The 144,179-nt window shown below is 38.6% G+C and overlaps 1 protein-coding gene across 1 annotated transcript; it reads right to left on the minus strand.

Moving 5' to 3' along the window:
- Nucleotides 1-24,042: 24,042 nt before the first annotated feature.
- On the minus strand, nt 24,043-77,383 carry LOC149264970 (putative sugar phosphate/phosphate translocator At3g11320). Its single transcript, XM_089429045.1, has 4 exons — nt 76,490-77,383; nt 27,654-27,757; nt 27,294-27,522; nt 24,043-24,639 (listed from the first exon to the last, which is right to left on the minus strand). The coding sequence occupies exons 1-4, from the start codon at nt 76,922-76,924 to the stop codon at nt 24,478-24,480; spliced, it is 930 nt and encodes a 309-aa protein (XP_089285171.1). The 5' UTR covers nt 76,925-77,383; the 3' UTR covers nt 24,043-24,477.
- Between the last annotated feature and the right edge of the window lie 66,796 nt (nt 77,384-144,179).

Consider the following 144,179-nt stretch of genomic DNA (forward strand, 5'->3'; position numbering starts at 1 on the left):
TGACATCTTTTAATGTGAGAGGAGAACCAGACTCCCTTTGAAAAGTAACAGTACTGATGTCGATTGCGCTATACCTTCCATCATCTTCCATTTTGACATGCATCTGGAGATACTTCTCCTCCAAGTCACTGAATAATTCTTTGTTTCTAGTCATATGGAATGAGGCTCCACTATCCAGATACCACACACTACCCATCACCGATGTCATCATGTAAGGGATGAGGGTGAAATCCAACTCAAAGTGTGAAACAAGAGCTTCACCTGCCGTTCCTCCTGAGGTTTTCTTGTTGTCCTTCTTGTGTGGACAATTTGTGGCATAGTGTCCCAGCTCATGACAACGAAAAAATTTAATCTTCAACAAGTCCTTCTTGTCGCCATGACTGGAATCTGATTTGGAATGGGATGACTTCCCTTTCCCTTTCTTCACCTTTCCATCTAAGCACAGTTCTCCTCATCATCATTCTTGGATGAGGATGCATCTCTGGTGTTCCACCGGATCTCTTCTTGCACCAAGTTGGACCACAAACGCTTCCACTCTGGTACCTTCTCCCTCCCATTTACCGAGTCTTGGTAGTTGTGCCAGCTCTTGGGAAGGCCTAGAAGTGCTAGGTTGACCAGATCATCTCCAGCAACTATAACAACAACACTTTCAAGCTCATCTCGACATTGGATGAATTTGGTCAAGTACTTTGGTATTGTGTCGCCGTTGTCCATCTTGATTTTCCTGAGCTTCTCCTTCAGTGCCAACTTCTTGTGGTCACTGTTGTTTTGAAACAGGTTTGTTAAGGCCTTCCACATTGCATATGGAGTCTCCTTACTGTGGAGGTTTGAGACAATATGATCTTAAACTCCTTCTAGGATAATCCTTCTCTCCTTTGCAACACATTTTCTCCACTCTACTAGATCTTGAGCATCAATTGTTGGAGCCTTAGGAAAATATTTGTCTATGAATTCCTTAAGCCCGTTGTCTTCCAACACTGCTTCCATCCTATCCTTCCAAGCAATATAGTTCGAACTACCCTCAAGGGCATATTCGAGTCTTAATCTGTACAAAGACATATTGTTGGCTTTGAAGTATGACACTGCAAATTCGATTTCACCTGCAAAAGACAAACTCACATTCTTCTCTTCTAGAGTGATTTATGTTCCGATACCATGTAGAAATTTCTTGTAGATTCAAACTGCTAATTGTAATTTACTAAAACACTAGACTTGAATCTACTCTACTCATCAAAGGAAACAATCAAATGATCACGAAACATACAAAAGAAAGAATTTAATCAACACATTACACAATGATTTCCTTAGGAAAGCCACTACTAAAAACCCCTTCTATCTATATATTGCATTAGTCAGAAAATATGAGAATATTGCAATGCTTTGCTCAAGCCTGAGCACCCTCTGCAGTATCTCTATTTGTCTCACAACTTCCTAGACAAGCCCAGGCCAATACTTAACCAATTTTTTGCTTGCCCAAGTCCCTATTTCCTTGCGATATTACCTTGGGAATTAGCCCCCTATCATAGGCCTTCCTCTGATTGCATGCACCATCTATACAATTCGGATGATTATACAACTGATAGTACATTGTCCCTGATCTCCAATCTCAACTGGGTAACTCTTAGATTCGACATGCATGAGTTATTTATGAGTGAATCATTAGTTAATTGGTTGATAATTGCAGGAAGCACCACATTACTAAACCTCCCACTAGTTCCTCCAACAGTTGGAACTTGTTTAACTGACTTTAACTCAACTAGGGCTCCTATAAAGTAGGAGACACTCTACATGACTCAAGTTAGACCCTCAACTCAAATTAACTAAGTCAAATTAACTTATTTAACTAATATAAGTTTTCATGAGATGTGGAATTACAATTTAATTCCTAATTTAATTCAAGGACAAAATTAAATTAGGATATTTTTGTTGCAATTTCAACAGAATGTTGATCTTAGGACTGAATACTCCTCAAAATGCCCTGAAATTTTAGCTCTGAACTCCTCTCCAAAAACCCATAAAAACCTAGAAATAGTTTGGGTTGAATCCAGGTGATGAATCCCTCCAAAATAGTGCAAATGGCTTTATGGCTAACTATACTCCCTACTAGAAATTTTGCCCTGTAAATTGCTAAAAAATTTCTGAAAATTCAATTGTGGCCTCTACACACCAATCCCAACGAAACCCAAAAGGGTTTTGGCCCAATTCCAGTTGATTTGAATGACCCCAAAAAGTGTGAATGGCTCTACCAGGGAGACGCAGCACATTGTTGAAGATGCTCTGCTCAAATCTGCTCCAAACAACAATTGAATAGCCATCCCATTTCCACAAAAATTTTCCTTTGAGATAGGCTTTCTCTCGAACCCCAATCTCTCCTGGATTTTTCTGCTCCTCCCTCCTATGCAAGCTTCAACTAGTGAGTTACACCGCCCAAATCAGAGAGATTTGGCCCTAGAAATTCCATCAATCTTTGCCCTGCAAAATGTCAACAAACTCTAGCTACATCCAAGGGAAAACTCTTTCCAAAAGCTCAAAATCTCCAACCAACTGTAGTTGTTCCAAATGGGTAATGCAAATTGTCTTTTGCGTCCTGGTAGCACACAGCGCTGGGTAAATATCCTGCAATAAGCTCAAGGGAAGCTCTGAATTGGACACCCAAGTTACCTCACTAGGGAGACACTCGAAGTTATCCAAAATGAGGGTGGAATTTCGCTTGGAATTCCTGGTGTTACACAACACCCTGGCCCTTGTGCTAAACAACTCCAAGAGAAGATGAAATGTAAAGTGTGGTAGTCAAAAGATCCTCCACAAAATGAGACCCTCCTTTTATATTTTATCTCCATCCTTTTATACTCCTTTTAATATTATTCTATTTTTGGGGGCCATTTTCCACTTAGTTAATTTTTTTACCATTTTAATAAAATAATAATTTTCTGCCAATCTCCAATAAAATAATACTTTCCACCTTTCTTTAAAATACTATTTGCCCCTTTTAATTAATATTACCAAAATTGGGCAAAATTCCCATGCTCACAAAATTGGGGATATTACAATCAGACACGTGATCTAGTCTCGACTTTGGTCAGACAGAGTAAAAATCACAAGATCTCCAAAACTCAGAAAATGTTTCGGGAGAAAACACCTAGACACAACTTAATTAAATTAAATGATCAATAATTTAAAAATACCTAACTTAGGGAAATCGATTAATTAAAGGAAATTAATTGAGAAAAGTGAGAATGCTCTAAAAACACACACAGATTGAGTTTGAGATGATCTTGGTCGTTGATGGAGATCTAATCATGGTCGTTGGTTCACCAATGAGAGATTATAAGAGCAAGAATTTGGGATGGAGAGAGACACATCGAATGGGTGAGCGATCTAGGTAGATCAAATTTCCCAGAGGTCAAAAATTTAGCCAGAAAGAGAATTCGAGCCAGAGATCAAGTAGCTGAGGCAAAGAAGCAGTAAAAATGAGATTCCAAAGGAGTTTCTAGTTTTGGAGAGGCAGCAGCGAGAGGTCTAGTTTTTCTTAAGTGAGGTTGTGCAGGCAGCTTCAAAGGAGGGTTCGATTTAGCTGGACAGAGGATCGATTCAGTTGCAGGACGTCGGAAAAAAATTCCAGAAGGCCAAGCGAGTCATTCTCAGAGGCTGAGTTGGGGAAAATGATAAAATCAAAACAGTTCCACATGCAATACGAATTGACTTGCACAAGGGTTTACGCAGGGGTGTTCAAGGAGCCAGTTTCAGAGCTGAGATCAGTGTCGGGTGAGGCAAAAATTGTCTCACTAATTTTTGGCTAGATTATTTTGTTGAGGATAGCAAGTTTAGCATTCAGATTGTACTCATAAGTTTCGCTGCTACATAATAATATTAAAACCCTCATCTATTGCACTAGTTTTCCCACATTGGTTTTTTCCGAGGACATTTGTCCAAAAATAACAGTGTCGATTTTTTTATGTGTATGTGCTCTATTTACTCAATTCCAGTTTTTATTTTCTGCAATATTTTTTATGGTGAAGAAATTGCAGTGTGATTTATTCGTTATTTTTCCAGAACAAAATAAACTGCATAATTGATCAATTAGAAGAATAAACTCCAGTTGCTGCATTTCAAAGAATTTTCACAATGATGGCATCTTCGTCAATGTAGTAACCCTCCTTCTTGGTCAATAGGTCTTCTTCTTCTTTCTTTGTGTCTTGCAAATTATTCCCCTTAACAAACAAATACTTCTTTGTATCCTTCTAGTTGCCTTGTTCACCTTAGCTCTAATTCCATGTTGGAGAATGCAATAGGGAACTATTAATTCAATTTCTCCATGACTTTAATAGTTGCTTGTGAACTTTATTTATCTTCTTGTGTTTCTTTATTAGATCTTATTCATCAAACAATTATCAAGTGCAAAAACAATAAAGACAATGGACACATAAATTAGGCTCCAAGCGAAGGCAAAACCCCTCCAAGGGGAAACCTAGAAAATCTCTTCTCTTCTTATAGAATCTGCTTCAAATGAGAAAACCAAGACCCAAACCTCAAGACCAAGACCTCTTTCTAGAACCAATTCAACCCTCGAAGAAGCCCTTCCAATTAGGTCAAAGTCAAGCCAAGTCAACAAGAGTCAAACCTTTCCAAAACTGCACCAAATATAGAATTTCAGCCCCCAGCTTCAATATTTTGGAATTGCAGTAGGTTTGCAACGTTGACCCCTGCAACAACTCAGAATCTTCGCACGTGTGAGAGAAAACTAGGGAAAAACTTGACCAAAAACTCGATTTTCCTTCCTTCTTGCTTCAACTTCTTTTCTCCTTGCCTTTCTTGACTTCCTTCTTGAATTTCACACCTCAGATCGAACTTCTTGATTGCAGATCGAATTGGTTTCCAAATGAGGTCAAGTAGCTTCTATTTATACTCATCTGTGGAGGTTGAATAGCCCTCTTTGGGCCGACTTGTCTCTAGCAGGGCCGACTTGTGCTAGGAGACTTATTTTCATTGTCTTGACTCAAAATAAATTCTTTTACATGGTACATCTTGCCCAAATGGGTCTTATATACATGACATTGACTCTCTTGACTCATGACAATAAATCTTATGACATGAAAACCCTATAAGCATGAAGAACATGCTTTACCTAGAAGACCAATCAAAAGAAACATGAAACCCATGCTTTAAAAATAATATTTTTGTTTCTTATTTTTCTTGTTACATAAGATATACACATTGACATGAGTACAATGACAATTATGAAGACTGAAGGTAGTTACATTTTCCAATAGGATTGAGGATTTGTGAAAATTTCTGAATCTAACAAATCAGAAATATATTGTAGTAAACTGATTTGAATTACCTACTTGTGTTCTTCATTTTAACAAGTTATTTTCAAAATTATTCAGAAAATATTAATGCAGATACACTGCAGCCTACACCAATATGTAGATCAAGTACTGAAAAAATAAATGAGACAACCACATAAAGGACACACTTATTTTTGGACTAAACATTCCCGAAAAAACCTAGCGTCAGATATAAGGGTTTTTATTATTATGCAGTTTTCTGAATACAACTAAGGTGCTAAATCTGGCTCACCCAACAAATAATAAACCTGGAAGAAGTACCTCTATCCAGAGATAAATATTTTGGCAGATTCAACAACTGGATGAACAAACCCCACAGGTGACTGCATTGTCCCCAGTGTTGCACAACGATGGCTACTCCCAACTCTGCGCTGGCACTGCGTCACCTCCTCTATGAGCTACGTCACCCTCTCGGCGAGCCTTCCCGGCTCAGAATTTGATTTACTGAATTGATGCCCAATCTGCCTCACAGAAACCCCAGCGCTGCCTCTGTGTGACTGCGTTAGCCCTCCAACCTCTGCGTCGCCCTCCTGGAGCTGCGTTATCTCTCCCTGGTGTTGCACGACTTATCTATTATGTATTCTCGGCCTTGGACGAAAGTCTCGCTGCCGAATTGCCCCTCTTTTCACTAGAAGCTTACTCTAAAATTCTCAGCAAACCACACCCTAGAATTTTGATCTAGCTCAAGTGTTGCTCTCCCTGTGTGTGTTCTGCAACTGACCCCAAGCCTTCTTTTATACTTTTCCCGTTGAGAAATCAACGGTCGTGATCTAATCTCTAATCAAAGACTAAGATTAAATTAGACTTGATCCTCGTCACTTAGAAGCTTCTCACCCATATTTACATTAATTCACTTTAATTATTTTAATTTCCTAAGTTTTAACTTAGGCACCATTAAAAATAATTAATTATTTGAATAACATGTACTCCGGGTGGAATTTCTCCAAATGATTTATGGGTCTTGGAGATCTCATGTGTTCTAGCCCCTCCAAAAAATTTCGAAGCTAAATCACATCCGATGCCACCCAAAAATCAACAGGATTCACCCCCATTTAAGGTGAGGGAACAAAACCACGGTCAAAGCCCTTCTTCCAAATCCCCAAATAATCCATGCCCAAAATGTCCAAATGAAAAACAAGCATAAGCACTCGATTACACAATGAAAAACATACCTTTTAGGTCGAATTTCCCACCTCCTAACATTTTCTCTTGAAAAATGGGCGAGGAAACATACCACTGATGCAGGTGGTGGAGATAAAGTGACACATCACATCGACTATAACGTGATTGTGAGGGGCTATTGGTTGTATGGAAGAAGTGTTGATTTGGGGTAGCATCAGATGTGCTCTAAGCCTCAAATTTTGTAGGGAGGCTTGGGCACAGGTATTCCAAAGAACCCAAAAAGCGTTTTGGGAAATTCTACCTAGAAGTGGTTTTATTAAAATAATTAATATTTTTAATGGGGTTCCTAAATCCAAACTTAGGAAAATTAAAATATTAATGGATATGAATCTAATCAGGTGTGAAACTTCTAGAAAAAATCATGGATCAAGTCAAAGAGATCCGAGTTTTAGATTATGTTTTAATCTAGGCTATTAATTGCTCAACATCAAGATATAAGAAGGGACTTGAAGTTCATTTGGAAAATACACCAGGTAGATACTCAGTTGCTCAAGAGAAATCGATTTTCTCATTGGTCGAAGTTCGATAAGAGAAAAACAATTCAGAGGGAGAGTTGCAAGTGGAAGAGAGACAAACAGGGTTTAGCATCAGTCAGGGTGACAGGGACGAAGACACAGAGCAATAGAAGGCACAGTGTTGGGCAAATTGACGTTGGGAGAGGCAGCACTAGACTGAGTGATGCAGTCATTGTGCAGGCCAGTCCAAAGGCCAGAAAAATTGACGTTGGAAAAGCTAGAGAGATGCACAGGGTCAAAGAACCTCTCTCTTGGGTCAGACACTTGTTTATGAACGTTTGTAAATATTTCTCAGTTTTATATTGCTGGGTGAAATTTTGTACATGTTGATTTTTGTTGAAGAATAACAAAACCCTCATTTGTTGCATCGGTTTTCCCACATTGGGTTTTTCCGGGGACAATTGTCCAAAAATAATTGTCATTGTGTTTGTATATGTGCTGACATTTTACTTACACTTAATTTTTGCAATGATTTAATTGTGAAGACTGTAGTAGAATATGTTTTGATATTTTTCGTAAGAATACAATAGATAACTCTAAAGTAATAAGTAGAAGAAGTCATATTAATCATTGCAGTATGATTTCCATTTTAGAAATTTTCACATGGTATCAGAGCTATAGGGAAGCAAAAGAGAAATTCGGAAGATCCAACCCTAAGAAAAGAAGGGAATTCGAAATTCCTGCAAGGGCAGAAATTCGAATCTCCCAGAGGATTGAGCAGTTCAAACCAAAGAGATTGGATTTTGTGGGAAAACTATCTCTGAGTGAGCTGACAGAGAGGTAAGTCTTTTCTAGTCGAAATTCATCAGTGGTAGATGGAACAGTGTAGCAAAAGACTCTGCAAGGAAGATTAATTCAGGGTGGACGCATTTTCTCCTACAGCAGTTGTTGGGATAGGTTAGTGTCAGAAATTGGCACAAACATAGTTACCGATCAAACGGGAACTATTACCTCAAAACGAGTACTGGAGCCCAAAAATCCCAAAAAAATATGAAAAAACACTTTGAAATCAAAAAGTGTTGATGCCAGAATAATTTATTTATTTATTTTTATTTTTTTTCAGAGTAAATTTTCAATATTTTTTTAAATAACAGTAAAAAAACAATAAAATCCATTTTGTTTGGTGCAAAAAACACCTTAAACTCGAAAAGTGTTGATGCCAGAATAACATATATATATATATATATATATATATATATAGATATATTTTTTTTTTTATTTTTTTATTTTTTCTACGCTACATTTTCAACAATTTTTAGTAATGATGTTAAAAACAAAATATCGTGACTGAAAAACTTTAAATTTCCAATGATTTTCAAGCATAACAGTAACGACAAAATATCACATCTTTGAAAACCCTTCAAATTCCAACGATTTTTAAGCATGACATTAAATTTAAAATATCACTTTTTTGAAAAACCTTAAAATTCCAACAATTTTCAAGCATGGTACTAAGAAAATTTATTTATAATTGTTTTTAGCCATAACATTAAAAATAAAATATCACGACTTAGGAAAACATTAAAAATCTTGACAAATTTTCAACAATGGAATTAAAACCAAAGATTATGACTACAAAACAATTAAATTTTCAAAATATTTTAAGCATGACATTATAGAAAAAAAATTATGACTAAAAAATTTTCAAAATGAACACATGAATGAAAGAATTATTATACCAAGAATAATTTTTTTTAAATGCTCAAGATATAGCGATTTTGAAATCTTAACTTAAGACAACTTAGATTGGAAAAAAAGAAAAAAAATCAACTATCAAATTTAAGAAAAACAATTTTAAAAAACAATTTAAAAAAAAAACAATAAAATTAAAATTAAAATTAAAAACAATATAAAAATAAATAAATAAAAACAATTACAAAATATAACCGCTCCACTCCCCTCTCCCCTCCCTCACTCGGCCTCCATCCCACCTCTTGCCCTCACTCCCCTCCTCTCCCCACTCTCGGCCCTCCCCACTCTGCCTGGGCCCCCAACCAGCAACCAAGAGGTTGCAGGTTGGGGGCCAGGGCAGGGGAGGGAGTAAGGGGGGAGGAAGAGGGCCGAGAGTGGGGAGCGGAGGCAGGTGAGGGCGAGGGTTTGGGTGGCGGTCGGGTGGGGAATGGGAGAGGGATGGAGTGGGAAGGGGGTGCGCGAGGGGAGAGGGAAGGGCGTGAGAGCGGGGAGTGCGATGGGGGTCGGATGGGGGGTCAAGGTCGGGGGTGTGGTGGGGACAGGAGGAGGGTCGGAGGTGCGGTGAGCGCAGGGAGTGGGGTGCGGCCGGATGGGGGAGAACGGGAGGGTGAGGGCGAGAAGTGGGCCGAATTTTTTTTGAAGTGTTTTTAAAAATATATATATATATATATATATATATATATATTGTTTTTTTTCTTAATTTAATTGTTTTGTTTTTAATGGTTTTTTTTAATTGTTTGTTTTTTTTAATTGTTTTTATTTTTTAAAATGTGAGGGCGGAGAGTGCGGTGGAGGGTGAGGGTCGAGGGTGAGGTAGAGGTCGGGTGAGGATCGGGGGTGCGGTGAGGGCACGCAGTGGGATAGGGGCCGGCTGGAGGAGGGATTGAGAAGGGGCTGAAGGCGAGAAGTGGGCCGAATTTTTTTTGAAGTGTTTTTTTATTTTTTTATATTGTTGTTTTTTTTTAATTTAATGGTTTTGTTTTTAACGGTTTTTTTAATTGTTTGTTTTTTAAATTGTTTTTTAGTTGTTTTATTTATTTTTTTTAAATTGTTTTTTCTAATTGCTTTTATTTTTTAAATTGTGATTTTTTCATTGTTTTTTAAATTGGTTTTATTTTAATTGTTTTTATTAGTTAATTGTTTTTAATTGTTTTGATTTTTTTTTAAATGTTTTTTTTAGTTATAAAAAAAATATATATATCTTAAATTTTTATTTTACTTTATTTCGTTTATTTAAATAATTTTATTTATTTACTTACTTATTTATTTATTTATTCATTATTTTATTTTTTTTACGAGTTAATTTGGTTTTTTTTTTTTTTACATTTTTATAGGTTTTTTTTTGTCATGTTTTTTTATTTTTTTTTATTTTTATTTTTATGGTTTTTTTATTTTTGTTATGTTTTTTATATATTTTTATATTTTATTACTAACATGTTTTTATTATTTTTATTTTTGTCGTGCTTTATGTTTTATGCTTTTTTATATTTTTATAGGTTTTTTTTTTGTTTTTTTTTAACGACACGAAAATCACCAACAGCTAAAAAAAATTATCCACATATAATTCATTAGAAAATTTAAAGTGTAAAAACTAAGCATTCTAAACAAAAAGGGTTGATGTTCATCAACACTTTTAAAAATCAAGATGAAAATTACTAACAAAAAAAAAATGTTTACACTTGATACATAAAAAAATTTAAAGTGTCAAAAATAAGCCCTCTAAAAAAATGTGTTGATGCTGCATCAACACTTTTCAAAATCAGCATGAAAATCACTAACATCTAAAAAAATGTGCTGATGCTGCATCAACAATTTTCAAAATCAGTATGAAAATCACTAACATCGAAAAAAATGTTCATACTTGATACATAAGAAAATTTAAAGTGCTAAAAAAAAAGTGTATTCTAGCATCACCACTTTTCAAAATCGAGTGATTTTTTGCTACCTCAAAAAAACGGGTACCAATTCACTTTCTCATTTGATCAGTAACTATGTTCACAATATGGATACTCAAAATATCCAAGATTTGTCTACCAGATTAGATGAAGAATCCGCATGCTTAGTTAATTCAGCGTCAGCAGTTGTTTGGTACATTGATAGTAGGGCTTCAGCTCATATGACTGGAGTACGAGAACATTTCTCGAGCTATCAAGAAGAACAGATGGACTTCCAAATAACTATGGGAAACAGAATGAAGTGTACTCCCATAGGGAGAGGCACCATAATTTTTCAGACGGACGCAGGGACCGACATTCAAGCCACCAATGTTCTGCACGTGCCAGGATTAGAGATGAATTTAATTTCAGTGTCCCAGTTACATGATAAGGGATATGATGTATACTTCCTCGGAAAGAAAGTATACGTTAAGCATCCAGGCTGGAAGAGGAAAAAGAAAATTGGGGTTCGAAGCAACAAGTTGTATAGGTTACAACTCAAATCGCCAATGGCACTGATAGGCAGCAACTATAATGGTGAGAATGAGTGAAATGAATTATGGCATAGGCGAATGGGGCACTTACGCCATGGAGCACTGAAGATTAATACATTCAGATATCTGTGGTCCTATGTCCACAAGGGCTCTAGTGGTGGAAAATACTTTGTCACTTTTATCGATGATCACTCCAGAAAAACTTGGATCTATTTCTTAAAGACCAAGGATGAGGTCTTTGATCGTTTCCCAGAGTTCAAGGCTCTTGTTGAAAATATGACAGGGAAAAAGATAAAGGTATTGTGTTCAAATAACGGTGGAGAATATACGGACAAGGATTTCAAATATTTTGCACAAAGGAGGGAATCAAAAGAGAGTGGACAACTCCATATAATCCAAAGCAGAATGGAGTGGCAGAACAGAAGAACCGAACTATTTTTGGGGCAGCCAAGGCCATGTTGTATGATTAGTATCTACCTAAGTATCTATGGGCAGAAGCTTGCAACACAACAGTGTATATTCAGAATAGAACTCCTCATAAAGCATTGGGGAAGAGAACACTCGAAGGAGTATTCACAGGGAAGAAGCCGCAAGTTAGTCATCTAAGGATATTGAGAAGTGTGGCTTATGGCCACATTCCAGACAAGAAGCGCAACAAACTGGATCAAAATACAGAGAAGGGGTATCTTGTAGGATATAGTGAGACCTCAAAGGCATATAAAACCTACATTCCAGGCAGCAGGAAGATTGTAGTAAGACGGGATGCAAAGTTCATGGAAGATAGAGCTTTTAGGAAATCTCGTGAAATGTCGGCAGAAGATCAGTCACGAGATGTCCCACTAGTCCAAGAGTAGCAACGGCGGCAAGAAGGACAGGCATGAGAGCATACACCTAGATCAAGTACAGTGACCAGTACTACTATTTCCTCAAAGGGAGGAAATGCAGATGGTTCTCAACAGACAGAACAACAAGGTTAGAAGGAAGAATTGGTTGAGCCTCCCACCACCAGTGATAGAACGAGCAGAAAAGTGTGGTAGACACTGATGGATGCAGAGGAGTTTGTTGGAGCTCCTAGAGTCGAGAAGAGGCAGCGCAGACAACCAGATAGATACCAAGAATTGGTATCTCAGGTTGGAGAACCCTCTAGCTTTCAGGAAGTTGTTCAACACCAAATATGGGGGGATGCTATGGTGGAAGAGTACAACTCCATCATGATGAATGATGTTTGGGAAGTAGTACCTAGACTGGAAAATAGATCAAGTGTAGGTTCACGATGGATTTACAAGATCAAGTATGTTGCAGACGACAACATAGAGAAGTACAAGGCAAGGTTCGTGGCAAAGGGGTATGCTCAAACAGAAGGGATAGACTATGAAGAGACCTTCGCCCCAATTGCTCATTACACTTCTATCAGATCTGTTATATCCCTAGCAGCGCAAATGGGATAAGAGATTCAGCAGATGGACATCAAAACAACATTCTTGAATAGGGTGACAAAAGAAGAGGTGTATATAGAACAGCTTGAAGGCTTCAAAACTCATGAGAAGAAGTCTCATGTTTGCAAGTTAAAGAAAGCCATGTATCTGCTCAAGCAGACACCTAGAGCATGGTATGGTCAAATTGATAGTTACTTGCAGTGGTTGAGATTTGTCAAGAGTGATGCTGATCCCAATCTCTACTATTTATTGGTAGAAAATGAGCTACTTATTTTGGTACTATATGTATATGACATGTTTCTAACTGGATCATCTAGACTCATCCAAGACTGCAAGAAAAATCTTGAAGTCAAATTCGACATGAAGGACTTAGGATTGATGATTTTCTAGCGTTGGAAGTTTGGCAGAAGAATGGGGATATCTTACTTGGTCAAGGAAGATATGCTGCAGAGATTCTGAAGAGATTCAGAATGCAAGATTGCCAACCCACGGCTACACCCATGATCACCAACTGGAAGAAAATAGATGCATCAGAGGTTAAAGAAGTAGATCCCACCTTACACAAACAACTCGTTGGGTCGCTTATGTATATGGTCAACACTAGGCCAGACATTTGTTTTGTGGTCAACACTCTTAGTCAGTGCATTGGGCAACAGCTAAACACATACTTAGGTATGTACAAGGAACAATTGGATATGGGTTGACGTACTCTAGAGGAGAGGATATCAGCTTGAATGGGTTCACTTATGCAGATTGGGTAGGTAATTCAGTAGATCGAAAAAGTATCTCTAGTTACTACTTCAATGTTGGGTCAGGGATGATATCCTAGTGCAACCAAAAGCAGAAATCATTTGCACTGAGTTCAACAGAAGCAGAATATATGGCAGCCAACTACGGCTACTTGCGAAGCCACATGGCTCAGAAAATTTCTTGTGAGCCTATTCAGGAAAAGGATGGAGGTGACCAAGGTTTACTGTGATAATCAAAGTTGCATCAAATTCTCTTAGAATCCATTATTTCATGATCGTTCGAAACATATAGATATCTGTTGTCACTTTATCATAGACTATGTTCAGCGTGGGGCAATACAGCTACAGTGTGTTCCCACAAGAGAGCAGATGGTCGATATACTCACAAAGGCTCTTGGAAGAGCTAAGTTTACTCAATTCAGAGAGCAGTTGGGTATGATTGAAAATCCGTTTCAATAGCATGCGTGGGATGCAATGTTGGGTGGCAGGACCAGCAGCAGCACAGATGCAGAGGGAGCTACAGTACAGATGTAGCATTGAAAATGGCAGTGTTAAAGCCAGCAGTGTAGTAGCAACAATAGCGCAATAGTTGATGGACATCATGTCAGGGATCAGTGGCGCAGAGACGATGCTTCAAAGTCAGAGCAGTATGTAAAGAGGCAGTGTATTGCTAGAGCACGTTCCTCGCTAACAGGGAGTGTTGATTTGGAGTAGCATCGGATGCGCTCTAAGCCTCAAATTTTGTAGGGAGGCTTGGGCACAGGTATTCCAAATAACTTAGAAAGCGTTTTGGGAAATTCCACCCAGAAGTGATTTTATTAAAATAATTAATATTTTTAATGGGGTTCCTAAGTCCAAACTTAATGAAATTAAAATATTAATGGGTATTAATCTAATCAGGTGTGAAACTTCTAGAAAGAACCATGGTTCAAGTCAAAATGATATGAGCCTTTGATTATGTTTTAATCTAGGTCGTTAATTGCTCAACGGGAAGATATAAGAAGGGACTTGAGGGTCATTTGGAAAATACACCAGGCAGATACTCAGTTGCCCAAGAGAAATTGATTTTCTCACTGGTCGAAGTTCGACAAGAGAAAATCGATTCAGGGGGAGAGTTATGGGTGGAGGAGAGACAAAGAGGGTTCAGCGTCAGTTAGGGTGACAGGGACGAAGACACAGAGCAACAAAAGGAACATTGTTGGGCAGATTGACACTGGGAGAGGCAGCATTTTCCTGAGTGACGCAGGCATTCCTTAGGCCAGTCCAAAGGCCAGAGAAATTGACGTTGGGCAAGCCAGAGAGACGCAGAGAGTAAAGGAACCTCTCTCTCGGGTCAGACACTTTTTCAGGAACATCTGTAAAATATTTCTCAGTTCTAACTGTTGGGTGAAATTTTGTACATGTTGATTTTTGCTGAAAAATAATAGAACCCTCATCTGCTACACTGGTTTTCCCGCTTTGCATTTTTCCAGGGACAATTGTCCAAAAATAACTGTCATTATGTTTGTATATGTGCCGACATTTTACTTAAATTTAATTTCTGCAATGTTTTAATTGTGAAGGCTGTAGTAGAATATGTTTCGATATTTGTCGTAAGAATACAGTAGATAACTCTGAAGTAATAAGTAGAAGTCATATTAATCACTACAGTAGGATTTCCATTTTAGAAATTTTCACAAGATGATTAGGAGAAATGCTCTCCAAGGGGTACCCACTTTTGGTGGGCAACAAGAACCTTATTAGGCTAGCGAATCCCCACCCTTATGTCTCCTAAGTGAATGGCGACATGACATATTTCTGGCGATTCACTGGCTTTTGGTGAACTCGCACTAGCACTGGAGAACTCAATCTGACCTTTGGAAGACTCACACTGCCTTCTGACAAATAACCTTGGCCTCCTCCTGTGGATACATCGAGAAATTCAGCCTCCGCCTAAAAGTGACAGCCTCATTGGGAATAACTTGTCCTCTTGTAGAAAATATTGATAGCAAGATTCTCGAGAAAATATTTCCTCAATCACTACCACTGAAACCCTCTTGGTGTCTCTCTAAAAATCATCCACTCGATGTTCTGTGTATTCTGATCTCCAAAGCTACCCATCGATCTCCTTTACAATCTCTCATTCACCACTGAATGGCCACATTTAGAATTTCACTTGATCTAATTGATGACTAAGATCATCTTAGAAACTTTCTACAAGCTTATAGAGGAAAATGGATTGTATCCCAATTAATATCAATTAATTATTCACTTTTCCTAAGTTAGACTTGTGAAATAATTAAAAGATCACTAATTGACTTAATTGAGGTATTTTTCCTAGGTGAACCTTAGGAAAAATCACATAGGCTTGGAGATAATTACCTTCTCTATTTCTCTAGCCTCAATAACACTTCTCGAGACTAGAAAACCTGTCCGAGATACAAAAACTAGAACTCCCTTTTAGTGAGGAAGGTGTTCTCCACTATACACAACTTATCCCTAAAGAGAACAAACTTTGCTTTACCTAATGCCTTCAACAAAATATCTGCAACCCGTTGATCTGTGGAACACACTGTAGTCGAATTAATCCACGCTATACACAATCTCTAATGAAATGATATCTAATGTCGATGTGCTTCGACTTGTCATGAAACACTAGATTCTCAAATAGCTTGATGCAACTCCGATTATCAATGTAGATATTGGTCATCTCTATGCTATGACCGAATAGTGCCACTAGCACCTTCTGAAGCCATATAGTTGTTGATTTCGAGTAGCATCAGAGGTGTTCTAAGCCTTAACTTTTGCAGGGAGGCTTGGGCACAGGTATTCCAAAGAACCTAGAAAGCGTATTGGGAATTTCGAAGTAAATACATCTGCAGCCTTCACTTAATTTACATATATGTGGAAACAAAAACCTGAGCAAGAAAGAACAATGCAACACATAGGACACAGTGATTTTTGGACAAATAGTCCCTAGAAAAACCTAATGCGTGAAAACCGGTGCAGCAGTTTTGAGGGTTTTATTATTATGTAGTAGCAAAATCTAAATACATCATTGAATACCGCACAGGGTTATTCAGTTACAGAGAGAAATATTGGCAAAAGCTTTGTGAGTTTACCTCACACAATTATTGAGAAATCCTGGCTGATCTAGCCCCAAAACTTACTACCTCCCAGCTTTTCTGGTTGCCTCTGTGTTGTCTCTATGCAATGCCTGCGTTAAGCTCTCTGGATGCTGTGTCACTCTTTTGGCTGATCGATATGCTTCCCAGGGTATTCGATTTTTGCCTCCCGGTCTCACACCCCGACTCCCAGCTTCTGAAAATCAAATTCCTCTACATAATTCAGACTTCTCTCTCCCTCTGCGTTGGTTTTGCATGGCCCTTCTGCCTGTGCGTCAGCCTTTGCGTGGAAGCTTCTAGATCACTCACTGTGTTTCTCTACTGATGTATCTCCGACTGAGAATCTCTCTCTCTGGACATTGCGATCCCTGCCCCTCAACTGCAAAATATTTTCTCAATTGATTTTTCCTCCTGATAACTTCTCACTTCAGAAAATCAATTTTCTCCATCTCTCTGTATGTTTTCCAAATAACCTTCAAGCCCCTTCTTATATCTTCTTGTTGGACAACCAACGACCTAGATTAACTCCTAATCAAAGGCCCGGATCGTCTTGGTTTGATCCGTGGCTTTTTCTAGAAGTTTCACCCCTCATTAGATTAATACCCATTAGTATTTTAATTTTCCTAAGTCTAAATTTAAGAACCCCATTAAAAATATTAATTATTTTAATAAAATCATTTGGAAAACACAGAGAGATTGAGAAAATCGATTTTCTAAGGTGAGAAGTTCTCAGGAGGAAAATCAATTGAGGAGATATTGTAGCAAAGGGGCAGTGAGAATCCGGGAGAAGGAATTTCTGGAGAGTAAAATCATTACTCTCTCTCTATTGAAAATTTGATATAATGATAATAATAATTGATCAAAGGGTTTTCCCCATCTCAGGGTTTTTCTGTGGCATTCACCAAACACTGGTGTTCTCTTGTCTTGACTTGTCTTATGCATTTATTGTTTATGTTCTTTCTACAAATATTGTCAATGTGATTAATGGTTAATGTGATTGTTATTGGTAATTAAGTGGAAATTGTCATTGGGCTGATAAAAAGACATTGAAGTAATTGTTGCAAGCATAGAACACAACATTGTTATCTAAAATTAACATGGTTTCAGAGCCCAAGTTAGGATAAAGCCTAAACAAGAGGGAAAAGAAATCGATGTGAGATCTGTTGGAAAAGATTATTAGACAAGTCTCCATGGCCTCTACATCTTACTTCAATACTGAGGACAAGCTCAATGACAAATCTGACTATCATGCATGGAAGATGACTTTGGACCTGACTGTGGAGGAGCATGAAGTATTGGACTATGTGAAGGGAAAAATGGTGGAGCCTCCTTTAAATGCACCTATTGCTGCAAAAACGAAGTATAAAAAAGGTGAGGTCAAAGCAAAGAAAATTTTGATTGACTCTATTCAAAAGCATTTGGTTGCCTATATTTCTTACTTGAGAACTTTCTAAGGAAATATATGATAAGCTACTTGAGATGTTCAAAGTGAACAATGCAAGTCAAATCCTCTTTCTCAAGAACAAGTTGAAGAATATCAAGATTGATAAAGGGGATTTTATCCAATCCTACTTCATGAGAATAACTCAAATAAAAAATGAGCTACTATCTATTGGAGAAGTTATTGTTGACAGGGAGCTCACTTGCATTGCACTTGGAGGTCTTTCAAGACCATGGGATGTATTTACCACCACCATTCTCAAATCCTCATTCTCAAGAACAAGTTGAAGGATATCAAGATGGATAAAAGGGAGTTTATCCAATCCTACTTCATGAGAATAACTCAAATCAAGAATGACCTACTATCTATTGGAGAAGTTATTGTTGATAGGGAGCTCACTCTCATTGCACTTGGAGGTCTTTCAAGACCATGGGATGTATTTACCACCACCATTCTCAACAACGACATGATACCTGGTTTTGATGAGTTATTGGCTAGGTGCACTCAAGAGGAGACAAGGATGATGGAGAGAGATAAGTCCTCCAATGGAAATGAACCTATTGCCTTCTCCACTCATGCGAAAAGGAAGAATAATGTTGGTCCAAGAAGACAGAGTCAAGGATCTAAGAAGGGATTCAAAGAAGGAAGAAAAGGAAGGTGCTACAATTGCAATAGGTTCGGCCACTATGCTAAAGAGTGTCTTCACAAAAAGAATCCTCCAAGGGATGATGACAACAACAACAATTTCAAAGGTAATGGAAATCAAAAGAACAACAGGTTCAACAACAAAGGAAAGAGGAATGCTCTTGTTGCTCAAAATGAAAATGGTCGACCTCCCAAAAGAACAAGAAATTCCAAGTAATGATAAAAGTAATGTTGTAGAAAAACAAGATGACTTATATCTTATTTCTGCTCTATCTATTGTCTCTCCTCCGGATACTTTGAATCATTGGTTGATTGATAGTGAATCCTCAAGGCACTTCACCGGATACAAGAGGTCGTCTCAAATTTGGTTGAGAAGAAGACTAATCTATAGGTATACTTGGAGATAATGTGACCTACCCCATGAAAGGGGCAGGGATTGTCACTCTTCACTTGAATCAAGGTCAAATTATTCATCTACAAGATGTGTTGTATGTCCCTGATTTGAAGAAAAACCTAGTAACTATTTTTGCGATGGAAGACAAAGGCTTCAAGGTAGCATTCATTGATGGAAAGGTACGTATTTGGCAAAAAAACCCTAAAGATGCATTTACTCTTGGATTTAGGGTTGATGGTCTATATCAAGTTGGTGGAAGCCCTTTGGGAGCTTTAGCGAGTGATACTTCTCTTCAATGTGAATTATGGCATCAAAGATTTTCCCACTTACATTACAAAGCCTTGCATGGGGTAAGGAAGATGGTGACAAGGATGCCCAACTTTAATATAAACCATGAATGAGTTTGTCAGGGTTGTGCAACTGAGAAATATACAAAAGGACTATTCCTTTCTAGTGAAAGCAAGATCACTGATATTCTTCAATTGGTCCATTCTCACCTATCTGGTGCCTTGCCCGTAACCTCATTGGGAGGATACACATATTATGCAATCTTTTTTGATGACTTCTCATGCAAAACATGGATTTATTTCTAGAAGAGGAAGGATGAATTGTTCAAATAGTTCCATTCTCTCAAGGCACTGGTGGAAAATCAAACAAGGAAGAAGATCAAGACGTTGAGGACCGACAATGAAATCAAATATGAATCAAATGAATTCAATCACTTTTGCATAGAGGAAGTCTTCACTGGTAAGAAACCTAATGTTTCTCATTTTAGACTCTTTGGTTGTCCGGTATACTTTCATGTGCCTAAAGAGAAAAGGAATAAGTTGAAATCTTTTGGGAAAAAAGGTATATTCGTTGGCTACAGAGAAAATATAAAAGCATATAGAATCTATGTACCTGGTCAAAGAGATGTGGAAGTAAGTTGTTATGTCACCTTTGATGAAGACACTGCCCTTGGGAAAGGCGGAGATCTCGCCATCTCAAGGAAGGGCGATGATGATGCTACGAAAAACAAGATGAACCTCCAACGGATGAGCCTATGCCCGATGTTGATAGACAGATGAATCCTATTGATCCACTACTTGGTGGTCCCTCTAAGTCAAGCAAACAGCCACTATGGCTCAAAGACACTCTCGAAGATGTTGAAGGAAAGATTGCTCCAAGAGGGACATTTCACTAAAGTAAGAAGCCGAACAGGTATCAAGGGTACTTGGATGCAATGAGTATTATTGTTCAAGTTGAACCTTGCATGTTTGAAGAAGTCGTAAAGCACCAATTATGGAAAGATGTTGGGGGCGTGGTGCCTAGACCTAAGGACAAGTATGTGGTCACCTCTAAATGGATTACAAAATTAAACATGGAGCTGATGGAAGTGCTGAAAAATATAAGGCCAAGTTCGTAGCTCATGGCTTCTCTCAAAAGGAAAGAGTGGACTATGACGAAATATTTGCACCAGTTGCTTGATATACCACTATTTGATTTATTATTGCTCTTGATGCCAACCAAGGTTGGAGCCTACATTAGATGGACGTCAAGGCTGCCTTCTTACATGGTTCTCTTAAGGAGGAAGTCTACTTGGAACAATCTCGGGGATTTGAAGTACAAGATTGAATGACACATGTATGCAGGTTGAAGAAAGCCCTCTATGGGTTGAAGCAAGCCCCTAGGGCTTGGTATGAAAGGATTGACCATTATCTTATGAAGTTGGGATTTAGAAGGAGCTATGTTGATCCTAATCTATACTTCAAGGGTGAAAATGGCATGCCTCTTATTTTGGTCCTTTAAGTTGATGATTTCTTTCAAACAAGTGCAGACACCCTCATTTATCAATGCAAGAGGGAGTTGACTTTCGAGTTCAAGATGAAGGACCAGGACTGATGCATTACTTCCTAGGCTTAGAGATCTGGCAAAAACCAAGTGAGATTTTCCTTTCTCAAGGAAAATACATTGTAAAGTTGCTAGAGAGATGTGAGATGGTGGAATGCGAGTCTATGTCTACTCCGATGGAACTCAACTTCAAGAAGTTATGTGGAAATGTTGTTGGGCCCAAATTGGCAAACCCTTCTGAGTATAGATAACTTGTGGGAGCCCTAATTTTCTTGGTAAATTCGCATTCAAAAATATGTTCCGTTGTAAATACTTTGAGTCAATTTATGGTTGAGCCTCATCACATACATTGGGTTGCTACAAAGAATCTCTTGAAATATCTTCGTGGTACTATCAACTATGGACTGCGATACATTGCCAATGTTGACTGGGCTAGAAGTGTGGTGGATAGAAAGAGCACATCAGGATGTTGTTTCTCTTTGGGATCTGCTTCAATTTCATGGATGTGTAGGAAGCATAAATCTATTGCTCTAAGCACCGTTGAGGCCAAATATCTTGCTGCTAATATGGCCTGTTGTGAAGTCGTTTGGTTGAGGAAACTCTTTAGTGAGCTATTTGAGCACATGCTAGATACCATTGTTATCTATTGCGATAATCAGAGTGGGATTCACCTTTCAGAGAATCTCGTGTTCCATGACCGCTCCAAGCATATTGATATCAAGTACCACTTTATCTGAGATATGGTTCAACGGGGAGCAATAAGGCTTCAACACATCAAGACTGATGAGCAAATATCTGAAATCCTCACAAAGCCCCTGGAGAAGGTCAAGTTCTTAACCTTCCAAGAGAGACTTGGAGTTGTGGAAAGACCCTTCCATGAGGATCCCGCTTAAGTTAGACAGTGAGCTCTGGGAGCTCCTGAGGGCCTAGGGTACTTCTTGGAGCTATGAGTAACCATAGGGTGAGTGGTTCACCTTCCCCTATAGGTACGTTGTGTACAGGGTCAGTGGTTCACCTTCCCTTGTGACATCCCATGATGATATATGAGAGCATAGAGTAAGTAGTTCACCTTCGCCTATAGTTGATGATATATGCATAGGATGGGTGGTTCACCTTCTCCTATGGCATATGAGCAAGATGAGTGTTTCACCTTCTCCTACAGGCCCCAGCGTACATCTTACCCATGTAGTCTGAGATTCTTAGAAAGTACCTCTCATTTGGCCAATGAGTTGGGAAAAGAGGATGGGGGCCATATCACTACAGATGGACGCGTTGTGTATTGTCGTACCCCTTATGTCTAGGATGCATGATGTTCAACAACTTGATCTGGGTTCAAGTCTGATTAGGGTTCTACCCCTAGTTATGTGCACTGACTTTTGTCAGTGGAGAGCGGCTAGGTCTTGTGACTCACTCTCGATCGATTTTTCTTCATTATGTATATTAGTGTTCAACAGAGTTGAGACGAGATGCAGAGATGTTACATGATGAAAAGATGGCATCATGATTGATGGTTAGATATTGGTAGGTGGAATTCTCCCTAGTTGAGAGGGAGTGTTAAAATTGACAACTAGGACCAAATTCCACTTTGGACAACTTATTTGATGGATATAATTATTGCATTGAATTCCTCTTTTCGAGAGGAACAAAATCGACCTAAAGATCACTAAATCTGGGCAAGGAGAAATATGTTTTTGAGGTCAAACCCACACATGCAAATTGACAAGGTCGGCGACACCATCATGTAGGCTCATGGAGCCCAACTGACATTTTTTTTACCTTCAACGATTTGTATAAATAAGGATAACCTCAAACCTCATTTGGCACCTCATCAACTCACACATCCTTCTCTCCTCATCTAATTGGTTCGTACACCTATTGGGCAACTGCTCTTTTTCACACATGGCAAAAAGGAGGTCAAATTTCATATTTTTTGTCGGGTTTGACCAGCGTTGACTTTGACTTTTTGGGAAACTTTTGACTTCAATTTTCTAGGAAAATCTGTCTCAGCAAACCGCATTTATTGGCACAAAAACCAAGGTGGTCTGGGCACTTTGACCTACATTGACCGCAGGGTTGACTTCAGTTGGCCGAATTTCACTACAAATTTGTACACTGTTTTAGGCCGACTTTGACCAACAAGAGAGGTTGAGTTCCTCTCTCCTTTGACTGAGCTATTTTGGGGAAGCTTGACCAAACTTTGACTGATGTTGACTTTTTGGTTAGGGCTGATTTGACTGCTGTCCACTGAGGGCAGAATTACAAATTTGACAGCACTGTTTTGAATAGTGATTTGGCAAGTCAATTTTGACTTTCACTTTGTATTAGTGTACTCTTTCTCTCTATGGAATATTTGATATAATAATAAGAAGAATTGATCAAAGGGTTTTCCACGTCTTAGGGTTTTTCCCTTGCATTTGTCAAACACTGGTGTTCCCCTGGCTTGTTTTTTGCATTTATTATTTATGTTCTATCTACAGTTACTGTCAATGTGATTAATGGTTAATGTAATTGCTATTAGTAATTAAGTGCAAATTGTCATTGGGCTGATAAAAAGACATTGAAGTAATTGTTGCAAGCATAGAACATACCATTGTTATCTAAAATTAACAGTATTGTTACCTATCAATAGTCATAACAGTTTGGACCTTATATTGGATAATAAGATCCATTTATGGTTCAATGATGCTACTACTGAAATTTATATTAATACTCATACATTACCCGTCTCATTAGTTTCATCATCATGGCAAACTAGAAAGTAACCATAAAAGCAGATATAGCAAGGAATTGATTGGTAAGAATTCGGAAATAGTTGTCAAGACAATATTTTACTCTTTTGCATGGGCCATTTGAATATTCAACACCTGGACCAGTTCAGCTTCTGCTGACAGCGATCATCAATACCGACTATCGTTATCATGGTTCCAGACATATCAAAGACAGATTTTGAGGGTGCTGATTCTGATAATATGTTATGATTAATTGATTAAAACAAATACAAATGATCAGAGCACCGTAACATTACATCTAAATCTCGCATTAGATGGAACATAGTCAACACAAGTATCTCTTGTCGATCTTCATAACATGTGCAAGAATGTAGAATACATGGAATAGGGTACGTGAACAATGTGTCACAACCATGCTCATTCAAACATGAATTATAGTCGTAACCATGCTACTTTGTAAGTTTCCAATAAATGTTCTTGTGTTAGATTCAATCTATATACATCAAACAGGGGTTTCTCACCCGAATCCTTTCCACCATAGATGAGCAGTTAAATGCAAGTACCAGGGTATGTTCTTCTGATTAAATAAATCATACAAAGATCTAAGGAACTTTACAATAGAAAATATATTACAAAACATTGGCACAGAGCCTTTGTTATTAAGTTCTTTCATGTAAGCACCAAATCATATCCATGACATCTAATGATTGCACAAGGTCACTCCCTGCATATTTATAGAAAAGAGCCGTTCTAGTGAAATAAAAGTAAATGAATATTATTAGCTAAAACCTTCAAGGATGGAATCCATGCAACTAAGACAATTGAGAAGCCAAATGAAACTGGCTGGATCTGGAAAGAATTGTGATCGAAGAAAATACTTCTTCTGGCAAAACGAGATGACACGCAAAATAATCTTTTATAGCCATTACACAGAGATACTGTGACTTCATGAGCTGAAACATCACCAGCAACGACCTCAACCTGTTATCCCTGTGAAAGATTATTAGAGCGTCTTTTTGCTTCACTATAAAGAATCACCCCACATACTGTGAGTGTATAGCCAAGCATCCCTGTAACAGATACAGGGTTCCTGAAAAGTATGATAGAAACAACCACTGCCACTGCTCCCTTTGCATTCCCTAGAACCTGAAAAATAAAGTTGACAGGAGATATTGTAAAGAATCAATGACTTTCTACAATGTAAATTATCTCAATTTTTATTTCAAGCAAATATCATCCGTCTACAGCTCTTACCAACAAAAGCCTAGAATAAAGTTTCCAGTTCTGGCAGCCACACCTAGATTCTGCCTATAATTAAAATTTCAAAAATTTGTAAAATAAACTGACTGGTGATTAATGGAGTGAAATTTGAACCAAATGAACATGTACGAACTGCCATTTTAAATTTGACTCTAGAATAAATCACATATCAATTTTAGTAGATCTCTAAAGGAGAAGGAACTAGAAAATATGATGGCTTTCGTATTGAATTTAAAGACGTGCAATGTAGAAATTAAGTTAATAGAACTGTTTTGAACTCTAAGCTCAAAAACTGGGTGTTGCTAATGCAATTGGTGTTTTTGGGAAAGAATCAAATGAGAACGCGGTTTTGTTTTATTAGTAACCAAACAGATAGCATGGCTCCCCAACTGTTGGTCACGGTTTCCAATCTTGCCGACTCCACCATTCTGATACAAGGTAATGCACATTATCTAATTTGTGGAACCTGACATTGCTCATAAAACCTAATTGAAACGATGATTTCCCTCTGGTAGTCCATATTTCGGCCAATTTTCTCAGGCAGAGGCTACAGAGTTTCAGTTGGGGAAAGTAACAAGCTCTAAGAGTCAAAGCATAAGCAACTGCCTCCGATATGATTGAATTGAGGTGTCTTCATACCCTGCCAATAAAAAGAATTCAGAAAAACTGTTTTTTTTCGTTTTTTTGTTTTTGTTTTGTTTTTTTGTTTTTTTTTTCTGGAAAATCGTGGCACACATGCACACTGACCTAACTCGTGGTATCTTTTTTCTTTTTTTTTTTCTGGAAAATCGTGGCACACATGCACGCTGACCTAACTCGTGGTATCTTTCCTTTCAGGTCTAAATTGTGGTAATAATGGATGGCAGAGTGCTTTTTCACATGAAATATCGTCCAGTAATTATATTACAATGTCAGAGTTTAAGTTTCTACAGAGATTGGATTGACAAAGTTTTTGTCATGCTGAAAACATCCTGCCGGAGAAAATATTGCCCAGTGTATGGGCATCATCGGGAAAATATCAGCAAAATTAAATACAAAACCATGAAGAAAAGAGTCCAAAAGAATCGCTGTTATGCGACTGTGTCTGTGGCCCATCCATATTTAAGATTTTCGCACGATAATATTGTGATATTCAGAGAAAATTGAGATATTTTTAGCACGGAAAATATTGTGAAATATCACCCGATAAATATCTTTTCCTCGAAATATAGCGAAATCTTGCAAGGTCTTGTGATATTTTCACAATGTTCGCGATCCTCGTTTTTGTCACACGCAAGGGCACCAGCTACACATGTTAATATTCTATCATTTATTACTGGATGAGTTAGTTGTCCGCCACTTCTGTGATGATTCCTGAGGCGGAAAAGGTCGTCCAAGTTGGCACAATTAAGAAAGGCTAAGTACATATTGGAACCAAGTCACACAAACTCAAAATTCCAGCATCCAAAAATAAATGAATACTTAATGCATCAGACAAAAAGCCTGGCCAACTCAAAATTCCGAATATAAATGCACGCTTCTTTCAGACGCTTTTTCGAGAAATACTGGCATATCTAAGATGTCACGCCCTTGTCACAAAGGCCATTGGGTAATGAAGACGAAAAAACAATAATCACGCATCATGATCTAGTTAATGCGCAAGGGGTGCCTCATGATCTTCAAGAAGACGTTAGGTACCCTAACGGAAAGGGATCTTGTTCATGAGTTATAACAACAGAGCAGTGTTTACAACAAAGGGTTGAAAACAACTAAGAAAGATTTTTGAGGACGAGATATAAAGGGTCCTCAAAGATGATTTGCAGATGTGAATAATGAGATATAAGGGCTAGGAAAATGAAAGTAACTGCCATGGAATGCAAACAGACTTTATAGGGAACAGTCTCAAAGAAGTAAAGGTTTAAATTGGTGTAAGCTTAAGGGAGCATATGGATATCATTTACGTAGTGGTATATCATTGATGTAGTAGTAGTTCCTACTGTCAGAAAAAGTCAGTATATGAAGACTCTGTAGTACTATTCTAGTGAATATTCATGTTATTTCCTAGTGTAACCCAAAATGTCATCTGATGTGAGCTAGCTTGTCCCGAGTCAGTTGCTCTTGCCATTTGCCCCTCTTAAAATCTAGTCGAACAACCCAATGAATGTGATTTGCTCACTGCCTGTTCTTCAATTATATATACGATCCTGGAAAATTTATCTATGAATAACAACAAATAATTTTTTTTGTGTTTTCTCCGATCTAGAAACCAAGTGAAGGGCTAATGGTTAGTCAGACTGCCCAACATTCTCCGACAGAAATTGAACAGTCAAGTGTGATAAGTTCCATCTGATTCCAAGGGAGGGACTAAGTAACTATTAGATAGCGATGAAGCTTATTCCAAATGTCTCTAAAGCAAACTTCAATACAATGTTATATGCAGTCATTTTACTCACCTTTAAAACTTGATCTAGTACAATTGCTGCTTTGCTCATTAAATGAAAAGAAAAGCCATAAGATAAAATGAGTCTAAGAGAAACGTGAATCTGAAACCAGATACACACCTGAAGAGTTAGGGCACTAGTGTACTTAGTCACCAAAAAGTTAGTTAAATTGACAAAATATGCCAGTGTTGAATTGAAAGTCAGGTAATATACAATCTTCACATCCTGCCTTGCAAGTGCGATGGTCATCCCAAGTACATCAGGTTCCATAATTAAAGTTGCTGGAAGCAGCAGAAGTACGGCAATGGGTGCCATGTACAGAAGGAGATTCATGGAGTTTAGCTTCTCCCTGCCATATGAAATGAAAAATGCTAAAACAGATTAATCCAATTACTTCAAATTCCTAGTCTTTGTTCTAAAAACACCTAATCTTTTTGATGCGATAATGCCTTTTAAATGACAGGATGAAGTTTCCTGTACCCTTCAGAAGAAAGTAAAATCCCTTGCAGCACAGTCTTTAGAGCTCTTGCGGCAGTTGCTAAAATGCACACTATGAAACCATATAAATGGAAGCTGGGTTCCCCCTTCAGAAACCAAACAACAAAATTAAAGTCTATATGAGATATCATCTTATGAGAGTCAAAATCTGTACGTAATGTTTCATTGAAAAAACAAACATGTGAGTGAGTATGTAACGAGCATGAAGCACTTGAACTTGGAAATCCTTCAAATTTACTATTACGTCAACTTGGTGATTTTCGCCTTTAACTAGAAAAAACTACCTTCTGAATTATGCTTTTACTGAGAAGGTAATTTCCAAAGGATAGTTTCATTTTACTAATACTGCAGCAGCTGAATCACCAAATTAACTTGAAACTATGAAATAACAAATTCCAAAACACAATTATTTCAAAAACAATAGTTTTGAAATTCGTATGGCACGATTGGTTTTCTTATAAAATGTAACAGGATTCACAATTAAGTGGAATACATGGGTGTACTTGTACATGCACATACAAATGGGGCCCTATATGCAGGGAGAAAAGCTTATAATCTGATAACAACTAGCTTAATCTCACTTTAAAGATTTACCAGAAATTTCTTGGTTATTACTATTTATATACTTATTACATTTTTCTTCCCGCCTATGTCAATGGAGTCCTTGGACAAGCCCTGATCATTAAAAACAATTATAAAACCATCTTAAGCACAGTTCTAGCATGCGATGAGCAAGATCAGATCTCTTCGGATGTAAACCTCTTTGAGTGCAAAATTTGAAAGAAAAAAATTGCATCCCTCTCATCCCTTGATAGATCCCATTGAATACGTAGTGGTTCTCTCTCTATATGTATACAATATGTAATTTTTCATTGTTTAAATTGTATTTTTGAATGCTATATTGAGTAGGTAATTTAAACTTGAAAGTCCAAAATATATTTGTTGGATTTCAGGGAAAACTAACAAAAAAAAAACCTAAAAAAAGACTAAAATGTAAAATAGTAAGACTACTTCAAACATTTTAACCATAAAAACTTATCTTTTTCAATTGCTTTATATGATATATACATAAATTTTTTTAACAATATTACATTCACTCCAATATTACATTCTAATTCTAATGCCAATAGGATTTTTCTTGCAGTTTGTTACTTCGCTCCCATCAACTCTACCTCCTACAAGAAAAACAACCTGGATAAGAATTGCCCCTTCATCACCTTAGAATAGAACATCCACAGTCTATGGAATGAAGGTAATATCCTTTTGATCAGGGATTTCAATGCTAGAACCACTACTAACCAAGTTGCTCTCCTAAGTAATAACTCTAACCCTAACCCCCTATGGCTTGATGAGGACTATGACTTAGCTAATAAATTCCAAAGAAAGTCTGAAGACACTACTGAGAACCTATTTGGTACCGAGCTTATCAAGCTCTACAATTCCCAAGACATGATAATTTGTAATGGGATTAATAAGTGGCCTACCTCTGGCCTGATGACTTGTATTCATGGGTAGGGCAGTAGTGTTGTGGATTATACAATATCAGACACCCATGTTCTCAATCATATTGTAAGTTTGGATGTCCTAAATGACCACGAGCCTAACTCTGATCATAGACCTTTATCCTTAACCCTAAATCTTGACATGCACACCAACCACATGCAAAAGAATAATGAGGTTCAAAGGCACATCCTTTTTGACAGAAGTAAAATAGATCTCTTCTTACAAGTTTTAAAGAGAGATTTAGGTTTCTTAACGTATAATGATAACATCAATATCATCTACTACAATTTTACAACAACCCTTTCCACTACCATTAACAAATTCTCTTCTGAGGTGTCATATAAAAAGGATAATAAAACTTCCAACCCTTGGTATGATAATGACTGTAAAAGTGCCAAGAAAGCTATTAGAGATGCTCCTAACAAAACTATGAAATTGGAAAAAATAAGTGTGTACAAAACTCATATTAAAAGGAAAAAAGGTCCTATATTAATAAGAGGCAAGAGTGTCTTCTTTACCTTTCTAAAGTTGAGCCTAGAAAGTTTTGGAGGAATGTTTTGGTTCGTAAGACTACGGAATATCACCTTGCAGAACTAGGATATTTATCTTAAAAATCTTGATGACTCTCTAGACACCATGAGAAGCATATCAAACACTCCTATAGAAGAGGATATATTTTCTTTGGAAGATGTAGAGTTCGAGATTAAGAAGCTTGCTAATGGGAAAGCTAGGGATATTGAAGGCTATCAAGCTAAATTTTTTAAAATGGGAAAGTCTATCCTCATCCCTCATATTCACAAATTTCTCAATCTGGCAGTAAAGCATGGCTTCCATAAGCCCTGCCGATCTTTAAAAGTGGGGATAAAAACATTCCCTTAACTATAGGACCATTAAGATTAGTCACAATTTAGCCAAACTATATGGGCTCATTTTGGAAAAGAGAATTAGCCTTTGGCTCGAAAGCCATGGTAAGAGAGCTAAAGGCCAAGCTCGATTTCGGAGACGTCACTCAACTATTTCATCTTATCACTTTTAGGGTCATCTCTGAGCAATGTTGCAATAGTAAAATTGATCTCTTTTGTTGTTTCGTTTACTTTAGAAAAGCTTTCAACATAGTCCCTCGAGATAAGTATGGAGAAGACTAAAAGAGATGTTGGTTCCTCTCGAGTTAAGAGTTGCCATAATTCGGCTATATGAGAATGTTGTCACCAAACTTAAGACTATCGAGGGTTGGTCTAAAGAAATTAAATGCAATATCGGTGTGAGTGTTGCGAACATCGCGATTTTTTCATGATGCCGATAAAATCGACGATTTTTTCGATTTGAAAAAAATTGTTGAGCCACGCGACAGAGCTATTTTAAAGCTAAATTTTTTTTTCTCTCAATTTGCAGACAGAGGGCAGAGGTGAGAGCTAAGGAGAAGGAGAACTCATCTACAAGGGCAAGAGGAGAAAAGTGAAGGAATTTAGCATCCCAAGCAAAAAAAATTCAAATTTGGACCAAGTTTCTTCAACAGAGTGTGGTTTTCAAATATGGGCATCAAATTTGGCCCTATTTTTTTGTTTTTTTTCTTGTTTTTCATTGGGTTTTTATAACCCATATACTTTTCATGATTTTTGCTTGGATTTGAGTGTGTTTTTTTTGTCATTTTTGTTGCATTTAATGGAGAGGGTTTTTTTTGTCAAAAATGCAAAATCTTGATTGTTAGTTTTATTTGTTTAATTTTTTCGTGTGCCCTAGTTTTTTTCCATGATTTTTGCTTGGGTTTGAATGTGTTTTTTTTCCTAGCACTTATATCTCATGTTGATTTGCAGATGTGTTGAGGGTTTTTTTTTGTCAAAAATTCAAAATGTTGTATGTAAATTTTCATTTCATTTGTTTAACTTGAAATTCTTTTTGTGCTCTAGGTTCAAACTTCAAACTTCAATCTTACATTAAAACTCAAGATTCAACAAAGTTATAAACATGCCAAGGAAATTGGACCCTCTATTTTTTTGTGTGCCCTAGTTTTTTTTCCATGACTTTTGCTTGGGTTTCAATGTGTTTTTTTTCCTAGCACTTATATCTCATGTTGATTTGCAGATGTGTTGAGGGTTTTTTTTTTTGGTCAAAAATTCAAAATGTTGTATGTAAATTTTCATTTCATTTGTTTAACTTGAAATTCTTCTTGTGCTCTAGGTTCAAACTTCAAACTTCAATCTTACATTAAAACTCAAGATTCAACAAAGTTACAAACATGCCAAGGAAATTGGACCCTCTATGGGAATTTGGTGAACCTGATGGAGGGTTTGATAGATCAAATTTGAGTCGCAGGTTATGTGGGTATCATATGACAGGGGGTATACAGATTTAAGTTCCATCTTGCAAAAATTCTTGGAATTGAGGTAGGGCCTTGCACAAATACAAATCTAGAAATCATTCGCAGAGCCCTCAAATCATTGGAAGAAATAAAGACAACCAAAGTGATCAAGGACGCTCTGAAGAGTCAAATGGCAGGGAGTCGAGTGGCAAGATTGAGAGGTGATCGTGAGAATGGTACTGGTTTTTCTTCAACATCAGCATCTACACTCAACCCCATAGCTGGCTCATCATCTTTTGTTCCTAGAACCACACCTGGTATATAACCATCTATCACGTCGTGTCATGTCACAAGGGTAGCTATATTAAGGGAAGCCCACACATGGGTATATGAGTGTGGGAAGGAGCAAATCGTGGTACATGAGTCATCTCGGCCTTTGTTTTTCCACCCTTCTTCATATGCCTTTTGCCTTTGATTGATTTTTTTCATAATAACTCGGGGCTCCAAGGGATGAGAGCATGATGTGTAGTATATGGCAAGGGATAGCCCCTTAAGGTGGGGCGGTTCATCACCCACTAATGGTTGGAAAAATCATGGGTTCCTTAATGATGGAGGGGGCTCATCTAGCGCCCATAGGAACCAGGGTGATAGCCATGGATAAGGGGTAGAGCTCATGCTTGGCTTTTGCCCGCGTGCTAAATTTGTATGTCCCCACCATCTTTTGCATTTTGTGGTACATTTCTTGTTGATATTGGCTAAACAATGCTTTTTATTTTCTTTTTAGCTGCATCAACCTCTGAGGCATTGTTCTAGGCCCGCCCCAAGGTGTGGACAAAGGGAGGGGGAGGCTAATCCTATGTGGACCTAGTGGACACATGTGGACCTGGATGGGAAAAGAGATGAATGGGGCTAAAATGAGTGGAAGGGGATGATGTATGTGGCTTTAGGGAGCGGGAACACACACCCAAAGTCGGGATTTCCCAATAGTACCAACCCTAAAGCTAGTGGCTAGTATAGGAGATCCCTCGGGACTAGGATATAAAGTTAGCGACTGAATCGGGTAATGAAGACAAGAGTACAGACATAACCCACTCCTTCCGCCAAACCCCCCCACCAATCCATGCCCAAAAATTTCCATGACAAGTAAGGAAATTTACTCAACTATACCAATAAAAAGCCATACCTTTGGGGTTGGGAGGCCAACCTTCAAACATACAATCATAACAGGTGGACGAAGGACCACATGGTTGGCTCAGGTGGTGGAGAAAATTCCACATCGAACTATCTGGTGCTTGCAAGAGGCTATTGGTTGCCGGTTGAGGAGCATTTGGGAGAAAAAATTTCTCCTATATACACTACCCACAGACGGTGGGTAACATTTGGCTCCAACTGGGACATGAGGTGCATGAAGCTACTTGAATGGGAGGTCATGAGAACACCAACAATCTCTTTTGGTACTGCAAACCTGTTACCTGCGCATATCAAAGACCAAGCACACGGTGCATCATGTTTTTTGTGGTGTCTTATGATCACCCATGCTTAGTATTAGGCCATAAAAATCAACGAGAAAGTAAAGTGCAAATTTAATCTAAATGCATGTAATCTATCATGAAAATATCATATGATGTTAGTTCCAACAAGAAAATCAACATGCAATGCATCCTATCCTAACATGTATGTTACATCACCCAAATACTAAGTGTAATCATAGACCCAATGCAACCAACACATCATCCAGTCAATATGGAAACAACTGCCATTTTGCTTATTCATACAACATATCCAAAGGCAAAGGTAGGAATGACAACGTGGAAGGTACCACACATGGAGTACCACGAGGAAAGAGGAAGTCAAGGGATGCAATCTATTCCACAAGGTCCTTTCTTCCAACCAAAAGATAGACATGTCAATGATTAAGCTCATGAACCTCCGTTGGATGGAAACTTCGGGCATATCATCCCTATTATGGTCCCCATCATTAATATCATGCTTTATGACCACCATAGGGTCGTGACTGGGAGAAAAGGGAGACTGATGACAAGCGGAGACACAACAAGCAGGTTGCTCATGATAATCATGTTCACAATCCTCAAGGTATAAGAGGGCAGGGGCGATACATCTAATCGATAGTTCTTCTTTAGCATCATACCTAGGAGAGGAAAAGGGATCATCAATAATTGTGATAATGCGAGAAAGGCCAAGGTGAGGGCTCATGTATAATGCAGTTATGTTATTGGGATCTCGGGAAGGCTAGGGGAAAAAGGGTCTTCATCATTGGTGTCATAAATGGGGCTTGTCGTTTCCAATAAACCTTCTTCATGCATGGGAAAACCATGATCCTCCCTTTCAACAGTGTCAGTAGGAATATCATCATGAGTAATGTCCTGGAGAAAAGGAGAATTAATTCCAACCTCATTTTCAGTGTCAGTATCATAAATAGGGTCGTAGTCAAAATGATGGTTTCCCACCTCCCACTTTCCCTCATTAATGCACAAGAAATCGGAAATGTCATCATCATAGGGAGCTACAATATTCATGCCTTCAAATGCCCTTTCTTGAATGAAAGTCCCCACTTCATCATGTTGATCCTCATGGACTTTAATGGGGCTCTCATTCATGTCATGCACATCCTCAATCGTTAAATTTGCATCCTGAAGCCCCTCTACAGTCTTATGATCTTCTTTAGATGGGTTCCATTCTTCCATATATCCTTCCACATTCAAATTTTCTTCAAGGTCACCTTGATCATCCAATTTTGATTGATTATAATATTTTTCATTGATAAGGTCAGTCAAAATGTCAAAAGCACAAGTTCAGGTAGAAATTCAAAGAGACGACTAGGATCCTTCTCATAGGCACACATTATTATGTAGAGTTATTTTTTTGTTGTCCCATGAAACCTGAGCATGAATTCTTTATCTGTGTTTTCCAACAAATCTTCATAAAACTCGGCATATTTGTCCACATTCTTTTGTAGTTCTTGAAGATCTTGATCATTGAGTTTTGCAAATGGAGAGCCAAGGGTAATTTCTCTTTGACCATAATCCATTTTTCATGATTTTGCATATTAGGATCAAAATGGAGTCGCTGGGGTGAATTAAAATGCCTTAATAGATGTTTGCTTCACCCTACAAGCATTAACTTTGAAGTTCAATGAAGAACTAGGGCTTCATTCTTCCAATGGAGTCGCCAATAATGATATGTCAATATGTCGTATGGACAACAAAACACACATTTCATGTCCCCAACAACGGCACCCAAATGTTACCGCTCAAACTAGCAAGCGTCCTAGGAAGGGATCCTATAGAGCAACTACTAGGTCAAGGGGCAACAATGGAGTGATAGCCCAATGTCACCTCAACTAAAGCTCCCTACTCTTTACAGAAAGACTTTCATTGATTGGAGGAGTCTCGGTGTGAGAGGAATCACAAGAATAGATGGATCAATGATAGGATAAGAGGTGATTCCCAAGGCCTATTCACAAGAGAGGCTCAATTAGATAGCTTGCTTGCTTCAAAAGCAAGGTGGTGGGCTCTCTAGGAAGGGCTAGAGGGATTCTCAAGCCTAGGGTTTGGGAATATATTTGTCAAGGTGATTCCTAGACTGAATAATCCTTGTGGAGAATTGGCCTTTATATGATCTTTGTAAAATTAGAGTTATAAAGTTGCAGGACCACAAAGGATCAAGTGGACACAAAATTAGGTCAAGGGTATGGAGTTGATCAACTAAGGAGGGGCTTGACCTAATTAGGGAAGAGAAGATGATCAAAGGACAAATTTCCTTTTGAGATTTGGATGCAATGATCATAATGAGGTCACTAACCCAAAATTAACCTAGGGCAAGAAATGGTCTTGTGGCTAGGGCTTCTTATATGTCAGGATTCCACTGTCGGAATTGCCTGAAATTTGGAGGACCTCTTGAGCAAGCTACATCGCATTAGTGAACTAATTTTCAAGGGTTTTGGATGGCTACAACTGATTTCAAGTGATGCCCTAGGAAACCTTCTGAGGTTAAACCTAGAATTTGAAGAAATGAAGAAAAGAAATGTTATTTTGACCACCAAAGGGATATGAGGATCAGTGCCTTACTGCTTGGGCTTAATGGAGTCAAGATACATAGATCATGGAATTTCGTGAGCTAAGGCGCCCTAATTGATCTTTGCTAGCCTCTCCAAGGGCAACAACTAGATCAATAGAGATTTATACTTCAAATCAGCGAAGGAGACAAAGTTTCAAGGTCTTTAACCTAATAGGTGCCTCTAAGAACATTCGCCCAATCCCTCAAAGTTCAACGCATGCATTTAATCACTTATTCAACGTCCCAGAAGAATTTCACATTACATTTAACCCATACAAGAATAAAGCTAACAACATACATGTAGTTAACCAGTAAGTTAACAAGAATAGCATCAAAATTTCGACTTACATGAAAGAAAGAGTATTTTATCAACTTCGCATTAGAGAAGCTCCAAAGACGATAGCGAAATCCAAACATCATAGTGCATCAAAAAAAGCTCCAAAAATTCATCTGATAAAAAAATGCGAAAATCTCATAAGAGATACTAATCCAATCCAAGTGATGATGATGAAAATGAATCATCTCACTTCTATTTATACAATCCTCTAAGGGATTCGATGACCTAATTTGGACTAATAATGCCCCTAAAATAAAATTATGTGCATAATAACAATACTTTTAGTGACAAGCCCAACATCCCAAAAGAATTTCGCATTACATTTAACCCATACAAGAATAAAGATAACAACATAATGTAATCAACCAGTAAGTTAACAAGAATAGCATCAAAATTTCGACTTACATGAGAGAGAGTAGTTTATCAACTTCGCATTAGAGAAGCTCCAAAGACAATAGCGAAATCCAAGCATCATAATGCATTAAGAAAAGCTCCAAAAGTTCATCTGATCAAAAAGTGTGAAAATCTCATAAGAGATACTAATCCAATCCAAGTGATGATGATGAAAATGAATCATCTCACTTCTATTTATACAATCCTCTAAGGGATTCGATGACCTAATTTGGACTAATAATGCCCCTAAAATAAAATTATGTGCATAATAACAATACTTTTAGTGACAAGCCCACCAAAATACCTCAATAACATAAGAATGATCAATATAATGAGTCATTGGGCCTTTGAGTAGGCCCGATGAAGTCCAAGTGGTGCCATGATGTAAAAATGGACTCCAAACATAGTGGAGAAGGGGTTGGCCCCTCGTTTTCCAAGCAAGAACCTGTGGTGCTCCCAAGAGGGTGTGGGGGCACAAGGACATCCTCATGGTTCTACAAGTGGGTTGAAAGTGCCTGTAGACCATCTGTAAGGGCTAGGATGATGACACAAGCCAGACATCCTCTGGACCTTGGAATATCTGCCAAGTGTATGGTGCAAGTGTGGAGTCAGCTAGGCATGGTGAACCAAGTGCATCATTCTCATCCAAAAAGGTGGAACACGAACAATCAATAAGTGGTGCTAGGGATCCATGAAGTACTCTTTGCTATGGTGGAGGCCCATGGCTCTCAACGCTCACCCTACAAGTGCCAATGTGGCCCTTTGGAGGGCTAGGAACCCGTATAGGAAAACCAAGCCCCAAATGGAAACCCACCTGCAATCTTGCATAAGATCCAATGCATCCCCTTGCCCTCCAATACAACAAATCATTAGAATAATCAAGTAAAAGAGCTTACAAGTCATGGAATCAATGGGGCACTTCATAGTGGCATGCCCTTCCATAGTGGGCTTTGGCATGTACAAGTATCTCCAAGCTCAATAGAGGGTTAATCAAAGACCCTATTAGGTGGTTTCAACCTCTAAAGGGGGTGACATGTCCATGGTACATCCCTCAAGTGATAGGTGGCAAATGATATAGTAATGGAGCGGAGTGGGGATGAAGGGACTCATCCAAACCACATGTCATGGCACAAGGGTAGCTATAATAAGGGAAGCCCACACTTGGGTATATGAGTGTAGGAGGGAGAAAATCGTGGTACATGAGTTACCTCGGCTTTTGTTTTTCCACCCTTCTTCATATGCCTTTTGCCTTTGATTGATTTTTCTTCATAACAGCTCGGGGCTCCAAGGGATGATAGCATTATGTGTAGTATATGGAAGTGGATACCCTGTTAAGGTGGGGAGGTTCATCGCCCACTAGGGGTTGGGACAATCATGGGTTCCTTAATGATGGAAGGGGCTCATCTAGGGCCCATAGGAACCAGGGTGATGGCCATGGATAAGGGGTAGAGCTCATGTTTGGCTTTTGCCCACGTGCTAAATTTGTATGTCCTAGCCATCTTTTGCATTTTGTGGTACATTTCTTGTTGAGAGTGGCCAAACTATGCTTTTTCTTTTCTTTTTCGTTGCATCAACCTTTGGGGCATCATTCTAGGCCCGACCCAAGGTGTGGACAAGGGGAGGGGGAGGCTAACCCTATGTGGACCCAGTGGACACATGTGGACTCAGATGGGAAAAGAGATGAATGGTGTTAAAATGAGTGGAGGGGGATGATGTATGTGGTTTTAGGGAATAGGACTACGCAACCAAATTCAAGATTTCCCAAGTAGTATCAACCCTAAAGCTAGTGGCCAGTAAAGGAGATCCCTCGGTACTAGGATACAAGGTTAACCACTTAATCATGGAATGGAGACAAGAGTACAGACCTAACCCACTCTTTCCGTCAAATCCCCCCACCAATCCATGCCCAAAAATGCCCATGACAAGTAAGGAAATTTATTCAACTATACCAATGAAAAGCCATACCTTTGGGGTTGGGAGGCCCACCTTCAAACACACAATCATAACAAGTGGGCGAGAGACCACATGGCTGGCTCAGGTGGCGAAGAAAATGGCACATTGAGCTATCTGGTGGCCGTAAGAGGCTACTGGCTGCCAACTGAGGAGCATCCACGAGAAAAAATTTCTCCTATATACACTACCCACAGGTGGTGGGTAACAGGCCATCAACAAGCCCTTAAAGGATATAAAAGCCCCAAGAATGAGAAAGCTATAACCATATTATTAGACGAGGAAAAAGCCACAATCCATTAAGCTCTAGGATGATTTACAAAGGAGTGGGGTATCCATTGTATCTAGCAATTGGACAAATGTTAAAAAAACATCATTTAATAAATTTTCTTCGTGTGTCAATCAATGTTGCAATCTTCCTTGTAGCACATGACTCCTCATTAATTGTTACATTTGTTTAAAACATTTCAGAGCTCCTATTGAGAAACATCGATGAGGTCAGGCCATCTAATGTGATTCAAGTAAACACTAGTAATGTAGCTAATTGTAAGAGAGTGAAAAAAATCATTGAGCGAGTCCATTCTCACATTTTTGGGTCTTGCCAGTTTGGTGCACACATTGAACCTTTTGATGCATGATATTGTTAATCATGAAGAATGTGGATTAATGCCTTGTACAAGAGAGGGAATTCCATCATCAAATTCATCACTGGGTATAGTGTTATTCACTTCATTTACCGCAATGACTTTAACTTACAACTACTTTATCTTGCAAGGACTAGAATTGGTAGTTGTTACCTCCTCTTCAATTTCCTACTGGAGGTATCGGAGGCATTAGCAAATATGGTGGTGAGTGATTCAAGTGAGCAATGGTGGGTGTACAATACATCAAATACAAATGGTGCTTCTATGATGCAAGAAATTGTTCTTGATGCTCATTTTTTTACCATAAATTGATTATCTTTTGCACTTCAACAAACTCATTATAACATGGCTCCATATGAAAATTCAAATTAAACAATGATTGGGGAGGTGTATGAGCAAATCGACGCGATGAGAGGCTAGATTAACGACATTGTTGAGCCTAAAGATGTGACCTTATATAACCATATTCTTGTAAGGATGGGTAAACAATGAGAAAAATAAAAATGGTTCCAATCCATGCCTTTGCATATGTTATTAAACCAAAATATTATTCTACATCATGGCTAGAAGTGAAAGAACCTGGTCATGGAGTTAAGAGAAGACCCCAAATGGATCCTAAGGGTCAACATGGCTATACGCAAGCATTAGACAACCTTGTCCCTGATGAGGAGGAGTCTGATGTCATAGAGAAACAATTGAGCAACTAGATCAACGGCCATGGAATCTTTGGTCATATACATGCAACGAGAGATCAATAAAAGATCTTTGGTCATATCCATGCAACAAGAGATCAATAAAAGATGATTTCTCTCTAGCGGTGGAACATCTATGGTCATTCCACCAACAATCATGGTGTTTGGCAACAAACCAACAATTGTCTATTAGGCAACATGAGTGTTTCCAAAGGGTGCAAACAATTTTTCTACATAGAGGTGTTGCACACCTATTGTTTCATACACGGTGTGAAAAGAAACAAGTCTAATGTAGACCAAGCAAAGAGTTTGGTATATGTGCATAAAAGTTGTGTTTGTTGTCCAATTTTTGTGAGCTAACATAGTTGGATAAAACATTTAAGACTTCGGACAACTATCCATGGGAGGATGGAGCATTGGTTTTGAAGAATGTTCTTTTTGATGACGATGATGATGTTGAGATGCCACCCCCATCTATTGCCATGTTCACCCTAATCGGGACTCTAATGGAGGGAGCTTTAGGTCTATCTTCACTTTCATAATCACCTCCATTGCTATAGTTGCATGTTGGTTATGGCAATCGTGATGGTGCCAAGAGGTAGATAAAGTAGATAATAAATTAGAATAATTGTTTCTCTTTTATCACATCTTTAGTTGGCCATATTAGACACTTGGTTTTCAAAACTCAATTTTAACTTTCTAATATGAAACAACTATTTCTAAATTGGCCACATGGCCTATTTTGTAAACAAACACTTTGGTCATGATGGCCTATTTCACTTCACAAAATCATATTCTACTTCCCATTATCTCATTCTAGTTTAAACCTTACTTTGTCACAGTTGAATGGTCAATGCTATTTATGTGTTTGTGTACTAAATGTGGTCGATGCTCCAATGGTTAATCTACTATGATGGATTTCTAACTTCAAATAATCTAGTATTCACCTACACGTAGTTCAAATATGTATGTTTTCATCTTTTTTGCAACTACTTTGGCCTTTTGCTAAAGGCCAAAGTAGTTGCAAAAAAGATGAAAACATATATTTAACATACATATAGATAGATATTGTTCCTAGAATGCTTGGCTCCCAAGTTTTTTTGAGAAAAGGTAGTCTAGGTGTTTCCACTATGCTTTGATTCACACTCAAGGAATACTTTGCTTGGTCCTAAAGCATATAGGCATGTGAAGGAAGGTCAATCTTATCCAAAAAATTTGGCACCATGTAGTTCATCCCTCGAATCATTTATATGAGCAATGGAGAACTTATTCTTGATGATGATACAATTAAGTGTTCTATAACCCATATAGAGGTAGTAAGAACCATCCTTTTTTCTTGCCTAAATTATTAGGGCAAAATAAGGGCTTTTACTAGGGTATATGATCATATCTTCTGAAAATTCCTCCACAAGCATTCCAATATCAGAGTTCCAAAAATTGTTAAATCAATAGGGATGAACCACTATGAGACCTTTAGTGGAGTCCAACTCAATAACATGTTCCATGCCCCTGTCTAGTCAATGTTCTACAAGCATCTACTAGAGGCCGCCTTTTACTTCTAAAGTAAATTGGAGAGGCCTGGTGCTAAGATATAAGTTGTTGACAAGGATTTGCCTCCCAAAAATGCAATTGAACCATGAAGCCAAAGTGGCCCTTCTTTAAAAGTTTAGACGTGTTCTAAACTTAGATACTTTTAGGTGGAAGCGCTTTGAGAGTGACTTCATGACCATATCAGTGAAAGGAAAGGAGTGTCTCTAAATTATTATTGGGTTAGATCCCTATGTAGAAGCCTTTGAATAACCAAAACAAAATCTTCATTCTTTACCCTTCCAACATTTGTGACATAAAAGTCATCCTTGCAACAATTGTCTTTTATGGTAAGTTCCACCTTGCACAACACAGTTTTCACATTAAATATATTCATGACCTAGGAGGTCGATAGGAAAGCATTCAAAAATAGCTAAAGGGATACCCAAATGCTTAGCCTATTTCTTATTGAGAATATTCAAGGTAACAAGGACCTTTGTTTTTTAATATAGGCATGAAACTTGAAGGTATCAAGTCTACCTAACCTAGTATGTAGCAAGGGACACTAAGATTTCTCTTGTTTGTAATGGTGGAGGGCATCAATCTTGTGAACTAGATTCATTACTTGGTTGTTCAGGAGTGTGCTCGTTAAGCTCTAATGCAAAGTCAAATTGGTGCAATGTAAACCTTTGGCCATTAAAAGTTTTTTAGAGTTGTAGGCATGTCCCTTAAACCAAGGTTAAGAGCACTTGTGGAAGAGGTTTGAGGATTTTGGACATACATGAAATGAAATTTTTGGGTTTGTAGCATTTCAAAGTTTCCCTCTTCCCTGGCCCTCCTATCATATGCATACCTCTTTCATTAAAACCAGTGTTTTGCTCTTAACGGATTTAAAGTGACTCTATGCTCTCCCACCTATGGTAATGGATTTTCCCAAAGAATCAGGTTCAAACATTCTTACCTCAATATAGATAATTTTCGTGAAATTTGAAACATAGATGCCCTACACCAGATCTACAAAGAATTTGACCTTGGTCTCCATGACTTGGAACTTCTCATTGTATTATTCAACCGGTATGTCCTTCTAAAATAAGTGTGTGAGTTGTGTCAATATTTGTAGCATCAGATAGGGACTTCCACACAGGTCTAGTGTTGAATGTGTGGAAGCCGTCCAAAAAGGTCCTCTCTATTTTGTAGTTCACTTTAATTAAAGTTAATTATTAAAGTGAAGAGTCTTTTATTAGTGATTTGATTAATGTTTAATAAAATCTAAAGTACTTACATTAGTGATTTAGATGAAATCTTCACCATCGATTAGGATTTGATCTCAACTGTCAATCTCATTGAGAGATTTGGGTTACGGAGACTTTCTCATCAACTGAATATTATAAAAGAAATACAAAGTGAAAGGAAAAGACACCGAGAGTGTGATACACAAAGAGTGTTAGAAAAAACACAAGTGAGAGAGTGAAAAAGGATTTTCACTCAGTGTGCAAGTCCAAAGGAGAAAAGAGGAAACAGTGTGGGCAGCAAAAGGAGATTAACCCAACTCTAAAAAACTGAGCAGGCCGTACATAGAAGGTGTAGAGGCAACTTCAAGAGGCTAACAACCCATCAAAAGCGAAGGGTGGCTGTACAAATTTCTGGGATAGATTTTAGCAACAGCAGTAGGATTTTTACAGAGGGTTTTGGCAGGATCGTACAGGTTGTATGGTGCACTAGAACAACCAAGTTTTGCAGTAAGTTTTTCTTGTTTTCTCTGTGGGCTATTCATGGTTTGGGATCCCTTGTAAGCTTGGAGTAATTTTAATCAAAATTTGATATTTGCAGGGCAGAAATTTCTGTGTATTTTGGAGACTGGTTTCCTGTAGCTTTTGTTGCTTTTTTATTTCCATTTAAATTCCCAACAAGTGTCTTTCTTTTATTCTATGAGTTGAAGAATTCAATCTAAATTAATTTTTCAATAAGGAAGTCATAAGGAATTCATTTACCTAGGTTATTAGAAGAAAGAATTTAACAAGTTAAGCATCATAAAGCTCATCCCAACTATGCTCTAGTCTCTAAAATAATGCATCTACAATCTTACGAATATCCCTTTTAAGTTTTCAACAATCCATCTCTCAACCCAGATGTAGGTTGCCCCTAATGTTGTCAAGTCATATCTAATTTATCATTCCATTTGTGCATGTGTCACACCCTAGATACTAACTTGATCATGTTTAACTAAAATGAATTTCCACTTCACCGCCAACATTGTCTTGTGGGGTTTTCCTTTGAAAGGTTGAAGCTGGGTATGTGAGAGTTTCATGTTAACAATGATCTATAAGGGGTATTACCTTTCATTCCCGAAGAGTTCATGTCCTTCTCTTGCTCCTAAGAGCCTTCAAGATTGTGGAATGGGAACTCTAGACCAGGTTCCATGAGCCCTTTTCCTCACACCAACTACCTCATTTCTTCTACAAACTTCTTGAAAGTTTCTTCAAGATTTTCTTTATCACGTATGTTTTGCTTCAACACACAACAAGAGTGGCAACCAACTGAAGTTCTGAAACCAACTCACAGCATTCTTGTGCACAAAAAAGAACTACTGCTACTATTGGGATATTATCCTTGGCTTTTAAAAATAACAAACACACAATAATAGAAAAAATCAACAGAAGCTTTGGTACCAACTTGCAATGTTCCTATACCTGAAATGGAACTACGAATAGAAGCAATCCAAAAGAATAAACTAATAAATAATAGAAATAAGAGCCAAAATCAAGAAAAAAAGAATAGGAGCACCTACACATCTGATGGTGGACTGCACCTACCAATCCAAGTGATGTAGGAAGATATCTCCAATAAACACAAGTGATTGGTTGAATGTATTCTATCGATAGAATGATAACAGAGACATATGAGAGGTGGGAAACCCCAACTCACCATAAAGAGGCAAAAATACAACTTAAAAGCGTATGTCACTAATAAGATTGATCAGGTCCCTCATTACATAAAAATGACATTTTTACAAACATAATTGTTAATTTTAGTTAACAATGGTATGTTTTATGCTTAGCACAATTACTTCAATGTCCTTTTCGCAGCCCAATGACAATTTCCAATTTAGTTTCCAATAGCAATCATATCAACCATAAATGACATTGACAATAAATATAGATAGAACATGAATAAAAAAATGCAGAAGACAAGCCAAGACAAGAGAACACCAGATTTGGCAAATGCCAGGGAAAAACTCCAAGATGAAGAAAACCCTTTAATCAATTCTTCTTATTATTATTATCAAATGTTCAGTAGAGAGAGAGAGTACAATAAAGTCAAAATTGGCTTGCCAAAAGATGATCAAACAACCCTATCAAATCTGAAATTTTCTGCAGCAGTCAACAGCGCTAACCAGAAAGTCAATGTTGGTCAAAGTAGCAACAAACTTTTCTCAAAGCAGCTTGGTCATAGTCAAACTCGGCCTTATAAGGTGGTCAAAGTCAGCCCAAAATAGTCATGAAAACAACAGTCAAACTTGGTCAAACTTTTCAGTGAACTCTGCGGTCAGGCCTGCAGTCAACCCTGCGATTGGTCTGCGATCAAAGTCAACGGAATGCCTCCGTTTCTATGCCAATAAATGCGGCCTGCCAAAAACAAAATTCTGACACAAAAATCACAGTCAAATGTGGTCAAAACACCCTTGGTCAATGTTGGTCAAATCTGCAACAAACTCTGAAATTTCGGCCCTTTAATTTGTCCTTCTGCTGCCACACTTGTGAGGAAAAGAAATGCCCAATATGTTGTACGACCAATCAAATGAGGAGAGAGAAGAATGCGTGAGATGAGATGTGATGCCAAAGGAGGTTTGAGGTCTCTGATATTTAAACAAGTCATTGAGGGTGAAGTAACATGTCTCTTGGGCTTCATGAGCCTACATGATGATGTCGCCAACCTTGACAATTTACACATGCGTCGGCATAAATTCAAAAACACATTTCTGCTTATCCAAATTTAATGATCTTTAGGTCGATTTTGGTCCTCTTGAAAAGAGGAATTCAATGCAATCATCTACATCAAATGAGTTGTCCAAAGTGAAATTTGGCCCTAGTTGCCGATTTTAACACTCCCTCTCAACTAGGGAGAATTCCACCTACTAATCCATCCATCATCATTATCATCTCTGCATCTCGTCTCTACTCTGTTGAACACTAATGTAATAATGAAGAAGAATCAATCAAGAATGAGTCACAATACCTTGCCACTCTCCACTGACCGAAGTCAGTCTAGGGGTAGAACCCCAATCAGACTTGATCCCAGATCAAATTGTTAAACACCATGCATCCTACACATTGGGAGTATGGTAGTACACAATGCGTCCATCTGTAGTGCTATGGTCCTTGTCCACTTTTCCCAACTCATTGGCCAAATGAGAGGTATTTCCCATGAGTCTCAAACTACATGGGTAGGATGATTGCTGGGGCATCTGCAGGAGAAGGTGAACCACTTATCCTACTCATATGCCATAGGAGAAGGTGATCACTCATCTTATGCATATATCATCAATCGTAAGGGAAGGTGAACTACTCACCCTACACATGTGTCATCAATCGTAAGGGAAGGTGAACCACTCACCCAACACACATGTCAACCATCATAGGGTATCTTCAGGTCGATTTTGGTCCTCTTGAAAAGAGGAATTCAACGCAATCATCTCCATCAAATGAGTTGTCCAAAGTGAAATTTGGACCTAGTTGTCGATTTTAACACTCCCTCTCAACTAGGGAGAATTCCACCTGCCAATCCATCCATTATCATTACCATCTATGCATCTCGTCTCTACTCTGTTGAACACTAATGTAATAATGAAGAAGAATCAATCAAGAATGAGTCACAATACCTTGCCACTCTCCACTGACCGAAGTCAGTCTAGGGGTAGAACCCCAATCAGACTTGATCCCAGAACAAATTGTTAAACACCATGCATCCTACACATAGGGAGTATGGTAATACACAATGCGTCCATCTGTAGTGCTATGGTCCTTGTCCACTTTTCCCAACTCATTGGCCAGATGAGAGGTACTTCCCATGAGTCTCGGACTTCATGGGTAGGATGTATGCTGGGCATCCGCAGGAGAGGGTGAACCACTTATCCTGCTCATATGCCATAGGAGAAGGTGATCACTCATCTTATGCATATATCATCAATCATAAGGGAAGGCGAACCACTCACCCTACACACGTGTCATCAATCGTAGGGGAAGGTGAACCACTCACCCAACACACATGTCAACCATCATGGGGTATCATAGGGGAAGATGAACCACTCATGCTATACATAGCGCACTTATAGGGGAAGGTGAACCACTCACCCTATGGTCGCTCATAGCTCCAGGAAGTACCCCAAGCCCCAGGAGCTCCCAAAGCTCAGTGTCCAACTCAAGTTGGACCCTCATGGGAGGGTCCTTCCACAACTCCAAGTCTCTCTCGAAAGGCTAAGAATTTGAACTTCCCCAAGGGCTTCATAAGAATGTCAACAATATGCTCATCAGTCCTGATGTGTTGGAGCCTTATTATTCCCCGTTGTACCATATCCTGGATAAAGTGGTACCTGATGTCAATATGCTTGGAGCAATCGTGGAACACAGGATTCTCTGAAAGGCAAATCCCACTCTGGTTGTCGCAATAGATCACGGTGGTATCCAACACGTGCTCAAATAGCTCACTGAAGAGCTTCCTCAACCAGATAGCTTCACAACAAGCCATACTAGCAGCAATATATTCAGCCTTGGCGGTGCTTAAAGCAACCAATTTCTGCTTCCTGCTCATCCATGAAATTGAAGCAGACCCCAATGAGAAGCAACATCCTGACGTGCTCTTTCTATCTACCACATTGCCAGCCCAATCAGCATCAGAATATCCATGTAGCCTCAAATTCCCGACAGTGTATCTCAGCCCATAGTTGATTGTGCCACGGAGATATCTCAAGAGATTCTTAGCAGCAATCCAATGTATGTGATGAGGCTCAACCATAAATTGACTCAAAGTATTTACAGCAAAGCATATGTCCGAACAGGAGTTTACCAGGAACATCAGGGCCCCCACAAGTTGTCGATACTCAAAAGGGTTTGCACATTTGGGCCCAACAACACTTCCACATAGCTTCTTGAAATTGAGTTCCATTGAAGTAGATATAGACTTGCAATCCACCATCCCACATCTCTCTAGCAGCTTCACAATGTATTTTCCTTGAGAAAGGAAAATCTCGCCTAGCTTTTGCCAGACCTCCAGGCCTAGGAAGTAATGCATCAGTCCTAGGTCCTTCATCTCGAACTCGGAAGTCAACTCCCTCTTGCATTGATAAATGAGAGGGTCTGCACTTGTTAGAAAGAGATCATCAACATAAAGGACCAAAATAAGAGGCATGTCCTTTTCAACCTTGAAGTATAGGTTAGGATCAACATAGCTCCTTGTAAATCCCAGCTTCACAAGATAACTATCAATCCTCTCATACCAAGCCCTAGGGGCTTGCTTCAACCCATAGAGAGCTTTCTTCAACTTGCATACATGTGTCCTTTGATCTTGTACCTCAAACCCCTGAGGTTGTTCCAAGTAGATTTCCTCCTTAAGCGAGCCATGCAAGAAAGCAGTTTTGACATCCATTTGATGTAGGCTCTATCCTTGATTCTTAGCGAGAGCAATAATAGATTGGATAGTGTATATCAGGCAACTAGTGCAAATATCTCGTCATGGTCCACTCCTTCCTTTTGAGTGAAGCCTTGAGCAACGAGCCTAGCCTTATATTTTTCAACACTCCCATCAACTGCATGTTTAATTTTGTTAAGTCATTTAGAAGTGACCACAGACTTGTCCTTGGGTCTAGGCACCACATCCCAAACATCATTCTTCATGATTGACTCATACTCCTTGTTCATCGCATCTTTCCAAACTTGGTGTTTTACAGCTTCCTCGAATGTGCAGGGTTCAACTTGAACAATAGTACTCATAGCAGATAAATAATCTTGATACCTATACGACTTCTTACTTTCACAGAATGTCCCTCTTAGAGCAATATGTCTTTCAACATCTTCGAGAGTATCTTTGAGCCATAGTGGACGTTTCCTTAAGGTAGGGGGATCACCAGGAGGTGGATCAATAAGATCCATCGGACCTTCAACATCGCACATAGGCTCATTTGTTGAAGATTCATCCTGTTTTTTGGTAGCACCATCATTGTCCTTCCTTGGGATAGGGAGATCTTTGGCTTTCCCAAGGGCAGAGACTTCAGGCTTACTTCCACATCTCTTTGACTAGGCACATAGATTCTATATGCCTTTGAATTTTCACTGTAGCCGACGAATATTTCTTTCTTCCCATGTTAAAATTGGCAACTAGGGCCAAACTCCATGTGGGTCATCTTATTTATGGCAGCTGATATTTTTCTTAGATCCCTCTCATCGAGAGGTGCAGGATTGATCTAAAGATCATCTGATTTCGATAAGTATTCATGGAATTATGAATTTATTTGTGTTATAAGACAATTCGTCAAGGTCAGCCAGCAACCAAATAAACCCCACATGTGCTCAACGTTTTAGTATAAAAGGAGATGACTTGAGAGTCATTTCTCACACACACTTCTATCTTGATTTCTCTCCACTTCTCTTGGGTTTTAGTGGAAGAGAAATCTAGGAGTGGAAGCCCTAGACGTTGGAGGAAAAAAGACTAAGGGAGCTGCCCTAGAGGAGATGCCCTAGCCCTAGATGTTGTCAAAGAAGAAGTCAAAAACACTATCAAGGAAGCATGCCCTAGCCGCAGTCTTGGAGGTATCTTATCACATCTAAGAGAGGCCCTAACGTTGTCCAAAGAGCAGCCCTAGACGCAGTCTAAGAGAGGCCTTGACGCTGTCAAAAAGGCAGCCTTAAACGCAGTCTAAGAGCAGCCCTAAACGCTGTCTAAAGGCAGCCCTAACGCAGCCTAAAGGCAGCCCTAACACAGTTTAAAGGGAGCCCTAACGCTAACCTATGGTGCCCTAGATGCAGGCCTAATACGACTGAAAAGGTGGGCTGTAGGTGACCCTCAAAACAGGGACAGCATGAGAGTTTGAGGACTCAAACATGCCCTAGACAGCAATGCTAATAAATGGGATAGTTGGGCTACATGGTGCTGCTAAGACACATGGAAAACAGCTGGTATGGAAAGGCAAAGGGTACAGCAGCAATGGGGCAACAGCAAGGTATAACATGACTGTTAGGGACAGCAGCTACACCTATATATCTAGGCAGCAATGACAAGGGACAACTGTATAGTAAATGGGACAGCAAAGGTATGCTAAGGCAAGCATGGCAAGCATGGTGCTGCAAGCACATGAGACATGCTGTGTGTCAACATGGTTCAGCATACCACTTGGGACAGCTGTGTGGCAACATAATCGGCTTCAGAACAATGATGGGACATCAGCATGTTGGGACAAAACTCTGATGGGACAGCAATGACATTGTGCAGCAGTGGCACAATGGGATAGCAGCAACAGCAAGGTGTTGCAAGTACATGGTGCAGCTAGGTGCAGTAATAGTACCTGGGACAACAATGATGTTTGGTGCAGCAAGTACATGGTACAGTCATGATTGGTGAAGCATGATGAGATGCAACATAGTGATGATGGGTGCAGCATGGTGCAACATAGTGAGGTGCAACTTGATGACGAGATTCAACACAATGACAGGTGAAGGAGTCACCTTGGAGAATCAGTTGAAGCAGCATGTCTTCAACTGATCTCACGTATCATCTTCTTAGAGATGATCTATGCTCTTATCTAAATAAGTCAAAGTGTTGACTTCTATTGTAAATGTACTATCTCTCTCTCTTTGTGTTGAACTATTGAAGAACATATAAGAAGAATTGATCAAGGGTTTCCCCACAATGGGGTTTGTCCCTGGCTAGCGCCACATCTTGTGTCCTCTTGTTTTGGCTTGTCTTCTACGATCTATATTTATGTTCTATATAAAATTTACTTTAATGCTGATGTGATTGCTAATCTTGAAAAAGATATTGAGCTAACCATGAAAATTTAAATAAATTGATCTAAGCATTACCTAAAATTAACAATTTCGGATTTCGAATGGTAAACAACAATCCTGTGACTACCTCGATGGAGCTTAACTGTCAGAAGTTATGTGGTAGTGATGTCGGACCTTCTTTGGGAAATGCCTCTGAGTTTCATAAACTCATACTAGCATTGATGTTCTTGGTGAACTCTTGTCCGGACATATGTTTTGCAGTTAGCATGTTGAGATCATATATGGTTGAGCCTCACTGGATTAGTGCCAAGAATCTTCTGAGATATCTTCGGGGCACAATCTCTCAGGGATTGAGATACACTACCGGAAATGCTGACTGAGCAGGCAGTGTGGAGGATCGCAAAAGCACTTATGGCTGTTGGTTCTCTTTGGGTTCTGCTACGATATCCTAGATGAGAAGGAAGCAGAAAACGGTTGCTTTGAGCACCATTGAGACCGAATACATAGCTACGAGTATGACCTCGTGTGAAGCTGCCTGGTTGTGGAAGCTCTTCAGCGAGCTGTTTGTACACATGCTGGATACCACCGTGATATTTTGTGTCAACTAGAGGGGGATTTGATTATTGAGGAATCCCGTATTTTATGATTGCTCCAGCATATAAACACCAAGTACTACCTTATGTAGGATATGTTACATCGATGAGCAAGAAGGCTCCATCGCATTGGAACTAATGTGCAAGTCGCAGACATTCTGTCGAAGCCCCGAGGAAAGGTCAAATTTGTGACTTTCCAGAATGACTTGGAGTCATTGAGAGACCCTCTTATGAGGGTCCTGTATGATGCATACATTGAGCTCTAGGAGCTCCGAGGGACTTGGGGTACTTCTTGGAGCAACAAGCGACCATAGGGCGACTCACCCTCCCCTAATGTACGTTGTATTCAGGGTGAATGGTTCAACCTTCCCCTGTGATACCCCGTGGCGACTTATGGACAGGATGAGTGGTTCTCCTGTCGAGGCATCCTACCCATGTAGTCTGAGACTCATGGGTACCTTTCATCTGGCCAATGAGCAGGGAAATCGGGTTAGGGACCATAGTAGTACTATCGATGGACGCATCATTGTATCTACCGTACTCCCTATGCTAGGATGACTTCCATTGATCTAGGATCAATGAAATTGGTCTGGGATCACTATGAGTGGTTTAAGACACTCTCTTGTGATATTGATCTGGGATCAATAAAACTGGCTTCGGGTTAGTAGAGAATGGTATGAAACATTCTCGATCAATTCTTCTTCTTCATGGTTCAGCAGAGCAGTGCAGGGCACTGATGCCAGAGATAGTACGGTCGGACATATGGATCAGCGGATGGAGTTCTCCCTAGCTGAGAGAGAGTGTTAAAATTGGCATCTCGGGCCAAACTCCATGTGGGTCATCTTATTTATCGCAACTAATATTTTTCTTGGATCCCTCTCATTGAGAGGTGCAGGATTGATCTAAAGATCATCCGATTCTGATAAGTATGCATGGAGTTATGAATTTATTTGTGTTATAATACAATTCGTCAAGGTCGGCCAGCAACCAAATAAACCCCACATGTGCTCATCGTTTTAGTATAAAAGAAGATGACTTGAAAGTCATTTCTCACACACACTTCTATCTTGATTTCTCTCCACTTGTTTTGGGTTTTAGAGGAGAAGAAATCTGGGAGTGGAAGCCCTAGACGTTGGAGGAAAGAAGACTAATGGAGCTGCCCTAACCATAGATGTTGTCAAAGAAGAAGTTGAAAACATTATCAAGGAAGCATGCCCTAGCCGCAGTCTTGGAGGAATCTTATCACGTCTAAGAGAGGCCCTAACGCTGTCCAAAAGGCAACGCTAGACGCAGTCTAAGAGAGGCCCTAACACTGTCCAAAAGGCAGCCCTAGACACAGTGTAAGAGAGGCCATAACGTTGTCCAAAAGGCAGCCTTAAACGCAGTCTAAGAGCAGCCCTAAATGTTGTCTAAAGGCAGCCCTAAAGCAATCTAAAGGCAGCCCTAATGCTAACCTACGGTTTCCTAGATGCAGACCTAATACGGCTGAAAAGGTGGGCTGTAGGTGACCCTCAAAATAGGGACATCATGAGAGTTTGAGGACTCAAACATGCCCTGGACAGCGATGCTAATAAATGGGATAGCTAGGCTACATGGTGCTGCTAAGACACATGGGATAGCAGCAGGTATGGCAAGGTAAAGGGGGCAACAGCAAGGTATAGCATGACTGTTACGGACAGCAACTACACCTATATATCTAGGCAGCAGTGGCAAGCGACAACTGTATAGTAAATGGGACAGCAAAGGAATGCTAAGGCTGATCCAAAATGGATCCAAGAAACCTTCTAAGTCTTTAAAAATCAAAACTATCGCAAAAAGATGAACCTTTAAAAATGGCAGATTACACTATCGAAAGCGGAAAACACAAGGAAACAGTGAAAAACAGGGTTATTGGAGGCTTAGACAGTGATGCACAGGAGCTGTCGGATCTGGCTGATCAACGGTCCAGATCCGATCGGCATATCGCAATCAGCGGAGGCTATCGGAGGCTATCGAAGGTGACCATATGACAGTTGCGATAGCAATCAGTGCGGGTCAACGAGGACCGTTGATCGACAGCCCAAGTTGAATCGCAATATCGCGTCGGCACAATGCAAAGGAATGATTACCAACGGCCCGGGGCTTATGCGATGTGCGATTGCGATATCGCCATATCGCATCGGAGTAACACAAAGGAGCAGGGCCGATATAAATATGGCTCACGATAGCCAGACCCGATGGGATTATAAATGATATTTGATATATTTTGAGATCCGTAAAAAGGGCTTTTTCTACATAAAATTTCGTTTTCGTTAAATAAACGAAAACCAAGGGAAATGTGATTTTGGGGGATTTAACAGACCCGAAAGGGTTTTTAGACGCAACAATATATGTTTTAAGTTCCGAAACGAGCAGGATTTCAGGCGGGCCGTAGGCGGTAAGTGGTTTTGGCCAGGCTCCGCCCGAGCCCATACATTGGTTGCCACGTGGCTAGGCGCCGGAGAGAGCAAACCACCCTTTTCGGGCAGGTAATCTCCGTGTGCGTTAGCCACCTGAAATCAATAACAGTCGTTGATCAATGATTACTTGCGATGGCGACTTAAAGGCGGTTCCGATGGAATATAGGGCGGAATTCATAATATTTGAAGTCCGATAAACAGTGATTTGGCGGATTTTTCCCGTGTTTTACAGTGTTTCTCTGTGTAAACAGAGAACACTATTTTTGGGGATTTCAAAGGCCCGATGGTCCCTTCCGTTGCAGAACAGGGGGCCACCTCCCCTAAAAACGTTATGCCATGATTGCTAATGCTCAGAAGGGGATTCAAGCCGACAGAGGCCGGGAGCAAGAGAGCCCAAGAAGGGGAAATGAACAGACAACGCCGATTGGCTTTAAAGCCACAGACTGACAAAGATAGAGGCAAGCAGTACTGAGACCTATGTTGCAGGAAACGTGGTATAGAGGTCTGTTTCCATACGGAAACGGGTACGAAACGCGGAAACGCGTTTGGTACGGCCCTGAAACGCATTTCTGGCCGTACTGCCATGTTTCCCGAAACGGAAACGTGGCCAGTACGGCCGGAAACGCATTTCAGGGCCGTATGACCCACGTTTCCTCATTAACTTGTGTTTTTTTTATTTTTTATTTTTTAATTTGTTTTTTAATTTACTTTTAGGGTATGTTACTGACTTCTTGTTGCTTCTAGATGCGTGTCTAAAGTTATAAAAGTGAATTTTTGCCCTAGTGTTGATATGCAGTTCATCAAGAAGTTTGAGGGATACGCAGTTCATGGTAATGTTAAATTCTTAAAGTAAAAGTGATATTCTCCTTTATTTTTCATTTTCATCCTTTTACTTAAATTTTTAACATTACCATGAAATGACTCAGGATGTTTGAGAGTGGTTTCGCCCTCATTGGATTTCATATGGAGAAAGTAGAATTTTAGATCGCACTCAAAATCCAGCAGACTTATTTGTTTTTCAGGATTTCAGGATTGGAGGGATTGCAATGTTTCCATTGGATTTTATCATGTACTAGGGTATGGAACTTGTATTTAATCAAGAGAACCAAGCCCTCTATGCATGGGAAACTCCCAATGATCAAGATCATTTAGGGTACTAGGGTATGAAACGTGTATTTAATCAAGAGCACTAAGGTCGTTCGACTATATAGGAGGAGACTCCCAATACAACAATGGTCCTTCTAAAGAGTGGGATGTGGATGCAGAAAATCCTGATTTGGATCTCTCTCTTGCAGCCTTATAGTCTTTATTGTACTTGTAGCCTCATATATTAATATAAGTAAAGGTTGATTTTGAGATTTGGATATATAATAAAAGTTGCTTTTGGATATTCCGATATTTTTATTTTCATTATGTGATCATTCATGAGTAAATATGATGTAAATTAAATCTTAATGTTTAAGTGTAATAAATTATGATGTATCATTTATGCTTTATGATTGCACATATATATATATATATATATATATATTCGCGTTTCCCCGTTTCCAAAATTTGGGGAGGTCGCGTTTCGTATCGCTTCCCGTTTCGGAAACTCATACCCGTTTCCCCGTTTCGTGCAACTTAGACTGAGACAGAGAGTGAAAGAAAGAGTCTGTGTACTTAGAGAGGCTTGAGGGATTCAAGCAAAACTCCTGTTGTTTGCATCTGTTGTGTTGAGACTCAATTTGAGCTCACACTTTGTAAAACTCTTCTCTTGAAGACATAATAGAGAGGTCACCACTGAAAGCTGGACCAGGAGACGTAGCCCAAGAGTTTTAGGTGAACTCCATATTAAATTTGTTGTGTTTATGTGTGTTTGTCTATTATGTTTCTCTAACTGCTCATTGTCTATATTATTCGCAATCTTATCGATCCATTGCACTAAGTAGAGTATAAGACAAATCCATGCACATGAATATGTAATACCTTAAAAGTAATCTAAGATCTTCATTTTCAGATCAAGTGGTATCAGAGCTTTTGGTTTTTGGTTTGTTAAGGTTAGACAAACTTGTGCTGGATTGTTGAATGCTAACTAGGTCAAAGCTCAAATTAGGAGAAGGAGAACTGGTTGAGGCTAACCTAGAAATTGAAAGAGTTTATCCTAGGAGGAAAATGGCAAAACAAGTCTCATTGGAATTAGAATCTCAGTTCATGGACAATTTCATAACCATGAGAGCCATAGTAGAAGAGATGTATCGGGAATTTAAGAAGCATCGAGGTGAAAGCACCTCAACACCCGAACAAGGCAAAGGAATAGAGGAACCTCTTCTAGTTGCCCATTCAGAAGGCAAAAGGAAAGGGGAAGAGCCTCCTCCATCAACACTTCCTTCTAGCCCTGAAAATAAAAAGAAGAAAACATCTTTGATTAAATTAGATGTAAAGTTTGATTTGCCAATATATGATGGAGAATTAAATGCAGAAAAGCTAAATAACTGGATTAGACATATTGATGTATATTGCAGGGTGCAAAACATTGATTCAGAAACGAGAAAGATTCAGCTGGCAAGCCTTCGCCTTGGAGGAATTGCCCTAGTGTGGTGGGAAGGCAGGACACAAGCTGATTTGAAGAAGCATGGTAAAATTCTTTCTACCTGGAGTGAATTTGTTTCTGCCATTAAAAAACAATTCTATCCACTAGCTTATATGCAGCAAGCAATGATGAGTTGGCAAACTCTTCGCCAATTAAAGGGGAAAAGTGTACAAAGCTATACCCAGGAATTTAGAAAAAAGAGCTTTAATTCTAGGCATTTCTCTAGACTCACCTGAAACTTTGTTGAAGTATATAGGTGGTGTGCATAGCTATTTGGGCACACCATTCTCATGTTTAACCGTACTAGCATAGATGAGGTATCAATTCAGGCTAAACATCTAGAGGCTAGAAGCACGAATGTAAACATAGAGATTGGGGGATCATCAAAATCCACTGCAAGCAAGAACAAGGAAAAGAAGAAGCAGAAATGGAAAGAGAGGAAAGCAAACGCTGTACAGAAAGACAAACCTTCATGCAGTCACTGCAAGAAGGATGGACACGATGATGAACATTGTTGGTCTTTGCATCTGGCGCTGAAACCCAAGAAGTTCGATGGCAAGAAAAAGAAAATTGTTGCTGCTATTCAGAAAGATTTGGGGTCAGACTCAGGTGACGAAACAACAGTCACAGCCATAGGTATAAAAGGTAAAAATTCTGAAGCATCTACTAGTAATTCTGCACAATCTATTGATAATGAAGAAAATGAGAGGAAAAAACATGAGCTTTTTCATATTAGAGTTATTTCCAAACATCAAAAGATTGATACTTTATTTGATAGTGGATCACAAGTAAACTTGATTTCTGAAGCAATTTTAAAGAAGTTGGGATTACTAACCACACCTCACAAGAAGCCATATCCATTAAGTTGGATATGTGATAAAGCAAAGCTACAAGTCACTAGACAATGTAAACTTAGGTTTGTTATTGGGTCAGCATTTGTAGATGAGGTTGAGTTAGATATAGTTCCCTTGGATATATGTGGAATTGTTTTAGGAAGTCCTTGTATGATAGAAAAGCCATTTTCTATAGAGCTGAAAATAAGTATCAACTCACTAAAGATGGAATAGAATATATTGTAAGAGCTCATAAACTCAGAAATAATTACTCCCATAAATTCATGGCAAATGAAAAGAATTGTAAATTCATGCAAGCAATTTTTACTAATGGTTGTAAAGGAAAAGAACCCTGATAAAACCAATGTATTTGAGGGCTATAATGCTAAACAGAAAGCTGATTTAGAAAAAGTTGTTTCAGAATATGATATCCTATTTCCAGAACCTAAAGGTCTACCACCCAAAAGGGAAATTGTACATGATAATCATTTGCAGCAAGATGTTCCATTGCCTAACATCGGAATGTACAGGTTATCCGCTTTAGAGAATGCAGAGATCAAGACGCAAGTACAGGAGCTGCTTGATAAAGGGTTCATAAAACCAAGCACATCACCATGCGGATCTCCAATCGTGTTGGTGAGAAAGAAAAATGGTTCATGGAGGATGTGCATTGATTATAAAGCACTAAATAAAATAACGATCAAGAATCGTTATCCTCTTCCTCGCATTGATGATCTATTAGATCAGTTGAAAGAAGCAGTTTACTTTTCCAAGTTGGACTTGCGTAGTGGCTATCATCAAGTCAAAGTAGCAGAACAAGATGCATGGAAAACTGCTTTCAAAACGAAGCAAGGGCTGTATGAATGGTTGGTTATGCTTTTTGGCTTAACTAATGCTACTGCCACTTTCATGGGAATTATGAATGATGTACTCAGGCCTTTTATTGATGATTTTGTAATTGTATATTTAGATGACATTCTTGTTTTTAGTAAAACATGGGAAGAACATTTGAAGCATGTAAAGCAGACTCTAAATGTTTTGAAAAGAGAAAATCTCTATGTTAAGTTATCAAAATGTGAATTTGGCAAAACATCTTTAAATTATTTGGGTCATATTGTAGGGGGTGGTGAATTGAAGATAGATCCCTCTAAGGTTGAAGTCATTGTGAACTGGCCTAAACCCAAATCTGCTACAGAAGTTAGGAGCTTCCTAGGAGCAGCACAATATTGGAGAAAGTTTATTGCTAACTTTTCCTTGATTGCAGCTCCCTTACATGCTTTAACAGGATTGAACAAGGTGTTTCAGTGGGGAGGCAAACAGCAGAAAGCCTTCGACACCTTGAAAGAAAAAATTAGTGCAGCACCAGTACTAGCACTCCCAGATCTTCAAAGATCATTTGAGATTGAAACAAATGCCAGTGACTATGCCATGGGAGCAGTGTTGATGCAACATGGTAAACCCATATGTTATCATTCTGAGACATTTAATTCTGCAGTAGTTAATTATCCCACATATGATAAAGAATTGTATGCATTAGTACAGAGTGTGAAAAAGTGGAAACATTACTTAATGGACAAAGAAACAATTATACATATTGATCATCAACCACTTCAGTATTTGCATTCACAAACTAAATTGCAGCAATCAAGACACTATAGGTGGATGGGTTTTCTACAGCAGTTTCATCTTGTCATCAGGTATAAGAAAGGCATATACAATAAGGTTGTAGATATGTTATCAACACCAATCATAAATGCATCTACTATACTTAAGCATAATTCGGTATTGCATGAAAGCTATATTGAATAGTACGCTCAAGATGTAGATTTTAAAGATGTATATGCAACTTTAAGTCATGGCAAACAAGTAGAAGAATTGGATTATCATGTTAAGGACCAACTCTTATATCATTTGGAAAAGTTATGCATTCCATAAACTGAAAGAGTTAACATAATCCGAGAAGCACATACTTCTCTTATATCCGGTCATTTTGGTGTAAGTTAAACAATTGCACAGCGGCAAAGGTTTTGTTATTGGCCAAGAATGCATGAAACAATTTTTAAAAATATTAAAAGGTGTACCATGTGTGCTAAAAGCAAGCCTAGCAATAGAAAATTAGGCTTGTACACTCCACTGCCAGTTCCTTCTCGTCCTTGGGAAAGTGTTTCCATGGACTTTGTTGGGGGATTGCCAAAATCTAGAAAAGGTCATGACTATTTATATGTTATTGTGGACAGGTTCAGCAAAATGTGTATTTTAATACCTTGTAACAAGTAGATTACAGTTGAACAAACAGCAAAGTTGTTCTTTCAGCATGTATGGGTTCATTTTGGGTTACCCACTTCCATTGTATTTGATCGAGATTCCCGATTTGTTTGGAAGTTTTGGTCAAAGCTGTGGGAATTGATGGACACTAGACTGAAGAAGAGCACAGCCTTTCATCCACAAACAGATGGCCAAACAGAGGTGGTCAATAGGACAGTGATCCAATTGCTCAGGGGTTATTGCAGCAAGCATCAAGCCTTGGGATGAACATTTGTGTTATGTGCAACATGATTACAACCATGCTAAGCACTCTTCTACACAAAGATCTCCTTTTGAGACTTGTTTTGGTTTTACACCAAAGTCTCCATTGGATTTTGTCTTTGGAAAAGACATAGTAGTTGATGGACACAGTGATGTGGACAAAGCAACCAAGTTCATTGAACAGATCCAAGAAATTCACCAGGCAATGCAGAAACAGCTAGAACAGAGCCAGGCCAAGTACAAGGCAAGGCATGATAAGCATCGAATTGAGCATAGCTTCCAAGTTGGTGATCAAGTCTGGTTGTACATCAACAAAGACAGAATGCAAGGTGAAGGTAAGAAGCTGAAACCAATAAGGTATGGGCCTTTCAAGATACTTGAGAAAATTGGTGAGAACGCTTTTCGCCTTGATTTGCCAACTTACATGCACATCTATTCAGTAATTAATGCAGAGAACTTGAGACTGTTTGAACCTTCATTGGTTGAAGATCCCGAAGAACAAAGTCAATTGCCTTCTATTGATGATCTGTTGCCTGAATATCTCAATGAGTTGCAGGAAGATACAGTTCTCGACAGGAAGGTGAGCACTATGCACAGAAGGGATGTTGAGTACCTCGGAATTGGACTCAAAAGTTCAAAACCAAGCAGTGCACGATGGATAGAAATTGGACAAGTGAAGAAGCTTTATCCTCACTTGATCAATGCTTAAAAACCAACTTTTGGTGGTCCAAAAGCTTTTTCAATGGGAAAACGTGACCCAAAATGGATTCAAGAAACCCTCTAAGTATTTAAAAATCAAAATTATCGCAAAAGGATGAACCTTTAAAAATGGTGGATTACACTATCGAAAGCGAAAAACACAAAAAACAGTGAAAAACAGGTCTATCAGAGGCTTAGACAGTGATTCACAGGAGCCGTCGGATCTGGCCGATCAACGGTCCAGATCCGATCGGCATATCGCAATTAGCGGAGGCTATTGGAGGTGACTATATGACAGTTGCAATCGCGATCAGTGCGGGTCAACGAGGACCGTCGATCAAGCACATAGATCGACGGCCCAAGTTGAATCGCAATATCACGTCGGCACAATGCAAAGGAACGCTTACCAACAGCCTGGGGCTTATGCGATGTGCGATTGCGATATCGCCATATCGCATCGGAGTAACACAAAGGAGTAGGGCCGATATACATATGGCTCGCGATAGCCGGACCTAATGGGATTATAAATGATATTTGATATATTTTGAGATCCGTAAAAAGGGCTTTTTCAATGTAAAATTTTGTTTTCGTTAAATAAACGAAAACCAAGGGAAACGCAATTTTGGGCGATTTAATGGACCCGAAAGGGTTTTTAGACGCAAAAATATATGTTTTAAGTTCTGAAACGAGTGGGATTTGAGGCGGGTCATAGGCGGTAAGTGGTTTTGGTCGGGCTCCGCCCGAGCCCATACACTGGCTACCACGTGGCTAGGCGCCGGAGAGAGAAAACAACCCTTTTCGGGCGGGTAATCTTCATGCGCGTTAGCCACTTGAAATCAATAACAGTCGTTGATCAAAGATTACTTGCGATGGCGATTTAAAGGCGGATCCAATGGAATATATGGCGGAATTCATAATATTTGAAGTCCGATAAACAGTGATTTGGCGGATTTTTCCCGTGTTTTACAGTGTTTCTCTGTGTAAACAGAGAACGCTATTTTTGGGGATTTCAAAGGCTCGAGTGGCCACCTCCCCTGAAGACATTATGCCATGATTGCTAACGCTCAGAAGTGGATTCGAGTGGACAGAGGCCGAGAGCCAGAGAACTCGAGAAGGGGAAACGAACAGATAGCACCGATTGGCTTTAAAGCCACAGACTAACAAAGACAGAGACAGGCAGTACTGAGACAAAGAGAAAACAGAGACAGAGAGTGAAATAAAGAGTTTGTGTACTCAGAGAGACTTGAGGGATTCAAGCAAAACACACGTTGTTTGCATCTGTTGTGTTGAGACTCAATTTGAGCTCACACTTTGTAAAATTCTACTCTTGAAGACATAATAGAGAGGCCACCACTGAAGGATGGACCAGGAGACGTAGCCCAAGAGTTTTGGTGAACTCCATATTAAATTTGTTGTGTTTATGTGTGTTTGTCTATTATGTTTCTCTAATTGCTCATTGTCTATATTATTCGCAATCTTATTGATCCATTGCACTAAGTAGTATAGACAAATCCATGCATATGAGTCTGTAATACCTTAAAAGTAATCTAAGATCTTCATTTTCAGATCAAAGGCAAGCATGGTGCTGCAAGCACATGAGACATGTTGTGTGTCAACATGGTTCAGCATACCACTTGGGACAGCTGTGTGGCAACATAATCAACTTCAGAACAATGATGGGACACAGCATGTTGGGACAGAACTATGATGGGACAGCAATGACATTGTGCAGCAGTGGCACAATGGGATAGCAGCAACAGCAAGGTGTTGCAAGTACATGGTGCAGAAATAGTACTTGGACAGCAATGATGCTTGGTGCAGCAAGTACATGGTACAGTCATGATTGGTGAAGCATGATGAGATGCAACATAGTGATGATGGGTGCAGCATGGTGCAGCACGGTGAGGTGCAGCATGATGACGAGATTCAACACAATGACAAGTGAAGGAGTCACCTTGGAGAATCAATTGAAGCAACATGTCTTCAAATGATCTCACATATCATCTTCTTAGAGATGATCTATGCTCTTATCTAGATAAGTCAAAGTGTTGACTTCTATTGTAAATGTACTCTCTCTCTCTCTCGCTATCTCTTTGCTTAAGTATTGAAGAACATATAAGAAGAATAGATCAAGGGTTCCCCACATTAGGGTTTGTCCCTGGCTAGCGCCACATCTTGTGTCCTCTTGTCTTGGCTTGTCTTCTGCGATCTATGTTTATGTTCTATCTGCAATTTACTTTAATGCTGATGTGATTGCTAATCTGGAAAAGATATTGAGCTAACTGTGAAAATTTAAATAAATTGCTCTAAGCATATAACATACCTAAAATTAACATCCCAGAAGCTTCCAACTTATTCCTCTTCTTTAGGCACATGAAAATATACTAGACAACCAAAGATTCTAAAATGAGAAACATCAGGTTTCTTACCAGTAGAGACTTCTTCGAGTGTCTTGAAATCCAATGCTTGATGCGGGCTCCTATTTTGAACTATACAACAATGTTGGCAGCTTCTCCCCATAAAAACTTTGGTAGGCCTTGATTGTGAAGCATGGCACGCATGGCTTCCATGATTGTTCGATTCTTCCTTTGAGCAATGCCATTCTTCTGGGGAGTTTATGAGATAATTGTCTCCCTCTTAATGCCAACCTTTATGCAAAAGTCATTGAATTCATTTGATTCATACTCTGTTCTATTGTCGGTCTTCAATATCTTGATCTTCTTGCCTATTTGATTTTCCACCAACACTTTGAAAGAATAGAACCATTTGAACACTTTATCCTTCCTCTTCAAGAAATAGATCCATGTTTTGCAACAGTACTCATCCACAAAGATTGCATAATATAAGTATCCTCCCAACGATGTTATGGGTAACATACCAGACAGGTCATAATGGACCAATTGAAGAATATTGATTGTGTTGCTCTCACTAGAAGGGAATGGTCCCTTTGTATGTTTCCCAGTTGCACAACCTTGACAAACACCTTCATGGTTTATGTTAAACTCGGACATCCCTGTGACCATCTTCCTTATCCAGTAAGGCTTTGTAATGTAAATGGGCAAATCTTCAGTGTCATAGCTCAAATTGAAGTGAAATATCGCTTGCCAAAGCTCCCAAAGGACTTCCTCCAACTTGATAGAAACCATGAACCCTAAACCCAAGAGTAAATGCATCTTTAGGGTTTCCTTACCAAATACGTACCTTTCCATCAACAAATGCTACCTTGAAGCGTTTATCTTCCATCGTTGAAATAGACACCAAGTTCTTCTTCAAATCGGGCACATACAATACTTCTTGTAGATGAATGGTTTGACCTTGATTCAAGTGAAGAGTGATAGTGCCTATCCCTTTCACGGGGTAGGTGGCATTATCTCCAAGTATGATCTTCAAATTAGTCTTCTTTTCAACCAAATTTGAGAGGGCCTCTTTGTATCCAGTGAAGTGCCTTGAGGCTCCACTATCAATCAACCAATGATCCAAAGTATCTGAAGGAGAGGCAGTAGATAGAGCAGAAATAAGATAAAACTCATTTTGTTTTTCTACAACATTACTTTCATCATACCTGGCATTTCTTGTCCTTTTGGGAGGTCGACCATTTCCATTTCGAGCAGCGAGAGCATTCCTCTTTTCTTTGTTGTTGAACCTTTTGTCACTTTAATTGCCATTGCCTTTGAAATTGTTGTGGTTGTTGTTGTCATCATCCCTTGGAATATTCTTCTTGAGAGGACACTCTCTAGCATAATGGCCGAACTTGTTGTAATTGTAGCACCTTCCTTTTCTTCCTTCCTTGAATCCTTGACCCTGTCTCCTTAGAACATCATTATTCTTCATTTTTGCATGAGCGAGGAATGTTGTAGGTTCATTTTCATTTGAGGGCTTGTCTCTCTCCATCGTCCTCGTCTCCTCTTGAGTGCATCTAGCCCATAATTCATCAAAACCAAGTATCATGTTGTTGTTGAGAATAATGGTGACAAATACATCCCAAGGTCTTGGAAGACCTCCAAGTGCAATGAGAGTGAGCTCCCTGTCAGCAATAACTTCTCCAATAGATAGTAGATCATTCTTGATTTTAGTTATTCTCATGAAGTAGGGATTAGATAGACTCCTCTTTATCCATCTTGATGTCCTTCAACTTGTTTTTGAGAAAGAGGATTTGATTTGCATTGTTTACTTTGAGTTTGAACATCCCAACCAGCTTATCATGCATCTCCTTAGATGTTTCCAAATCAGAAATATAAGCAACCAAATGCTTTTGAATGGAGTCAATGATAACTTTCTTAACTTTGACGTCACATTTTCTATACTTTGTCTTAGCAGCAACCGGTGCATTTGAAGGAGACTCCACCACTTTTCCCTGCACATAGTCCATTGTATCATGCTCATCCAAAGTCAAGTCCAAAGTCATTTTCCATGCATGATAGTCAAATTTGTCATTGAGCTTATCCTCAGTGTTGAAGTAAGATGTAGAAGCCATTGAGGCTTGTCCTTGACTAACAGATGTCTCTTAGTGAGTGCTTTTCTCTCTCTTGCTTGGGCTTTGTCTTCACCTGGGCTCTGATACCATGTTAATTTTAGTTAACAATGGTATGTTTTATGCTTAGCACAATTACTTCAATGTCCTTTTAGCAGCCCAATGACAATTTCCAATTTAGTTTCTAATAGCAATCATATTAACCATAAATCACATTGATAGTAACTGTATATAGAACATGAATAACAAAATGCAGAAGACAAGCCAAGACAAAAAAACACCAGATTTGGCAAATGCCAAGGAAAACCCCAATATGGGGAAAACCCTTTGATCAATTCTTTTTATTATTATATCAAATTTTCAACACAGAGAGAGACAGAGTACAATAAAGTCAAAATTGACTTGCCAAATGATGATCAAAGTAGCCCTATCAAATCTGAAATTTTCTGCAATAGTCAACAACGCTAACCAGAAAGTCAATGTTGGTCAAAGCAACAACAAACTATCCTCAAAGTAGCTCTGTCATACCTAGTCAAACTCGCCTTCTAAGGTGGTCAAAGTCAGCCCAAAACAGTCATGAAAACAACGGTCAAACTTGGTCAAACTCTGCAATTAGGCTTGCAATCAACCCTGTGATTGGTCTACAGTCAAAGTCAACATAATGCCTCGGTTCATATGCTAATAAATGCAGCCTGCCAAAAACAAAATTCTGACCCAAAAGTCGTAATCAAATGTGGTGTTATGCTCTTGACCTGCGAGAATTTCCAGAATGCCAAATATACGAAGAAATACAACCCAGAACACAGAATAAAATGAGAAAAACAACGATTATTTTATTATTCAGAGATAAAATCAATGTTCACTTGCCTCTTCGAGGGGGCAACCTCCAGCAGAGCAGAGCTTGATTGCAAAATAAGACTTGATGATCTCTCCCTTCTAACTACGACTATTTATAGCTAAATGACCTTCAACAACCTAACAACTAGTGGTCCTTTGCATAACATGGGTTAACCACTTTATTTATTAATTATGGCCCATTTGCAACTAATTGTGGTCTCTTTCTTAAATATGGGTTAACCACTTACAATTATTAATACGGGCTTTATTGACTCTTTAACTAACTATGACTATGACTTGACCCTATTGGGTTTATTACATAAATAAATGGGTTAGGGTTGGACCCTAACATGCCCTCCCCCATCAAAAGCAGCCTTGTCCTCAAGGCTGAAGCTGCGGAAACTACTGAAGAATAGTGGTTGGTTCCCAGGTCGCATCTTCTGGAGAGGTGTCTTTCCACTTGACGAGGACTTCCTTGATCGTGCGGCCGCGCAGATGTCTTTCACGAATATCGAGGACTTGTTCAGGTTGGAGCCAAAGTGAACCTTCCTCATCCAATTCGAGTAGACTGGTTTGAATTCTGCAATTGTTCCCCACCACTTTCTTGAGGCATGATACATGGAACATTGGATGGATTTTTGAAGTTGGTGGCAAGGCCAACTTGTAGGCTACTGCTCCAATGCGCTGAAGTATTTGATAATGTCTGTAGATGGAGCTAATTTTTGGCAGCCCTTTTCTTTGAGTGATGTTTGCTTATATGGTTGCAATCGCAGGAATACCTGATCCCCTTCTTTAAATGTGCGCTCTGAACGATGTTGGTCTGCCTGTTGCTTCATTCGATTCTGAGCTTAATGGAGATTATCTTTAAGATGAGGTAGCATGGCGACACAGTTCTATAGGAGTTGATCAACTGCTTGCACCTTAGAGCATCCAGGGATATAAGAAATAGGTGAAGGTGGAAGTTGGCCATACACTGCTTTATATGGAGTCATCGTGGTGGCTTCATGATAGTTAGTATTATACCACCATTCAACTAAAGGTAGCCACTGTACCCATTGATGTTGATTTTCTAAAGTGAAGCACCTTAGGTATGTCTCCAAACATTTGTTGACTGATTCAGTTTGACCATCAGTTTGGGGATGATAGGCAGTACTTAGTTGGAGTTGGGTGCCTTGTAGATTGAAAAGTTCCTACCAAAAGTTGTTGGTGAAAGTCGGGTCATGATCAGACACAATGGAAGTTGGCATGCCATGCAGTTTGAAGATCTGGTCCATGAAAGCTCGAGCCACCAAAGGGAGGGTAAATGGGTGGGGTAGAGTGCAAAAATGAGCATATTTAGAAAGTTTGTCCACAACCACCATGATGACGGATTTGTTGCCCGACTTTGGAAGACCAGTAATGAAATCCATAGAAACATCTGTCCAGACGGAGGCAGGGATTGGCAATGGTTGTAAGGTTCCTAGTAACTTAATTGTTTCTCCTTTTTGGCGTTGACACACATCACATTCAGCTACAAAAGTAAGAATGTCATTTTTCATGCCCATCCAAAAGAAAGGACGACGAGTGTAAGCATAAGTCTTCTGAAAGCCTGCATGACCTGCAGTGGGAGATGAGTGCAACTTTGCCAAAATGCGAATTTTGAGGGTGGATGTCGGCGATATAACTACTCGATCCTTTCAACACCCAAGGCAATGTCACAACCACTCATGTTAATCGCAAACATGTGGGTCTTTAGGTGGTAGTCTCCCATTTGAAGTTTAATATTTTCGCAGCGGCCTTCACATTTCATTGTCCCCCTATCAACAATTAGGACCTGGAAATTAGAGGCTGCTCTTACAAAACAATGAACAGCTTTGGCGACCCACTTATGGATAAAGTTATGAGTGTTGCCACTATCAATCAATACTACTATAGGGCGATGTTTAAGAAAGCCTCTAATTTTGAGAGTTTGGGGTGCAGAAATGCCCGCCAAAGCATGTAGCGAGATAACTGGTTCATTTGGCGTAGCTGTGAGATCATTGTCCTGCTGGGTTTCCTCAACTTCATCCTTTGGCCCCCCAAGGGGTGGGGCTTCCTCAAATGAGCTGTGATCAGTAACATCAATTTGAAAGAATTTTGGTTCCTTGCATTTATGCCCCAGGGAGTATTTGTCATCACAGTAGTAGCACAATCCTTGTTTTCTTCTTTCAGCCATTTCTGCTGGAGACACCTTTTGAACCTTAAGTGTTTGGGTAGGGCCCTGAGCCTGGGTGGAACGCCCCTTGGCTACGAAATTTGGACGAGTAGACTGGGCAGCTAAGGCAAGTTCTACCTCGACAGCCTTTTTGCAAGCATCTATCCATGTAGGTGGGTGGTGCATCCGGACATGTGCTTGGATGGATTCTTTGAGACCACTGATGAAACACTCCAAGTAGAATTCATCTCCTAGACCTTCTGTTCTGAAGGCCAATGTCTCAAAGGCTGCAATGTAGTCTTTTACTGTGCCTGTCTATCGGAGCTTAGTGAGACAGCCCAAAAAATTAGATTCTCGGTCAAAGCGATCACAAAGGGCTTTTGAGAACACCTGCCATGTTATGTTCCCGAGATAACATTTCACATGCCACTGCCACCATTGCCATCTTTCTTGGTCCAAGTAAAGGGCTCCCACACGTAGTTTAGTTTGATCATCGCGGATATCATTCAGGGTGAAATATTGTTCCATTTGTGCTACCCATACTGCCGGATTAGAGCCATCAAATTTATACATGTCCAGCTTGGGTGGCCGAGGGTGGGAATGTTGGTGATTTCCATGGAAGTGAATATGATGGCTAGATTCTCCTTCGAGGTGTTCATCAATACTATGCACCTCCTGATGATACCCCGCCATGCTCTTGGTGATTAGTTGAAGCAGTTTTGAAATGGCGTCCAATTGTTCCTTGAACGAATCCAACCTTGATTCAAGGTGCTCAATCTTCTCATTGGCCATGACTTGAGCTCTGGTTTCTACCCTACACAGATCTCGATCACTAGAAGTCATCCGAAAAAGTTTGGGACCGCCCGAAAAATGAGGCTGACCCGTGAGTGGTACCACTACGATCAGCTCATCGCCCTGAATCTTATGGGCTAAGTCTCTTGTAAGCGTCCCAAGGAGGACTCGGACTTTTTTTTTTTTTTACCAAACAGAGTAAAACTAACTCCCTGCGAATCAATACTGTAGTGGCCAAAATCCAGAAAACTTGATCCTGCCCAATGTCCTGTGAAAATTGGGCCCAGACTATAGCAGCAACAAGCTTCACTGCGCAGAGCGTCAGATCTACCTGCAAAACCCCAACTGCTGAATGTGAGTTGTACTGCGGCGACAGAACCCCAACTGGTGGATCTGATTGGTGTGGCGGCAACAGAACCCCAACTGGTGGATCTGATTGGTGTGGCGGCAACAGAACCCCAACTGCTAGATCTGAATTTTACTGCGGCGGTAGAACCCCAACTAGTGGATCTGATTGGTGTGGCGGCGACAGAACCCCAACTGCTAGATCTGAATTGTACTGCGGCGGTAGAACCCCAACTGGTGGATCTGATCTGGCAGATAAGATAATGGGCGATCTTTAGAGAGCCGAGGGAACTATGGTCACAAAGGAGTGTCAGGTGCTACAGATCGCAACATACGGGTCCATCAATAGTACTCGGCCCAATCTTTCAGGGCACTAACTAAGGAGGATCAACCGTACCCTTAGTTGTACTACCTGACTACCCTATCGTACGTGTGAGTAATCTCCCTGAGTGTTGTTCTCAGTGTACTGTAGCAGCAAGACGGTCGATGACTTATCTAAGGCGAGGTTTCAGGTGAGCCTAGGGGGCTTCTAATATACCCAGAGGGTACGTGGAGTGTAGTCTGTGCACGGTTTTGTCTAATGTGCTACTACTCGAAGGGGTACCCACATGGGTCACAAGGGAGTCCAACAAGCGTGACCACCTCTTGTATTTCCTACGTGCATGCCTCCCAAAATCCGCAGGTTTATGCACTCAACGACAGATCCTGTGGTTTAAAGACGCCAAAACACATCTCTAGCCTAAAAAAAAATTGCAAAAATGGAGGTACCACAGCCCTGGAAAGTGCTCTGATACCACTTGTTATGCTCTTGATCTGCAAGAAATTCCAGAATACCAAATATGCGAAGAAATACAACCCAAAACACAAAATAAAATGAGAAAAACAGCAAGTATTTTATTATTCAGAGATAAAAGCAATGTTCACTTGCCTCTTCAAGGGGGCAACCTCCAGCAGAGCAAAGCTCGATTACAAGATAAGAATCGATGATCTTTCCCTTCTAACTACGACTATTTATAGCTAAATGACCTACAACAACCTAACGAATAGTGATCCTTTGCAGAACATGGGTTAACCACTTTATTTATTAATTATGGCCCATTTGCAACTATTTGTGGTCCCTTTCTTAAATGCGGGTTAACCACTTACAATTATTAATACAGGCTTTATTGACTCTTTAACTAACTATGACTATGACTTGACCCTATTGGGTTTATTACATAAATAAAGGGGTTAGGGTTGGGCCCTAACATGTGGTCAAAACACCCTTGGTCAACGCTGGCCAAACTTGCAATAGACTTTGCAATTTTGGCCCTGTAATTCATCCTTCTACTGCCACACGTGAGGAAAAGAGATGCCCAATAAGTTGTATGAACCAATCAGATGAGGAGAGAGAAGAATGTGTGAGATTAGATGATACCAAATGAGGCTTGAGGTGTCTCATATTTATACAAGTCGTTGAGGGTGAAGTGACACGTGTCTTGGGCTTCACGAGCCTACATGATGATGTCGCCGACTTTGACAATTTGCACATGTGTGAGCATAAATTCAAAAACACATTTATGCTTATCCAAATTTAATGATCTTTACGTCAATTTTGGTCCTCTTGAAAAGAGGAATTCAATGCAATAATTATCTCCATCAAATGAGCTATTCAAAGTGGAATTTGGCCCTAGTTGCCAATTTTAACAATAACCTTATTCCAAAATAAGGAGCATCCACACAAAATAGCTCATGTGCATATAATCTAATACAGATTTTGTGGTTAGGCACAAAACAAATGGGTGTCGTTCCATATGGAAGAATTATCACCATAGGATTTTTAACTTGTTAACGCATCTCAAAATGTCCACAAGACACTACTGCTTGTCTCCATAAGACACCTTTGAACTATGTTGATGGAAAACAAAAGCTATTCATCAAACAGTGATTAAAATACACATGAATGGGCTCTTCTCCAAAGGTCAGCTTAGAATTAGAATGGTCAGAAATGATTCAGTTAGTCAATGAACAATTAAAATACAGGTTACCTTTGAACTACGTTGATGGAGAACAAAAGCTATTCATCAAACAGTAATTAAAATACACATGAATGGGCTCTTCTCCAAAGGTCAGCTTAGAATTAGAATAATCAGAAGTGATTCAGTTCGTCAATGAACAATTAAAATACACGTAACAATACTCATATTGAAAGAACAACTTAGCACTTATGATGCATAAGCTCTAAAACCGAATTCGTTGAAATAGGCCGACGTGTCCCGAATCCAGCGAATCGGACACAATTCGTGTCCGGAAATCGGGACACATCGTGTCCAATTGGGACATGATCGAATCTACATTGTGTCCCGATTTCCGGACACGAATCCAGAAAAAGTGACCTACGCTGCCTAAAAAAGGCGAAATTTGTTGTTCTTTTTATCATTTTCACTTCTCTCCTTTGCAGTAGGTTTGTTGTGGGTTTGCTGTGAGGGGTTTGGAGCAAGGAGCAAAGGGTGTGGGAGCGTTTTCAAGGAGATTCAAGCAACAGGTAAGTGCATTTCCTCTCTATTTTTTTGCATTTGTATTACAACAGTTTGCATATGCATTTCTTTTACAAATTTGTGCATTTTTGGTTTATTTTTTTATAGTATTCATGGCTCAATCAAGGGCAACAAGGAAGGGGCAAAGGAAGGGGAAGAATGTCCCCATTGGAGATGCCCCTCCTCCCCCAATTTCATCAGAGTCTGCTACAAGTATTCCCTCTATTGCAAGTAATGTTGAGGAAAGACTTCCTCCTAAAGGTAACATTGAGAAATATCCCTTGTGGAAATATGTCACAAGAAAAAAAGGGCCAAACAGCAAGGTGAAGGGAGGAGGCAATGTGAATTGGAGATGCAACTTTTGCCACAGTACTTTCACGAGCACATATTTCTGTGTGAAAGGTCATTTGTTGGCTTTACCAGGTTGTGGAGTTGGAAATTGTGCAAAAGTTCCTTTACAAAAAAGGAAAGAAATGGAAAGAGAGTTCAATGTTGGTATGGCAAATGTGGTTGCAAAATAAAAAATAAAAAAACCAAGAATGATGACCCCCTTCCATTTTTGAGGAAAGGCAGCAACAAATTCCCATTTGAGAGTTCTAGTGGGAGACAAGCAGCAAAAAGAAAGGCAATTTCACTTGGTCCAATGGACAAGATTTTTCAAAAGGAGAAACGGGAAGAGATTGATCTCACCATTGCCTTTTTCCTATCAAAACTTCATATCCTTTAATGTTGCACGCTCACCCCTATTATTGAGATGTGTCGAGCTCTAACTCAAGGGGCTCCATCATGGTATGTGCCTCCTGGTTCAGAGAAGCTTAGAACCACATTGTTGACGAAGGCAAAAAAAGAGGTGCAAAAAATGCTTGAGCCTATTAAAACATCATGGCCAACATCTAGGGTTAGCATTGTTTCTGATGGATGGACAAATCCAGCATGGCACCCAATCATCAACTTCATGGTGTCGTCCTTGAATGGTCTAATTTTCTTGAAAGCAGTGGATACACTTGGAGAATACAAGGATGTACAATATATGGGTGAGTTGTTTATTAAAGTTATTGAAGATGTAGGTGTTGATTCTTATGTGCAAATCATTACAGATAATGCACCTATTTGCAAGGTTGTTGGCATGATTGTGGAAGCTAAATATCCACAAGTGTTTTGGACACCTTGCATTGTCCATTCATTGAACTTAGCACTAGAATCCATTGCTTCTAATGTGCTTTGGATTGGTAACATTATTGACGATGCACGGCATATCCGTAACTTTGTACAAAATCATACAAATGCCCTCACTATCTACAAAGAATACATCAATCTATCATTGTTGAAGATTGCGATATATGGTTTGCCTCTTCATTCATCATGTTGAAGAGGTTGAGGGAGGTCAAGACCACTCTTGGGGCCATGGTTATTTCAAAGTCTTGGTCTTTTTGGAGAAAGACAGATCAAGTAGCCTCTAAAAGAGTGAAGGACACAGTGCTAGATGATGCTTGGTGGGAGAGGGTAGATCTACTTATTCAGATCATGGACCCTATCATTTCTTTGCTTCAATTTGTAGATACAGACCAACCCATCCTATGAGAAGTTTATGAGGGATGGGATTCCATGATTGAGTCTGTGAGGAGCCTTATTTTACAGAGTGAGTGCCCCGAGTATGAGACATCACCAGAGGCCTTCTGTGGTACTATACAGGATATTCTTGTCAGTATATGGGACAAGAATTGCACACCTTTACATTGTTTGGCTCACTCATTGAACCCAAAATACTACAGCCATGAGTGGTTGAATGGTGGGCCTTCCCGCAAATTCCCTCCTCACATGGATGGTGAAATCTCATAGGGGAGGAAAGACGCATTCAGGAAGGTTTTTTAGGATAGAGCATTGCTTGATGAGGTGGAGCATGCCTTTGCAAAGTTTTCCACTGGCACTGGTCGATTTGCAGGACATGATCTGATTAGAGACAGGGGGGCTAAGAATCCCTATTCTTGGTGGGCAAATCATGGGGCAACAAGCTCTCCTCTACAATAGTTAACCATGAGGCTCCTCTCTCAGGTGACTTCATCCTCTTGTTGCAAAAGGAATTGGAGCACATATGGGAATTTGTAGAGTGTTAAGAAGAGCAGGCTTGAGCAGTCCAGGGCGGAGACAATGGTGTATGTGCACACCAACCTTCGTCTTATTTACAGGCAGAGGGAAGAGTGGTTGAAGGGAAAGACAAAGATGTGTGATGTCTTTCCTGATGATATGGGTCTAGACAACAATGTTGAGTTGGCATTAGCCAACATGGATCTCAATGATCCAATGCTAGAGCCTAATAGATTCGATGATGGTGATATTGTAGAGGGGTCATCCTCCACACCAGCAGATGCAGAGACGACTTTGGACACAGGGGAGGAGGATGCAGCAGAGGAGAGCAGTGGTGACCATGATGATGAGGACAATGATGTTGATTTTGATGATGACTATGAGGATTGACGACTCATGAGTCATGAACTACCAAATGCCTTGAGGCTTGTATACTTGTAGTTGTTTTGCATTTTCTATTTCTATTTGCCATTGCCATTGCACAACCTATATAACACATTTTGATTTTGATAACTTAATGAGAAAACTATAGTTCTCAGTGTTTTTATCTTACTATCTTGTCTTTCTCCTATCGGATCATTGATGAATTGAATATGTATTATCATTTATGAATTTAGAATTTATCATTTATCATTCATGTGACATGTCACAAATTACAATTGTATTTGAATTTTGTATGTACTATGCATGCTATAATGTTACTAACTTACTTTGTAAACAGTAAAACTTACATCTAGATGAAGATCTATGTTTGAAATCAATGAATTTGTATCATGAATGAGAATTTGTGTAAGAAATATCTAATTTTTAATATATATATTTTTAATAAAATAATATATAACGTATCCGAACGTGTAATGTTCCGGGGGGTCAACGTGTCCAAATCTGACACTCAAATCACCGTATCCAACGAATCCCGAATCCACGTGTCAGGTTACTTAGTGCATAAGTAATTTCAGTAATCAACCACACAGTGCTTCATTCCAAAACGCAGCTTAAGCCTATAATAAAGAATTATAATCAGAAGGCAGCTTATAGCTCCAACAATGCAGCAAAATACAAACAAGTTCATGGCATGTGGACTTGTTCAAATGAGCGGCCTGGAGTTACAATGATAGAGAGACACTTCGAACTCTACCAATCAGAGATTCAAGAAACAGATTATATGCTACACTAGCGCTGAAGTTAAGTATAAAACGTATCTGCTACACTAACATTGATGTTAAGTCTATTATAACCATCTGCTTGAATGCACCTAATCTTAGTCAAGAGGCACTGAAGTCCAGCCTATTATAACCAGCTTCTGGAATGCTCCCAGTCTTAGTCAAGAGTTGACTGTTGAACCCAATGTATGCTAAGAACTACAATTTCATTTTACCATGTTGTCAGTTGGGACAATGAATATCTGGGTTCAATGTATGTTAGAACTGCAATTTCATGTTACTAAGTTGTCCATTGGGATCATGAATATCTAGCTGAGAATTTTAGATTGGTCTTCCCAAGGAGATTCTAAGGACTGGGATATCTGTCATTAGCTTCTCTAACTCCTAGTGTTTGTCACGAAGTCACTTGACTCGGACTAACCAACAACTCAGCAAACCCAAAATGGAGATTTGTTGACCCAACAAATTTGACCCTAATGGTATGAGTTTTGATCAGAATGTCAATTGAGTCGACTTGTTGAGAACCCACCATGCTCATTTGATACTTTATCAGTATTTATCTCTGTTATACAGAAATACACTCCCCCAATTTTTGGGACAGGGAAAATGAATGGGGCACGTAACTTTCCCCCCATGCGCCTTTTGGGGAAACTTGGAGAGGTGCAAAGGGAGCGTTTCCCTACATCCTCCTTTTGGGTAACTCGAAAAAGTGCAAGCAGAATGTTTTCCTACATCTCCTTTTGGCGAAACTCAGTGAAGTGCATGGAGAGTGTTTCCCCATGTCCCCCTTTTAGGGAAACTTGGGGAGATGCAAGGGGAACATTTCCCTTCTCAGTGGGAGACGTTTCCCCGCATCCTCCTTTTGGGGAAACCTGGGAAGATGCAAGGGGAGCATTCCCTTTTTCAGTGGAAGACGTTTCCCCACACGCCCCTTTGGATGAAACTCAGTGAAGTGCAAGGAGAACGTTTACTCACATCCGCTTTTGGGGAAGATTAGGGAGACGCAATGGGAACATTTCACCATAGCCCCTTTTGGAGGAACTAGGGGAGATGCAAAGGGAATGGTTCCTTTAGTGGGGAATACTTGGACAGCCCCACAATGTTTTCCCAATGGCCTTAAGAAAGTTCATCTTTTTAAGACAAAGATATTAAAACCTTAAAGCAAAAAGCAAATGTGAACATTTATTTCATAATTTCATTCTCGGTGACTTGTCATTGTTTCTAATTATTTTTTTTTTTTTTTGGGGGGGGGGGGAGGACTTTCGACAAGGTCTCCTATGTCCAGGAACTTAATGTTTTCCATCCCATTTCTTAAATTTTGGAGGTGTCTAGACACATCCCGGGAAACACCCCATGCATTGTCCTGAAAACTTAGTGCAACGTTAATATTCACCGAGGAAAGCTGTTATGACTACCTAATATTGCCATAGACAGGGCCATCAACTTCAATTTTGCTTCTATCAAATAGCTTTGGGGCGGGTGGGGGGGGGACTTTCGACAAGGTCTCCTATGTCCAGGAACTTAATGTTTTCCATCCCATTTCTTAAATTTTGGAGGTGTCTGGACACATCCCGGGAAACACCCCATGCATTGTCCTGAAAACTTAGTGCAACGTTAATATTCACCGAGGAAAGCTGTTATGACTACCTAATATTGCCATAGACAGGGCCATCAACTTCAATTTTGCTTCTATCAAATAGCTTTCATAATTGGCGGCAACCACGGGAGGTTTAAGAGGCATTCATGTGTTGGTTTCACAATGTGAAAGTTGTATGACCCGTTTCTTAATTTGTTGAAGTTGGCTTCACTAAGACATTATGCTTTAGATTTTGATCAGGCAAAGCTTAAACATCAAACGTAAATCCATATTTATTAGGTAGCTACATTCACACTTATGACTTGGGTGATCTAGGAGGTCTACACCAGCCCTATTACATTTACAATAATCACAATCTATCCATTACAATAACAAAAATGATTGATCTCTATACAGTCCATATCGGGACGATAGATATCAGCCATAATATTTCATCAGGGTACAAACTAACAGTGCAGGAACCCAATTAAAGTAAGCACAGAAACGCAACGGTAAACAAAACCCAATGCCTTTTTAAAGTACAGACGGGACTGCAGTAAATTTGCCATGGAATACATCAGATCCGCAGATTAACCAGAGTTAGTAAAACTAGATTCCAAAATAGTAGAAAGCAAAACTCAAAAATTGCAAAAAAAAACAAAATAGAACTATTAGGCTATTTCTCCATAAAAATCCAGAAACCCAATACATGTGAAGATTCAGCCAATGAAATCAATAGCAAGAAATAGATTATCAATGGAAAGAGAATAAATTTAAGTACCCCGCTAGCAATAATCACGCCAGCAACGACAGGAACGAGAGTGAGATATGTCAACCAGGCCTCCCTCTTAACTGTTATGAGAAAGGCAAACACAGCAGTGAAGAACGGGGTAGTCGCCCCAACCGCTTGATTGAAAGAGACGGGCAGGAAACGCAAGGATATATTGCCGCCCACTACAGAGGCACAGAAAATGGCGCTGAGAGTGGCGATCTTAGTGAACTGCTCCCGGGATCGAATCGGCTGCATGGGCACAATCTTAAACCAGACTATGATCAGATAACTGAGCAGAGAACATGCGGTCATGTGGCACATCGTCAGGAATAGGGGGAAGCGAAACCCATAGTTGCTCAGCAGGTACTTATTCAGCAAGATGACCCCGATGTTGGCGCTGAACCAAGCGCCTACTAGCCCTACTGTGAACAGACCTGATGCCATTGCCTGCCCTGCCAATCCCTCAGAATCCCCAAATTGCTCTCTGATTACTATCCGGAGGGTCGGGGATTGAAAAGGCCCGTCATTGAACAAATTACATGACTACCGGATTCAATTGTGATGTGGGCGTTTGTTTTATTCGTTTTTTTTTCTTCTTTAGAGGATTGAAAGAGCATACTGTCATGATGAATTTGGATGAATTCCATGGAAGACAAAGCAACATGCAGAAGATTCAATGGTGTTGTTTATTCTGCGCGCTCATTGCGCGGATTGCTTATTCTGTTGATTTTTTTTTTTTCTTTTTCTTTTAATAACGCAGGATGGTCAACTAAGGCGCAAGCGTTTGGAGTTTGAGTATAAATCTGTAGCAAGGGCCGTCCTCTCTGCATCCCGTCCTGTCAGAACCCAGGGCCTTCCGCCGGCGTTAAATATTACATCAAAGTACCATCTCACCGACAGAATGGGGTCTCGAATATGTGGAAAAGTCCGGCATTGGGTGAATATCGTTGTATTGGGGTTTACACTGTTTAGGTTGGGATAGATATCATTAACTTATGCCGTAGTCTAACTACCCTGAGCAGGGGTTAAATTTGACGGGTGATTCTATCTCTCAAGGAAATTTTTTATGATGTTTTTATTTTTAAACTGTCCATCATATGACTTTTAAAATTTATTTGTACAAGTTTCATCTAATTTCAAATTGTACAATAAAAGAACAATAGTTGTGAAATAATTTTCAAACCAAAAACATAATGTGCATGATTTCTCGGTTGGATACAACGACCCTTTTGGTGGCTCCCAGCCTTTCCCAACAACCGACTTTGCAGACAAAAAGTTGTGTTCAACTTCATTTCGAACAAAACCCAACAGTCTAATTTACTGCACAAACCGCTGTTGAAAGTCCAATCCAATTTTTTACAACAAATACAAAACAAAGCTCAATTTTTTACCTAACCCACTACTCAGAATTCAGCTGGTTTAATATCCCAAAACATATCTTGAAGATCTAATGTCAACAGAGAAAGAAACCGGGACTCCAGGTAATCCGTCTCGAATTCGTTTACCTTTTAGTTTTATTAGATACGTTAGTACATCTAACATCTCTTGTCGTTGTAGACTGTAGTATAGTGATGACTCGATGAGTATTCCCGCCTATCACGCGGCCCGCGGGTGACCCGGGTTCGATCCCCAGCAACGACGAGTTTTGATTTCCAATTTCTTCGCGGAAATCAATTGCAAACGGCGTGTTTTGTTTTCCAATTTGCCCGCGGTAATCAATTACAAAATAACTAATATTTAGTATTTGGTTTTCCAATTTCAAAATTAATTATTTAGTTTTTACCACATTTTCTTGCTTCAACTTACATCACCCAATATTAATATGGTGTTGTAAGACTTAACAGAAGGCATTCGAAATCAAACGAGTCCAAAACCGCAACAGACATGATCTTGATCGAATATGGGAGCAACATGTCGAGTCAATAATCTTCACGGGAATCAGCCCAGAAAATAAGCCCATCACGGATTTTGCCATCATTGTGATTTTAACTAATTCAGAGATGGAGGAAGGCAGCATCGCTAAAACCATTGCAATTCAAAAATGAAAGAAATATACTAGCAAAACGAAAGTAATCTTATAGGGATATTTGTAATAATAGTTAAAAAATATTCTATACATTAAAAGTTAAATTCAACTATGTAAAACAGTGCTGCTCATATTTTCACAAAAAATCTGAACATCAAATAGATATTTTGGGAACATCAAATGATAATGGGTAGGAACTAGGAACAAATATTTTGGATGCATAAAATGATCATGCCTGCGCACACCAAATAAATGGAATAAGTGTTACCCTAGATTTTCAAAAATCAGTCTAATTTCAGTTTAAGGAGATGATAAAAAATAAATGATTTTTAATAACGCTTTCATTTTCAAAACTAATATACCATCTTGATAGCTTATTTTCTTTTCTCTTCCCATATTCTTCATTTTAATCTTTTTCAGAGCGATACCTTCCAACTTTTTCATGAATTTCTTTACCTTCAAAATATCCACCCGAGCATTGAATACAACTACTTTTGATGCAGAGATTTCAGCGTATAAAAACCAAACGCTATGCGAATGCGATACATATCAAAAAATTCAAAATACCTGATTCACGATGCACAGATCAGCGGGGTGCTGGCCGACATCGACGTTCGAAAGACCTATCTACCATAACCCAATTCTCCCACCAATTTACACACAGACAAGCAGTGAAGATGACTCTGAGTCACAACTTACAGGCTACAGCACATCACAGATTCACAAGTGATCGGGATTCGGTGGTAAATTGACGATAAAGCTTTAAGCGATGGATTATTTCCCCGCGGGCCGCGACACGACTCATTAATGAAATCTTGTACGTATTAAAGTTTACAGGGGTAAGTTGGTAACTGGTAAGCGGTAAACCCAAAGGGCCGAATGTGAATTGAATGCTAATTTGATAACTGGTAAGCGGTAAACCCGAAGGGCCGAATGTGAATTAAATGTTAATTGAATGCAAAATCCGCATCCTGATCCGATCACTGTCACACGGTACACCATATTAAAAATGCCATAGGTTAAATATATATATAAAGAAAAATTATAAAAAAAAAATTAAAACTTTTAATTTTTATACATGCCCGTCAATATGACGGTTTTGAAAATGAATGGCAAGTTGCGCATGATGTGGAGGTTTAAAAATAAAACGTATTTTACGGGTAAAAATGCGAAATACGTCCATACGGGCGTCAAATTTAACCCCTGAGCCAGAGGAATTGGCTGGAAAGTGATAGATATCATTAACTTATGCCGTAGTCTAACTAGCCTGAGGAATTGGCTGGAAAGTGATGGAAATTTTGGTTAAATTTGGTAAGGATTTTTGTAAATCCAAGTTATAATTGTTAAACTTCAAAATTTTAAGTGTTTTAAACGTTTTTTATGGCGCTGAATCCATTTCTACCATCAAAAACACGATTCAAACATTGCCTCTACAAGATTTTTGAAATTTTTTACACGAATTCCAGCGACTTTTCGTCGTACGGGCAATTCCTCCACCTGGTTAGACGTCTCCTTAACTTATAGCTGAAAATAAGTTGCTTGCAAATGAGCATTAAATGAGCCGACATATTTGTTACCATTAATTTATAATATATTAGGATATGTTGCTATTAACTTACAATATATTGGGATGTTGTCATTAACTTACAATATATTAGGATGTCATGTAATATAAGATTTTACAACATATTAGGATGGCATGTAACATAAGATTTTGATGAAAAAGTATTTTATTCTCTTCTAATATTGTTTTTATTATTAATGAATTAATTTGTCTTTTGATGAAAAATATATAAGGTTAAATAATTTATTTTTTAATATATTAATTTTATTTATTTAAAGTTTGATTGGTTATTTTTGTTTTGTTTTTATTATGTAATGGTGTTTCTATGGTTGATTGTGTATTTGTAATTGATGACGAATACACCATTGTCATATTAATTATATTATTGAAAACAATCAAAGTATATATCGTGGAATGAAAAGAAAATTGTGCGGATAATTAATTTGTGATCGTTGTACAAAGCTAGTCACTGCACTCTTTCAATTAAAAACCACATGAGACAACAAACTAGTGTCGTTTTCTCATAATTTAATCGCCAAAGATTTGACACTACGCACTAAAATGGGTAAATAAGGAGTTCTGTCAGCGTCAAAAATCTTTCATTAACCACATAACCCCAAAATGGATCATTGTTGCTCATCGAGAATCTTCACAAATAAATAAGTTAAACGACAATCAATGACATATACATCATTTTCGTATAAACGATATTGTTGAAAAGAATAGAATGACAAAAACTAAGCCAATAATGAACTCTTGACGGCTCATAGCTTTTGATAAAAAATTGCATGCACTAGTTTGTTGTAGACAATTTGTGTTTGAGCCCGATCCATATACATTTTATCAACTTGCTTGATTCATCCATGAAATTCGAGTATTTTGAGTATTTAATTATGATAACATTTTCAAAATTATATAAGCAAGGTAAGTTTTAATGTTTTATGTAAAAATCGTTTGTCCAATAAAATACTATTATGAAGATAGTTACCAGTGGATAGTTATTTGCACATTATTTTAGTTGATGGGCTACTGTAGGCTCAAATTAGGTAATTCGAACTCTTAATGAGTGTATAAATAGGAGAAACATGAATTCATTTGTATCATCGCTTGGATTGGATCATTCTCTCTCTTAAGAATTTCACATTTAGGTAAACACCTTATGTGTTCTCCGACTGGAGAAATTATCTTTGGAGGGGAAACAATGCGTTTTTGGGATCTCCGTGCTCCTTGGTTGGAACCCCTAAGGGGCCCTAATGGTTTGGATCTGAGCAAGTTGAGGCAGTGTCTCTATCTGTCCAGGTCCGGGTCAGTGGGGACACGTAATGCCTGGTAGGGTTATAAGGGTCACTGCACCTCTTTCATTTCTTCACCACCCCACTCTGAAGATGTTGTCAATCCAATCTTCTTGGATGAAAAAATTGGAGCATATATGAATTTTGATGTTTGGATTGGATTTTCTTATCTTGGAGCTTCTTTATTGGCAAATGTATTGATGGTTGGATATATTCTCTTACATGTAAGTACAACTTTGATGTTATTTTCTTTTACTTTGTCATCACATACATTGATCAAAGGATTTTTGCTATTTTAGGGCTAATTGTTGCATGCATTCACTGCTTCATTGTAGAATTATGTTTCTATATAGCATATCTTTATGTATGGGCCATGTTTGTTCAACGAATTGTCCTAGAGATTGAAGTTATCTTGATAATCCATCTTCATTTGTAAGCGAAGTATAAACACTTTAAGGTCACTTTCGTTTTCTGCCCTAACATTGGACGAAGTTGCCCTTACAGCCTCCTTGAGCTAGAAATGAGATCCTTCTTCATAATTCCTCCTAACTTCATATCCCCAAAAGGAATTAGGCACTGGTCCACCATTAGGTGATCACCTTAAACATTTTCTTTACCTTTTCTCCCCTTTCCTAGGTTTAGCCAAGTTGGGCCACCTAGGGCGTCACATTCCCGACAAAGTAATCATAGAAAAAGTTCGATCTCCTAGCCTCGACTGTGTTGGTGTGTCCTCAAGGTCTCCTCCAAATTTGAAGAAATATCGATAGTGGGATTGTGAGATATCCCAAGCCCTAGCTCTGAGATCAAACTTTGCCATGGTGTTCCCTAGGCTAGTACCTCATAGGATCAATTTGACACCTTTAAGTGGAAATTCTTGTTTTGATACTTTCCCCTTCCTTGTCTAGGTTAAGATCATCATTAATTGCTAGACTCCCTCCCCTTAACCTAGGCTGGGTCCACTTGGTCCCATGTGGTCCCATACCTTTGAAAAGTCAAGTTTTCAAGGACCACTTAGGATACCAAGTTCAATAAGGATTTTAGGGATTGGGAAACTCCTTTACAAGTCATATCCCCTCAACTTAGCCCTTAAATTCTCACCTCCTTCTCCTAGAAAGCCTTGTACCTTGTTTAAAGAGCAAGCAAGCTCCATCCTTGACCTCCTTCCAGGAAAAGAATCATTAAGGTCACTTCACATCCATTTGTTGATTCATCCTTCACAAGTGACTCTCCATATATCGGGTCTCCTCCTAATGGTGAAAGTCCGTAAAGAGTAGGGAGTCTTAGCTGAGGTGACAGTGGGCTAAGTCTCCATTGTTGCCCTTGATTTAGTAGTTGTCCCTTAAGGAGTCGCTTTTGCCCCCCTGCTATTTTGAGCAATAACAGACCCCACTTCCAAAACTGATAATTGTAGGTCGAGTCACATCATAGTGACACTCAACTCATGTTTACCCTAAAGAGATTATAAAAGTGGGTAGATGTGGGGTGGGGCAGTTACAGGGTGGTATCAAAGGGGGTTTGTTCTCTTTGGGTGATATCTAATACCACAAGTTGGTATCAGAGCTAGGTTGTGCACTGGACCTTGAGGTAAATGCATATTGTTAATTGCATGTTAACTGTATATGTGCCTAATGTGCATGCATTGCGGTGCTTATGATTATCATGTATATAGTTAGTGTTGCAATTTTGTGTTATCATGCATCATGTTGATATGTTGGTGTCATTACATATACATTGTGCTAATATGGGCTGATTTGTGTAGATGAGATAGCCTCCCTTGAGATACATTGAGGTATGATTTTGATTATGTTTCTATTTGGTTTATCTAACATGACATGTTTGTAGGAAAGAGAAGATTAGAGATGAAGAGCAGAATGGTGGACTACAGTTCACATGACTCCTTTACATGCTTGATTTAGAATCAATGGAATGGGAAAGGTCAGTTGAGCAGCAGTGACAAGAGTATTCTCCTGATCTAGTAGATACACTAAGAAGTTTGAAAGAAGAGATCAAAAGTTGCAAGGTAGACAATAATAGGCTGATTGAGGCACAGGAGCTTTCCAAAGCTTATGAAAATCAAGCAGAAGTTAATGCAGTCATCCTTCAGAGTATTTCAGATTTGCAGAAGCATGGACAAATGGGGATCAATTATGGATAGGAGGAGAAGACTAATGGGGCATATGGCAGCAGGTCTCATAGAGGACACATGTTGGATAGAGATGACACAGTCAGAGGTGGCATATCTTTGGATACACCTAACAGGAGGGGTAGTACTTATGGATTTCATTCTAGTTCTGGTTCCAAGAGACACCATCACCATCAACGCTATCATCCTTATAGGAGGAGTGAGAAGAGATATTTGCCAGAGGAGTTCAAGAAAGCCAAGCCTCCTACATTTGATGGAGAGATGAAGAGATCAAAAGATGCAAAAGCATGGTTTCTTCGGATGAAAAAGTTTTTTAGATTGCATTCGTATTAAGAGAACATGAAAGCCAAGATAGCTATCTTCAGTCTGAAAGGGAAAACATATATCTGGTGGGAAGATGTGAAGCATGTCAGAGGCATTAAATAATAGGAGTTGATTTAGGATGAGTTCGAGAGACTTTTCAAGAAGTATCTATCTGAAAGATACTATAATGATAGGGCTAAGGAGTTCTATGAGCTGAAGATGGGTTCTATGATAGCTGATGAGTACACTAGCGGATTCTTGGAGTTGTTGAGGTATGTGCCTTATCTTAAGAATGAGAAAGCAAAGATTCAAAGGTTCATTAGTGGGTTACCAGTGGCATTCAAGGACCAAATTAAGTTTGATGAGCCTCGATCAATGGAGAAATCCATCAGAAAGCTAAAGCATTGTTATGAACAATCAAAGCACAAGTATGAGCCTCAGCAAAATTGGAAAGGGAATGAGAAGACTAAAGGAAATTGGGCTAAGAAGCGAGGAAGACTTTGGGATGCAGGTGACAAGGAGAATGTAGCGTGATACAAGAAGTTCAATGCAGTTGAGAGAGGACATGGGTCCTAGTCTGAGGAGCAGAATAAGGGCAATGGCAAAAAACCTTTGATATGTTGGTCTTGTGGTGGAGAGAATCACAGGAGTGGGCACCCATTGCATTAGGGTGACAGGCCACAGATTTATAGTGCTTAGGATGCACAAATAATTGGAGATGTTGGGCAGAGTATTCCTCGGATTTATGTAGTGGTGGATAATAGGCAAATAGATCATCAAGCATCCATTATTAGGATGGAAGGTAAGCTCCATGATTAGGTTGTTTCTATTTTGATTGATCCTGGATCTCACTATAGTTATATCAGACCTGACTTGGTGGATAAGTGTGGCTTGAATAAAGAAGTGCATGTAGAATCTTGGTTGGTGCAATTGGCTACAGGGACCAAGAGAAGAGTTCATCATTGGTGAAATCTTATGCATTTGAGCTGAATGGTATACCTACATCAGCACATCTAAATTTTCTTCCTTTGGGATCATATAGTATGCTTTTGGGTATGGATTGGTTGTTCATTCACAGGACTAAAGTGGAATGCTATGACAAGGCTATTGAATGTATGGATGATGATGGGGAAATGAGAGTCTCGCAGGGAAACAGGAAGACTAAATCAATGAGAATGGTTACAACTATGGGAGTGAAGCATAGCCGCAGGAAAGGATGTTTGTTATTTGCAGTGCATATCTCCAATGATAAAGAGAAGGATGTTGAGGATGATGAAGTTCTGAAGAAGTATCTTATTTTGCAGCAGTTTTATGATGTGTTTCCTACCGAGATTCCAGAGTTAACGCCTCATAGTGAAGTGCATTTCTCTATTGTGTTAGTACTAGGAGCAACACCAGCATTTAAAGCACCTTACAGGATGAGTACTCCGAAGTTGGTGTAGTTAAAGTTGCAACTTAAGGAAATGCTTGATAAGGGATACATAACGCCAATTGTATCGCCTTGGATTGCACCAGTGTTGTTTGTAAGGAAGAAGGATGGTACTCTTAGATTGTGCATTGATTACAGACAGTTGAACAAGGTGACCATCAAGAACATGTATCATTTGCCACGAATTGATGACTTGTTTAATCAGTTGAAGGGAGCAATAGTGTTTTCAAATATTGATTTGAGATAATGATATCATTAGGTGCACATCAAAGAAGAAGACATCTACAAGACTACATTCCACACAAGGTATGGGCATTATGAGTTTGTGGTGGTTCCTTTTAGTCTTACTAATGCTCTAGCCACTTTCATGTGTTTGATGAACAATGTGTTTCATCCTTATCTAGACAAGTTTGTGATAATGTTTATTGATGATATATTGATATACTCCAAGAATGAGGAGGAGCATGCAGAGCACTTGGCAACAATGTTGAGATTGTTGAGAGAGCACTAGTTGTATGCAAATCTTAACAAGTGTAGTTTCTTTTAGACTCTAATTCATTACTTTAGACATGTTGTTTCCAAGGAAGGGATAGCAGTGGATCTGGAAAATATTAAAGCTATCATAGAGTAGCCAACTCCTAGGAATGTGGATGAGGTTAGATCATTCATGAGACTAGTAGGTTATTATAGGTGGTTCATCAGGAACTTCTCAAAGATAAACTATCCTATCACATCTTTGCAGAGAAGAGGGAAGAAGTTTGAATGGAATGAAGAGTGTGCAATTAGTTTTGAGCAGTTGAAGCATTTTCTTACAAATGTTCCAGTTCTGAATATTGTAGACCCTGACATAGAATATGTGGTTTGTACAGATGCTTGCAAGGAAGGACTTGGTGGAGTCTTGATGCAAGAAGGACAGGTGGTATGCTATGAGTAAAGGTATTTGAATGAGCACAAAAAGAAATGTGACTCATGATCTTAATCTGGTAGCTATTATGTAACAACCCAAAATAAACATGTAATTAATCAACTAATTAACATCAAGTGCAAACTATGAGTAGCACTTACCTGTGGTTGAAATCTGCTTACTACAACAAGGTTTTGGGGACGACTCTCCACCCAACCGTAGGCTCAATTGTGTAAGGACTTGCTACAACTGGCCACCCCTGAGCCCTCAATCAACCTACTACTGCCAGTGACTCCTCTATCTTAGAACACTATTCTCCCAAGAGAATGAATGATAGAATCTTGGAATGATGGAATACCTCTCATCTTCCTCACCATCTATTAAATAGAGAAAATATTAGAAGGGGAACCACATGCACACACTTCATGTGTCAACATGCAACTTACTGCTTTCTTGTTTTATTCTTTTGTTTACTTTTTTATAGTTTTACTGATTTTTACTATTTTTCTTGTTTTATTTCTTTTGTTTTTACTTTTTGATAGTTTTACTAATTTTTACTATTTTTTTTGTTTTATTTCTTTTATTTATATTTATTTAAAGCATGTAATTAATTTATTATTATTTATTTATTTATTATTTTATTTATTGGTTAATATTTATTATTTATTATTTATTATTTATTAATAAGGGACATTACATACTCTCCCACTTTAAGGAACTTTGTCCCGAAGTTAAGTTGAATTATTTATTATTTTTATTAAGGGACATTACATTTATTTTGTTATTTATTACGTCATGTAACAGTCTCGGCACCCTCTCACTTCAAAGGGTATTCTGGGCACTCTCTTACCAAGAGCCAACCTGAACACCCATCAAAATATAACTATGCAGCCAGTATGCATTGAATAAAAAAAAAAATATGTGTATAGTGAGGGTTTGTAGAACAAAAAAAGACATGTGGCCTCCCGGAAGTAATGATCCTGTAACCTTCAAAACAAAGTCGAGTTAAAAATCCCAGCAAAACAATTTTTTTTTTTTTTAAGATGCCCATAGGCCCTAAGGGTTGAGCCTACATCTGATACCATATGTAATAGCCCAAAATAAACATGTAATTAATCAACTAATTAACATCAAGTGCAAACTATGAGTAGCACTTACCTACCTGTGTTGAAGTCTGCTTACTGCAACAAGGTTTTGGGGACGACTCTCCACCCAACCGTAGGCTCAATTGCGCAAGGACTTGCTACAACTGGCCACCCCCGAGCCCTCAATCAACTTACTACTGTCAGCGACTCCTCTGTCTTAGAACACTATTCTCCCAAGAGAATGAATGATAGAATCTTGGAATGATGGAATACCTCGCATCTTCCTCACCATCTATTAAATAGAGCAAACATTAGAAGGGGAACCACATGCACACACTCCATGTGTCAACATGCAACTTAGTGCTTTCTTGTTTTATTCTTTTGTTTTTAATTTTTGATAGATTCACTGATTTTTACTATTTTTCTTGTTTTATTTCTTTTGTTTTTACTTTTTGATAGTTTGATCTATTTTTACTATTTTTATTGTTTTATTTCTTTTATTTATATTTATTTAAAGCATGTAATTAATTTATTATTTATTATTATTTTATTTATTATTTTTATTACCCCCGAGCCCTCAATCAACGTACTACTACCAGAGAATCCTTTGTCTTAGAACACTATTCTCCCAAGAGAATGGATGGTAAAATCTTGGAATGATGAAATACCTCTCATCTTCCTCACCATCTATTAAATAGAGCAGACATTAGAAGGGGAACCATATGCACACACTCCATGTGTTAACATGCAACTTACTGCTTTCCTGTTTTATTCTTTTGTTTTTACTTTTTGATAGTTTTACTGATTTTCACTATTTTTCTTGTTTTATTTCTTTTGTTTTTACTTTTTGATAATTTTACTGATTTTTACTATTTTTCTTGTTTTATTTCTTTTATTTATGTTTATTTAAAGTATGTAATTAATTTATTATTATTTATTATTTATTATTTATTATTAAGGGACATTACATATTATTCATACGTTGAAGATGTGGAGACATTATCTTCTTGGAAAAATGTTTGTTCTGATGAGTGATCATAGTGAGTCGAGGTACTTATTTGACCAAGATAATCTGAATGCCAAACAAACTAGATGGTTGGATACTCTCCATGAGTTTGACTTCGAGATCAGGTACATCAAAGGGAGGGAGAACGGGGTTGCATATGCTCTCAGCAGGAGAGTGCAGGTGAATCACATTTTAGCTGTGAGTTTATATGAGACAGATTTGTAAGAGCAGATCTTGCATGTAGAGCAGCATGATGAGAGGTACCAACAGCTGAAGCAGAAGTTGCAACAACAGGGTGAAGGTGATAGTGTTGGGAAAAATACTGAGAGGAGGGGGGTGGTGAATCAATATTTTAATTCACTTTAACTTTCAATTTCATATACATAATTTTGTACGTTATTGTTCTTAAAGAAACCTACTTATGTACGCGACTTAAAAGAAGAAAAACAACTTATATCTAGTTGACTAATTTTTCATGTGTTCAATCTGATGATTGTCTTTAAACATTGCATCAGTAAATAAATAACTTTCCAATATGCAATAAAGATTAAAAAACAGAATTACAACATATAAGCAACACACATAGAACACCGGGATTTTAGTTGGAAACCCAATGTGGGAGAAAACCATCGTTGTCGTTGTCTTTGTCTTCTTTCTTATTATATAAAGAAAAACTTCATTATGTTTTTGTACTAATGCAAATTCTTACTAGTATGCAGACACCCACCTACAGGAGTCTACAACCTCCACTCGTTCTCCAACACCCACTGGAAGGGAACCATAACCCCCTAAACTCGTTTACCAGTTCCTACCGGAAGGGAGCTCCTTCCCCCTTTCTGAAGGCTACAGCCCTCGGCTCCTTGTGGACCATTTTTCATAATGTTTCAGACTGGGTCCATCTGTCAAACAACATGTATGCCACCTTTCATCATATTTTCAAACTAGACCCACACCAACAATAAACCCAAACAAACATGACAAACTAAAACATTGAATCCGAGTCACTGAAGTACTGTAAATCGACTAAATTTTTGAAGCATCAAACCATTGAATGTAAACATCAGAATATGTATGCGTCTGTTCTTAAGAGAACCCGCATATATACACACTTCCATTACATAAAACCTGTGTGCATATCTCAAATCAATGAGAACTGAAAATACTATCAAACTGAATCATTGTGTCAGACATTGAATCACAACAGTTATTGTCTTACTCAAAAAACCCAATCATAATGCAACATCATCACTGATTAAATACCAAGCCACAATCCAATTAACCCAATCACTGCCAGATACAGATCAAGACATCATTGACAGACAACAACAAATAGAACAAAATTCATTAATTGTGATCATCAAGCAACACTGCAAACCCTAGCATATATATGCAACTTCCATAAAACAAATAAGCGTATGAACGTGACCACCATGCATGACTCTCGTGTATATATTTCAATATACTAGTAAATTATTGCATAATTTATGCGCTACTTTACTAAATGAGGACTGCATATGTACGTGACAAATCAGAAGCAATATGGCGTACAGGTCTTGAAATTACTAAATCAAACATTCGTTGCAATTCAAAACATCTGTTAAACCCATATCTCGACACACATCACTCTATTTAAATCAAACCATCATCATAGCTACATATCTAACATTACAAGCATAAATAGATGAAGCAAGTATTTTCATTAGTCTTCACAACACTTTCATATTTATCAGATCTGAACCATCTCCTTGCTTCTGTAGGTTTTAACCCCATACAGAAATTACCTGCATACGAATTCTAAGAACAGAAAATAAACAATGTGAGAGCATAACACATAAACGACATATACACATAGATTTTCCCCTGGATCCCAAAATCGGGATTACCAGCTTGATTTTTCATTATATTCCTTTCAATGTTACAATACATATATATACATGCCAAAGCATTCAATACCATGGACCGAAAACCATCACGCCCAAAACCATGTGTGAAAACCATGCACAAAACCATAGGTAGGTCCACACCCCTAATATAGGGTCCAAAACCCCTTGTGACCCCCCCCCGCTGCGCAGTGGGCGCAACGAAGGGGGGCTTCGCCCCCTTTCTAACCCCCAGTTAACTAGGGGTGCTAGTTGTGGAAAGAATATAACACAACTCAACAGCTGCCTGGTGCACACCTGTTCCAGATCAAATCACACATAGATAGATCATTTACTTGCACACTTAACACCTTGATCTCAATCTCCTTATATAGTTTTAGTCAATACCTTAGGTAAATCTCTTGGTAATGTTGTTAGTATCCTTTGACGCGATCAAATAATCATTGTCACTCAAATTACTATGGGTCAATACCATGGTAAAGACCCTTGGTATCCATATTACCATGGTTCAGATTATGTACGCGCCTTTCACATAAAAGACCTGCATATGGACGTGACCCTTATTCATAGAATCCATTTATACTTTCTCAAACTTCACATTTATCATCAATTTGTAACTTAAATAACATTTCTTTGTCCATATCATATGTAGCATTAGTACCAATCTACATGAGTTCCATAGTCATCAATATTGACATCAAGTACATATTTATTAAGCAGGTTTCCATCAAGGACAACACATTAGCCATAATACCAACAATATCCCCTTTGGACTTGATGGCAACCACTTTGGCATTTGGACACCACCTGCAAATACCTACAAACACATCTGCAAACACCAAGTATTCTCTCTAAACACCTCTCTCCAAACACCAAGCATCTCTCCCCTTTAACATCAAGAGGAAATGGCTGAACTAGGTTGAATGAAGTACTTCCCTTGTAATGTTGATCGTTATAAGTCTGATATGTTGAATATGAATTATGAAGGTTGCATATTGACCATACTTCCCCTGAGCATATGTTTAGACCTTCTAAAGATATACAGTAGAGTACATGACTTTATGACTCAACCAAATGTGACATTTCCTGTCATCAATGACTCATGATTACATTAGACACCCAACATATTGGGGTTTCATATAAGACCCAAATTTTACATCAATATCCCAACATAATGGGATTACATACAAGACTTGATCCCAATAGTCCATACATGACTGAATTTTATAATTATTTACAACATGGGTCTTTTCATGACCTTTACACCGAGAGACATATATGACACTTATAACCAAAACCAAGGACCCCAATAATGAGGTAGCAAGACCATGATAGTCATCATCAACCACCATGCACCATATAGGAATATGCAACATAAACATCTGATAGCAACAACATAAATGACAACAATATGAATCCTCATCATCAAGGAGTAGTGTAAGATAAGTCTGTGTAGCATCAAACTCTCTAATGCCATAAACATGTGACCAAATGTGAAATGCTTCCAAGCATCACCAAACAACTGTAGTAGAAGCATAAGATAATGCAATAAAGCTTTGTCAGAAACCACCCCACTTGACCTCATGTTATCAAGGTCATTACACTCTCTCCACATATGGCAAGAACCACAATCCTTAGACTTCAATATCAAACACCATAGGCAACATGTACATGCATCAATAAGAGATGTACAAAATCCATCAACCAACATCAACAATGACCATATCATACACTTCCTCCTCATCAAGTGTATCAAGTAAGATTAACACACAAAGTGCAACTCAAGCAACATATAAGCATCATCCATAACTTCATCACATGCAATCCATGCAGTACTAAAAACAAATGACATAATGATAGCAACATATGTATATTCAATAGTAACAACAATAACGACCATAAATCAATAATGATATGTACTCATCATAATCATCATCATGTTCAAGAAACCATAATGCCAGCAATGCACTAGTAGAATCATAACAGATGCTCCCCCTGAACTTGTGCCAACTTTTCATCATCAACTCTGGTCACATTATATCCATCATATTAACCAGCCAATGCATCAACAACAACAATAGCATTTTGCAACAACATCATGAACCAATCATCATTCCTAAGCAGCATAAGGGTATCACCAACAGACTGCAACAAACCAATGTTAGAACCAGAATACCAATAATGAAATGATGAAAGCATATAAGAAGCTCCCCTTAAATTTGTGCCACTCATTTTCCATTATTGAGAGGTATACGTAGTTGTCTAGCTCAAAAACTGCATACATACATGATTGTCTTTCATACCATCTGTGTACAAAAAGTAAAATATAGGAGTTTATAGCCACAACTCCCCTAGAACATGACATGCCTGTTAGAATAATTAGCAGAGTGAAGAAGCAGGAATCATTCCCAATTTATGTCTAAGATATTCAAAGGAATCACAAGGAAGTGGCTTTGTAAATAAGTCGGTAACTTGTTCCTTTAAAGGAACATATTCCAACTTGGCCTTTTGTTCAAGCACCCGCTCACTCAGAAAATGGTATTTGATTGGAGTGTGCTTGGTTTTTGAGTGCATGAAATGATTTTTAGAGATACTTATGGCACTAGTGTTGTCACAAAGAATAGGTACAGGTTGAGGACAAGTGACTTGAATATCTTGCAATGTTTGGATCATCCATAGAAGTTGAGTACAACAAGATGCAACAACAACATATTCTGCCTCAACAATGGATAAAGTGATAGAACTTTGTTTCTTACTGAAGCATAAAATTAAGCGAGGTCCCAAATAGAATGCTTCTCCACTAGTACTTTTGCGGTCATCAACATTACCTGCCCAGTCTACATTTGTGTAAGCATGAAGTGTAAAGTCTGTGTTTTTGGGATACCATAGACCAAAATCTTGAGTGCCTTGCAAATACTTGAATATCCTCTTGACTGCTTGGAGATGTGTTTCCTTAAGATTTGCTTGAAATCGTCCAACTATGCCAACTGCATGCATAATGTTTGGTCTTGTACCTATAAGATAAATCAAGCTACCAATCATAGATCTATATTCTAGTTGATTAACTGTAGGAGAGTCATCATTTTGGCTAATATTGCATCTTGTTACCATTGGTGTGCATACAGGTTTGCAATCTTCCATTCCATATTTCTTCATAATTTGTTTGAGATACTTGGTTTGAGAAAGAAAGATACCATCTTTAGTTTATTGAACTTGAGCAATAAAGTATGTTAGTTCACCAAGTAGAGACATTTCAAATTCTTGCTACATAACTAAAGCAAATCCTTGACTCATAGATTCAACATTGCTTCCAAATATGATTTCATCTACATAAACTACTATTATCAAAAGTTTGTCTTTATCAAATATATAAATATATATAGTTATATAGTTATATTGTTATATGCAGATCCCTTTTTGAATCATTATTGTTGAAGACACATGTCAAGACAATAGTACCATGGATGAGGCGCTTGTTTTAACCCATACAACGCCTTCTAAAGTTTGCAAACAATATTTTTATCATTGCCAAGAATGAATCCTTCAGGTTTTTCAATACAAACTTCTTCTTCTAGATCCCCATTTAAAAATGCAGATTTAACATCCATTTGATATACCTTAAAGTTATGAAAGATGGAAAATTCAAGAAACATTCTTATGGCTTCAATTCTAGCTACAGGTGCAAATGTTTCTTCAAAATCTATCCCTTCCTGTTGAGCATAGCCTTTGCATACAAGTCTTGCTTTGTTTCGAATTACTTCTCCATTTTCATTTAGTTTGTTCTTGAACACCCACTTTGTCCCAGATACACTTTTATCATGAGGCCTTGGTAGTAGTTCCCATTTATGGTTCTTTTCTATTTGATCAAGTTCTTCATCCATTGTCTTAACTAAACATTCATCTTTGCTTGCTTGATTTACATTTTGAGCTTCAATTGTGGATAATAAGGCTAAGTGACTAGAAGTCCCAACAAAAGTTCTCCTAGTTTGTATTCTTGCTTATTTTTCACCTAGAATTTGAGATTCGGGATGATTTTTCTAAACATAACTTGATGGTATCTTTTATGATGTATCAATATTATCATTTACTTCTTTTGATGCTTCTCTTTCTCCTTCTCCTGCAACATTTTGGATTGAAGTAGGGAGAGGTTCATTATCCACTTGTGCTTCCCTTTTTGTACTCATGGATGCTTCATGAGTGAAAACATCTATGCATTCAACAATCTTTTGAAGCCTTTTATTGTAACATTTATATCATTTTATTTTAGAAGAGTATCCAAGGAGGATTCCTTCATCAGCTCTAGATTCAAACTTTCCAAGCTTATCATCATTTTTCTTTATGAAACATTTGCTTCCAAAAATTCTAAAGTGTTTGACAGTTGTAGGCTTACCAAACCAAAGTTCATATGGAGTTTTATCATTGTTTACTCGAACATGAGCTTTGTTAAGTATATCCACAACTGTATGTATTGCTTCTCCCCAGAAGGTGTGAGGTGTTCCTAACTCATCAAGCATGGCACATGCCATTTGTTGAACTATTATGTTCATTCTTTCTGCCACTCCATTTTGTTGAGGAGTTTTAGCTATGGAAAATTGTCTTTTGATGCCATGTTGTTCACAAAAATTGAAAAACTCATCTGATATAAACTCTCCTCCTCTATCAGATCTAAGACATTTGATTTTTAGATCTAATTCATTTTCTACCAAAGCCTTGAATACTTTAAACTTATCAAATGCCTCATCTTTATACTTTAGTAAACCAATCCAACACATTCTTGTAAAGTCATCAATGAATAATATGAAGTATTGTTCACCACGAGGAGAATTCTTTCTCATAGGACCACATAAATCAATGTGAACAAGTTCAAGGGGTTTACTTGAAGTACCTTCTTTAGCTTTAAACTGAACTTTGGATTGCTTACCAAATTGACATGATTTGCAAATGTTATTTTCAGGTGGAGAAATGTTGGGCAAGTCACGAACTTCTCCCATCCTACTTGATTTTTATAATTGAGAAAAGTTGAGGTGCCCCAACCTTTTGTGCCAAAGGAAAATTTCTTCATATTTGCTAATAAAAATGCTCTTTTCCGCCCTTTAGGACATAGACATTACGTGGAGTTTTCATTCCCTTGATTATGATCTTACTTGTATCTAGATTTCTTACCACACAATTATTTGATCTGAAAATAACTTCATGCCCTTGATCACACATTTGACTAACACTTAACAAGTTATGTCTTAACCCATCAACAAATAATACATTCCTAGCCTTGACCTTTTTCTTTAAAATCACAAATCCTTTCCCTTTGATAGCAACAAGTGAGTTATTACCAAAAGTCACATTCTTTTCTTTCTTAATTTCATTAAAAGAAACAAACTTATCTTTGTCACCTGTCATATGCTTTGAACATCTGCTGTCAATGTACCATAGATTCTCTTGATCTCCTGCATACAATGCTAGACCACAATTTTCAGAGGCAGTAATTTTCTTTTTCCATACCTTGGGTGGTATTGTCTTTTGTTCATGTTGATAATATGACTTCATCCTACTTCTGAATTTAGTTTCTTCATGACCAAAGTTATTGCAAATAGAACATTGAATTTCATTTTGAAGAGGTGAGAAAACATTATAAGAAGATTTGTTTGTCCCGATTGTATTTTGTTGTTTTCTTGCTTCTCTAGTCATAATTATTTTATAAGCAACACAATGAACTACTTTATGACCAAAATTGTGACAAGTAAAGCATTAACCATTGAAGTAAGAATGCCTGGGAGTATAATACCTTCTTGAGTAGCTTGATTTTTGTTCATGGTAAGGTTGTTTTACATGGGAAGGATTTGATCCTTCATTCTTTTGCTAAGTTCTATGATTTTGATGACTGCTTCCTTTTACCATATTGACATAGATACATGTACCTATTTCAAAAGATTTCATAGGTTTTGATGTTTCACCATTTGGGTTGTATCCAAGACCTGTCTTGATTAGAGGAGAGTGTTGCACTTTAATGATTTCTTCTAAAGTCTCAGATCCTTTAGCAAATCTAAGATTTAGAGCCTTTGTTTTCTCAAGTTCCTTTCTTAGACCCACAATTTCAAGTTCTAAGTTTTCACAATGCCTTTCTTTTTCTAGAACTTGTTTCTTCAAAGCTTCTTCAACTAATTTAGCTTCTTCTAGACATATTTTTAGCTGAGTTATTTCTTCAACAAGAGTGTTTTTATTATACATACTGATTTCCTTTTCTTGATTCTACCAACACATGGACAACTGACCTGGACAATGAAATAAAACAGACTGGACTTATAACCCCGAGTCTATCAATTTCTTCTAGAGAATCCATAAAGACATCATCAGATTCATCTACACATTGTTCTTCAAATTCCATAAGTAACGAATAATTCTGATCTGGTTCATCATCCTCATTATTGGAAGAATATTCACTATCTTCATGAGTATAAAAAAATTCTTGCTATCAAAATTTATTTTAACATTTCTCTTTGGAAACTTATTCCCTTTCTCATGATTTTATTTATAAGGACATTTTGTGTCATAGTGACCTACTCTTCCATAGGCAAAACATTTAAAAGGAAGCTTACCTTTGAACTTGTTAGTTCCTACTTGAAGTTTCTTCATAAAATTCACTTCTTCTTCATCTGAAATGTAACCTATTTCCTTAGGCTCTTCCTTTTCTTTCCCTTTGTTTGTAGCTTTGAATGCTGCTTCTCTAATATTTGATGGACCCCATTTTCTCATCCCATAAGCTATTAAGATCCCATGGAGTTGTTCAATAGTGATATTCTTCAAATCCTACATTTCTTCAATGGCGGATACTTTGGAATCAAACTTTGAAGTTAGATATCTTAAAATTTTCTCAATAACAGTAAAATCTTTTATTTCGTCACCAATATTTTTTATTGAGTTAACGATCTCATCTATCTTAAGGAAAAAACTTGCAATACTTTCATCATCATGCATTCTAAGAGTCTCATATTGAATTCTAAACGTTTGAGGTTTTGCACTTTTTACCTTAGCGTCACCTTCATAGCTTTAGACAAGCTTGTCCCATATAGCCTTTGCGGTATTCAGCTGCATGACATTCACAAAGCCAACCTTCCTAAGATAGCATTGAATGCCTTTGCATTGATCTCATATTGTTTCTTCCCTACTGTTTCTTCCCTACTGTTGGGCCTTAGTTACTGATGTAAATCAGGCTTCAATTTCTCTGTCAACCCGAGTAGGTACACTTAGAGGCGCTATCTAATCTATATAGATCTAGAAGGATTTAGTTTCTAAATGATAGATTAATGTGGAAAAATCAACAATGCTCTTTTACAAGAGGTTTCTCTTTGTCTTTTTAACACTTAAGCATTTACTTAAATGAAACAAATCTAATTGTCTATATGGAAAACAGAGTCCTAATTACTTATCACACAAAACAGTGAATGAAATATGTAGCTTTGGAGATCAACAATAGTGGAACCTCTTACAAGGTTCAGTCAACAAACTACCAATTGAGCTCTGCAACTACAAATCACAACCAATGAACAGTAAACTATAGATCAAGCTATGAGATAAAAACCATGAAATAGCAAGCACAATTGTCAATTTCAAGATGAATATCAATTGAGGTTTTCTTACAAAACTATTTCACAACAGATGTGGATCTCTTCAATTAACAATTTCCAATTTTATAAACTTGCAGCATATGAATTGAATGACAATTCTAAGTATCAGATCTATCTATGCAATTGTAAAAGAGAATTCAAGGAAAAGTGTACCAGCTCTGTAGTGGGGGCCCTCCACACTTTGCAAACACACCTTAGACTAATTCAAATGAAGACAAATACTGGATTTGAAACATAAATATGTACTCCAACACTGTATTTCTGTATTCAAATATGGAAATCAAAAATACATAAACTGTGTTCCTAAGTTTTTCATGTATCAATAACTACTAAACTACATAATTTTTCTTTTGAGTTATTTATCCTAAATCTTCACAACAAGAGGAAGCTATTCGTACTCCTCATAATCCTAATGAAATCCTAACAATTACATCAAAGGAGGTTGAATTAGTTCAAATCCTCAATTTGAGCAAAATCCCAAAAATAGCAAAGTTTGTTCACAAAATCTGGAATTTCTGCTAAAATGGTTGGGTTTGACCAATGTTGACCGACCACCTATAATATTCAAATCCGAGAGTGGATAGGTATTCCACCATCCTTGTACATTTAGGATCAAATCCCAAGTCCTCGAATTTGCCAATCTGTCCTACAACATGTCAAACCATGGAGCCATTACAGGAAGTTACAACAACTTGTAATTTTCTGGAAATTTCCAATTTCAACACAAAAATTCCTAAGATTAATTCCAAGATAAAAATAATGGAAATAACATTATATCAATCAATTTCTAAGGAATATGGAGGAAATTTAAAGGCTAAATAAAGGAAAATGATGAATAAAAGAGGGTTTTTACATAAAATAATCAGTCATAAATTGGTACCAACATCTCCCCCAAACACAAGACTTTGCATGTCCTCATGCAAATGAATTCTAACCTGTCAAACCCTTTTATCTGCTTCTGCTTCTGCCTCTGCCTCTGCTACCTCGAGTAAAGCATCGATGTTCATCTGGGTCTTGTATTCAGTTTTCAAAATTTGGTATTTAGTTTTGATGGCCTTCTTCTGTTTGTATAATTTATAGGCCCTCTTACCAATCTGAACCTTATAGGATTGGGGTCTCCTGATCTTCTTCTTCAACTTCTCATTTTCATCCCGAAACATTTTACTTTGCGTTCTAAGGGTTTCATTTTCTTTCTTCACAACTCTTTTTAGCATTTCAGACTCGATAAGTTGTTGCTGCAGTTTTTCAATTTTCCTTTCCAATTTCCTTTTCTTTTTGCCAGAAATTTTTTGTTCCTGTGGTTCTTCCTCCTTGCCCTTTGTTTCCAATTCTTGTATATAATCATACTGAGGCTGCTATAAGATGTCATCTTCTTCCAATGTTTTCCCTTTTTGTCCAAATTTAGTCTTCCTAGACCTCCTTTCATAGGTGGTAAAAATCTTATCCTTCTTAGCTTTCTCAGTTTCTTCCCTTACCATTTTTCTAGTTTTTACACTACTACTAGATGGAGCAGAGATATTAGGTATGTGCTCTGAAAATTCCTCTTCTACATCATCCACATCAACCAATAATACTGGATCTTGCTGCTTTTCTTGTTCCTCTTCATTTGCTATAAATTCATTAACAACCAAAAATCTTTTCTAGGGTAATCCTATCTTCTGCAATTCAAACTCAATTAAGATTTTCACAAAGCCAAAATGATATAAGCTCTTGCCCATGTTACTTCTTTGCTTTTGTATAGTTTTGGGCATCTTAGTTACTCTGCAGAAGAAAATAAGGTAAACTTATAACACAATCTCCCCTCAGATGCATCAGCATTTTAATATAATAAAGAAACAATATATTGTATCTACCCTCACACGTTATGAATTTTTGAATCACATAGACTATTTCATCCCAAGGATGAACAAGCCAACTCCTAAAAATTCCTTTCGTCCAATTAACTACTGATACTCTTGATTTAGATACAAAATGTGTTCAAGATTTCTCCTTAAACTGCTTAGTTTTGAAATATTTCTCTCCCTCTGGACGTATACCTATAGCTTGGGCAATTGTATCCTCTGAAACTCTAAAGGATAGGTTTCCTACCGTGGCTCTCTCTCCAGTGAAAGAAGAAGCAAATTCCCTGGATGTTAACTCATTGTGGCCTTTAAATTTTTCTAGAAAAACTAACCGTTGTTTTGCTCTAAGGATGTCTACGCAGTCTTTATGTAGTTCAGAAATATCACTTTGTTCTGGTTCGGTTCTATTTGCCATGAGAATTGTTTTACTTTTACCCTGCTCTGTAAGAAAAATTGACCACGATTTTTGGAAAAAAAAATTACTTGGTCCTACGCTGACCTGAATGCCGTTCTTTTGCCTTAAATTTCTCGTCTCCGCCGGAGTGAAAATAACTGCTGTCCTCAAATGGAATCTCCTTCTTAATTCTCAGGTGGTCCTGTATATTTTTGCCCTTAAGACTCATATGTTGACATTTCTATTGTCAACATACTCGTAGCTTTCGTTATTATGCTTCACACATACCCCAAGGAGGGTTTCTCAGGTGTTTGGGGTTCCAGAAATAGAGCAAATGCTTGTCTACGTGTTCGGCTTGCTCTCCTTATTATAATTCATGCATGCCTCAAGGAGGATTTCTCAGGCATTCAGGGTTTCTAGAAACAGAGCAATGTTTTTCGATGCATTCGGGCTTTATCAAACATTAATGAACACAACGTTCAACACTAATGAACCTTTCCCACAATGTTCAATAGTAATGAACCTCTCCTTCAGCACAATACTTAGTAATGATAAGCCTGATGGTTATGTGGAACAGTCACATTCAAAATGATGAGCTTCGGCATAATGGCATGGTATGAACCCTGGCTGAGATCGTGAAGAACTACGAAATCCTTGTTATAATGATACTTTGTCATAATATCCCTGTTATGAAACTATCCGTTGATCCTTGTTATGATGACACTTTGTCATATCATCCCTTAATATATATATATACATATATATATATATATATATATATATATATATATATATATACATATACATATATATATATATATATATATACATATATATATATACATATATATATATATACATATATATATATATATATATATATATATATACATATATATATATACATATATATATATATATACATATATATATATATATATATATATATATATATATATATATATATATATATAGGTTAGGGTGGATAGTTTTGAAGAGTAGGAATAAATCCTATAGGAATAGAATACTGAGTATAGGTTTAGGAATCAGGCTATTCGGCTAAGTGAAGGATAGGCTAAGTGAATATGATATAGGATAGGTTGAATGATTGAGAAACTGAAATCAATAAATATCATAACCACTATTTAAAAATTGAAATTAATAAAAGAAATTCAAATATTAAAATGAAAATTTCTTACAGCCTTCAGATGTTTCCTTGTTGAAATTTAACCCTGCTTGACTTATTTGATGTGTACAAGACATGACATGATCTGATGATGTAGTCTTCTTCTTCTTAACTGGTCCCTTCTGAAAGATTATCAAGCAACAGGTCCCTCAGCTAATGTGTTCTAAATTTAGATTGAACAAATCCTTCTTGATAAATAATGAACACCAATCCTATGTTGAAAATTCCACTGAAGAATGAAAATAAAACAAATTCCTTCCTATGCTATAATGAAATTATGAAAATAAGGAGACGAAAAAGCATGAAAAAGTTCAAAGTTTGTCTTCCCTTGTTGATCATATGACTTGTCCTCAAGTCATCAATTTTGAAATTCAAATAGTTAAAGACTTTTATTTTGAAGTACAAATGAAGTAGTATGAATTCTTACTGGCCATTTCCTTGGTTTTCCTGTAAGAATTCAAGTTTAGAGTGTGCAAGAGTCTGGTTTTCACATCTAAACTGTTATTATTTATTTATTTATTTTAATTTTAATTTTAATTTTTTATTACTTTGTTTTAAACGCTAAAGTAGAAAAATGACTAAGGCATAGATATCACACCAAACTGATGTACTATCTGAACCTCATTTTGCTGTGTCACTGTTTTCATGAAATCTTCTTTGGTGACAGGCTCGTGGTAGATCTTCAACCTGTGTCCATTTACTATAAATGTTCGGCCTTCTTGGTCAATGGTTCTGATTTTGACTAATCCATTCTGGAAAACTTCAAGTATTTCATATGGGCCCATCCAGTGTGTTGTAAATTTGGCTTTATAATATTTAAATTTGGAGTCAAATAATAGAGCCCAGTCACCAACTTTAAACTCCTTCTTCTTGATTAGTTTATCATGCCATTGTCGTCTTTGTTGTTGGATCAGTGTTGTCCTTTCTACTGCTTCTTGTCTCATCTCATCCAACTGATTCAATTAGATAATTCTTTCTTGTTGTGCTTCAGAGAGTTCGATGCCTGAGTCCGCTGCCAATTTGTAAGTATGTATTTTAAATTCTATTGGCAGCATGACTTCTTTGCCATACACCAGCTGATAAGGTGTAAACCTTGTTGTGTTTTTCCATGTGATTCTATATGCCCAGAGTGCCTCATTGAGCTTATCTGCCCAATATTTTCTGTTTGTTGCCATTGTTTTAGTCATGATCCCTTCCAATGTCTTGTTTGTAGATTCCACTTGGCCATTGGCCTGTGGATGGTAGGGTGTACTCCTTCTGTGTTTGATTTTGTACTTGTCAGTGATTTCTTGAACCAATCTAGAAGTGAATTTAGTCCCTTGGTCTGTTACTATCTCTCTGGGCACTCCATATCTAACAAATATTTCTTCAAAAAGGAAATTGGCTACTATTTGCTCAGTTGCCCTTACAAGTGCCTTTGCTTCTGCCCATTTAGTCACATAATCTGTACATACCAAGATGTACATCTTCCCTTTGGAAGGTGGATTAATGGGTCCAAAAAAGTCCAAAGCCCATTTTTCAAATGGCTCTAGATGTACCTGTGGTTGTAGTGGCATCTCATCGGAGGTAGTTGGTCTACCCATGCGTTGGCAATTGTCACAACTTCTCACATACTTCTTTGAATCTTTGAAAATTGATGGCCAATAGTAGCAAAGGCTAAGGATTTTGTGTGCTATCCTCTTGGCTGCAAAATGGCCACCACAAGGTTCATCATGACAAGATTTTAGTATGTCAATAATTTCATCCTCTCTGATACATCTTCTAATAATTAAATCATAACCAGTATAAAACAATTCTCCATTAACCCATGAATATATTACACTTTGCTTAATCAATATTTTCTTCTCCTTTGAGCTGAATGATGGAGGTATCTTCCCCATGGACAAGTAATTAGCTAAATCAGCATACCATGGTGTTAATATTGAAATTGCAAATAAATGTTCATCAGGAAATGAATCTTCAATTGGAACAACTTCACCTGGATTTTGTAGTCTAGAAAAGTAATTTGCTACCTGGTTCTCTTTCCCTGGTCTGTCCAGCACTGTGAGATTAAATTCTTGCAGTAATAATAACCATCTTGTGATCCTGCCATTAGTTATAGGTTTTTTCATTAAGTATCTAATGGTAGAGTGGTCAGTGTGAACAAAGACTTCATAACCAGTTATGTAGTGACGAAATTTGTTCACAGCATGTATGATTGCAAGCATTTCCTTCTTAGTTACTGTGTAGTTGAGTTCAGTAGGAGTCAAATTTTTACTAATGAAGTAAATGGCATAAGTTAAACCATCGTCTTTCTACCCTAATGAAGCCCCTACTGCTGTATCGGATGCATCAATGGAGATGTGAAAAGGTGAAGTCCAATTGGGTCCCCTCAAAACTGGAGTTGTGGACAATTTCTCTTTAAGTTTCTCAAAAGCATTTTGACAAGCATCATTCCAATTGAAAGATACATCTTTTGCAAGAAGCTTAAACAAAGGCAAGGATATCTTACTAAAGTTTTCAATAAATCTCCTATAATAGCTTGCATAACCAAGAAAGCTTCTTACATCTTTTTGATTTGTTGGAATTGACAATTTGACAATAATTTGAATTTTGGTTTGATCTACCTTGATTCCCTCGTAAGAAACATGATGTCCTAAGACTATTCCCTCATTCAACATCATATAACATTTTTCATTGCTTAAAGACAAGTTGGTTTCTATACATTGTTTTAAAACTTTCTCAAGATTTTGCAAAGAATGGTAAAAGGAATCACCATATACTGAAAAGTCATCTGTATATACCTCAACACATTCATGAACCAGATCAACAAATATTGCTAATACTTCTCTCTAAAATGTTGTTGGAGCATTGCATAAGCCAAATGGTAAAACTTTGTAGGCATATGTGCCCTAGGTGTTGGGTAGCGGAGGCCCCGCGTAACGGTTTTGGGTCTTAAAGCCCATAATTTAGGGTAACGATATTGTAAAAGTTCCGCGAAGTTCGAAGTGTAATAGGTCGAGTCAAAGGGTTGTCCACCCAAAAATAATGTAAAATAATAGAAAATGAGTCGGCCTACCCATGGTCCGCGGACCATGGGAATGTATAAATAGAGTGAGGCTCTAAGGGTAGAGGGTATCTTTTTTAAAAATATCTGATGTATTATGGGTTTGTAATTGCAATATTCGCTCTGAGTCTGTAAGTCCAAGTCGTGGGTGTTAGTAGATAGATAGAGGCTCTGCAGCTATGTGCGTAGAGGCCTAGTAGAGTCTACAGCTATGTGCGCAGACCCCTGCAGTTGAGTGCGCAGGGTGGAATTGGAATGTATTGGATCAAAGTTAATAAAAGATAAGTTGTTCTGGATTTATTGTGTGTTGTATCACAGATCTGCATGTTTATGCTTATATTCTGAATTTATGCCAATCTGTAAGATTTATGAGTGTGCACACTGGTTATAACTGTTGAATGCTTGATTAAAGACCTTAAGAATTAGATCTGATCTATAATAACCACGATAATAATAAGAATCTAAGAAGTGCCTCGCGCCAAGCTACGTGAAGGCTTGATAGCTGAGCAGAGTAGCGCGAGTGCGCAGATCGGTTCGCGACCCTTCCAGTCCCCATCAAGACATCCCTAGGGTGCGGAAACCTGGTTCCAACACCCTCCCCTACTACCTCGGGTGAGACTTCAGTCCGCGCTCCACGGATTGTTGCCGAAAGGGCCGGTAGTGCGGGATTTGTTTGGCTAAAACACTTCCGAACCTAGGTCAGGCCCCATCAAGCCAACAAATGGTTCCGTTGCCGAGACCGAGATCTGCCTAAGGGATGTCTGATGTCGGAATGCTGGAACCCTACGAAGAAAGATATTGAAGATTGGTTGGATTAGAAGCTGCACGATTTCGTGGTATAGTGAAACAAAAACCCTCAATTAGCTGAGAAGAGGTGGCTAGATCGCTACATATATATGGAGATCCACGAGATCTTCTTCGCGACCTTCTCGTTGGAACTGTATGAGTGGATCGCGAGGTTAGCTGACAGTCTGGGAAGATGTAAGCTTGATCACCCGATAGTGTGGACTCTAGAGTTGGTGCGTAGGCTAGAGGCATCTAAAGATAAAATTGCACGAGAAGTAGATCAATGACTGGATCGAATAATAGGAGGGTTTATCACTGAGTTCGCGATAGACATAACCATGAGCTACAGTGAAGTCGAGCCGTGTTTTCTCAAAGGACCGTGAGGTAAGTACATCAAATCATTGAATACTTGGATTAAAATGTTTTTATGTGAAAAACATGTTATGCGAATCCATTGATGTCTGGGGTAACACGGAGCAAAAGAAGCTACCAAGGGATCGAAGGAATAGAGAACAGTTCCCTGATCTCACTGTCACAAGGAAGCAAGGAGGAGCTCGTTGAGTTCTCTCTGAGAAGCGCGGTCCGGTTGATAAAGCAGCGCATTCCATTGTTACCACTGCCATCCACGCCATCACCCACTTCACCTACATCAACCCCATCTTCACCTACCCCTCCTCCACCACCTCCAAGGGTTGGAATGGCGAGTGCGATCAAGTTGCCCGTATTTAGAGGCATAGGAAATGAGGAACTAGACCAGTTCTGGTTCATGGTAAAGGCAATATGGGAAGCCCAAGGCGTTACGGATGATAACATTAAAAAGGCTACTTTGGTGAGCGCGTTGCAGGATCGCGCGTTGACGTGGTATATAAAGCACTCTAGCAATCATCCAAATGTGAGAATAGCGGAGATACAGGATGCATTGAACAAAGAATTTAGTCGGCCGAAATCAAAGACGTAGTCGATCATTGGGTTCAAGGAGATCGTGATGCTGCCAGGTGAAACCCCTTGGGATCTAGATCAGAGACTGAAGAGTATGATCCGTGAGGCTAACATGACGCTGACGGATGCGTAGCACTGCGCGTGGTTTGTGGCGTCTTTGACACCACATCTAAGGACGACGCTGTCACAGCAAAAGATATCAATCGTGGCTGAAGCATTAGAGATAACGATGAGGTTGCATGAAACTCCCATACAAGATCCTGGGTTGGGAGTTCAGCAAATCCACGCACAACTACAAAACCTATGCTTGGAGATGCAGAATTTGAAACAGGATAGGGCACCCCGGCCAGAAGCGCGAGATGAAGTGAGGTGCATAAAATGTAGAAGCCAGGGCCACGATAAGGATCATTGTCTGGTATTTGCGAACTATTTGGTAGGGGGAGGGCCAATGCCGTTGAGACTGGAGGCGCAGGCAGGACCCAGTGTGGTGCCTGCACTTTGGTGCGTGATCTGTCAGGTGGGAGGGAAGCACACGACGGACAACTATCATCTATTGCAGAAGTTTACACAGACCCCCTAGCAGCTATTTTGCAATTTTTGTAGATCGGTGGGCCACGATGAACGAGACTGTCGGAGTTATGAATTGTTGATGGACCGAACACCTGCCTACAGGATGCAGACTGAGGCGTGAGGTCAGGATCTAGCCGCAGCAATAGTGCGCGGTGGGTTCCAGGGGCAAGGACGAGGATGGGGAGGAATGGGACCTAGACGAGGTTGTGGACAGTTAATCTGCTACAATTGTGGAGGACCTGGGCACTACACGCGTGATTGTACCAACCCAACTAGAATATTGTGTCCATACTATGAGCAATTCGATCACGAAATGATAGATTGTCCCACACTGATAGCACAGATACGCGAGAAAAGGGCAACACAGCCTACGCCAATGCAGAACGTCCAAATGATGAGGTCTGAACCGTGCGAAGAAGACCCCAATGTGAACATGATGCTCAAAAGTGGCACCGCCACAGGGGAAGATAAAGGGAAACAACCTAAAGAAAATACATGGGTTCGCAAGGCCCCTACAAAGAAACCTGAGTTCGACTTGGAACGTGCAAAGGAGACGTTTATGGAAGCTAAGAAGAGCTTTGTGGAGGTCTCTACTTCAGGTAGTAAGGATCAACCCAAGCCGGAAATGGATCCCTCTATGTTAACTACCTTTTTAGAGACATGCATAAAGCTGCTATGGGACAATAAAGTAGTTAAGGGATTACAAGAGCTAATAACTAGGTGCGCAGGGTCAGGCGAACTGCGCGTGGTTCGAAAGCTAGCAAAGCATGCTTTGCACACCAGGCGAGAAATGCGATTGATAACACATATTGACGACTTTGAGATGGATCAGGTCATCCTAGACTTAGGTTCGGATGTGAATATGATACCTAAATAGACATGGGAACGCATGGGCAATGGTCTTCTATTCAATTACAGATGGCGAACCAACAAAATATCTTGCCCATGGGGAGATTGCAAGGAGTCACAGTGGAAATCGAAGGCGCGAGCACACAAACAGATTTTGAGGTAATAGAAATTGTGGATGACAGTAACCCTTACCCCGCATTGTTAGGAATAGACTGGGCCACAGATATGAATGGAGTCATTAACTTAAAGAAGCAGAAGATGATATTTGAGAAAAAGTCCCTACGCATAATTATCCCACTAGATCCAGCTGAAGGAGCATGCTACACTGAACTTGTACGCGAAGATGGAAGTGACGATGACTTGGATTATATCTACAAAATAATTGCGCAAGATTAGGATTGGGTAAATCCGACTGCGAAGGGGCGGATACCGTGGGTGCGCGCAGATTCCTCAAATTCAGAAGAAGAAGACGAACACTGGCATAATTGGTTGAGCCAGGTAACGACGCTAAACTGTAATATGATGACTAAATCACTATGTTCCGTATCAGTTCAAGATCGAGATCTACCGACATATGATGGGTTGACATCGGTGGAAGAATTCCTGAATAAATTTAAGAGCGCGGTACCAGAGCACAAGAGGTTCGATGCATTAAGATGGGCGTTGCGTGCAATGCCTGCACGTTGGTGGGGAACACATGAAGAAACCTTTGAACACTGGCGCAGCTGCAGGTGGATGATGCAGATAAGGTTTGGGAAGCACGAACTACGAATAACTGAGAAGTACGATAGACGTGATGACCCACGCATGCACCTCACCAAATGGATCAAGGCCTATGGAGAAGAACCCCAATTGGAGTGGGTACACTTATTTTATCATACCCTGGATGTCATCCCAAGGAACTAGTATATGGAAACAGAACTCTGACATGGTACCAGCGAATGGGATATCTTGCGTGAAGGATTTTTATTAACGTTCTTATTCGAGGACCAATGGATGGATATTGTTGACGATGCGTTATGAGTTGTAAAAGGCGCCACTTTTAAAATACCCCTGGAACCAGAAGAAATAGTGCAGCGAGAGTGGTCGCATCAGTTGAGCCAGGCCTTAGAATGTTACAACGTGTAGGTAGAAGATGATGATGATGACCCGAGAAATGTCAATATTCCGGAAACAGAGGGGAGTCGCGAGGTTTGCAGACCAGTGATCGAGGACCCTGACATCACCGTGCCACTGAAAACAAAACAAGTAAACATTGGTACGGAGGAGGAGCCAAAGTATGCAACGCTTGGAGACTATTGGGACGATGCCACAATCAATAAGGTCGTCGAATTACTTCACGAATATTAAGACTTATTCCTGACCAAAATAACCGAGTTAAAAGGGATCCTCCGTGATCTAGGGATGATGAAGATAACTATGAAACTGGACGCAAAGCCAGTTAAGCAGCGTCCCTACCGTTTGAATCCAAAGTACAAGGAAAAGGTCTGCGAAGAATTGGACAAAATGCTTGCAGCTGGAATTATTGAACCTGTGGAAGAATCTGATTAGGTGAGTCCTATGATAGTGCAGGAGAAGAAACAAAAGGGCGAAATTCGAATCTGCGTGGACCTCTGAAAACTGAATGACGCCTGCATTCATGACCCATTCCCGACGCCGTTTACAGATGAAGTTCTGAGAATGTTGGTGGACAGGAAGCATACTCATTTACGGATGGGTTTTCAGGGTACTATCAAATCAAGATCGCGTAGGAAGATAGAAGCAAGACCACCTTCACGACCGAATGGGGATGTTTTCAGTACACAGTTATGACCTTTGGGTTAAAGAATGCCCCAACGATATTTTCGCGCGTAGTAGTGGACGCGTTCAAGGAATTCATCCATAAGTTTCTGGAATTTTATTTTGATGATTGGATTGTATTTGGGCTAGTCAAGAAACATATCGCGAGCTTACAGTTGATGCTGGATACTTGCCGACGGCACCAGATTGCACTAAATCTAAAGAAATGCACTTTCCTCGTCCCCTTCGGAAACTTGCTTGGTCATGTGGTCTGCAGACAAGGCCTGATGGTGGATCCCATGAAGGTTGTTGTCATACTCAATCTGGAGGCGTCGCGAAGTGTCAAACAACTGCGCGCCACATTGGGACACACTGGGTACTACCGAAAGTTCATTAAGAGCTATGCACAAATCACAACACCAATGGAATAGTTGTTGAAAAAGGACGCTACATATTGTTGGAATGAGGAATGTAAGAAGAGTTTGGAGATTCTCAAGGAAAAAATGGCATCCGCTCCCATTCTGGTCTTTCCAAAATGGGACATCGAATTTCATGTACATGTTGATGCGTCGTGTATTGCACTAGGAATTGTACTTACGCAGGAAGGTGCAGAAGGCGTTGATCACCTGATCGCGTTCGCGAGCCAACGACTGTCCAAAGCTAAAAAGAACTATTCTACTACTAAGCGCGAGGGACTGGCGATGGTATATGCACTCCAGAAATACCACCACTATCTGCTGGGTGGGCACTTTAAGATGTATATTGATCATTCCGCGTTGAAATACTTAGTGAATAAGCCTGTGTTGGGGGGGCGCATTTGTAGATGGTTGTTACTGTTTTAAGAATATGACTTCGAGGTCATCGTGAAGTCGGGACGCCTAAACGCGGGTCCAGATCACTATCGCGAGTTGAGAATGGTGAGGAACCAACTAATTTGGAGGAAGGACTACCCAATGCACAGCTCTATGCAGTGCGTGTCGCGGACGGCCACTTCGAGGACATAATCCACTTCTTAACCACAGGGACCATGCCGCAGGGATATTCAATTCAACAGAGGAAAGAATTGGTGATACGCGTGGTGGATTTTACTGTTATCGCAAGGCACCTCTACAAAATGGGCAACGATGAAATATTATGAAGATATGTACCTGAATTTGAGCGAGGACAGATTCTTGCAGAAGCACATGGGGGGGTTGCAGGAGGAGATTATGCGAGACGCGCAACAACACAAAAGATTCTTCACGTTGGATTATGGTGGCCAACTCTACATCAAGACTCAAAAGCGTACTGTCAGGCCTGTGACGTATGTCAACGGACTGGGAAACCATCACAGAGGGACGAAATGCCACTCAATCCATAGATGATGCTGCAACCGTTTGAAAAATGGGCGATCAACTTTGTGGGGCCTATCACACCTCAAGGAATGACGGGTGCGCGTTATATCATCACCACAACATAATACTTGACTTAATGGGCGGAAGAACAACCGTTTAAGGACTGCATGGCCGCTACAACTACGAAATTTTTGTTTGAGAATGTGTTAACGCGATTTGGATGCCTGAAAATTCTAATGAGCGACCATGGAACGCATTTCCTGAATGAAACTATGAGCGCGCTCACTAAGGAATTCCAGATATATCATCAGTAGAGTACGTCGTACCATCCGCAAGCGAATGGGACCGTCGAAGCCTTCAACAAGATTTTGGAGACTGCGTTGACCAAGGTATGTAATGCGCAGCGAAATGATTGGGATTTGCGCATACCTGCTGTGCTATGGGCATACCGAACCACATGCAAGAAGTTGACGGGTCAGACACCTTTCTGGTTAGTCTATGGCATGGAAGCCGTCATGCTGATGGAATACATTGTACCTAGTTTGTGAATAGCAGCAATGACAGGCATGGCAGACAGCGGGGCCTTGCAATAGAAGCTCGCGTAACTGGAAGAACTTGAGGAGGAATGGTTTCTGGCGGGATTCCATCAGCAGGTATAGAAGTAGCCAGAAAAAGCTTGGCATGATCGCCATATCAAGTTGCGCATGTTCAAAGAAAACGATCTAGTATTACTATACAACAACAAGTTCGAAAAATTCCCTAGAAAGCTCTGAATGCATTGGTTGGGACCCTATGTAGTCAAAGAAGTCACAAATGGAGGCGCGGTCCAGCTCGGCAAGCTTAATGGAGAGCTCTTCCCAGGCAGAGTAAATGGCAGTCGCCTGAAGCTCTACATGGGTGGGCTAGCTACCTGACTAACCAACTGAAGCACAGTCTCACTGCTCCGGACAGTTGAAAGAGAGCATGGGACGGTAAGATAGTCTGTTAAAGAGCTGCGTATGTCACAAGGGTCACGGTTGCGCAGAAGGGGCTGCGCTGCTGCATGGATAAACACGGAGGTGACCGTTGTTGTCACTGTTCATGACAAGATGTCTGAGTTCTAGCGAAAAGGAGTGGGCGGCGGGCAATTAAAATACGAAGTACAAACCAGATCCAGAATGATCTACCATAGATTTAATGTTAATGCGTCGGAAAAGGAAGTAACGGTTGAATTTGAACTTCAACATGTCTATAAATCGCAAGGGGGCGTCCACCAAACAATTTGTGGTATCACGAGAAGTAAGCTATTGTGCCTTCCTACTGGTATGGAACTGATGATCATTGATGCTCATGGAATAAGCCTCGGGGTTGTAATATGGCCAATGGAGATGCAAGACCTTCCAGATAGTGTGATGTCGATGGCCACGAACGCCGCACCGAGTTCAGCACCGATGGTAGGGGATGTACCGGAAATTCTTAGACGCGAAGCAGAACTGGTCTGGATGCCGCCGCCTAAACCACGGGCTGGCTGGTGACCCACGAAAGATAAGGGAAAGACCGTGAATATTGAGACAAATGATGGAATTGCAGTTAACAGTTTGTCTCTGATGCACCTTGAAGATTGGGATCTCGCGGACAACAACATCTTTCTTGCAAAAATGCAACACAAGCTGCAGCAGACAGTGCGTATAGTAGACCAGAAATTGGAGACTTGTTGCTTTGGCATGAAGAGTTCCCGCATGCGGCACCCCAGCTTGAGCTAAAATCCTATGAGGGGGTGCTCTGTGTTAACCGAGCAGAGCAGAATGAGCATCATCGGTTGCGCGAATTAATGGAGCAGGAGCTTGAAGAAGAGTTGTAGGAGACAAGGAGGGAATAACACAATGTAGTGCGTCACTCATAGGGATGGTGGACCGCGAAGCCTTGGCAGCACGTATCGCTACACTGACGAGTGACTCGGGATGAGTCATGATGATTGTGTTGGGGGCCTGTTGGGTAGCGGAGGCCCCGCGTAACGGTTTTGGGGCTTAAAGCCCATAATTTAGGGTAATGATATTGTAAAATTTCCGCGAAGTGTGTGAAGCACGAACCGTAATAGGTCGATTCAAAGGGTTGTTTGCTCGAAAATAATGTAAAATAATAGAAAATGAGTCAGCCTGCCTATGGTCCGCTTACCATGGGAATGTATAAATAGAGCGATGCACCAAGGGTAGAGGGTAGATTTTTGAAAAAGATCTGATGTATTATGGGTTTGTAATTGCCATATTCGCTCTGAGTCTGTAAGTCCGAGTCTTGGGTGTTAGTAGATAGATAAAGGCTCTGCAGTTGTATGCGGAGAGGCCTGGTAGAGTCCGCAGCTGTGTGCGCGGACCCCTGCAGCAGAGTGTGCCGGGTGGAATTGGAATGTATTGGATTAAAGTTAATAAAAGATAAGTTGTTATGGAATTATTGTGTGTTGTATCACAGATCTATATGTTTATGCTTATATTCTGAGTTTATGCAAATCTGTAAGATTTATGGGTGCACGCATTGGTTATAACTGTTGAATGCTTGATTAAAGACCTTAAGAATTAGATCTGATCTATAATAACCACAATAATAATAAGAATCTAAGAAGTGCCTCGTCGCCAAGCTACGCGAAGGCCTAACAGCTGAGCAGAGTAGCGCGAGTGCGCAGATCGGTTCGTGACCCTTTCAGTCCCCATCAAGACATCCCTAGGGTACAGAAACCTTGTTCTAGCACCCTCCCCTACTACCTCGGGTGAGACTTCAGTTTGCACTCTGTGGATTGTTGCCGCAAGGGCCGATAGTGCGGGATTTGTTTGGATAAAACACTTCCGAACCTGGGTTAGGCCCCATCAAGCCAACACCAGGGACATGTAAATGTTGTTTTGTCTTGATCTTCTAAGGCTATGTTGATCTGATTGTAACCGCTAAAACCATCCAGGAAGGAAAATGACATTTTTCCAGCTAATGTATCCAAAACTTGGTCAATAAATGGCAATGTAAAATAGTCTTTAAGGGTGGCTTTATTCATTTCTCTGTAGTCAACACAAACTCGCCACTTACCATTTTTCTTGGGAACTATCACTAGTGTAGATACCCACTGGTTGTCAAAGATGGGGTAAATGAAATTTACTTTCAGCAGCTTCTGCAATTCATCTCTTACAATCTCTTTAAGCACTAGGTTCATCCTTCTTTGTGGCTGCCTCACTGGTCGAATACTAGTGTCTATATAGATATGGTGAGTGCAATTTTCTGGGTGAATTACCTGCATGTCAGTGTAGTCCCAAACAAATTTCTTTTGATATTTGGTCAGCAAATCGAGAAATTTTTGTTCCTGAGATGAATCTAAAAATGCTCCGATGTTCAGTGTTTTTCCTGGGCTGATTTCTATAGTCTTGCTTTGTGTGTTTGTAATGGAGTTGATTGGAAAGATATCTTCAAATAATGTTTTCAGAGAATATATGGTACAAGTTTCCTGAAAGCTCTGTGCCAATATTTGATCTGCAACAGTGTATTGTTCATTTCTCAATTCCTTCGAAACATCAGGTTGAGAGATAAACATTTCTACCAAATCTTCATTATTGTCTTCCCCGAAATCATAAATTTGATTGATGCTTAAAACAGATTGTATTTCTTCCCTATCATTGTATTTGTCATCAAGCCATAGGTTATGTGTTACTGCTGGAGCTTGGGCTGATGGGTATAAGGTAAGTTGTTTTCTCTCTGTTCCTCTGGAAATGATCATATTACCCAATCTACACCCAATAAATGCATCAGCAGTTGCCAACCATGGTCTGCCAAGTATGAGAGGGTGTCCTCCTAAATTTGACTTTGGCTGGAGAACTAGGAAATCAACTGGATACTCCCAAGAGTCCAGTGAAACAATTATATCTTCCAATATCCCTTTAGGAATGACTTTAGAGCGATCTGCTAATTCTAAAACAATTGGTGTTGACTGTAAATTTGTCAGCTGTAAGGTTTTCATTGTATCCAATGTCATGACATTTATTGCAGCTCCCAAATCAATGAGAGTATTTGGAATGGAGATTTTGTTGATGATTGTTGTAATGCTAGGTATATGATTGTTGTAATGCTAGGTATACCAGGGTCAACATATTTCTCCATAGAAATGACATTTGACATAAGGCCAGCTAAATTGCCAATAACATGAATGGTCTGTGGATTAAATCTTTTCTTTGCATGCTTTTTAAGGCAGATTTATTTGATGGCGTTGGTATAGATTGGAATATCCTTAATTGCCTGGAGCAATGGAATTTTTACATACACATCTCTTAGCTCATCCAGAACATCGTATTGTGGCAGAGGTGTGGTTAATTTTGGTTGAAGTAACCGCTCAGGATAAGGAGGTGACTGCATTGTCCTAATTTGTTTACCTTGTTGTAAATCATTTTGTTTACTGTGTGTTGGAAATTTGTGTTCATCAGTTTTATTTGAACTCTCTTTCGTTGAAATAGGTGGAGGTGAAGGTTTTGTGTGAAGAATTCGACTGGATCTAAGTTCTATGTTTTGCAGAGGTAGAATTGGGTACGATGGTCCCTCATCCACACTGTACACTGGTTTTTCCAATCAATTATTTGGATTAGCTATTGGTTGAGCATGTAGCTACGTAGGTTTAGGAGGTTGATTAGATGGTAATTGTAGCTGTGGTTGATTCATTGGTGGAGGAGCAGGTAAGGTTTGCTGAGGATTTTGTTGTTGATAAGAAATTGGTTGCTGAGGGTATTGATGTGTGTACTGTGGTGGATATGGATGAGAGTATTGTTGTTGATATTGTTGAGGATATGGGTTTGGAAATGACTACTGATATTTCTGAGGTGGTTGTTGAGGAAATTGCTAAGGATGTGAATATCCTCTCCATCCTTGTTGTGGATAAGATTGCTGCTGTTGATTAAACCAATTTTTTTGTGGCATAGGTACATTCCAAGAATTCTGAACATGCATTTGATAATTTGCTGGATTTGGATTTTGAAACATACCTGGAGGTCTTGGCTGCCATGGTCTCCGAGCTCCCACAAAGTATAAGTTCTCCATCTCTGCATTATCTTGCAAATTATAACTCTGCAAAACTTTAATCTTAGAGCATTCATCAGTGTCATGATTTTTTGTACAAAACCCATAGATTTGAACATTATCTAATGGAAATTCTTTCAAAGAATGTTTTTTTCGGCATTTAGGATAAAATATAGGCAACACTTGTTCTTGTTCATCTTGTCTTTTCTTTCCTTTCAGAGTGTCTATTTGATTTCCCAAAGTGCTTAAGAGGTCTGTTTTAAAATCTTCAAATAGATTGCCTAGTTCAGCTCTGGTAATATTTCTTGTGGCAGATTTAGTGATTCTAGATGTCGTAGTTCTTCTTCCATTTCTTGCTCTACTTCTAGAGTACTTCTGACACAAGTCAGCAATCTCCTTTAAAGGTAAATTAGAAATGTCCCCTTTAACCATGAGATTGAGGTCATCTAGATATTCTTCCCGGATGCCCTTAAGAAATATTGTTCAAATAAGATCAGCATACATGGTTCTATGTTTTGATTTTTGCAGATTGTATGAAAATCTTTCCAAGTATTATTCTAAGGTCTCATCTTCTTGTTGATTCATTTTAAAGATGTCATCTTTAGAGTCTTTTGATTGACAGTAATGTTGATACTTTTTCAAAAATATTTTTATAATGTTATCCTAATTAGTGACTGTGTGTTCACCTAGTCCCATGAACCACCTGAGTGCTGTTGCTTTTAATGTGGCAGGAAAAAGTCAAAGTCTGTGTGCATCATCGATATATCCATAGGGTCTGCATACTATATCAAATTCAAATAAAAATGAATCAGGGTCTTCAGATGGCATACCATAAAATTTTGGTAATACAGGTGGTGGGATATTTTTCATTTTAATTTCCTCATCCATGTACTCTCCTCTATCTTGAATTGGAAATTTAAATGTTGATTCCTCTTCTTCTGGTGGATTTTGATTCCCTCCAAACAGAGTATCATTTCCTTGTTTTTCTTCAAGCTCTCTTTGTCTTCTCATTTCTTCCACTTATTTCTCATACTCCCTGAGTTGTTCTGCAGTAGGTCCTCTGGATCCTCCATCTTCAGCCATTGTGATATGTGACTTGTTTAAGGTTTCTATCTCTTCTTCATGTTTTGATTCTTGAGGAACAATCTGTTCAAGGATAGGCTGTTGGATTCTTGTACTACTCTCTTTTTGTTTCCCTACTGTAGAAGTCTCAGGTATATATATTTTCTTTGCCTCATGAGCTAGTAGGATTTGTCTTTCAACAAGAGTAAGTCTCTTGCCTGATCTTTGTTTTTCCTCAAGTTTTTCCACATTAACTTTTCTAGTTGGTGTTGTGTACTCAATCCTCTCTAAAGTTTCTTCTCCCAATGGAGGGTTAGTTGTTTGGTGGGGGGCTTTTATGAATCTTCCTTTTTCATCCCTATATCTATACATAAAGAATCATGGCTTAATTAAAACTAAATCTGTGTTTTTGTTGTTTTGTTTATTTAATATTTTAAGTTTTTTTTTTTTTAAATCTTCCTAGTTTGCACCTCCCCGGCAACGACGCCAAAATGTTGGGCCTTACTCACTGATGTAAATTAGGCTTCAATTTCTTTGTCAACCCGAGTAGGTACACTTAGAGGCGCTATATAATATATATAGATATAGAAGGATTTAGTTTCTAAACGATAGCTTAATGTGGAAAAATCAATAATGCTCTTTTACAAGAGGTTTCTCTTTGTTTTTTTAACACTCAAGCATTTACTTAAATGAAACAAATATAATTGTCTATATGGAAAACAGAATCATAATTACTTATCGCACAAAAAAATGAATGAAATATGTAGCTTTTGAGATCAACAATATTGGAACCTCTTACAAGGTTCAGTCAACAAACTACCAATTGAGCTCTGCAACTACAAATCACAACCAATGAATAATAAACTATAGATCAAGCTATGAGATAAAAACCATGAAATAGCAAGCACAATTGTCAATTTCAAGATGAATATCAATTGAGATTTTCTTACAAAACTCTTTCACAACAGATGTGGATCTCTTCAATTAACAATTTCCAATTTTATAAACTTGCAGCATATGAATTGAATGACAATTCTAAGTATCAGATCTATCTATGCAATTGTAAAAGAGAATTCAAGGAAAAGTGTACCAACTCTGTAGTGGGGGCCCTCCACACTTTGCAAGAACACCTTAGACTAATTCAAATGAAGACAACTACTAGATCTGAAACATAAATATGGACTCCAACACTGTATCTCTGTATTCAAGTATGGAAATAAAAAATACATAAACTATGTTCCCAAGTTTTTCATGTATCAATAACTACTAAACTACATAATTTTTCTTTTGAGTTATTTATCCTAAATCTTCACAACAAGAGGAAGCTATTCCTACTCCTCATAATCCTAATGAAATCCTAACAATTACATCAAAGGAGGTCGAATTAGTTCAGACCCTCAATTTGAGCAAAATCCAAAAAATAGCAAAGTTTGTTCACAAAATGTGGAATTTCTGTTAAAATGGATAGGTTTGACCAGCGTTGACCGACCACCTAGAATCTTCAAAGCCGAGAGTGGATAAGTATTACACCATCCTTGTACATTTAGGATCAAACCCCAGGTCCTCGAATTTTCCATTCTGTCCTACAACATGTCAAACCATGGAGCCATTACAGGAAGTTACAACAACTTGTAATTTTCTGGAAATTTCCAATTTCAACACAAAAATTCCTAAGATTAATTCCAAGATAAAAATAATGGAAATAACATTACATCAATCAGTTTCTAAGGAATATGGAGGAAATTTAAAGGCTAAATAAAGGAAAATGATGAATAAAAGAGGGTTTTTAACATAAAATAATCAGTCATAAATTGGTACCAAAACCTACATCATTTATGAGATTGGAGGTGGGGCATTGATATCCACCTTCAACACTTGCCCATACATCAACTTCAAGTTCCTGCAAATATGCTCTCATTATGACTTTCCAAAATACAAAGTTAGTTCCATTAAAAAAGGGTGGCTTAATAGAAAATGTTCCCTCTTGACTACTCATATTGATGGATCTCCCTTTAAGCGATCAAGCTCCTTCAAAGAGACCTGCCCTAATACCAATTGTTGGCAAAAATACTAGGGGGAAGGGGTGAATCAATATTTTAGTTCACTTTAACTTTCAATTTCATATACATAATTATGTACGCTATTTTTCTTAAAGCAACCTACTTATGTACGTAACTTCAAAGAAGGAAAACAACGTATATCCAGTTTACTAATTTTTCATGTGTTCCATCAGATGATTATCTTTAACCATTGCATCAGTAAATAAATAAATTTCCAATATGCAGTAAAGAATAAGAAAAACAATCACATCATATAATAAACACACATAGAACACCAAAATTTTAGGTGGAAATTCAATGTGGGAGAAAACCATTGATGTCAATGTATTTGTCTTCTTTCTTATTATATATATAAAAAAATCATTACACTTTTGTATTGATGCAGACTCTTACCAGTACGCAGGCACCCACCTGTAAGAGGCTACAACCTGCACTCATTCTCCAATGCCCACTAGAAGGGAGCCACGACCCCCTAAACTCGTTTACCAGCTCCTATCGGAAGGGAGCTCCTACCCCCTTTCTGAAGGTTGCAACCCTCAGCTCCTTGTGTGTAGAAATTTTGAATAATATGACACATATTCACAGAGATTATCCTGATTATACAATTATAAGCGGAACATGCATAATACATAACCTCCTCTACATTGATCATCAATTTACAGAAGCAGAAACATTCACAGGCGTATATAGAAGCATCAATCACACATATCAACACAGTATTTTCCCGGGGAAAGCATCTCGCTAAAAACCCCAAATATCTGTATATTATAGTGATTGAATCATGTAACAATACATAGTACAATACTCCTCACAAGTACTCAGTACTATCTCCACATGCTACACACAATACAGCTCAGATCTGATCTCCAAATCTCCCCCGTTGCTTGCCTGCCTCCACAGCTCAATACCTGCTCAAGAATGAATGAGAATGGTTTACCAAACTCATATTTCACCTCCAAGGAATCACTCACACTGTGTTAGACGTGAGCAGAGGCTATAATACTGGGCAAATACATGAGCAAACTCATTGGCATACTCAATCCCTTGATTGTGCAAGATCTGATGCACAACTATAGTCACAACTGATAGCAATCTGATTCTCTAACACCTGTCCATGTTGAACTAAACATGCACTGACATGAAACTGAGTTAACTGATGTATTCTATAGTTGTATTATGAGTTAATAATTAGTTTAACAACTCATCATTAGTCTATTTGCAGTTAGACTAACTACAACTAGTTTAACCAAGTCAAACTGAACACAACTCCATCAACTCCACCAAACTCAACTGATTGAGTTCTGTTATGAAACCAGCTCAAGAAAAGATAGAAAAGAAAGATCAACGCCTTAAAATTCAGCCTCTTCGAGGGGGCAACCTCCTTTACATTACATAAATGAACAATTCTTGGATGATACAAATGACAAAACCTCCTTTCTATATATAGGAGTCTAAGGAGTCACAATATAATCCAGCCGACCTAACAATAATAATATAAAGCCACAAAAATAACAATAGAGGGATTCTATGGGGCACAGAAATAACAATATGGGGGTAATAGGGGCACAACAATATAAATAAGGGGTATAACTACAATAGTAATGGGGTAATCACTAATATTATAGGGACCCAACATGCCCCTCTCCTTCAAAAAAGTGTTGTCCTCAACGCTTGAGCAGTTCTGGATACTTCTGCATAAAATTCTCATCCTCCCATGTGGAATCTTCAGCGGATAAGTTCTTCCACTTGATAAGATACTCTGAAATTGATCGATTTCGTAGCTGTCGAGTTCTTGTTTCAGTGACTGCTTCCGGTTCCAATATAATTTTCCCTTCCTCGTCAAGTTCTGGCAATATTGTTTGAACTGGGAGCTTGTCGCCTATAACCTTCTTTAAACATGAAACATGGAAAACTGGGTGCAATCGAGAAGCTGCAGGAAGCTCCAATTTGTATGCCATAGTACCAATCTTTTCCAACACCTTGTACGGACCATAATACTTTGGTGATAATTTATTATCCTTCTTAGCTTGCTTTAGGGACATTTGCTTATATGGTTGTAGCCATAGGAATACCCAATCACCTACATCAAAACTTCTTTCACTGCGATGTTGATCTGCCTGTTGTTTCATTCTATTTTGTGCCAACACGAGGTTATCCTTTAAGAGTTGGAGGACTTGTTGTTGATGTTCGATGTGATGTTCCACTGCCTGAACCTTAGAATTTTCTCTTAAATATGATGTGATTGATGGTGGTTGGTACCCATAAAGTGCCATAAATGGGGTCATTTTTGTTGCTGTATGGAAGGAAGTGTTATACCACCATTCAGCCAGAGGCAACCATTTGACCCATTGTGTCTGTTTATCAGATACAAAGCAACGAAGATATCCTTCCAAACATTTGTTTACTATCTCAGTTTGCCCATCAGATTGAGGATGATAAGATGAGCTATGAGCTAACTGAGTACCAAGACAAGAAAATAATTCTGTCCAAAAATTTCCAGTGAAAATGGGATCTCTGTCACTTACAATAATCTTTGGGTTTCCATGTAGCTTTTGAACTGTTTCCATAAATGCAGTAGAAACTGTACTGGCTTTAAATGGATGTGATAATGCACAAAAGTGTGCATACTTGGTAAGTCTGTCAACTACCACCATGATGACACTCTTTCCCTCAGACTTGGGTAAACCTGTGATAAAATCCATTGAAACCTCCTCCCAACGTTGGCTTGGAATGGATAAAGGTTGTAATAGACCCGGTGTCTTAATTGTTTCAACTTTATTTTTTTGGCAAACCAAACATTTCGCCACAAACTTTTGAATATCTGATTTAAGGCCATCCCAAAAAAATTCCTTCTTAACCCTGTGGTAAGTTTTTAAAAATCCTGAGTGCCCTCCTAAGGGAGAAGTGTGCAATTCCATAAGAATCTTTTGTTTTAGCTGGGAATTCTTACAGAGGTATAAGCGATCTTTGTACCATAACGAATCATTTTGCCAGCTAAATGTATCAGAAGTACTGGAATCTTGTTGTAGCTTTCGAATAAGTGCCCACACTTCTTCGTCATTCTTCCATTCCTCCTTTGCTTCGTTTATCCAATCTGGTTGGATAATAGAAATGGCACACAACAATGCTTCCATATCCTCATCCTTTCTTGAGAGTGCATCTGCCACCACATTTTGCTTCCCTTTTTTGTAGATGATTTCAAAGTCATAACCCAACATCTTTGTGACCCACTTTTGTTGCTCTTCAGAGGATAATCTTTGTTCTAAAAAGTATTTAAGGCTATCATGATCCGTTTTTACCTTGAAGTGTCTTCCCATTAGGTAGGGTCGCCATTTCTTAAGTGCATGGAGTATTGCCAACATTTCCTTCTCATAAATAGCTTTGCTTAAAAACTTTCCCTTGATTGGACGACTTTCAAAAGCAATGGGTCTTTCATCTTGCATTAGAACAGCACCAATTCCATTTCCTGAAGCATCACATTCCACAATAAAGGTTTTTGTGAAGTCCGGTGTAGCTAAGACCGGTGCTTGGCACATTGCCTCTTTAAGATGTTTAAAGGCCTTTGTTGCTTCTGGAGTCCATGAAAATGAATCTTTCTTCAATAATGTTGTTAGAGGTGCTGCTATTCTCCCATAATTCTTAACAAACTTGCGATAATACCCTGTCAACCCAAGAAATCCTCGCAGATGCTTTATGGATGTGGGGATTTTCCATTCCTTAATGGCTTTAATTTTGCTAGGGTCTACCTTAACTCCTTCATGAGATACAATATGACCCAAATATTCCACCTCCTGGACTCCAAAGAAACATTTGGATCTTTTTGCATATAATTGTTTCTCCTCCAATAGTTGTAGCACCTTGTCAACATGTTCAACATGATCCTTCCAAGACTTGCTGTAGATTAGTATATCATCAAAAAATACTAACACAAATTTTCTAAGGAATGGTTTGAAAATTGAATTCATCAAACCTTGAAATGTTGAAGGTGCATTGGTAAGGCCAAAAGGCATGACCAAAAATTCATAATGACCCTCATGAGTTCTAAATGCCGTTTTCGGAATGTCTTCAATCTTCATTCTGATTTGATGATATCCCGAACGAAGATCCAACTTGGTGAAGTAAATTGATCCATGCAATTCATCCAGTAATTCATCAATGACAGGAATGGGGAACTTATCTTTAATAGTGAGCTTGTTGAGCTCCCTATAATCTGGACACATGCGCCATGATCCATCCTTCTTGTGCACCAATACTACTGGAGCTGAGAAAGAACTTTGACTTGGTTGAATTATACCAGCCTCTAGCATTTCTGCAACCATACGTTCAATTTCACTTTTTTGGACATATGGATATCTGTACGGCCTGATGTTTGGAGGAAAACTTCCTGGAATCAGATGAATAGCATGATCATGATCACGCATAGGTGGGAGACCTTTGGGAGTCTCAAATACCTTGGAATGATTGTCCAGGACTTTTTGGAGATCTGGAGAAATAGATGATTCCAATGTGGAAACATCTAGCGAACATAATTGTGCAATTACACCTCTTTGCTCCTTTTTTAGAAGCTTTGTCATGCCATTAGAGCTGATTATCTTTCCTGGTTTCCCTGCAATACCCCTTAATTCAACTTCCTTTCCTTCCACAGAAAATTTCATGAAAAGTTCTTGAAAATTAAAAGCTATTGTACCCAAGGATTGTAGCCATTGGACTCCTAGTACAACATCAGCACCTCCCATTGGAATGGAAAGCATTGGGCTAGTCAATACATATTCTCCCATGGATAGCTTGATATTATGGCACTTTCCAGAACAATTTATTGTTCCTCCATTTGCAATCATCACTTGACACTCTGGTGCTGGATATAGGAAGCAATTCAATTCTTTTGCTACCCTACAATGAATAAAATTGTGGGTGCTTCCTGAATCAATCAACACTATTACCTTTTTCTTCTTGATTTGTCCTTCTATCTTGATGGTTTGAGGAGTGGTAATTCCCGCCAATGCATTACAAGATATGGTCGGATTTATTTGTTCTTCATCTAGGCTTTGTTCCTGAAATATATCCTCTTCTTTTGACCTTTCTTGCTCCTTTTCTTCTTCCTCTTCACAATCTATGTAGAATAATTTCTTCTCAGCACACTTATGACCTTTTGTGTATTTGCTATCACAATTGTAACAAAGCCCTTTTGCTCTTTTTTCTTCCAATTGTTGTGGTGTCAACCTTGTAGGTTGTGGAAGACTATGGGCAACAACACTTCCGTTTTTATAGTTGTGAATGGTATGCTTCCTAGTTGCCATAATTTTGCTTTCCATTTTTCTTGCTAACCTGAATGCCTTCTCTAATGAATCAGGTTCCCAAAGGCGCACATCATGTTGGATATTATCCTTTAAAGACCCTATGAACACATCAATCCTATGCTCCTCTGGAATATCTTTTACCCTTATGTTCAATTTTTGGAACTCCTCAATGTGCTCCATTATTGAACCCTTTTGTTTGAGACTTATCAATTGGCTAAAAAAAGTGTTGCTTTTTGTATCCTCATAATGTGCTATCAATTCTTCCGTAAAAATTGCCCAAGTGATAAATTGTTTACGAGAACAAAGCCATTGATACCATACAAACTGATTTGGTTCCAAATATAAAGTTGTCATACGTACCTTTTGTGTGTTTTGCACATTATTGAGATCGAAGAATTGCTCCATCTGTAATATCCATGTGGCGGGATCCTTGCCATCAAACTTCCTCATATCGATTTTTGGAACATGGTGAGTCTTCGATCCAACATTAGAGTCTATGGAATCATGATTAACATTTCTTTTGTTCTCATCATGAGTTTCCTTTAGTACTCTTTCACCCTTAGTGACCATTTCTTGTAGCAACTTATTCATATTTATCTTCAATTCTTCCATCTTATCATCCATGCCATCAATTTTAGTGTCCATGCCATTCACCTTAGCTTCCATGCCATCCATCTTAGCTTCTACGCCTTTCTTTAAACAGTCCATCTTAGCTTCTACACCTTTCTTTAAACCATCCATCTTAGCTTCTACATCTTTCTTTAAACCATCCATCTTAGATTCTGTTCCTTTTTGTGCAAGGGACAGTTGTTGCACTTGGTCTTGTAATTTTGATATATCATGTTGCATTTCTTCCTATTCTTCATGAGTCATGCTAGATCTTTCAGGTTCCTTACTAGGTGTTTGCATTTTCAAACCAAGCTTAAGCAAAAATTTAAAAAAAATCTACACACCTTTTTTCACTTTGTAGGAGCTTGATATTTCCTCTGATGTATCTCTGTACTTTCCAATCATCTAGTTCTGAAATTGTGACCTGTAGTAGCTCTCTGTGTCCTCTTTCCAATGCCACCAGTTTGATCCAAATTGGATTCTCCAAGAAAGAGTTATGCACAATCTCCCAAGATGACCTGATTATAGACCTTTCCAGAAGAGTGAACTTGTATGAAGTGCCACGTGTACAATTTTCGACCTTTGGTTCTGAAACAGATATACAAGAAACTACAGTCCGTCCTCTTTCTGTACCTTCTTACGAAATTTCAATCCGATCCCTAGAGAGAAAGTTATGACGATTTTCCCTAGGTCACCTGTTTTGAATGTAATTCAGGAGTCTGTAAAAAGACCAACTTCCTCAGAGCATATCTCCGCAAATATCACGCGAAAAGATCTGAAATTTGGACCCAAGGTTCAGCGCGATTTCTTCTCAAATGGGTTTTTTTTTGCGACTTCTGAAACGTCACAGAAAAAAAGTTATAGCAAAAATGCCACGATGACCTGTTTGGAGCAGCGAAACCCTAGAATCCAAAGCTCTGATACCAAATGTTATGAAACCAGCTCAAGAAAAGATAGAAAAGAAAGATCAACGCCTTAGAATTCAGCCTCTTCGAGGGGGCAACCTCCTTTACATTACATAAATGAACAATTCTTGGATGATACAAATGACAAAACCTCCTTTCTATATATAGGAGTCTAAGGAGTCACAATATAATCCAGCCGACCTAACAATAATAATATAAAGCCACAAAAATAACAATAGAGGGATTCTATGGGGCACAGAAATAACAATATGGGGGTAATAGGGGCACAACAATATAAATAAGGGGTATAACTACAATAGTAATGGGGTAATCACTAATATTATAGGGACCCAACAAGTTCTAATTGAAGTCATGCATGCAACAACTCAAATGACTCATAAGAAAAGTGTACTTCCTTCTGACAGCTGCATGGGCCACATTTGTAGCTCAAACTGAAGTGCTCCAAGAGAATAAGATCAAGTTTATAGTCCAAATATTATTATGAGACAATAATATTTGACTTTTCTATTTTGGACAGCCAGTCTAAAAATAGACTTTGATCACTCTTGCTGTGATCACTCCTGCTGTGGTCACTCCTACTGTGATCACTCCTGCTGTGGTCACTCCTACTATGATCATCCCTGTTGTGGTCACTCCTGCTGTGATCATCCCTGTTGGGATCCAAAAATAGAACTTGCACCATAATTTGCTTGCGGGCCCACTTAGTGAAGGCGACTCTTTTCACTAAGCTCCATCATCTTGTTGCAATCTCAACACTCCCTCTCGACAAGATATGGATTATCAGCAACCCCTATCCTGCCTCGGTGGTATTCGAATTTTCTCCTGGTGAGAGCCTTCGTCAGAATATCAACATCCTGATCCTCCGTTGGAATGTATGAAAGCAACATGATCCTTCGCTGCACACAATCTCTGATATGATGGTACCTGATGTCCTTGCTGCCATATACTCGGCCTCTTGAGCTCCCTGCCCAATCTGCATCCTCCTGTCTATACCAAGATCCATATCCCGATGTGCCTCTCAAGTAGCGCAATACATGCTTGCCCGCCTTCCAGAAGAGCTTGGTAGGCTTAACCATAGCTTGTGAAAGCTGGTTAACTGCATAGCATATATCGGGTCGTGTATTAGCCAAATACATTAGCGACCCCACCAAATGTTGATAAACAGTGGCATCCACTTCTTCTCCCGAAGTGGCATCCTCCTTCCTCCAACCTCCAGGAAGAGGAGTATCAACAGGCTTGCAGCCATGCATGTTGAACTTCTCCAGTATCTCCCGAGCATACTTGCCCTGAGAAACAAACAGTCCACCACTGTGCTGTCGTGAAGGAGGCCCAAGTCCTTCATCTCAAACTCTGTAGCAAGATCCTTCTTGCATGACAGTATCAACAGCTCATCACCCGTTAGAATCAAATCATCAACATACAGTACAATGATAAGCAACTTACCCTCCACCACAATCTGGTATAGGTTAGGGTCTGCCTCGCTCTTGGAGAATCCAAGTCCTGTGAAATAGCTGTCTATCCATGTGTACCAAGCACGTGGTGCTTGCTTCAACCCATACAACGCTCTCTTGAGCCTGCACACATGCGACTCGCTGCTGAATACCTCAAAGCCTTCGGGTTGCTCAATGTACACCTCCTCCTCAATGACTCCGTTGGGGAACGTAGTCTTCACATCCATCTGATGAATGTGCCATCCCATCTGTGCTAAGAGAGCAAGAATCGTCTGTATGGAAGAATACCTTGCGACAGGTGCAAAGGTCTCCTCATAATCGATCCCCTCTATCTGTGAAAAGCCTCGGGCAACAAATCTTGCCTTATACTTCTCTACACTCCCATCAGCTACCTGCTTAACTTTGTAGATCCATCTTGAACCCACCATTGATTTCCCTTCTGATCTAGGAACAATCTCCCATGCACTGTTTCTGACAATAGAATCATACTCTTCCACCATGGCATCTACCCATACGGGATCCTCCACAACTTCCTCGAAAGAGGATGGCTCAGTCACAACACACTTGCTCATAAGAGCCATGTATCCAGTGTACCGATCAGGTGACTGTCTCTGCTTGCATTGGGCTGTAGGTGGTCCTACAACTTTCTCTGCATCTTGAGCCAGTCGCTCAGCTTCTGTCAAGCGCTTTCGCCCTCTGATGGTTGGCGCTGCATGAGTGGTCTCTTCCACTCCATGAACCTCGTCCTGTGGCTGATCCACATCCTGAAGCTCATCCTTAGGAACTAATAGCTCCTCATGTGCATGCAAGTGTAGCTCCCTCTCAAGCGAACTCTTCATGGCTTTCTCCTCTTGAAATTTTATATCCCGTTGCACAACAGTTTTACCATTGTCTGGCAAATACACACGATAGTTGTGGGGCGTATCAGTGTACCCCACAAATATCCCAACCTCTACGGTCGGCTCCAACTTCTTCCTGGCATCCTTCGTCACATGCATGTAAATGTTAGCACCAAAAATCCTCAAATGAGAAAGATCAGGCTTCTTACCAAAATAAGCCTCCTCGGGTGTACTCATGCCAAGTATCCTATGAGGACAACGGTTCTGCACATAAACTATTGTATTGCATGCTTCCGCCCACAAGTGAAGGGGTAGGCCCTGATCATGCAACATTGCCCATGCAGCACCCACAATCGTTCTGTTCTTCTGCTCGGCTACCTCGTTCTGCTGTGGGTTATGGGGAGCTATGAGCTCTCTACGAATCCCTTCTGCCTTGCAGAAATCCTTGAACTCGTCCGAGATGTATTCACCACCATTATCGCTCCTAAGAGCCTTCACCTTCTTCCCCGACTCCTTCTCGACCAGTGCTTTGAATTCATAGAACTTTGAATAGGTCTCACTCTTCTTTTGCATGAAGAAGATCTAGCACTTATGAGAGAAATCATCAACAAAAATCACATAATACCTATGTTTTGCTGTCGAAGCAACTGAGAAAGGTCCACATACGTCTGTGTGAATTCTCTCAAGGATCGTCGTGGCGTGACTATCCTTCTCGTGAAAGGTGGCTTTCACAAACTTCCTCAAAGTACACCCCTTGCACTGATCTGACTGCGCAAGTGTGCCTTTAGGAAGCCTAGTAGTGATTTGTTGCAGTATCTTCAAGGCTCCATGGTGAAGGTGACCCAATATCCTGTGCCACAACTCGCCATCATCCCGACTCACCAATCCTTCTGCCTTGCTTGCCATTGCTGCGCATCCATCTACATGCAACTGATAAAGGTTCCTCACTCGAATCCCTATCTTCCGGGTCTCACCAGTTGTCTTGCTGCGCAAGAAAGCCTTTCCCTCGCTGAAAACAACATCATACCCCTTGTCTTCTAACATTGCCACTGAGATAAGATTCTTCTTCAATCCTGGAACATGCATGACTTCCTTCAATATGAAGGGTTTACCAGACTCCCTCTCAAAGGAAATGGTACCGATACCGTTCGCACTGTATCTACCATCATCCCCCATCTCGATGTGCACTCCAAGATCTTTGTCCTCCAGATCAGAGAACAAATCTCTATCTCCCGTCATGTGAAAAGACACACCACTGTCCAAGAACCACGCCGATCCCATCACACTTGAAACCAAGCATGCGATCAATGAAAAATCAAGCTCAAACTGTGAGGCTAGAGCCTCTCCTGCTGCTGATCCAGCAGCCTGCTTGTTCTTCTTCTTTTGCGGACAATTAGTGGCATAGTGTCCATGCTGGTGACAGTGAAAACACTTCACCTTGGACATATCCTGCTTCTTGCCTTTCGCACCAGACTGAGAAGCTTTCTTGCTCTTCCCTTTCTTTGCTTTGGCAGCCAAAGCGCAATTCTCTTCATCAGATACCTTTGATGAAGATCCATTCTCACCTTTATTGTTTTTGAGTTTATCCTTGAGCGCCAGGTCGCTCTTGCTTTGGAATAACATTTGCAATCCGTTGAAAGACATTCCAACAGCACTGCTGCAAATTCGATTTTCCACCAGCTCCAACTCAACCGCTTCCAATCTAAAATTCGTGAGAACACAATATTTCTCGTACAGAGATTGACTGTATGGGCATTCACCGGATATCTCACCTTCCAAAGGAAGGATGAATCCAGAGGCTACTTGGCCTGATTACAGACTCTGCCTGAAGAAATAGAATGTAAACACTTCCTGAATAGTAGATCTGATGATCAACTGCTCCGATACCATGTAGAAACTTTTTCTACAATTATCTAGCTCGCTCTGATACCATGTAGAAAATTTGAATAATATGACACATATTCATAGAGATTATCCTGATTATACACTTATAAGCGGAACATGCATAATACATAACCTCCTCTACATTGATCATCAATTTACAGAAGTAGAAACATTCACAGGCGTACATAGAAGCATCAATCACACATATCAACACAGTATTTTCCCGCGGAAATCATCTCGCTAAAAACCCCAACTGAGTTAACTGATGTATTCTATAGTTGTATTATGAGTTAATAATTAGTTTAACAACTCATCATTAGTCTATTTGTAGTTAGACTAACTACAACTAGTTTAACCAAGTCAAACTGAACACAACTCCATCAACTCCACAATCAACTCCACCAAACTCAACTGATTAAGTTCTAACTGAAGTCATGCATGCAACAACTCAACTTACTCATAAGAAAAGTGTACTTCCTTCTGACAGCTACATGGGCCACATCTGTAGCTCAAAATGAAGTGCTCCAAGAGAATAAGATCAAGTTTATAGTCCAAATATTATTATGAGACAATAATATTTGACTTTTCTATTTTGGACAGCCAGTCTAAAAATAGACTTTGATCACTCCTGCTGTGATCACTCCTGCTGTGGTCACTCCTACTGTGATCACTCCTGCTGTGGTCACTCCTGCTGTGATCATCCCTGCTGTGGTCACTCCTGCTGTGATCATCCCTGCTGGGATCCAAAAATAGAACTTGCGCCATAATTTGCCTGCGGGCCCACTTAGTGAAGGTGACTCTTTTCACTAAGCTCCATCATCTTGTTGCAATCTCAACATTGTGGACCACTTTTCAGAATGTTTTATACTGGATCTGCCTATCAAACAATCATAAAACAACCTGTAAGCCACCTTTCATCATATTTTCAAACTACACCCACACCAACAATAAACCCAAACCAACATGACAAACTGAAACACTAAATCTAATTCATTGAAGTACTGTAAATCAACTGAATTTTTGAAGCATCAAACCACTGAATGTAAACATCAAAATATGGATGTGACTTTTCTTAAGAGAACTTGTGTATATACGTGCTTCCTATGTATAAAACATGCGTACAGTTCTCAAATCACTAAAAACCGAAAATAATGTCAAACTGATTCACTGTTTCAGTCAAAGAATCATTGAATCACAACAGTTGTTGTCTTATTGAAAAAATCCAATCATAATGCAACATCATCACTGATCAATATACCAAGCCACAATCCAATTAACCCAATCACTGCCAGATACAAATCAAGACATCATTGCCAAGCAACAAATAGAACAAAATTCATTAATTGTCATCATGAAGTAGCATTGAAAACCCTAGTATATATGCGCAACTTCCGTAAAACAAAACAATGTATGTATGCGACCACCATGCCTGAAACCCACATATATATTTCAATATTGTGAGTAAATTATCACATAATTTATACGCTACTTTACTAAACGAGGACCACATATGTACGCGACAAATCAAAAGAAATCCAACGTACAAATCTTGAAATTACTAAATAAAACCTTCACTGAAATTCACATCTATTAAACCCAGATCTCGACACGCGTCACTATATTTAGATCAAACCATAATCATAGCTACAAATCTAACATTACAAACATAAATAGATGAAGCAAGTATTTTCATTAGTCTTCACAACACTTTCAAATCTATCAAATCTGAACCATCTCCTTGCTTCCTGGTGCACACTTGTTCCAGATCAAGTCACACATAGATAGATCATTTACTTGCAAACTTAACACCTTGATCTCCATCTCCTTATATAGTTTTAGGCTTAGCCAATACCTTAGGTAAATCCCTTGGTAATGTCATTAGTATTCTTTAACGAGATTAAATAACCATTTTTGCTCCAATTACTATGGGCCATTACCATGGTAAAGACCCCTGGTATTTAGATTACCATGGTTTGGATTTTGTACATGACTTTCACATACAAGACCTATGTATGGACGCGACCCTTCTTCATAGAATGTACATATACTTTCTCAAATTTCACATTTATCATCCTGTAGCTTAACTACCATTTCTTTGTCCATATCATATGTAGCATTTGTACCAATCTGCATGAGTTCCACAGTCATCAATGTTGGCATCAAGTACATGTTTATTAAGCAGGCTGCCATCAAGAACAACACATTAGCGATAATGCCAAGAGATAGGACTGAGGAGTATCATCTCACAACAAATGGCTTGGTGAGATTCACAACAAGATTTATGTGCCAAACAACGAGTTGAAGAAGCTTATCTTGAGGGAGTTTCATGTCAAGCCATATTCAGACAACCCACGATATTAGAAGACTTTGACAGTTGTGAAGAATTTCTACCATTGGACAAATTTGAAGAAATAGGTAGTTGAGTTTGTCACTAGATGTTTGTACTGTCAGTAGATGAAGGCCGAGCGTAAGCACCTAGTTGGTCTATTTTTAACCTAATTCGATTCCATAATGGAAATGGGAGATCATTTCCATGGACTTCATTACAGTTTTACCGAGGACATCGAAGTAGCATGATTCCATCATGGTTGTGGTTGATAGGTTAAGCAAGGTGGCTCACTTCATTATAACAAAGTCTACTAATTCAGCTAGTGAGGTAGCTTAGATATTCATCAAAGAGATAATGAGGTTGCATGGTGTTCATAGGAAGATCATATAAGATAGAGATGCCAAGTTCACTTTCAAGTTCTGGAAGGAGTTGTTTGTAGGATTGGGGACAAAGTTAGCCTTTAACACGACTTATCATCCACTTACAGATGTACAGAAAAAGAGGGTCAACAAGATTCTTGAGGATATGTTTAGAATGTATGTCATGCATCAACAAAGGAAGTGGGAGGAGTATCTTCTACTAATAGAGTACACATATAATAATGGGTATTAGGAATCCTTGAGGATGAGTCCATTTAAGACTCTCTATGGGCAGAGTTGAAATACTCCTATCAGCGGGAGTGATCCAATGAATAGGGTGTTGATTGGACTGGATATGTTGACTGAGATGGAGCAAGAGATGTAGGTTATTAAGAGGAATAGAAAGGCAACACATGATAGCCAGAAGAGTTATGCAAATCAGCATAGGGCATTCAAGGAGTTTCGGGTTGGGGAGCATGTGTACTTGCACATCAACCCCAAGAAGAGCTCCTTGAGGATTGGGTCATGTGCTAAGTTGGCACCTTGGTATTGTGGGCCTTTTGAGATCCTTAAGAGGATTGGACCAGTGGCTTACAAACTTGCACTGCTACCAACAGTGAAAGTCCATGATGTTTTCCACGTTTCATTTCTTAAGTGATATGTCCAGGATGTTGATCATGTGATTGATTGGTCTATATTGCAGTGGAACTAGAGGGAGAGTTTTAGGCAGAGCCTTAGTGCATTTTGCTACAGGAACAACTCATAGTCTAGAACTCAGCAATAGATCAAGTTGAAGTGAAATGGAAGCAATTTGGGTTCGATGAAGCTACATGGGAGATGGTTGATCAGATGCGGGCTTTGTATCCTTCCTTATTTGTTGGATGATTATATGTGTTTTGGTTTATGCTTATATATGCAAATGTGTATTGTAAATACTGCAATGAGTTGTGATATAAAGCTCTAATAAACAATATGTTGTAAATATTGCATCAAGTTGTGTTATAAAACTCCAATAAGTAGTATGATGGTCATGGTTTTCAGTAGGTGTTCATTGTAAATGTTGTATCGAGTTATGTTATAAAGCTCCATGGGAAACATCTTTTTGCTAGTTATAAGCGTCATCAAACACTGAGGACGATGTTCCCACAAGGGGGAGGGGTTTGTAACATCCCTTGGTTGATTTTGTATGTAAATGAAATAAGACCAAGGTCATGAGACACATATTCCAAGCTGAATATTGGGAAAACATTATAGTGGGCATCACTTATAGTTTATTTAAGGATATGGATATATGCTTAGTCATTGGCATGGATATATGCTTGGATTAACAGTGGTTTTAGCCTTGCCTTACCATTTCCTGGATAACCATGTTGTAGTGGGTTTCCCTTTTGGATTTCTTGATGGGTTCTCATATTCCCTAAGGCCGTGGGTTGGAACAAAATATTTGGAGACCAAAACAACTTGGATTCCCTAGAGGCTTTGGGTTGAGATGGGAGATCTCTGAAGCCCTGTAACAACTTGGGTTACCTGTGTTACAAAATCAGAAAGGCAAACAGATTTTCTTTATGTTGATAATTACTTGTGATATTCTTATGTTCTTATTAACTTTCTTGCGTTCTTCTTTTAACTTAGTTCATCAAAAAATTATCAATAACCATAACACGAAGATCAAAGACACTAGATGTAGGCAGACAACCAGGGAAAAACCCCTAACTAGGGGAAACCCCATTCAACAAATCTTCCTTTAATAGTTTCATGAGATGATCCAAGACTCCTTGACCTAGACACAGACTTCCTCCAATCACCAAGTCAACCCTTCCTTTCTTTTGCATATGATAACCTTCCAACAACAACTTCAACATAGTACTTCAATCTTGCAGTAGTAGAATTTCGATCTCAACAAAACTTCGACCCAGCAACAGAACTTCGATCCAACAATAGAACTTCGACTTCTCCAACAACAGATCTTCGACCCTAGTAGTAACCCAGTAACTTTGTATGAATGAGAGAGAGAGAGATAGGCCAAAACTTCTTCAGCAGTAGATCTTCGACCCCAGTAGTAACCCAATAAATTTCTATGAATGAGAGAGAGAGATAGCCCAAAACTTCGAATTTTATCCTTCTTTTGCAATTCTCTTTCTTCTCTTGGAATTTCACATTTTTCTGCTTCTACTACTTATATATCGAACTTGTGTGTGTGTTCCTTAAAATGATAAAACTACCTTATTTATAACCTCTTATGGAGTTTGAATTACCCTGATGTAGGTTGACTTGATCAAGTAAGGATCGACTTGGTGTGGAGGTGACAAATGACTTATTTGACTCAATAACAATTCTTTTTACAAGATTCAAAATCCCAAGAAGGGTCTTATAAAAATGGGCAATGAATCTAATGACTTAATATAAAACCTAGAAGTCCTCAATGGGGACTTTGACCTAAAACATGATGACCCAAGCATGAAACCCATGATTGAATAAGTCATAATAATAATAATACAAAGTTTATTTTTCTTTCTTTTGATAAATACATTTCATTATGACTCAAATACAACTTATGAATATCGAACCTAGTTACATTCTTCAACACTCCCTCTTAAATAGGGAGGTATTCATACATGCATATACAAGTACATGGAAGATCTCAAAATACATGAACCATGAAGAGGCACGCACGGTGCCAGGGAATAGATTCCTGACTAGGGAAATCTTCAACCTTTTGGGGTGGGACTAAGATGGACTAAAGTTTTAAACCTCTCTAGGTACCATCATGCCTTACTTACAAACCATCAACCCAGGGAACTAGGTGTGTACTGCAAGGTCATAGATCTATGAACAATGCCACCCTCCCTACTTCGAGAATTAGACATCAATACATAGGTTAGCCATATTTCCTCCTAGGCATACACAATTTCTCAACATAACAAATCTCTCTCCGATCAAACAAATCGGTAACATCAAGGATTCTTCCTAAACTTCGAGATATTTACCTGAAAAATCACAACCCCAATCAATAACAACCTTTCAAATACACATTAGTAAACACAAACCTTCGAGGTCTTAAAACATCTTGATGTTGCTTCACAATTTATCACAATAGGACTTAGAGGCTTTCCAAACAAATCTTGATAGAAGTTTCCTCAACCATACAACTTCCTTTCCTACTTTACATGTAGCAACATATTCTACAATTATATCTTTCCTTCTTTTAGTAGTACCTTAATATGCATTCTCCAATTTCTTCTTTAAGGCATCCATCATGACTGTAATATGCCCTCCCTTTCAACTTGGGAGATTTCTTCTATCTAGGCTCCCTCTTAACTTAGGGAGATCAACTTCTTTTCCATAGCATCGAGGAACCTTTCATGGCTTCATCCCTTTTTATCAAATTCATCTTGATCATCGTCATTCATATAACTTCCTTCATCATGCTTATCAATCAAATCAACTTTACTTAAGGATATCTTCAACATCTTAAATATTATGTACTTGTACAACTCAAATAGCAAGTACAACCAAATACATATATAGAAGCATGAATTTAACTATATCAGAATCATGGAAGCATTAGACTTTATATATAAAATACCTAAACTTACTTAGGTTCATAATAAACAAGAGACACATATTTTTAAACTTCAACTTCTTGCTCGGGTTTTCTTACAAACCCTAGATCACATCAATAACCTTATCAAGATATCAATCTCATTATATCTAGGGCCTCAATATTTCTTTCAGAGATATGAAAAACTCTGTTATAATATATTGCAAACCCTAGAAGCAATTCAAACAACTATAGTTCTACAATGCATCCAACAACTTTAGAATTTATATGTTAGACTTTTACTAGGATTTACAGAAAACCCTAGATTCCATACACTAAGCTTCAATAATCAAAACTAATTACAACACAATCTAAGTTTTCGACAATATGACCAAGCTTTTTGTAAACCCTAGATCACATTTGAAACAATATCATCACATCATATCCTAGAATGTCAAACTTCGACTAAGGCTTAGTTACAAACCCTAGAACTTATGAACATCAACAATTAGGTTAGCACACATACATATCTAGGATTTCATAATCATGCACAAGCATATCATAACAAAATATATTATATAAACCCAAGACACAAATATAAATATATTAAAGTTAGACATATAACAATCTTGATTAGGCTAGGGTTTGATCAGAGAGACAAACATACACCTAGAGTTTCATTCCTAGGATCTTATTCTAGATATATAAGGGTTTTGTTCATAAACCCTAATTTACCAATGCCTTAAGGTCTAGGAATATATTACCATCCAACCCTAAAGGACTTGGGTTTCCATAACAATACTAAATATGACATTATCATCAAAACCCCAAACATTAAAAGAATAGTATTTTTCTAGATTTCATCAATAACCCTAAGTAGAGTAGGGTTCTTCACATTAGTATTGACATACCCTTAGGTTAGAGTTTTATAGAGAACCTATTGGGGTTCCAAAAACATGACAAGGGTAGATTTAATCTAATGATTAATCACCCAAACAATAATATTTAAGATTCAAAGGTCCTATACATAACACTTGTTAGTAATTTAAAGCATATTTATTAGAATGAATTAATATACCTTTATCATGAAGAGAACAAATCTTATAGTCTAAGACATACCTTTGAGTTAGACAAACCTTATAGGACATCAATTCTAATATAACTTCTATCATGCTTAGTCTTGTGAGGTTTTCTCCATAGCCCTTGAGCATTTAGCAAGCCTTTCCTAAACAAGGAAAATATGAAAAGAAATGTTATTAGCATCTAATACAAACTCATCTAGATAAGAGAAGGAAACCAAATATAAAAAGGATAATACAAGGAATAAGATACTTATCTTTGAAAAATGGTGAGGGATCCCTCTCAATCCAATCTCGAGGGATACCTATAACTTTATCAAAACAATTCAAAAATATTTTTCGAAAGCATGTTAAACCTACAAGTACTATAAATCAAAGCATAAAGGAAAATAATTCAAAAATTTAGAATAGAAGGATATGTGAGGGATAGAACCCCCCGGAGTCTCTAGAAAACAAGTCTTTGACTTCAGATTCTTCCATCTTGTTCCTCTTTGGTGAACCTTCTTCGACAAAGTTTTCTTGATCCCTGTCTCTCCTTTTATTCTTTATATTCTCAGGACAATCACTTCTATAATCACCCATCTTGTGACAGTTGTAGTATTCTATCTTGGATAGGTCTACCTTCCTTCTAGGCCCTTTAGACTTCTTGAAAGTTCCTTTGTTCTTGTGGTGAGCGGAGTAGGCATTTGAATTTTTATCCTATTCATTCTCTTTGTTGCTTATTAATGAAATTTCGACTTCTTCTTGACTACATGCATTCCATAGTTGTTCGAATGTAGGAGTTTTCTTCCAACGGTTCATAACTAATGAAAAGACACTCCAAGATGTTGGTAATCCTGGAAGTGCAGTGATTACAAGTTCCTTTTCAGGTACTATCTCATCTATTACCTGGAGTTCATCCATGATTCTAGCTATTCTTACAAAGAAGGATGCCATGGTGTCATCTTTGGTCATCTTCATTGTCCTTAGTGCATTCTTAAGACTTGCAATTTGGTCAAGATTATTGATTATGAACAATTTGGATAAGGCTTCATACATCTCTTGAGTGGAATCTATGTTGGATATATATGGGATGAGGTTATCCTTTATTCCATCCACCATTAGAGTCATGCCCAATATCTTTGTTTCTTTGAACTTTGCATTTTTTGCGTCACTTGAATCATTTTTAGGCTTCTTTACTTTTCCTTTGACTAGATCCAAGACTTTATTCTTCTCAAGGATGAGATCTATCCTCTTTTTCCATGCCCTGTAATTGGATGCTCCTTCTAATTTTTTTTCTCCCTTCATTGAGTTATAAATTGTTCTCGAAGATAGTAGGTTTGACTTCTTATATGATCCTTTTGCTTGATGACCCTTATTAAAACTTCTTAAAACTCCTTATTCTTCTTTCAATAGATCTTCAAGCTGCCTTTTTCCTTCTTCTTCACCTTAGCTGAGAAACCATGTTAGAAAACCAGAAATGCATAAACATTTTCTTTATGTTGATAATTACTTGTGATATTCTTATGTTCTTATTAACTTTCTTGTGTTCTTATTTTAACTTAGTTCATCAAATAATTATCAATAATCATAACACGAAGATCAAAGGCGCCAGATGTAGGCGGACATCCAAGGAAAAACACCTATCTAGGGGAAAACCCAGTCAAAAACTCTTCCTTTAATAGTTTCACGAGATGATCCAAGACTCCTTGGCCTAGACACAAACTTCCTCCAATCACCAATTCATCCCTTCCTTTCTTATGCAGATGATAACCTTCCAGCAACAACTTCCACCTAATACTTCGATATTGTAGTAGCAGAATTTCGATCTCAATAGAACTTCGACCCAACAGCAGAACTTCGATCCAACAATAAAACTTCGAATTCTCCAGTAGCAGACTCTTCGACCCAGTAGTAACCTAGTAACTTCGTATGAATGAGAGAGAGAGAGAGAGAGAGAGAGAGAGAGAGAGAGAGAGAGAGAGAGAGATAGCCCAAAACTTCGAATTTTATCCTTCTTCTGCATTTCTCCTTCTTCTCTTGGAATTTCACACTTTTTTCCTTCTACTTTTTGTATATCAAACTTGTGAGTGTGTTACTTCAAATGAATCGAACTGCCCTTATTTATAGCCTCTTTTGGATTTCAAATTACCATGATGTAGGCTGACTGGATCAGGTAAGGGCTGACTTGGTGCGGAGGTGAAAAATGACTTGTTTGATTCAATAATAATTTTTTTACATGATTCAAAAGCCTAAGAAGGGTCTTATAAAATGGATAATGTCTCTAATGACTTAATATAAAACCTAGAAGTCCCCAAAGGGGACTTTGACCTAAAACATGATGACTTAAGCATGAAACCCATGCTTTAATAAGTCATAATACTAATTAAAAAAAACCCTCTTCTTTCTTTTGATAAATACATTTCATTATGGCTCAAATTCAATTAATGAAGACTGAACCTAGTTAAATTCTTCAACACCCTGAATGGTGTGGGTTGAGTCACTAGTTCCTGGAGCTCTAGACAGCTTGGGTAGAGACTGATCTGGTTGTTGTTAGTGATTTCCAGTCTGGTTAGATGAAATCATTGTGGTGGAGGGTTGAGGTGGTTTGGCCTCTAGAAGCCCTCGTTGGTTTGTTTTGGTTTAATCCTTATGATCCCACATTCATTCTTGGAATATGGTGCGGTGGTGATTGGGTGAAAGAGAGATTTTGGTTTAGTCAATCTATGGTCGGGTGGTATGTGGAAGTCCCTAACTTGGTTGGAAATTTCATATGTCAATATGAGCTAGTTTCTGATTGTGATTTATGAGCATGTGTGTTAGTTATTATGGTGATCTTATGGTTGATTTGTCATGGTTTCTAATTTGGTTAATTGTTGGTTATATGATGTGTTCTCACTATGGCTCTTGTTCATGATTTGATAAGTTACTGGATGGTTGATGAATTCATGGGCTAACAAGTGTTATTGCATATGGATAGAGAGGGCATAGAGCCTTCTTGGTGATTCTCATATGAAGTTCAAAAGTTTATGATCATATATGCATTCATGAATTGTAGCTTATATGTTTGTCATATGTTTGACAAAATTTCTATCATGTACTAGGCATGTCTAGGTCCAGATCTGGCTCAAGTTTTGATTGGTTAGCATTGTTATCATCATTGTCATGATTCTAGAAAGTTAAAGTCAATTATGGGTAGTGGTATGGAGGTTACCTTGAAAAAGTGGGATAGATCTCATGACCGCATGTATTGAACTAGGGATTTTGGGTCATAGCCGCATGAAGACAAGATTGTGTGTGTGGTTATAGCCTTCCAATTGCATGGATGTAGTGTTATGGGTGAAATTGGGGAGTAAATATAGTGAAAAAGAATTCCAGATCAGGGATTGATCACCTAGGTGGTTGTTAGGCTCTTGAGTGATCTGTAGTCTTTGAGGGATGACAGTTAGTTTTCCGTTTGTATGCCCCACTTCCATATCTGGAACTTGGAGGTAAGGTCATATCATAGTGACACTCAACGCATTTTTACCCTGAAGAGCTTGTAAAAGTGGGTAAATATGGGGTGGGGTGGTTAAACCTTCTCCACAGTCTTCATAAAGTCGGAATTTCAGAGCTTGATCTTAATGTTAGTTTATTGAAATTTTTGTGTCTTTTGTGAGTACATTAGCTCTCCTCTTATAGTTGATCTCTTAGGATGGAAGGGGCTTCAAGGAATAGTCGTTGGAGTGATGTATATTAGATTCAAGAGTTTAATTTAATTTAAATAAAATTAAAACTTTAATTAATAATTAATATATAATTTAACCAATTTTTAATAATGTGTCTTTTTAATCATTTTAGACTTTAATATATAATTTTTTTTGTTTTTTGTTTTTTGTTTTTTATTTTTAAACTTCTTCATTTAATTTCTCTTTGATCTTTGACCATAGTGTAGGAACCATATGGCCACCCTTTGGGGTTTTAGCGCACAGAATGGGGTCCTTGACTTCAAACACAAATATCTCTCAAACCATGAAGAACTACGTGGTGTGCCACATACCACCAGAAACATCTCGACGGGGACAATCCAATGACATGGATATCCAGACCAAACTTAAATATTTTCCACTTCAAAAATCCTCGCTAATGTTGGGGTATGTTCTCAGTTTAGGGAACCCAAACCCTAGTACTAGGGTTTTCAACCATCCAATAGTGGAGTTTCCAAGTTGATGTAATCTAGACAATTATAAGAAGCATTCATTATCATTTTGACATCAATGCCTGATGTTTTAGTCAAAGTCAAACCCAGTCAAACCCTAGGGTTGACATTAATGACAACATAATCCAACACTGGCTTCAATGATTTCCGTAAAGTATTAAATAATATGCGTAAGAAAGAAAAGAAAAAAATGAAGTCTTCATTATTTTTACACATTATCAACAATACAAAGGAAAAGAAAACATTTTAAATTGGAATGTAACCATCCAAACATATGTCATAAATAGTTGGTTCATAGCTTTCAATGTTTAATAATTAAATTAAGCGGCACGAAACACCAGTTATGGCCTTGTTAAATATGAAAGTGATTATAGTTTGAATTTATTTTATTTTTTATTTGTTTTTAATTAGGTTTTAGTTTAGTCGGGGCTTCATAATTTATGAAGTATGAATAAGGTTAAATGTATTTGCATTTTGATACTGCTTTTTTTTGGGTATTTAATAAACTTTAAATTAAAATTTAAGTAGAGTTGTATTTTTATTTTTAATTAGTTTAAAATATTTTTATTATTTTATTATATTTTAATATAATGTTATTTAATATAATAATATTTTTCTAAGATAAATTTAAAATTTTGTGGATCTCATTTAATTAGAATTTATTTTCAATATAATCTTAACAATAGTCTCTTCAATTAAAATAAATAAAAAATAACATTACACCTGCATCATAGATATTTCTTAACTCAAAATCATTGTTAAGATTTTTAAAGAGAGTATTTCCTTTAAATTTATAATATTTTACTATACATTCTATGACATTAGAATGAAAATATAATATACTTTAAAGAAGAACATATGGTCCATTTTTTAAAGTAATTGTTTCTAATGCTTTACAATATCAATATAGAGTTATGATAGACATTGTATGTGCTTAGTTGTCAATCTCCAAAAATATTTTGGCATGCTTAACAAAGAGACAAAAAAGCAACAAAAAGAAAATTTCACACATGTAGACCCAAACAAAATAAACTATAGACCTGCCAAGGGAAACCAACTCTGAACAAAATAACAGCTAGACCTGCCTAGAAAGGGAAACCAATCCTTAAGGTGTAAAATATAGATTAGCATAAAACTTAAGGGCATTCCATGTGGGAAACCAAGCCTAAAATGTCCATAAATCTATAAACTATCATGATTCAAAGTAGAATATTGCATATCAAAGAAAATAATAGAAAATTCAAGCATTCAGGAGGAATGTTGTGACCTACCTCCTCTAAGGAAGAATGAAGCGCTATGGGGTGTTCCTAAATGAACATGACATTTCCTTTAAGATTTTCTCACCATGGTTTCTAACTAGCCATGAAACTAGGCTCAATAAGTGGTTTTGCTTCTTAATCACCTCGAGGTGCTCGTGAATCTCTAGTTTGTCCTAATCTTGTAAACTTAAAGCTTGGGACATGAAGGTTTTCTTGTGCCAATATAATTTTAGTAGACAACAATACTTAGTCTACTTAGTTTGACTAGAACCAAGGTCCATAATGAGGGACATAACTTCAGCCTTGATTTGGTATCTTTACAAGAGAGCCCTCAAACCATGAACCTTTTCTTCAATTAACTTCACTTGACTACACAAACTCGACGGGGTGGAATGGAGGAATGCTAGCATTGCATCAATAGCATCTACCCTTGCTTCAATGCAGTGTAGAGGAGACTTACAAGGAAATTTTCCCTTTTGGGCCAAGCTCTATCTGATGGAGCTTGTGGGCCAAACGTAAACTAGAGCTAGAGACCAATTTTGAAGATCAAATTAAAAAACCACTAAGCAGTAGGGAGATCAACAAGAAAATTAAGAAAATTTCCCCAAGAATCCTCTATAAATCTCGCAACTTTTGTCATTGATTTCCAACACTATCTTAGAAGGTGAATGGAATGTTACGTTGATCTTTCACACACTACACCGTAGCTCGCCCATGATCTGATATTCCTCTGATACCAACATTATCCAAGATCTTTTCTTCGGTTGATGTTAGCAGAATTGCATGAAAGAGCATGTAAAACCCATATGTGTATACACTTAAAGAAGAAGCAACATAAAGGAGACCATAAAGACAATGCAAACAAAAGTTTTAAAATGGAGTTTGTCTAATGTGGACTACATCTTCGAGCCCTACTTCAATAGTGGGGGAGGCTGCTTCATTCATCTCATAATAAAGAAAGGCAAGTACTTCACAAAATACATCATTATACCTCCATTCCTGGGAGTGACTTGAAAATCAACTGGTTAAATGATAACAATCACAACACAACAGGTTTATCTTGTCCTCCTGAGAACTTTGACTGTAAACACGACCCACTTCTGAAAGGTGCATTGTTGTTTCAAACTATGTGCACAAGAATTAATGAAGAATGCAGGTTTTTGCCATGACCCCTAAAATTTACTGCTCATATTCAAAAGCATTCTACACCATTGTGATCCTTGTGAAATTCTTGTTAAAATGAGTATAAAATTGACCCCATTTTGACGCTATCAATTCTGGCCCCTCAGGGAATATTCAAGATTCCTCACAACATAAAAAATATTCTAAGAATATTCCTATAAAATATTCACTGCCTCAGAAAATGTGCCTGCTCCTGGTTCTTTTGTGCAGGGTTTCGCGATGCGCAGTTCCGACGCCCTCTTGGTTCCTTTGTTCGCATGGTTCCCATCGACCTCCTCCTCGGCCCCTACTCAACCCTTCGTTGTCCAGTTTAGTGAGAAAGACCACTTATATATTGTCTTGTTGGCTGACTTGTCAAAGTCTCGCTTCTTGGTATACCAGTTGGCACAATCTATAATTGGTTTTTGGGTTTAGGGTGGTCGAGGTTTGCATCCCCGCTGACCCTGATTGGTGTTTTTTTATATATATATATAATGTATGCCAATATTAACTTCTAGTCGAGTTGTCAAGTTTAAAATGACCATTGAAATGGTTATAACCGTTGGCATTTAATATAACAATCCGCTGACCTTGTTTTCCATGTCTTTAAACCACTCAACCATCAACATTGTTATTGAGTGCCGCATAAACATATATGCGTCAAATAACAAA

This window comes from Pinus tabuliformis, chromosome 6, assembly GCF_031772625.1.
Source record: "Pinus tabuliformis cultivar Carrire ecotype Pingquan chromosome 6, CPIR1, whole genome shotgun sequence".
NCBI classification, from domain to species: Eukaryota; Viridiplantae; Streptophyta; class Pinopsida; order Pinales; family Pinaceae; genus Pinus; species Pinus tabuliformis.

Coding starts and splice junctions, on each gene's coding strand:
- LOC149264970 (XM_089429045.1), bottom strand. CDS start 76,924: ATGGCATCAGGTCTGTTCACAGTAGGGCTAGTAGGCGCTTGGTTCAGC. Junction 27,758..76,489: donor GCGTGATTATTGCTAGCGGG/GTACTTAAATTT, acceptor TGGTTTCTGAAG/GGGGAACCCAGCTTCCATTT. Junction 27,523..27,653: donor ATTTTACTTTCTTCTGAAGG/GTACAGGAAACT, acceptor TTCATATGGCAG/GGAGAAGCTAAACTCCATGA.